General features: G+C 45.0%; 8 protein-coding genes and 1 pseudogene across 11 annotated transcripts; 4 read left to right on the top strand and 5 right to left on the bottom strand.

Moving 5' to 3' along the window:
* The first annotated feature begins 24778 nt into the window (after positions 1 to 24778).
* LOC133923609 (homeobox-leucine zipper protein HOX17-like) lies at positions 24779 to 26461 on the top strand. Of its 2 annotated transcripts, none has more exons than XM_062368889.1 (4): positions 24779 to 25070; positions 25174 to 25362; positions 25479 to 25558; positions 25690 to 26461. In XM_062368889.1, exons 1-4 carry the CDS (start codon positions 25044 to 25046, stop codon positions 25988 to 25990), a joined length of 597 nt encoding a protein of 198 aa, XP_062224873.1. In that variant the 5' UTR covers positions 24779 to 25043; the 3' UTR covers positions 25991 to 26461. The 2 variants fall into 2 exon arrangements, with proteins under 2 accessions (XP_062224873.1, XP_062224872.1); XM_062368888.1 differs by having other exon boundaries at positions 24783 to 25070; positions 25169 to 25362; positions 25690 to 26455.
* Positions 26462 to 41486: 15025 nt separating this feature from the next.
* LOC133923608 (uncharacterized) lies at positions 41487 to 43070 on the top strand. Its single transcript, XM_062368887.1, has one exon. The coding sequence runs from the start codon at positions 41681 to 41683 to the stop codon at positions 42881 to 42883; it is 1203 nt and encodes a 400-aa protein (XP_062224871.1). The 5' UTR covers positions 41487 to 41680; the 3' UTR covers positions 42884 to 43070.
* A 14032-nt stretch (positions 43071 to 57102) lies between these two features.
* Positions 57103 to 59818, top strand: LOC133924701 (putative kinase-like protein TMKL1). The gene is made up of 2 exons (XM_062370357.1): positions 57103 to 57938; positions 58964 to 59818. The coding sequence occupies exons 1-2, from the start codon at positions 57413 to 57415 to the stop codon at positions 59542 to 59544; spliced, it is 1107 nt and encodes a 368-aa protein (XP_062226341.1). The 5' UTR covers positions 57103 to 57412; the 3' UTR covers positions 59545 to 59818.
* Positions 59819 to 60718: 900 nt separating this feature from the next.
* Positions 60719 to 77054, bottom strand: LOC133924699 (uncharacterized protein At3g06530). Of its 2 annotated transcripts, none has more exons than XM_062370355.1 (39): positions 76778 to 77054; positions 76176 to 76389; positions 75996 to 76091; positions 75791 to 75908; positions 75533 to 75706; positions 75123 to 75293; positions 74945 to 75000; positions 74749 to 74838; positions 74520 to 74668; positions 74265 to 74347; positions 74010 to 74138; positions 73737 to 73811; positions 73451 to 73619; positions 72608 to 72747; positions 72410 to 72517; positions 72019 to 72199; positions 71698 to 71795; positions 71457 to 71606; positions 71215 to 71368; positions 70087 to 70244; positions 69906 to 69987; positions 69647 to 69824; positions 69483 to 69558; positions 69127 to 69297; positions 68940 to 69011; positions 68762 to 68866; positions 66386 to 66475; positions 65701 to 65906; positions 65425 to 65626; positions 65154 to 65333; positions 64698 to 64793; positions 64537 to 64604; positions 64110 to 64458; positions 63783 to 63992; positions 62969 to 63652; positions 62463 to 62866; positions 61980 to 62223; positions 61525 to 61695; positions 60719 to 61323 (listed from the first exon to the last, which is right to left on the bottom strand). In XM_062370355.1, exons 1-39 carry the CDS (start codon positions 76932 to 76934, stop codon positions 61093 to 61095), a joined length of 6489 nt encoding a protein of 2162 aa, XP_062226339.1. In that variant the 5' UTR covers positions 76935 to 77054; the 3' UTR covers positions 60719 to 61092. The 2 variants fall into 2 exon arrangements, with proteins under 2 accessions (XP_062226339.1, XP_062226340.1); XM_062370356.1 differs by having other exon boundaries at positions 69647 to 69821.
* Positions 77055 to 84563: 7509 nt separating this feature from the next.
* On the top strand, positions 84564 to 88198 carry LOC133924698 (disease resistance protein RPM1-like; annotated as a pseudogene).
* Positions 88199 to 88671: 473 nt separating this feature from the next.
* Positions 88672 to 92485, bottom strand: LOC133924697 (deSI-like protein At4g17486). Of its 2 annotated transcripts, none has more exons than XM_062370354.1 (4): positions 92149 to 92485; positions 91111 to 91398; positions 90946 to 91026; positions 88672 to 89052 (listed from the first exon to the last, which is right to left on the bottom strand). In XM_062370354.1, exons 1-4 carry the CDS (start codon positions 92273 to 92275, stop codon positions 88970 to 88972), a joined length of 579 nt encoding a protein of 192 aa, XP_062226338.1. In that variant the 5' UTR covers positions 92276 to 92485; the 3' UTR covers positions 88672 to 88969. The 2 variants fall into 2 exon arrangements, with proteins under 2 accessions (XP_062226338.1, XP_062226337.1); XM_062370353.1 differs by lacking the exon at positions 88672 to 89052 and adding an exon at positions 89733 to 90374 and having other exon boundaries at positions 92149 to 92480.
* A 1916-nt stretch (positions 92486 to 94401) lies between these two features.
* Positions 94402 to 97130, bottom strand: LOC133924696 (nudix hydrolase 8-like). The gene is made up of 9 exons (XM_062370352.1): positions 96532 to 97130; positions 96135 to 96427; positions 95956 to 96021; positions 95696 to 95833; positions 95484 to 95561; positions 95336 to 95386; positions 95199 to 95233; positions 95006 to 95114; positions 94402 to 94881 (listed from the first exon to the last, which is right to left on the bottom strand). The coding sequence occupies exons 1-9, from the start codon at positions 96638 to 96640 to the stop codon at positions 94675 to 94677; spliced, it is 1086 nt and encodes a 361-aa protein (XP_062226336.1). The 5' UTR covers positions 96641 to 97130; the 3' UTR covers positions 94402 to 94674.
* Positions 97131 to 113572: 16442 nt separating this feature from the next.
* On the bottom strand, positions 113573 to 115126 carry LOC133923607 (ethylene-responsive transcription factor 6-like). Its single transcript, XM_062368886.1, has one exon. It carries the CDS (start codon positions 114911 to 114913, stop codon positions 113936 to 113938), a length of 978 nt encoding a protein of 325 aa, XP_062224870.1. The 5' UTR covers positions 114914 to 115126; the 3' UTR covers positions 113573 to 113935.
* A 17796-nt stretch (positions 115127 to 132922) lies between these two features.
* Positions 132923 to 134476, bottom strand: LOC133923606 (ethylene-responsive transcription factor 6-like). The gene has a single exon (XM_062368885.1). The coding sequence runs from the start codon at positions 134261 to 134263 to the stop codon at positions 133286 to 133288; it is 978 nt and encodes a 325-aa protein (XP_062224869.1). The 5' UTR covers positions 134264 to 134476; the 3' UTR covers positions 132923 to 133285.
* Positions 134477 to 135592: the final 1116 nt, after the last annotated feature.

Here is a 135592-nt window from a genome sequence, read left to right as displayed (position 1 = left end):
ATCCAAACCAATCTGAAGTCGTGGATACTCCACCTAGCATGCCATTGTGGCCTACATGGCTACCACTGAGGTTAAGAAATAGATCGCTTGTTGACAGGGCAATCCATTAAAAAATATCTCTCTTAGAGGGTGATCCATTGCGCGGGGCAATGAATCCACTGTGTTGTTGTCCTTTCAAGAGGATCTCTTATGATGGTCAATGTGATTGATCTAGAGAAAATAGAGACGTTCTGAATGGCTTGGAATTGCCTGATGAAATTGGGATCGCCATGCTATCCAAGTGTATAGTTTTTAAGTATAACGTGTTTACATCGTGCCATTAGAATTCTTTGTTCTATCCCAACATTTTACTATCCTAAATCATGTACCACATATTTTACATTAACTCTAGACGTCTTGTATTCACATCTATCTGTCAATAAAAATACTAGATTCTACTATCCAATGAAGTTGTTTTTGCATATTTTTTAAAAATATCTTGTATTATATATAAAAAACTCCTTGTCACCTACCAGGAGGGATAGAAATATTCCTCACCCTCTAGCTGGGTGAGAAATATTTATTTCCCTCTTGGTGGGCGACTCAAAGGGCGAGAAGTATCTCTGCACCTAACATGGATGCCACATCATTTCTTGTCGGTTCAACGGGCGAGAAGAACCTATTTTTATATTTTTTTGAAACAAACACATATTTTTGCTAATTTTGAAAATAAAGGATATATTATAAATAAAAAGATCTCCTGTATCTGGAGTGGAAATGGAGACTGGGCGAGGACGCGGTGGGGAGAGCCCGCCCACGTGCTGGCCCATGACAAGTATCGGACAGGGCCACGTGATGAGATCCCACATGATCTACGAATATATATATATATATATATATATATATATATATATATATATATATATATATATATATATATATTCAAGAATATATACCCGTTTGAAAAAATTGCATGTATAGGCTATAGTCGCCCGTTCAATGGGTGAGAACAAGATGAAAACTTATGAGTCTCAACGCTCAGTATATTAAATAAATGGAGAGAGAAACATCTCTCTTATTCAGTGGGTGAGAACTTGGTCTCACCCACTGAATGGTCGAGACCTTCGTCTCGCCCGCTAAATAGGTGATATCTTTATTAATATACATCAGAATATATATATATATATATATATATATATATATATAATTGCTTTTTTCTAATATAACTTTTGTATACGATAATTTAAAAAATAGTGCACATTCATTTGGCAAAAAATGCTAGTTGTGTAAATAGTCCAAATGACATCACAAAGTGGTTCATTCTATCTTTAATTTTGGTTCGATGTCATTTTGTCGACATTTATTTATTTAGTTGATGTAAAAGTTTGTGAGTTAATTTTTTTAGTGAAGTAACGTTTTGAGGATACAAAATATAATTTATTGAAGAATAGTAGTTGTAAAGTACAATTACCATATAACCTGGCACGAAGGTTACATATGCTGATAAACACTACATAGGACATGAGGTTTATCATCGCTACGCGATGGACACTAACCATAAAAATATGATGACAACAAATGTTGGCATGTATAGTACGCGTAAAGACTAACCTAATCGTGTAATGTTGCTAAATCTAAAATGCCTTAGGAAATAAAAATATGTTGGGTTACAATAGATGCTCTCTACTGAGAGCACCTAGGTTATTTGCCCTTTTGCAGGGCATCAGGGCCTTCTGCCTTAGTGCCACAGGCCCTATCACACTTCCTTTCCCTCTCCTCTTCGTGTGTTTCAGCCATGACGTGCTCCTCCATTGTCTTCCTCATGCTGTCCTGCTCCTGACCCTTCAGCCGTAGTTCCTCCTTCTGTTGCTTGTACTCCCGGTGTTCGTACGTTTTCCTCCTCCACCGCATGCTCATATCGACCCATCGCTTCTGATGCTCATTTTGCTCTATGTCAAGCCATTCTATGACGTCACAGATAGGTGAAGGGGACTGAACAAATAAAATAAGAGGGGAGATTAGTAAGACAGTGCATGAAATCATATGGAAAGTGCCACATGAGTGATCTATGTCGCTATACCGGTGGGTACTCATACGGTCCATGTCGAGGCGGGTCATACTTGTAGTTGACATACATGAAGAAGCGTAGGCCATAGGTGCAGGAGATGCCTTGGGACTTGCGAAGCCTACAAGGGTCTTCATAGAAGCACATTGGCGGTTCAACTCCCTGGGGATAAAAATCCTCTAATGTTTCTTAGGTGGGCTTGGTGGTGCTGAGAAAAACATTCCAATTGAGAGAGATGAGGAATGAGTGGTATATCCATAGTTGAGGGTGGGGTTATTTAGTGGTGGTTGGGGACTGGTGCATGGATTGAGTGCGTGGACATGGCTGGGAGGTGGAGCATATGATTCTCTGTGAAAGCTAGAAAATTTGTAATATTGATGTTTGATAGAGATTTCCTGTGAAAGTTATTGCTTGGTGTGGTCATTTTATTATGCAAAAATTAGGAAGGAGTTATTGTTGCCTTTTGCGGGAAGGGTAGTTCAACTAGAGCAGACTATTGAGTTTGTTACTGCCAATGTATTCCATGTAAGACATTCATGTGTCGTAGGCTACATGTATCGTACTATCGTTGTTATAGTTTATGAGGGTGTTGTTAATTTAGTATGACTAGAAGCAATGTATCCCGATGTATTGCCTTAGCCTTGCATAATATTTCATCGTACCATATTGTTTGTAATTGAATTAGTTGTACCATCTCATGTAACGTTGTATTCTGTTTGCACGTGTACTAGTCATAGGGTTCGTATTGAAAATTATTTTGATGTGGAAAGTTGCAAGCCAACGATTAATTGCCTCACAGGACGACACCCCTACCCTGGTCCCAGCCTCTGGCACGCTTTTGCCTACGTGCTAATGTTGGTTTTCACCTTAATGTAGAGTAGGTTTCAGAAACTATACAGTTGTCAATGATACCACTAATAGACCGGTGCAGTCTAGCGAATAGACTTTTTGGTGCTACCCCTAATAGGCTGATGTAGTCTAGGCAATAGGCATTTCAGTGTTGTCACATTTATCCACTACTGCCATGACTTCTTGTATATAAACAAAACCCAATCGATTCTCTACTCACACATCTTCTGACCTTGAATTGAATAAAGACAATGGTGTATCCTCATCCTCCCAATAGCCCCATTGATCCACCGTCTCCACACCCCCATTTAGACCTCTATGGTAGAGATTACTACGAAAACCACAATTCTCTTCCATGCTCATTTTGGTCGTCATGTCGGCATGGAGATGACACTGTAATCTAAGTTTATGAGCATTTCAGTGATGCTACATGTTACACACAGGGAAGGTTGTAGTCCCATTCGCCAACCCACCGCTACACACGCGACGCAGACGCGCTCGTGGAATGAGCCCCCATCCGCGTCAACCTGTAAAAACATATATACGTGAAAGCAGGTGTAGATGTGGGTCGTATGAAAATATAATTACAATATTAACACTTGTGTATGTTGATAGGCACCGACCTAGTCACCTGTAGCGGGAATGCTTGGAACTTCTCCAATTGTTGCATCACACGATGCGGTTAGTAATCCTTGACATAGATATCGAATACGAGGGTGCAAGTTGTGAGCCAGTACTCCCGATCACGTAAGTAAAGTACCAAAAGTCCCAGCCTCAGTGTACAACCTCTAGTGGACACAATCCACCGTCAGCTCATCGAACTGGTGAACAAAGTCTGGGTACGTGCGGTGCATCTACACACTAGACCAACTCAGCTGTGCAACCAAACTAAGTTAGAGAAACAAAAAGAAGAAGTAATAAACATACACATACACAAGTAGCATAGCACCTACCCTATGTCTACACCACAAGGACCCCATGGTCGATCAGTTGATGCCATCCGCAGTGACTTGGTACGCACTATGATCGACAACAGGTCTGCCGATGGTGATGCGCTTGTATGACCACATTTGAAGCAACAGAGGACACCTGTTGAGGATCGTGTCGATGTCAGTCTTCGTGCAGCTCTGAAGCCTAGCTATACTTTGGGACCTCCCCCGGGTCAGAATTTGCAACCTCTCTGGCGTAGAGGATCATGCTCCTCGAGACCGTGTTACCGTGGGTCTCAGTGAACATGATCCACCAGAACAATAATAGGAAGTACGCCTCTAGGTGGCGGGAGACGTCCTTGTCCCAACCTATGGGTGGATGTTATCTGCCTGTAAAAAAAGGGATCAAGTACCAATATCTTCATCCGTTAGTAACGTAAAGGAGATGAGAATATAGAACAAGACATACATACAACAAACTGAATGAGAAAGGCCTTCGTTGGGTCATGCTTCTCGGTCCCCGAAAAAGGCCTGAACGGGGCTACACCATCCCTCCATTCAAGGACGGAGAAGCGAACCAGCATCTCATCGCACCAGCCAATGCCCACTTCCCTAGCCCCCAAAGCGCACTTGTGCAAGGTAGACCCATCAGGAGCGAGATGTCCTCAAGCATGGACGCTATCTCGCCACACAGGAGGTGGAACATGTGCGTATCAGGACGCCGCCTATTGACAAGGGCCACGAGGAGGGACTGTTGTAGCTGAACTGCATCACCGTCTCCAAGGCCCCCGCCAAAGCGTCCACCTCCACCAGCTGGCATAGCGGAAGTAGGCCAGCAGCACGCAACCTTCAAACATAGTACAATTAGAGACAAATACTGATAAAAATCAGTATGAAACGTTAAATTCAAAATGAACAAACCTCGAGATCCAGCGCTCGTCAATCCTCATGAGCTCATCCAATACACGAGATCATAGTATTGGGAGCTCCTCAGCCTGCACCTTGGTGCGGTACGAACGGTGCCTAACGTCAAGCTCAAGGTCAAGTAGCTCGAGGTGCGCCATACCTATATGTTCACAAGTTATTTACATTTGTATATGCAGAACAAACACAGAGTAAAAAGTGTCGACCACTCTAGACCTATTCTAAACTGGTCTTTATTTATGGGAACTAAACAACTAAACGTTCAACATATAACATGACATAATAGATTGTTCGAATCATACATAAATATATGAACAAATCACAGCCTAACACGTTACAACCTCACACATTGTGACAGTCTTAGTACTAAAACAATAAATTACAATGTTGTGCACATAAATATCCATCACACCACGAATTACATATTAATCGATCTCAATGATCTGACGGAGACGACAACCGATGACCCCGAGGATATCTCTCATCTGCACCAGACCCGAAAGGACCTGCTTCCTTAGGGTTCACACTTGGGACACCAATGATTCATTTCTTGTAAGTGTGTCATATTCCATTGCACTTGCTGCACAATTTCACACAATGCCTAGCTTCTGCTTCATCAATGCCATCACAGAGTCTCAAAGTCCTGTGTCATCCCTTCTTCTTCTTCATCTTGTCGGGATTAGGGATGCATACACAATCAGGCCCAGTTTCCTTCGTGAAAGAACCATAAATCCTGAAATCGTAGACCTCATGATTCCAAGTGTCAAACAGAGCTTCCTTTTGAAATACCCGGAGATGTACCTTTGAGTCCTCATACCCGTCACAACACATGCGACAATCACATGGGAGCATGGATTCTGTAGTAGCATCAGCTTGTAGTAGGTGCAAACACAGTTGTAATCGAAGCTGGTGCACTTGTGGATAACTCTCTCATGCTTGCCCCCTCTCCTTCCTGTATCCCTGTATATAATTTCGTATCTATGCTACGAAGTTTTCATGATCTTCACCTGGTGCATCTTTGCCTTCTCTGCCTTTTCTTTCATGTACTTAGTCATCTTCGTCCTATAAATTAGATGAGCATCATTCAGCGCCGTGTGCGCTACCGTATAGCAGTCCCTGAAATACTTGCAGGTCTCTTGAAGTATGAACTCTACAATCCCCAACAACGGCAACCCCTCTGACCTTTCATCACCCAATTGTAAACCTCTTCTAAGTTTGTGGTCATAATATCGTACCTAGCTCCATTTGTGTCATAGAGAAGAGCTCACTTTTGCTTCGGCTCATTCTCAGTCCACTCGCTAAATAACCTGATAGATGACCCGATCCTTCATGTGATGCCAACATCATTGTCTGTTGGCAGGGACTCATGTATTTGCTACTTCATCAGCTCATCCAATGCTTCCAAAGAGCATCAATCTTTCGCTACTGGTTCTGACTGCATAACCTTTTGAACATATTCATGAGCTTCTTGTTCTTAAATTGGTGAAAGAAGTTTGCACCCAAATACTTCATGCATCATTTACTCTGTAGATTTGGCCACATAGGTCCAATCAAGCCATCGTCTGTTCCATTTTGTAGACCTTTAATTGTCGCGAGCATCCCAGCATGCTGGTCATGTATAAGGCACACGTTCGACCGAGCATCAATAATCCTCACACAGTACATGAATCAATACCAACTGCTGGTGTTCTCACTCTCCACAAATTCAAAGGCCAACGGTAGAACTTGGTTGTTCCCATCAACCCCAATAGCAGTCAGGATCTGTCCCGTGTACTTGCCGATAAGAAAAGTGTCGTCGATACATAGGATATGCCAACAATTCTTGAAAGCTTAGATACATGCTACTAATGTCAAGAAAGATCGCTTCAGGATGTACTTGCCAGTTTTGGATAACAATGAGTACTTATCAATATCGTAATACGTCCCTGGGTTTTTTCGAGCAATGATCTGCAGCAAATGTGGCAGATTGTCATATGACGCTTCGTAGGTCCTGAACCTCATCTTAATTATCTTTCTCTTCGCCCTCCATGCCTTGTTTTAGCTGATAGTGTACTTGTACTTCTTCTCAATTTGCTTGATTATAGACCTTGGTTCGTAGTTCAAGTTGTTCACAATCTAGATTTACATCACATTAGTGACAAAGCCTGAGGTGATGTTCTTGTAGCTGGGCTCAAGTTCGTCCATCATGCAAGTGTGGTGGACCACAAACGGCACCTCACAATAGTCAATCCACTTCCGCTTGAAGCCGTGCACCCATCACGTGCAACCCGCCTTTACGTACTTAACATATTCCTTCTTACTTTACTTCACAATATAAAATTATCGTCAAAGTGATATCTCTCATTGAGTCAGTATATCCTTCATGCCCTGGCTAGTAGGATACCTAGCACTATGAGTCACCTCATTCTGCATATACTCCCAGACCACCAAATCCCCTAATTCACCATAAGATTGTTGAAGTTGAGATTGTTCCAGACCACGGGAACAGGAGCATCGTTCTCATCATCCGAGATATCATACTCAGAGGATTTATCAACCTGAAGATTATCCTGCTCTATCTATTCAAATAGAGAAGGGATTCGTTCCCCCTCGCCTGCCTCACCGATCGATTCAATCATATACTTCGATGAATGTGCACCATCCGAATCGACATCATCCTCATACACTTCGTCATCACCCTCCTCCGTGTACCCCTCACACTGCATCTCCATCCACTGTCTCCTTATTATTCTATTGCACAAAAAACACAGGAGGTCAACCTCTGTGCACACCATCCTGTAGGTACCTCTTCCACATTGAATCTTCACAAAGCGGGTCTACAAGTTCTCACCATGCGATGATAGCTAACCTATACAGTTTTTTAAACGGATATGTATTCTTAAAAATATTAAAAAAAATATATAAATTCCGAGATCTGCTTCCTATCCGTGATCTATCCATCCATCTCCGGCACCAGGTTCGCGGTCACGGTCGCGCCCTCGTGTCTGCCTCGTTCCTTTTTCCCTCGTCGTTGTGCGCGCGATCGATGCTATGTGTGCAGTGCAAGAGAATCTCCACCACAGGTAGACGAATTGTCGGCTTAGAACGTACTTTTCTGTCAGGAGAGGGGTTTTTCTTGCGCTACATAGTACATACAACTGCCAAATCGCAAGCTTTAGTTCTCCTTTAAAAGACAAGTAGGGAACAAGTGGACGGAATGTTCGCTTATGGTGTTTTGATTATCTGGAAGGCAAAAATAACAGGTCGATGTTCAGTAACATCGTAATCATGCAATGTCTTTATCCTTTCTTGATAGTAGAACGTTATATTACGGGAGGCTCTAGCCCTTGAGTAAATGTTCACTCCTTAAGGAACTGATGAACACTTGCCAACATTTCTTAAAACCTAACAACATTTTTTTGAAACCTACGTACTCCAATAATTTTCAAAGATACATACAACAGTGTTGAATTACTAAATATATTAACTCAAAACCTCTATAAATATGCACTTGAACAAATTGTCCCCGAAATACCGAAGGGCTACTGAGCACCATGAATACGTACTAAATCTAGGCAACACTTGAACTTAGTGTTGAAGGGTGACTTGGTAAGCATGTCTACGGGATTATCTTTAGTATTTATCTTTCCGATAATAATTTGCCCTTGAGCAACAATATCACGAATGAAGTATATCAATGTGTTTGGTCTTGGTGTCGAACATATCATTCTTGGTCAAATAAATAGCACTCTGGCTATCACAACAAACAATATTAACATCCTGCGGAATACCAAATTCAGAATGAGGCCTCACAATCAAATTGCCAGAATGACTCTAGCTATCTCAATTTGGATATGCAAATAGCCAGCACCAGAGCGAGCAACATCAGCGGGCAACATCGGTCGGCGTGGTGGCGGCGATGCCCCAGCGGTGACCGACGTGCAGGATAATAGCTATGTTGGGACCAGCTACAACTGCTAGTGGTCCGATGCAGGCGATCGGTGGTAGCGAGCGGTGAGCGCCAGGATGATTGGGAGTGGCACACGGCGGCATGAGGCGCAAAGCAGCGTGCCTTGGTGCCGGCAATGTACGAAGGTGGGAGACACGCCGATGAACGGCTTGTGAAGAGCGTCAACGGAGCTAGCGGTGGCCAGCAGCAACAACCATGGTCCCAAGCGAATCCGCGGAGTCGAATGCACGGTCGAACGCGATCTGAGCAACGCCAAAACCGACAATGAATTGAGAGGAAATTGATCCGATCTGCACGAATAGAATCTGGTCTCTGGTACCACTTATTAGGGAAAATTGGACACGAGAGGCACAAATTTACGTGGAAAACTCGCAAATGCGAAGGAAAAAACCACATGAGAGAATCTCAACTATGATGGTACAACATACATGTACAGGGGTACCTATATTTATATGTGGTCTTTTAGGCATTGTATTAGATTAGGGCTACACTTTGTATTAGACTAGGACTAAACTTTATCTGTTTGAATTATTATCCAACAACATCCTTCTCATTTACAACCACCATCCTCTTCCGAGAATCAGAATCTATCTAACTAACCAAACGATTATACAAAGTGAATTTGATTCACCAAACAAACGTTTCTAGAGAGAAATTGGAACTAAAACATTTCTGGAAAAATTTAGAACCCTACCAAACGAGCACTAATTGTGAGCAACATCATGGTTCCAACTTTTTCCAAATAGGCACACACTTCGAAAGATATGAATTTTAATCTTCAAATACTATAAACTCGCCCAAAGAAAGGAAACTGTCCGCTACCTGGCACAAGCCAAAACCATAAGCATATTGGGCCTTAAATATTTAGCAAAAGCCAAACACACACATAAATAGTTGTTCACCATGTGCAAGTGCACATTATATCTGTTTATCTTGTGTTTTTGAGAGCCCATGTTACATGCTTCTTGTGGATGACTAGTCTTTATCAACCAACCTTCTCCTCTAATCCGACACCTCGCTACTAAAAAAAGCTATTCTTCAGACCTAGGATTCATTTCTACAGGCGGTTCATATGATAAACTGCCTGAGTAGTAGACTGGGGGCCCGTGTGGTTTTGGACCGCCTATGAAAACTTATTTTCACAGGCGGTTCCTTATACTTGTGCTTTTGATATGAAAATATTGTACTTATGAATATTTTTGTACTTATATTAAATATTTGGCTTGTGTTAGATTCAAATGCTGTTAAAATCTGTGATGCTTGAAATGTGTTTTGAAAATATGTTGAAATCTGGAGGGAATGAAAATATATGCTCATTATTTTTTTGAATAAAATATATTTTTATAGGCGGTTCCTTAAAGTAAACCTCATGTGGAAATCTATCTATCTACACGCGGACGCTAAAGTGCGTCGCCTGTAAAAATCATTTTCATGGGCGGTTGCCCATGGAAATCGTTTTCCACAGGCGACTCCGTAAGAGAACCGCCTGTGAAAAACATTTTCACAGGCGATCTATTTTGCGCATGTGATGTTCATTTCCACAGGCCTTAGATCACAGGTGCTTGCGCTAAATGTCTGTAAAAATTGGTTACGAACCATCTCTAAAAATAGTTTCTACAGCAGTGCCTCTTCTTTGGCATCGCCTTCTCCGTTGCCACCCCAACCACGTCGTGTTGCTGCCCACATAGTCATTGGTTCCATGATTGCCAACCACACCTTCGTATCCCTTTCATAACGCGTCTCACTACCTTTACCGCACAATGTTGCTTTCCCACCTGCTCTGAACGCATTGTTCTAAGGTGTCCCGCCTCGATACCTGGGTTTTAGTTACCGTTTTGCAAACGGTTACCGGTCCCCGGCGGTAACCAAAAATTCGTGGTCATCGCGATAACGGCTCGAAATTCGGCTAAAATTCACTCAAAATTCATTTGGTAAAATTTGAAATTTAGATAAAAAAAATACCAGATTCGTCGTTCGGTAACCGGTCGAATTGGACCGGTTACTAAGGGATTTTTGCGATAAATCGAACGGTTTGTAAGAAAACTGAAGACTCAATAACCGAGCGAATTTGATCAAAACTGAGCGATTTTAAGCGGTAATCGACCGGATGAACTCGTAATCAATGAATTTCTAGGAAAATAAAAAAACACAAAAAATCACCAAAAAATCAGAAAAATAGTAACAAATATGGCATGAGATTTGCTATGTTTTGTTTAATCAGAAAAATTTTTGGCATGACCTTTGTTATATTTTGGACATTTTCAAGGCAACAAATAGATACTAATAGCAATATGAGCATGACTATATAATTATTTCATCGAATATATGCATACATTACATATGTAGCGTCTCAAATTAATAAATATGTTGAATTGTCCATACAAAAGCCAAAAATACAATCACATGCCATCCATCAGTACTTACCAAAGTGATGGTCGATACTTAAAATGTAGTTTGCATAGTATCCACGCCACGTGCAACCTACGAGATGGAAAAAATTAGTATAATACCATGGTATGGAAATAAAGTAGTTGTAGAAAGTAAATTATCATCACCTTCAGAACCACCAGCTTAGGGGTGATTAAATTCGGTTGTATTGTACTCCTTGGTGGACATGAGCATTATCCGTCGTGTAGATAGCAACTCTGCCTTAAACTATGCCCAAGTTTGCCCTATCCATGCAGAAGTAGTTGACCATTGTCCTAGCAATATGGCATAAAACTCAAGGTCTTGCCACTCATAGACCCATTGAATAGGAGGCTCTAACTGAGCATCGGGGATATGATAGTGGTACGGATACGATCTAAAACTACTCTCCATACCATAGTTGCTGGAATAGCTCCCACTATCTTATGATCCATCATGACCACCCTGTATGATATGCCTTTGTGAGGATTGGGCATCGTGATCCTGGTCCTGTGAGGCATGAGAAAACTGACTCTCACCAGTGAATTGTACGGGAGCAATGGCAGATGATGGGCATGGAGGAAGATCGCCGCCCTGACCATCATCGTCAGCGCTATCTGTCTTTGAGCTGTTGTCATTCGATTCTTGGTAAGTTGGGCTCTTTGGATCACTATACGTGCTCTCATCGCTTTGCACTTATCTTTTGCCCTTACCATTAATCTTCTTGCTCTTCTTTGGATGCGCCATTTGCTTCTTCCTCTTTCCTGTGTGTGTGTTACCTACCACTTTAGCAGCCCACCATTGTAAATCTTGTGGGTTCACTGTGTCTATCACCAGGTGAGTTGGCAGGGGTATGTCACTGTCTGTGTCCTCCTCATCAAGCTCAGGGGCAGCACTTGATCTACTGGTCTCCATCCAGTCCCAGATATGATTGTTCTCCTCCTTCAATGTGAGCTCTATAAGCCGCTGAAATGGATCATCATCAATAGTCAACCTGATGTCTGCATCCAAATTGTTCTGTATTCTCAGGTTGTAGTTGACATATACCAACTTATGGAGCTTCTAGTAGCATAAGCGGTTGCAAACTTTCCTATGGATAAATGCAAATGTACTCCAATTCCTCTCACACCCACTAGATGAAGCGCACTGAGACACTAGGTGCCTAGCAAGCATTGTTAGTGTAGGTGTAGAAGAACCAAATATAGACCACCATTGCGCTGCAATTAGTTAAAGTGATATAAGGTTTGGAAAAGTAGATAAAGTGATGCAACGGTTAGATATGTCAACGCAATTCGTACCAGGTTGAGTCCTGTCGTCACAAGACATCCGTGAAACGAGTAGACCAACGAACGACAAAGACTTTGTCCAATATATTTCAACCTCAATAAGTGCTTCCGCGACAGTACTAACATCGGTCATCCTCTCGAATGCCTCCCGGAGATCTTCGAACAAGTTTGTACCCGTGCCATACACGTAGTGCATGTGGGGGTTCAATGCGGCTGCTGCAAGTTGATGATCAAAGTATTAGTACAATAAGAATGCAAGTGGTAGGAGTGTATCACCGGCATTCATGTAGGTCCCATTCGCTAGATCATGCATTCTGCGATCAATAATTGCCATGTACTTTTCAAAAGAATCCCTATCATTGCGATACAACGAATCGTAATCCTGCTTGACAACGGTGTATCTCAGGAACACCTCACTTGATGTTGGCACCTTTTCTTGATCAACAAATCGGAGGAAGGCATACAATGGCTGAACGGAATCGACAACTATTTTAAGATTGTCCCACCATGGTAAGCTGGATAAGCAACTATGTTCATATCTCCCAATATCATAACTAATGTAGCGAGACTGCTGGAGCTCACTGGATACCATCCATTGCATGAACCTATCCTTTCGACGTAGAAAGCTTTCAAGAAATAGATAGTTTGTACTAAATCTTGTGGCATTCCACCTCACCAACTCTCCACCAATCCCGGCCTTCATCATTTCATGTAGCTTTGAATGATTGTACAGCCATCGTGATATGGACCTTGCACTTTGAATGATCATGTCGTGTTCCCTAAATTCACCAACTGATTTCAACATTAAATTTATTGTATAAGCCACACAAGGCTACCACGCGATAGCAGGATATTCCCTTTTGAAAACCTGATAGGCCTTCTTATAGTTGGACCCGTTATCAGTCACGATCTGCACAATATTTTGTGGCCTCAAATAATTGACCACTGCTCTTATCTCCTGCATAAACGAATCAACCAAATAAATATGCAACAATTGAAATACTATGTTACCAACTTAGCAAAATAATGTACCTTGTTCAAATACTTTGCATCTTGACTATAGCCAGTTGCATCTACGGACTTGTGAAAAAACATACAATCATTGCAATATAAAAGGAAATTAATAATACTCATGTGCGTCGGTCTAGTCTAAGAATCACACATGATGGTCACACCATACTCTGGCCATTCTAGCTTCCACTTGTCAAATATCTTCTTCAATGCACTCTCGTTCTCGTCTAGGTACTTACCATCTACATCCTAGCCAGTTGGAGATGGTACACTATTGCCTGTTATAGAACAGATGGTCATAAGTCAAAAAGAAAAAAAAATATGACAACAATAAATTCATTACAAACTTAATCACTCACCCCATTTCTGCGTTTCTTTCACTGCAGCAACAAAGAATGCATCGTCCGCCCTTCTACCAGGAATACCTGAATTGTGAAAAAATTTGGACCATTGCAAACCAATAGCTTCCTTCGCTTTCTTTCCCTTCGCACTCCATGATCCGGTGTCAATCCTCGGCTGCACATAGGCTTTTGCTACAACAACATTGTAATCTCTGACACTTAGTGGTGGCTCCCTGGTTGAAGATGCTCTCCTAAGTATCCTCTTTAACACAGTGCCTCCTCTGTCACTTCCACTGCCACCTCTATGCTCGTAGGACTCACTTGCCCTCCTCCTGAACTCTTTCGCGTCCCTAGACTGAGCCATGACACGCTGCACATGTTCTTCTTCCGTGTCCTCATTATCGCTTGTCAAATCTACATAAACTCTTGCTGACTCTTGCCTCCGAAACCTCTCCTCAGCCTTTCCCTTCCTCTTATCTCATGCCCTATCCAGCTCACATCTGAAATAATCACGCACATATGGAGGCACCCTATTACAATGTATAACATTCGATCCGCGCGCTGCCAAATGTTCTTTCAACCTTGTGGCACCACCACCTTTCTTTTCCTTATTGCATTAATTGCACCTAAACCCTGGGGCCAAATTGTCCTTGTGCTGCCACACCACATCTCTATCCGCCATCGATTAGTTTGTATTGTCTTTGTTGGAAGAAGAAAGCTCAATGGATAACCTACTAATAATTATGTCCATGCATGTTAAATTGATAAACATGTGTTGTCATGTTGCTAGTCATGCATAAATATCTCAAGAAACAATTAACTTGATCGAATATTAACAACATTTGCCAGTACAAGGTAACAATCGTGCGCATTGGGCTAAAAACCGACGCAGTAGGATCAATAACCGAGCGAATCAACCACTAAATCGTCCTAATCGACCACACAACGAACTGCTGCCCCCCTAATAACGATTACTGAACATATTACATGAAAAATCGCTAGTAAATGATCGATAACCGAGCGAATCAAACACTAAATTGTCCTAATCGACCATACAACGAACTATCGACCACCTCAGCACGATTATCGAATGAATAACACAAAAAATCGCAAGTACATGGGCGGTTACTGCACAGGGATCTTCGAAAATCGCTCGGCATCAGGCGCTCCACGCTGCTCTTTGAAGGCGGACGGTAACCGCTCAGATGCGGTCGGTTACTGACGCTATTCGCTTGAGAACCGAAGCTTCAACGCCGGATTTCTGCCGGAGTGCCGTGGATTTGGCCCGTCGGGCGACGCTACTTCGCTTTTTGCTGTGGAGAAACGTGTGGGGAAAGTGCGTTGTGCCCAGACGAGAGCAGAACGCCAGCTGCCCTTATCCATTTCAGCTGGGCTGAAACGGGCCGATTTCACTGTGCATTTGGCCCGTTTCGGCTTTTTACTCTTTTCGGCCTTTTTAGCAACCACCGAAGTTTGATCAGCTATTTGGTGATGCAAACGACATGTTTTTTTAAAATTCTTTTCACATATAGTCTTAGAATTACTCTAGTTTTTTATGGACTTTTTTCTGAATCTTTCAAGTTTTTTCAAAATTAATTTGATTTTTTAATTCAAATTCGGTTACCGATCGCATTATGAAACTGAGCCAGACTGGGAGGGTTGGTTACCACGCATTTTGAATGGTAACCGACGCATTTTTAACCCTGCTCGATACTACTCACCAAATTATGTTATTCCCTACTTAGCAGCTCCCTTGCCACCACCTGCTATCAGACCAGCCTTCCTCTCTAACTTCTAAACCCTAGCCCTGGCCATAACTCTGCCACTGCCACTCTAATATGATGAGGGGCGTGGATTTATTTTTTATGTGACGGCAAATAGGGTTTCCCAAACACGCATGCATGAATTGTAGAGGCTGAGAATAAAATCGATCTGCAACGTTACCATGTCAAAAGAATTCACGCCTGCACTTGTATGAACCACTCACCTATCTAGATGAAAGACGAGCGTTGCCATGCCAAAAGGTTGGATCGATGGGCGACAGGCACGCAATGATGGGACGATGATGGATGAGGAGATGAGATGGGTGCAGGTGGGACCATGCTGTTCTACTACATAATCCATATAGTTAGCATATATGTACAGATGGATTTATAAGTCGTATATATAAATAGTATTACAAATGGCTCTAAACTAGAACGTCTGATAAAATGGTAACCAGTAGTTACAATAAAACATGTTGCTACAGTACATACGGTTATAAACTACAACAGTATGTACTATTAGTATAGATTGTTCCAAATTAGAACCGTTGGTAAAAAAAAAGAACAGTACATATGGTTATGGTATTATTGCCAGTAATAGTATAAACGGTTCCAGAACCGTCGGTAAAAATTGAATAGTATAGATGGTTCTGGTACTATTAACAGTAATAGTATAGACGACTCCAAATTAGAACCGTATGTAAAAAAAGAATAGTACAGATGATTTTAAACTAGAATCGTATGTAGAAAAAGGAACAGTACAGACAGTTCTAAATTTAAAATCGTTTATACTAATTAATACAGACAGTTCTAACTAATATTGTCCCACTCATTTTGAGCATATATCTTATATAGATTATTTTCATATAATAGTTAGCAATGAATGACACGTGAGACGGTAAGGAATGTTCGCGCGAGCTTAGAGGTTGCGGGTTCGACTCATAGAAAACACACTCGTGTATTTCGCGTGAAAAATTATGTGACTTGTAGAAAACTTGGTACATATGATTTCAATAACGAGTCGTCTGTATAAATCTGATTTGTAAAAAAATTTAAAAACTATATGTATAAATCTGATTTATAAATACTCTTTTTTACAGATGGTTAAACAAATATCTCATACAAAATTTTTAAATTATTTGTATAAATTATTTTTTCTACTAGTGTCTCGGCGGGGCTAGGATAGGTGCATGCCGGCGCAAAGTGGGACACCATGATTTGGGCCCGGGGTAAAGGACATGTGCTAGCGTGAATGAGCACTTGAACTGGGAGAGCCTCGTCCCTCTTGTGCCTGTGGAGTAGTGCCCTACCAATGCGAATGCGAGCATGCCCTCTGCAATCACGTCGTATATCCTCAAACGGAGCAGGGGCAGCCTTTGGTACCAACTAGTCTGATTGGCGTGAAAGCCGCGGCTATTTTTATTTTGCTATATAGAGTATGATAAAAAAATTAAAAAATTAAATTCATAAATTTTGTATATTTTAATATTTATTAATAAAATTATTAATGTTATGTCGCGCCTATTTTTATTTTACTGTGTAGAGCACGATAAAAGAAGACTAAAAAATTAAGTTCACAAATTTTATACATTTCAATATTTATTTATAAAATTATTAATGTTAAACATATTAAATTAATTATAGAGAAAATAATAGTACTTTTATGTATGCACATAGTTTTAACATGTAGGTGAAAGTAATATTAACCTAAAAAAATTTGAGTTTTAGATATTTTTCTTTGCATTTTATTCATTTCGATATTTTTTTAGAATTTTTGAAAAAAAAATTACATATATACATATATGTACATATACGTACTCAGAGCCCACTGCTACAGTAGCAAGGCCCTGAGAGCGTCATTCACTACTACAGTAGCAGGTCATTCACTGCTACAGTAGCAGGACCTTGAGAGGGCGTCATTCCTTTTACTGTTAAGATAGAGATATTGATTCGAAAACCCAATCATTTCTTCGTGCACTGCTCCTACGTGCTGCGATCATTGCTTGGTAGCCAGTTCTAGGGCTACCCCAAAAGCTAGCAAGTAGTATTAATGTCCACTCCATTTCCTGCAGTTAAACATGAAAAAGCAACAATTCATAAAAAGAGAAAAATGCAGGAATGGAACGTCGCGCTCTGTTGAATCTAAAAAAAAAAAATTCGAGACACAAATATCTTAGAGGTTAATAAATTTATCTTAAAAATACTTTTATAATCTCCTAAATTTATTGAATTTTATAAATATATTATAATAGAAAATATTGATCAAAGGTATATATTGAAGACTGTATCATATCCAAAACGTCAAATATTTTTTCACTAAAAGTAGGATATTTGGAGGATCAAAAGAAGTGGATGGATTGCAACGGACTTTTCAGCTCACGTTTAGTTTCTCACGAAATTAGGGCCATAGGAATTTGCCAAGTTCATTTGTATGCTCTGAACAATCCTTGAAGTAAAATTTCCTATCGATTGAAATTCTCTTAAACTCTTATAAAAAACTGCAATCCAAAGAGGGCCTAAGAAGATAGTTTGGAACTTAGAATATCACAAGGATTTCATTAATCAAAACAATTCAATCCCTTCATGATGAAGATTTAATTAAAGATTTATAAGAAATACGGTATATCCTGAAGATAGATCATCATTGTACACATGTCATTTATCAGAATTGGTATGCTACATAACTGCCATGAAATAAATAAGAAATGTACTGATATTCTCGGTAGTTCATCGTGTTTTACACGAAAATCATCCCTAGATTAGGATGTAGTCCTCCAGGCATTCAGAAGTACTATAATCTAGGAATGTTACTTCTAGAAACTCTGAGTATAGTACGTCTTTCCAACCTAACTATATAAGGAGGGGAGATGGTATGTCCAGAGGATAAAAAAGGAAAGTAAGGCTGGAAGCCAGAAGCTAGATAAACAGTATGAAGCATACCTAATCAGATTGAAACAGAAACAATCCATAGAAGATTCGGGCCACGAATAGATTCATCGACAAAAGCTTCAAGATTTAGAATATGAGAGAACTCACCGAGATCTATAGAATTAGATCTAGACACGCCCTATTTGTAATTATCTTCTCCTGAGATTAATCAAAACAAAATATGATGTAGTGCTATTATCATAAAGAAAGTCTGAACCTATATAAATATCGTATTCTCCTCTTCGATATGCACACTTGATGATCAGGTATCCCTATTTTAAATTAGTATTTGCATAATCAACTTTACGGATCATCAACATGTAACATCCCGAGTTTTAGCATATAAATTATAGCAAAAATTCACTCCTTTTTTAAAAATTCTAATTATTTAAAACAACTTAAAAAGCAAGGAAATATATTTTGAATACACACACATACACTTGTATGTATATGTTCAAATATATTATTTTGGCTAAGTATACCAAAGAGCACCAAATTAAATTCTAATTTAACCCCTGCAATAATTTGAATCATATGCATTTTGGTTTATTTGTTTTAATGGTTTTTTGAGTGGAGATTTGAATTTGAATATTTCTTAGATTCATTTCGGCTGAGATCCAAATTTAATTCAAATCTTTTGAATTCAATCCTCACCCAAATCTCGGAGCTTCACATCCAAATCCAAATTCAAATACATTTAGTGAATTAGTGCCAAATCCAAATCCAAATTCAAATTTCTAATTTAAATTTACCCCAAAACCTTTTTCCCTTTTCTTTTTCTCCCTAGACCCAATCCCTTTTCATCCTGGGCCTAGCACCCCCTTTCATCTCTATGTCAGCCCATCAGCACGCCGGCCCAGCTCACTTCTCCTCTCCCACGCTTTTGCTTTCTCGCACGCTTGCCCTGCTCCCCTCTCGCTAACATATGAACCCCACCGCCCAAAGGCTTCCTCTACCTCCCACTCACATTGTCCGAGTCCATGCGACCACCATCGCCATTTTCTCCCCTCACATTTAAGGCGCTGGAGACTTCCGCACATCTCTCTGTGCTCTTACTATCCCCCCCCCCCTCTCTGCCCTCACTGCTACCATGTTGTTCAGCCGAGAGGATTACCTGCCCATCTCACCGCCACCTCCTGCTCCTCTCCCTCGCTATAAATGGAGCTCCCTGTCCCTTTTTTCCCCTTCTTCCCCCAAATCCACCACCGCTGTTGAGCCACCATCACAGACACGTTGTCGCTTCACAGTGCTATCGCCGTCGAAGGCATCGCCACTAGAAGCACGAAGGAACCGTAGAGGAGTGTCTAGAATCCAGTGAAGCATGAGACACAAAGACAAGCTCATCGTGCTGCCCGCCTCATCACCACTTGCTTCCGCTCAACGCTTGTCACTCTTCGCCGTCCTTGAACCATTGTGAGCTCCCCATTTCTCCCCATCCTTCTCTATAGCAGCTAGGTTATGTAGAATCCCACCTTCGTGCGACAGCCCTCAGACAGTGATCGTGCACACCATAGCTATGAGATTCTCTCCGCCAGCATGGACCCCCTCTCTCTGCGTAAGCCGGCCTTCGTGCCAAGGATCCCAAGGGAATTAGGCCCCTTTTGCTCTGCAGGGAGGTGCTGCCCGATTTTGGTCCGCCACCACTGTCTTCTCCGATGACGTTCTGGGCTCGCTCTGATTCTTGGCCGGTGTTGAGGTACCCCTAGCTGAGTTCGCCGTCCCATAAGGTTCATCGACGGTAGTCTCTAGTCATGCTTAGACCATCCCTTCCCCTCTTTGACAATTTCTCCAGCAAAACCGTCGCGGATCCTCATCGCCGACGCGTCTCCAATTCGCTTTGTTCTGCTAGCACGCGCACACCACACGGCCGCCTGACCTCGTCGCGTAGCTCAGCCAGCTAGGCCAGCATCTGGCTTGGCTGTTGGCGGGCCGATCTCACTACGCAACCCAGTAGCCACATGCCTTGCTCCCCTTGGGCCAACCTCCTTCGCTCAGCTCTCTAGCCAATCGGCCTTGCTGTGCAGCCTGAGCCCAACCCAGCCAGCCCAGCCTGAGCCAGTGGGACCCACCAGCACGATATGCTCACCCTGGAGGTAGGGGTACAATGGGAACTCAGGAAAAGGCTCTTTCCTGTGCGCAGTACGAGAGATGGCTGGTGACATTGCAATGACCATTAAACTGCAATTAATCCAATACTCAAGTCCCCTATTTTTCCCATGGGTGGATCATGTAGCAACATGCTCGATGGGTACAGGATCTCGGTATGATTCGCCCCTCCACTTGCAACGATTAGAGACTGATCATATCGTGTGAGAACAGTGTGCAACCTCTACATAATGTAAAACTATTCGAATAGTCGTATCCACGGTCATGGACATGCAAAGCAATGACCTCACTTGGTTAGACTCGGGGCTTGTGTATCTTTGATGAGTGAGTGTGTGGACTAGATGTCCATGTGATGAGGTTACTAGCTCAGTCCGCTAGAAGCTGTGTGGTACTAGAGGTGCACCAGACATAATGATAGAGACCGAAAACCCACTAGATATACCTTGTTTTCTTGTTTACACTACTTTTAAAATTAATATAGAGAATATAACTAGATACTTGCATAAACTACTTTACGCTTAAAACTAAACCCGTAAAACCTTATCCTTAAGTCATCTTTTATGCATCTATCAAACCCTTGCAATAGTATAGGACTTGCTTAGTACCTTCCATACTTATTCTTGATATCATTTAGATGAGGAAGCAAATGCTGACTTCGCTGGTGCAAGGAATCGTCTAAATTATATTTGAATTAATCATTAGGAGGTTCATTTAATAAGATGAGAGATATCACACTTCTGTCTTTTGATATGTCACGTGCCAACTCATATCTCACCACAACTATCGCAACAATAATGATTAACCCTAATCTAATTTCGGTAGTCCCGACATGTGTTTTATACCCGAGATCGGAACACACATCTTTGCAACATGCTTCATCACATCAAGGCACAATAAAGAGCAAGTAATGTAAATATATTACAAGTCCTTAAGTTATTACAGTTTTGACAATTTATAGAACGACAAACACTAGGAGGACAAAATACACAGTTTCATCTCCTAGCCGGCTAGAGTTACTACAGATCAGAAATATAGTTGATGAACAAAAAAGATAGGTGGCACCATTTTCCCTGAGGCACCACCCTAAAACAACACAAGTAGCTTGCACTACTCTTGCCCATCGCCAACAACGGTGAGTATGAAGTAACCATAAACTACTTCTTCCTCACCTGTAATACTCAACAAAAGTAAGGTGAGTATGAAGGTACTCGCAAGACTTATTTCATATTGGGTACATCTAATATCCCGACTCCAAGGATTATACATTTAGGGACGTGTAGCAAGGAATCGGCTACAAGATTAAATGAATTTGTACGCAAAAGTATTTTATCAACTCAAGGGTGTGAGCATCTACCACTTAATCACTTGTACCTTACTATAATGAGATCATAACCATAAACATATACGTCACCTGATCATACTCCTTGCAACATACCCAACACTAGCCACTTCACAACATACCACAAACATCCCAACATCGAGAACTCTACAATTGATACGAATGGACATAAGCACACTCATAAGTGAGAGCACGGCAATTCAAATTGATCTTACACCCTGCAAGGGGTACCTCTTTACCCACAAGACTCGGGTCCATCCTCTTAGCCCCTGAGACAGCCTTTCTTATACCCAAAACTATCCACTTGCACATGCACCTATGGCACCAGGGTTACCGCGAGCATGTCCTGGATACCTCTGACTCCCCGCCACCTTGCTTCTCTTCATTCTTTTTCTCTTACACGTCATAGGGTCACAAGTCAACGTTAGCACGACATATGATAATCGACTTATTCATACATTTATTAAATATGTGGAAGTACAGAAAATGCTTAAGCGAACAACAACCAACAGATGATAATTAATTGATGCAAACGGCCTGTGACATTCGGGTTTCTCTCCCGAACTACCCCTAGCACCGCTCACATCTCGTCTCATTCTCACAACTCATACATCCCAACATTATTTTCATTATGAAACAATAATTAAGCCCTATAACTCGTGAATGATGGTTGAACCACCGCTCGGCTTTTATCGATGGCCTATGCATTACTAAGCATCTTGGATATGTTTTAAGTTAGACCTCAACATGGTTATATCCAAGTTACAAGGATAAGGATCATCAATATTTCAAGGTAGAAATGACGCATCAACAAAGGTTCTACCCAAAATTCCCGACATCGACTCGCTAACTTGCATAATATGCATAAAGCGATAATTATCAAATTAGACACCACATGATCCAAAATAAAAGGTGAAACATGCTTAGATGCTTGCCTTGGAGCTCCGGTGCTTCACTCACGTATAGCTCCGGTTCAGTGTCGGCCTCAACCACTTGAACCATTGATGTGTTACTCCCTAAAACAATTTAAGAACGCATTGAATAAACAAATGAACAAACAGAAAGGTATGCTTATGATGCATGATCGTGAACAAGATGAAATGCGCCAAGTTATGAAAATATTTGCAAAAGAACGCCTAAGTTATTGGGTTAAAAGAGGTTTGAATCTCGTATAAGATAACATAAGATCACATTGTACTGAGTGGCTGGCGGTTAGATTGGCATAGGCGACGGTCAGAACATGAGGGTCAAACATAGAAGAATACGGCACTGAGTAGACATGGCGGTTAGACCATTTGGAGCTCGGGAATGACGGGGAAATGGTAGGGGAAGTTTCACCTCGACCTGGGGAATCTTTCTAAGGGGTTGGCCAACAACGGGGAAGCTTCGATATGAAGATGGGGCTCCGAGGTGGGGTTTGGCTGTGAGGTGGGAGAAATCACGTGGAAGCATCCCCACCGAAGAAGATAGCGAGAAAGTGCTTGGGTAAGTCTTCTCCATCAATCTTCAGACGTCAATGTGGTAACTCAATCGCTCATCTCACTCGCTCTCGCTCTCACACTCTATCTCTTCCGCCCTCTCCCCTCCATCACCAAGTGATGGATTACGCTCCACCACCTTCTCTTACTCAGGCCACTCCGCCGCCGCCGCCGCCGCCGCCGCCGCCGTCAACATCTCCAGCCACGACACCCAGCCATCATCCGATGATGAGGCTCCGGCCCCGCTGAAGAGCTCGAACGAGGCGCAGTCCTCATATTATGATAGATCAGCAGGGTCCCCTCCAAGGAAGATGTTTGGTACTGCTTCCTCGACGAGTTGAAGGCAAAGAGGCCCCGAAGCTCGGATGAGGAGGGGGTGAAGAAGAGGAGGAGGCCAACGGGTGGGAGGAAGCCGCAGACAACAATAGTGATGACGACGATGATGACGGTGATGACGAGGACGACAGCGATGATGGCGATGACGAGAACGATGACTACTTCTTCATTGTCGTGGCCAACCCTAAGTGATAGTGGTAGACACGCACGCGCTGCGGGTTTAGGGTTCTTTTGCACGCGCAGCCATGTTTTTTGTTTTTGATGTACAGTGATGAAGTTAAGAATTATTAGTGACTTAATTATATATTAGTATGATATAAACTAGTAATTCTGGAAATTAGTAATATAAAACTCGGATAAATTATTGCATGTCTATTTAAATTTTAACCTTTTTCCCTTGGATTGAGTATCACTACCGATTCGTAGTTGGAACCAGCAGTGATAAGTATATCAATCGACAGTGTCAGCTCAAGAACCAATTGTGATAGTTTGTATCATTGACGGTTCATGGATCTAACCGGTACTGATATTTATTATCAATGCGGGTTCTTAATCGGACAGTGATAGTCCATGATTACCATTGCCGCTTAATCACTACCGGCTCAATAACCAGTAATAATATAGTTTTTGAACCGACAATAATGACCATTTATGTAATAGTGGGTGACAATCGTTCAGATCTACCACAACTAATTTATTTTATAGGAGTATAGAAAATATACTTAGCTTGTGGAAAATCTAAGCATTTTGAAGTATATTTATAAGTGGTCCAGAATTGGAAACTTTACAAGACATATTTTATACGGGACATATAATTACTTATTTTGCAGCACGGAGCTAGGCATGTAGTATGCTCACGAGCCATAAATCAGAAGGCATTAGTTTGCTGGATACTTCATTCGGTGGTCAGATTACAAAACGCTCGCCAAAGGGAAATGCTCTCCTTTTTGTCTAAAAGAAAAGAATTCCTATTTTGGGTGGATAATAGCTGAAGTTAGCTAAGCTAGCAATTTTGAGCCTTTAGGTGGAGGAGCCAAGGAGGTGGGGAAGTTATGATTGCACCAATTAAGGAGCCCACCCCACAGGTTAATCATTGCTGTCCCAGAAACTAAGTGAAGTGAGATCCAACATTCCACATCCCGGCCCTCCCTTTAAAACCTCACTCTCCTCCACTTCTTTATCACTTCCAACTCCAGTTCCATCGTCTCTATACACACAACGCTCACACAAAGATAGAGCTAGAAAGAGGGGAGATCGAAGGAAAGATCAGAGGAAGAGGAAGAGATGATGGAGAGGACCGAGGACCTAGGGCTCAGCCTCAGTCTGAGCTCGTCTCTTGCTCCTCGCACTCGCCATGTCGCCATGCTGCTCCACCCTCCAGGTAAATGCAAGTTACTACTGGCGGCTAGTATTCCAGCTACTTCAGTTCAGCTCCTGTTAATTAGTAGCACCATGTATATGCATGGTACTCTGGATCAGTGAAGAGATTCCTGGAGATGCCACTGCTCCCCGCAAAGCGGAGCGAGGTCGCGGCCGAGGAGGGCCTGCGTGGTGGCAGCGACGAGGAGGACCGCGGCTGCAGCATCGACGGCTCACGGAAGAAGCTTCGGCTGTCCAAGGACCAGTCGGCCGTGCTCGAGGACAGCTTCCGGGAGCACCCCACTCTCAACCCTGTAATTTATCATCCCTTGTTGCTTATTCATTCCCAGACTCGATCATGCACTGCATGCAGTGTTCGTGTTGCGCTTGCCGTTTCTCTAAACCCTGCGTGTAATTTAACGGTGTGCAGAGGCAGAAGGCAGCGTTGGCGCAGCAGCTCTGCCTGCGGCCCCGGCAGGTCGAGGTGTGGTTCCAGAACAGGCGTGCTAGGTACGATGGCACATGCAATGCAATACATCGCGCACAATTTTCTAAGCACAACATTTGACTCGATCGATCCATGCGATCATCGACGGTGAATTGAATCGGTGCTACAAATCGTCACTTTTCGTGCCTTCCAGGACGAAGCTGAAGCAGACGGAGGTGGACTGCGAGTTCCTGAAGCGCTGCTGCGATACGCTGACCGAGGAGAACCGGCGGCTACAGAGGGAGGTGCAGGAGCTACGCGCGCTCAAGCTCCTCTCGCCGCACCTCTACGCGCACACGTCCCTGCCCATCACCCTCACCATGTGCCCCTCCTGCGAGCGCGTCTCCCAAACCAACTCCACTGCCGCCTCCGACCGCCGCGCTGCCTCCATCACTACGGCCGGCGACGGCACCGTCTGCCATCGCCCAATCGCCGTCCGGCCGCAGCAGTCATGACGATCGATCGAGCTAGCTATGTGTACGCCGTACGTGTCAAAGCTAGCCAACAGTCTGCGCATTTATTCGAGCAAACTGTTTCGTCCTTGTTAATCTTCTCTCTGTGCTTGGCCGATCGAGTACTGATTAGTCGAGTCGTTAGCTAGCTAGATGATGAGCAGAGTTGCCGGCCGGCCCGGAACTGGGCGTGTAGGGAATATTTAGCTGGTCCTGGAGAAAGCAGCTAGATATGGCGGGATACGGGTGTAGGGATGGTGGGGTGCAAGGTGATGGCACGATGGTGCGTTCTGTCGACCTGCATGGGCTGCTGCTGATGACGGCGATGATGAGATCGACTTGCACCGGTTGGTTTGTTGGACAGCCGTGCCTCTTAATTCTAGCGTTAATTAGCATGGATAGCCATGTGCTTTCGGTCTAATTAATCCTGCAGGTTTGCTTAATTAATTCGGCACTCAGCTTAATTTAGACATGGACGGTTAGTTGGTCCCTTTCGTGAACTCCTACCGACTTTAGAGGTTACACAGATGTAGAAACAAGAACAGCGACTAAAGAGGAGGCGAATAGTCGTCTCAATTTTTTTGCAACGGATAGTTTTCTTCTATTTTATTACCTAATATACCTCAAAAATGGATCATAACAAAATACAACGAAAGACACAAAAATCATAATGGAAACAGAAGAATCCGAAAGTTTCGAGTTGAATCTGGAAGTTCCGACCTATCAGAAGTTCCGAATTGAACCAGAAGTTTCAAGTTCAACAGAAAATCCAATGAATAGTGGATCTCATGATTAGAATCAAACTTTAGATTCCGCAGCATATCAATCCATGACTCATCCCCACACAAAGCTTGGATCTTGAGAAAAAACACCTAAATATTAAAAGGATGAACACCAAGTGAAGATAGTCTCCAAGTTGATAGATAAGATGAAAGGGAATTCAATATCCAATTGTATACGTTTATACGAAAATTTTATACCTCTAGCAATGAGAAGAATCACTCTAACAAGGTGGGAAATTTTAGCTTAAGCATAAAAACGAACATTGCAACCGAATGATGAAAAACTTGCAAACTCACAAGAGAACCAATAGAGAAAAACTAGAAAGAGGTGAATTCAGGCACAAGAGTAAACATAAATTTCATTGCTTGCAGAGGTTAAACCTATTTTAGACGAATTACAAAGATTTTCTCTTACAAAACTCTAATCTAATACATAGACTAAGCACTAATCTTCTTCTTTTTTAAAACTCTAGCACAAAACTCTCATATGAATGGCTCAAGAGGCTTAAGTAGCTGGTTCACCTCTCTCACATAGCACTACCCCTCTATTTATAGCTTAGGTTCCTTGACCCTAAGTTTTCTAACTTGTTCTCAAAATACCTCTCTCTTGTAGTACACTTTTACCTACACCGAGAGCATTTTAGTCTATATTTTCTCCTCCATCCATCGAACGAATGTGGCGTCTTCATGACTTAGCTTCGCCTCGACACAATCGCGATGATGCCACGTGCACTTCCATCCTTCCCATGGTTTTAAGGCCAAAACTGTGAAACCCCATGCACGCTTCTCAAGGCGTGACTCACTGTCACTTGCTTGACCTCAAGCAAGGATCTCGATATCGACACATGTACTCCATCTTACAATCTTGACCACCAATAAGTCTCTCCCGCTCCCGACCCCTCGGGGCATCTTGTCGCTTGAATCGGTATCCCCTTCGCTTGACTTTGTCAACACGTCATCTCCATCCATATTACATGCTTCGCTTGACCTCCATGTGTACAGCTAGAATCATCCTTAACTCCGCTTGACTTCCTTGATCGTCCGGCACCAAGCACCCCGCTTGGCCCCGATCATCCTGCCGTCGACCGTCAAGTTGCATTCATCACCTGTGCATCATGAGACAAGGAAACACATATCTCCTATTCCAACTGCAGTTAGTCCATAATCAAAAAGCTCAAATGAAACCCCAAATTGGTTCAAAGTGCATTCCAAATTAAAACAGAACCCCTGAAAATCGTGGAACCCGGAACTTCCAGATGGACCTCCGGGTGACCCCTCTTTGTCTGCTTTTCACATCAATTCGGATGGACCTCCAGGTGACCCCTCTCTATCTGGTTTTTGCATCAATCCGGAAGTTACAAATTAAACCCAGAAGTTTCGGATTCTGGTTCACCCAAAAGTTTCAGATTGGAACCGAAAGTTTCAGATTTTGATTAGGCCGGATGTTCCGGATTCTGGACTAAATTTTTTGATACTGGACAGAACTAAACTTCAAGCGAACCAAGCTCAAGTAATCTGAAACACGACAAATCAAATCGCAAATCTTGTCAATCACTCATCACACGTAAACCAAGACACATTTCAACTTGGTTTCTCAATCTTCCTCTTGATGAGTGCATTGACAACCCTCAAAGCACAAAGATTTTGGTTTGAAGAAATAAAAAAAGATAGGCTCATCCAAGTGATCAAAAATTCAAGAAAGAGTAAAAACATGTCACTTGGCATAAGAAATATTACATAAGACCGAAGAGAGGCAAAGCTAAGCCAAAACCTCAAAAGAGCAATAAAAGATCAAAAACTCAAAATCAAATGCTCCCTTTAATGATTGCATATTTTTCACATATTGTTTCCCCTTCCATCATACAAGATTCTTCTTTTGTGGCTTAATGCATATTTTTCTCCCCCTTTGATAATGCAAATATTAAGGACAAAACACTATACAAAGCATGAGCATGCAATCCTAATGAGCTTTCACATGTATAGCACAAAGCATTTGCAAATGCTAGAAACACAATAAGATATGGACAGTAGAATGTGAAGCTCACAGGCACACAAAGGCTCAAAAAAGATGCATTATCACAAGAACAAAAAGCTATACAAGCTAGACTGGAGAACTATTGGCGCATTTAAGTTCACATAGTCGAATCATGTTAAAAGTGACCACCACATAAGCATCCACTCGTACCGAGGCAATACAATATTAAGAATTAGCTAAATTCAATCTCAAACTAGGAAAACAAGCATTCATGATAATAACCTTTGCAAACGTTTACATATGAAATCAAGACTTAGTTAGATCAAGTGATTAAAAGATGTAATATTGAGGTACATTTCTTTGTTTTTCTTTTTTATCCTCAAGTTGCCTCTTAGCCTAACGAAGTATCGCGTGACTGAGTATGGTAAATACCTCGAGGCTTCAAGAAAACCAAATTGGATTATATTTTAGCACAAGAAACTTGATTTTTTAGTATTATTTAAATTCGCACAAATAATCAAGTTTTCACATCATCAAGTCAAGTAGTGTCTTTGCGACACAAGGAACACATGTTCCCCATGGTTCTATCATGAGCTAAATATTTAACAAAGACAGAAAACATAGTATAATATTCCCTGATCCACTATCTTGAACTAAGAAGCTTAAAACAAGATATTCATCAAACTAGTCTTAACACAAGCATTAACTAAGTCAAAGCAATTACGAACATGGTGATCAAGAATGTAGCATTTCATAGTCTATATGATTCATAAAATTATCAAATTTCATCTTTAGGAAAGCTAGCTTGCTTGAAATGTTTCATATCAAAGCATCAAGATGAGCCTAAGATTAAAAGCTTGCTCCACACAACTACTCAACTTAGTCCAAATCCAAATCTAGCAACAGAAAATGCTAAAGACATACAAGTCAAAACTCAACTACTATGATTATCTTACAAGATGATATGTAATACAAATACAACAAAAGAAATATAGAGTATATACAATTGAAACTCCCCTCACATAATACCATAGAGATGACACACTCCAAGCTCTCCCATCAAATAAACAAATCTTGTTGCATCTAGAGGCTTGATGAAAATGTCGACAAGCTAGTGTTGGGTATCAATGTATCTCAAGTCAATGTCTCCCTTCTCGTTATGGTCTCTCAAGAAGTAGAATATCATATCTATGTGTTTGTTTCTGGAGTGTTGAACTGTGTTATTGGCTAAGCTGATGACACTGGTGTTGTCACACAAAAGTGACACACTCTTGAAATCTAATCCAAAATCCCTCAAGGTAGCAACCATCCACAAAATCTAAGAACAACAGCTACCAGCATCAATATATTTAGCTTCAGCAGTTGACTGCCAAAACTAGACTATTTACGAGAAGATCAACAAATAATAGAGGTACCCAAGAAATGACAAGTACCCGAGATACTCTTCTTGTCAATTCTACCACCAGTAAAATTCGCATCTGAAAAAACTCAAAGAGAAAGCAAAGAAGATACATAGAATCAAAAACCATACTCAATGGTGTGCTTGAGGTACCTGAGTATGCGCTTCACCACTTGGCAGTGAGACATCCTTGGTAAAGTTTGGAAGCGGGCACACAAGCAAAAGGTGAAATGGATATCAGGTCTCATCACCATTAGGTACAGGAGGGAGCCAATCATGCTCTTGTACTCACGCTGGTGTACGTCCTCTCTATCCTCATCCGGATCAAGCACGATCGAGATAGCCATCAATGTTGCCAGGAGCTTTGCATCGCTCATGTCGAACTTCTTCAGCAAATCCTTGGTGTACTTCGTCTGATGGACAAATGTACCTTACTTGTATTGTTTGATTTGCAGTCTAAGGAAGAAGTTGAGCTCTCCCACCATCAACATCTCAAATTTCATGCTCATAGTTTATGCAAACTTGGCCATAAGTGCATGAGAAGAGCCACAAAAAATGATATCATCCACGTATATCTAAACAAGTAGAAAGCCATTACTATGACTAAAAGTAAACAAAGTTTTATCCATCGACCCCATCACATACCCATGATCTAGCAAGAAAGACTTAAACCTCTCATACCAAGCCTTAGGCGTCTGCTTAAGCTCATGCAAAGCTTTCTGAAACATGTATACTCTATATGAATATTTGGGGTACTTGAAACCTGGAGGTTTCTTAACATAGACCTCTTCCTTTATGAAACCATTTAGAAAAACACTTTTGACATCTATTTGATACAACTTAAAATTTCGGGATGCCGTAAATATAAGGAGGATCCTAATAGCTTCTAGCCTAGCTACCGGTGCAAAAATCTCTCTAAAGTCTATGCCCTCTATTTGAGTGAAACCCTAGGCCACAAGTCTAGCTTTGTTTCTAACAAATGACCCATTCTCTGCTATCTTGTTCTTGAAGACCCATTTGGTGCTTATAGTGTAAATGTTAGGGGGTGGCTCTACAAAGACCCAAATTTGGTTTCTCTCAAAGTTTTGTAGCATCTTCATGCATGGCATTGATCTAATTTGAATCAGAAAGAATATTTCCAATATCATGGGTCTCAAAAGAAGCAACAAATGCAGAATTTGTGAAATAAGCATATTGAGCAGATTTGGACCTCGTTACCCTCTCACCAAGGTCACCGATCATCAGTTGTGAGGGATGTTTTCACTGAATGTGTCGAGGAGCCTCGCGTTGTGAGACAATATCCCCCTCAATTGCTACTGGTGCAGGCTAAAAAACAGCTAAAGTGAAAGTAGAGGTTGCAACAACCTCTGCCGGTGTAGAAGTAGCAGGAGCTAGCTCTGAAGCAAGTGCGATAGCAAGAAGTAGTGGATCATTCTCATCATCACTGAGAACTGGAAGGTCATCATCCACAAAAATACGTCCGCTCATCTTTTGATCACCTGCACACTCAAAGACAGAACTAACACACGGGGTTGATTCATCAAAATTCACAACACAGGATTCCATGATGGTGTTAGTGTTAAGATTATAAACCCTATAAGAATGACCATAAAGGGTATACCCTAACAAAATTCCATCAAAAGAATGTGACTCAAACTTATCAAGACTGTCATGCTTTAGGATGAAGCATTGACAACCAAAAACTCTCAAATATGAAACATTTGACTTCCTCCCAAAGGGCAACTCATAAGAAGTCAAATTCAAAATCGAGCAAAAGAAAATTCGATTAGAGATATAGCAAGCTATGCTAATAACCTCCGCCAAAACTTTCTAGGAGTCCTATACACATCGAGCATCGTCTTAGCCATCTCCACCAAAGTGCGATTCTTCCTCTCAACCACGTCATTCTGTTGAGGGACACATGGGGCAAAAAATTGATGCTCAATATCATGTTCAAGACAGAAAGCATCAAAGAGATAGTTCTTGAACTTGGTGCTATTATCATTGCGAATTACTTTCAATGCACCAAAGAGTTTCTTAAACAATCTCAAAGCAAAGCTCTAAAATTATGAGAACACTTCATCCTTACTTACAAGAATGAAGACCCAATAGTAGCGAGAGAAATCATCAACAATGATAAGTACATGATTCCTACGTATTGTGTTAGGTGGTTGCACACCAGCACGTACTGCATTACCAACTTGCCCTCTATTGGAGGTCCAAGAGTTCCCGCCTTTTGATCTCTATGATCCCCTTGGGAGTATGATAATCACGAAAGGTTTGGTGGAACTCTGCTCAAGATACACAATGATTGGCGGCTTGCATGGCAAGGTAGTTGGTTCACCATGTATCGGCCGCACCTTGGAGTTGATGCGCGGCAAACAAAGTGTTCTCGTGGTCCTCGCGTCGAAGGAGAGAGAGCTTTTGCTCGATGGTACGAAGCCAATAGTCAGCGTCGAGAGGATCCTCAGCCCGTGTGAAGGTGGGCGGCTGAATCCAAAGAAAATAAGCTATCCAGCGGAAGCTAAAGCTATAAACAACAAAAGGAGTATAGAGCCATATGCCCTTAGGCTCCATCACAAAAGCACGATCTCCGAGTAATTGCCTACTCATGCCCACAACCAGCCTCGGCAGGCGTGAAGTAGCCAAAGACCAACTCCTCCTCGCCGGTAGCACCTAAAAAAGCAGCGTGAGTATGAAGATACTCACGAGACTTAATCCATAATGGGTACTTATAGATAACGTGACTCCAAAGATTATGCATTTGGATGTTAGCAAAAATAAGGCCACATGGTTAAGTAAATTGATGCAAAGTGCAATTTGACATAAACATGTGAGAAACTATACTATACCCAAAAGTTTCATTCACGTGACTTAATCCATAATGGGTACTTATAGATAACGTGACTCCAAAGGTTATGCATTTGGATGATAGCAAAAATATGGCCACATGGTTAAGTAAATTGATGCAAAGTGCAATTTGACATAAACATGTGAGAAACTATACTATACCCAAAAGTATCATTCTAAACTATAACCACCAACATAAACATATATACAACTGAAACCATAATGCGGCTAGATGTGAATAGAACCATCTCAACATATCCACAGCATCATCCAAATTTGAAACTCTATGATCGATGCGAATGAACTAAAGCATTCTCATGACGGAGAGTGTGGTATTTCAAAATATTTTTACACCATGCAAGGGGATGCTCCTTTTCCCACACGACTTGAGGACTATACGGCTCATGTAACCACACAGGTCCACACAAAGGGTACTCATGTCAACCTTTCTCATACTCGGAACTACCTACTTGCACATGCCCCTCTGACACCGGCATTACCACAAGCGTGTCCCAGACACCTCTAGCTCCCTGTCACCTTGCTTCTCCTATTCATTTTATCTTATGCGTCATAGGAACGCATGGCAAGCGTTAGTACGGTGTATGATATTCGGCTTATCTTACCATTAGATCGACATGTGGTGAGTATAAAAAGTGCTAAAGCCAATGGCACCGACGGATGATGCTTAAACAATGCAAATAGTCTATGACATCCAGGTTCCTCTCCCGACCTACCCTGGGGAACTCCACATCGAGCTAGGAGAAAACACCCCTAACACCACACACATGTCACCTCATCCTCACTACTCATCCAACCAACATCATAAACCCAACATTGTTATCATTATGATAGTAATTAAAGTCTATGCTCGCGAACGATGAATTTATTTCACCGCTCGACCTCTATCAAAGAACTTAAGCATGGCTAAGCAATTCAGTTAACCTTTGAATTAGACAACATCAAGTTAAACCCAGGTTACAAGGATATGAATCATAAATATCTCAAGACAGAGGATGTAATGCATCAATATAGGTTCTACCCATATCAAAATCCGATGCCGACTCGATAACATGCAAACATACATAAAGCATATGTTATCATATTAGACACATATGATCCAAATTAATAGAAGAAATATGCTTAGATGCTTATCTTTCTGCTCCGGTGACCGCCTAATGCACCCACGCAATACTCACAGAATTTTGGTAGATTAGCGTCGCCTGAGCCCACGCTCGCGTCACGCTCTATTTCTTCATTCACTAAAGAAGAACGCGTGTAATGATGAGTATGAATGGGGTGCAACAATATATTCTACAATATGCATAACAACAAGTTAAAAGTGCAAGACATGCAAAATAATAGCAAACTTTGTATCTGAGTTGTACTCCGGATGGGGGGTTCTTGGTTAGCTATTTTTGAATTAACTCAGAAGGTCTGGGCTGAGTCCGGAACCTCCGAGTTAGGCCATAATGTCTAGGTGGAGCTCCGAACAGGGTTCTCTACTAAATCTAAATCGAACTAACCTGGAACCTCCGGGCTATACGTGGAATCTCTAGGTTGGGCAGATTATACAGGTGAGGCTCCGAGCGAGGGTGCTTAGTTAAAAGCACCATGAATTACCCGAATCCTCCGGGTTTAACCCAAAACATTCGGGTTGGACCGACTTGAACATCTTGATTGTTTTTCACGACCGATACGACTCGACTCGTATGTTGAATCTATCCTGCATAGACATGGATATACACTATACAATGGTTTGTAGACCCAAAATGCACCCAAAACCCTAACAATTTTTTAGGACAATTCAACAGGGGTTTCATTGGGCTACCCGGAACCTCCGGGTTCTAACCTGACTATCCGGGTTGCTACAGAGAGCATTTCTTCGTGGGGAGAAATGGCCGATTTGATTTGCGAGCTTCCTCGATCCAAAGAGAAAAGGTTTTGCACTAGTTTATGGACTCTAAACTTCATCTACCAACATGGCAACTCGATTCCATGACTTGAACTCATCCAAAGCCTCGAAATCGCTCTTAATCATCAAGAATGCGAAAAGTGTTGCAACTTCACGACCGAAGCTCCAAACTCAGAATTTATCCAACCAAAATGTGCATCCTTACCATGGGAGCCTAGGAGACTCATTCAAGATGCTTTGTCGAGGTTGGTGACCGTCGGGGGAAGGTGAAAAAGCTCAGGAAGAGGAAGAACACCGGTGCTCCTTGTGCTTCAACCAAGGACACCAAAACAAGTCAAGAATGGCTCGAATCCTTTAGGAAAACACAAATGAATTGGATGGATGAGGAGCTTAGGAGCTAAGGATCGTATTAGTAACATATGCGTACCTCGATTCCTTCTCTTGAGGTGGAATTTTAGGGAGAATGAGAGAGTGCTCGAGAGAGGGAGGGGCTCCTTTGGCTTGGCCAGTTGGAGAGGAGAGGGACCTCAGGTGAGAGTGAGGAAGAGAGAGGGAGCAGATGAGGCTGCTTCCTAAGGGAAAGAGGGAGTGTTGGCCACCCATGTGAGCTCACATGCTAGCGAAAGAAGCATGTTTTAACTATGAATTCATTTCTTTTCTCTCCCAAAATTCTTTTTCTCATCCAATTGATTTAAAACCAAGTGTTGCAATGCTCAAAAATAAAATTTCTCAAAATCAAATATAATGCTTATGAAGCATGATTATGCTTAATTACATGATTACAGTTTCAGGATGTGACACAATCCATGACTCATTCCCACACAAGACTTGGATCTTGAGAAGAAACACCCAAATATTAAAAGGATGAACATCGGGTGAAGATAGTCTCCAAGTTGATAGATAAGAGGCAAGGGAATTCAATACACAATTGTGTATGTTTCTATGCCAATTTTATGCCTCTAGCAACGAAAAGAACTACTCCAACAAGGTGAGAAATTTCAGCTTGAGTACAAAAACGAAAATCGCAACTGAAGGATGAAAAACTTGCAAACTCGCAAAGGAACCAACAGAGAGAAACTAGAAGGAAGTGAATTCGAGCACATGAGTAAATATAAATTTCATTGCTAGTAGAGATCAACCCTATTTTAGACAGATTACAAATATTTTTCCTTACGAAGTTCACCTCTCCCACATAGCCCTACCCCTCTATTTATAGCTTAGATTCCTTAACCCTTAAATTTCCTAACTTGTTCCTAAAATACCCCTCTCTTGTAATACGCTACTACCTATTACCGAGGGTATTTTGGTATATTTTCTCCTCCATCTATCCAACGATCGTGGCGCCTTCATAACTTAGCTTTGTCTCAGCGTAAGCTTCGCGATGATGCCACATGCACTTCCATCATTCCCACGGTTTTGAGACCAAACTATGAAACCCCTTGCACGCTTCTCAAGGTGTGACTCACTGCCACTTGCTTGACCTCAAGCAAGCATCTCGATATCAACATGTGTACTCCGTCTTACGATCTTGACCCCTGGCAAATTTCTCCCGCTCTTGATCCCTCGAATCGCCTTATTATTTTCACTGGCATCTCCTTCGCTTAACCTCAACGTGTACAGGTAAGATCACCATTGACTCCGCTCGACCTCTTCGATCATCCGGCACCAAGCACTCTGCTTTGCCCCGATCATCCCGCCGTCGACCGCCAAGTTACATCCATCACATACACACTATGAGACAAGCAAACACATATCTCCAACTCCAACTGCAGTTAGTCCATAATCAAAAAGCCCAAAAGAAACCCCAAATTGGTTCAAAGTGCATTCCAGATGAAAATTGAATCCCTAAAAATCGTGGAACCCGAAAGTTCCGGATGAACCTCCGGGTGATCCCTCTCTGTCTGGTTTTCGCATCAATCTAGAAGTTCTGGATTCTGGTTCACCCGAAAATTTTGGATTAGGACCGGAAGTTCCGAATTCTAATTAGGTCGGGTGTTACGGATTCTGGATAGAACTTTCGAATACCGGACAGAACTGAATTTCAAACGAACCAAGCTTGAGTAATCTGAAACATGACAAATCAAATCGACAACATTATCAATTACTCATCACATATAAATTAAATCATATTTCAACTTAATTTCTCAACAACTGCCCTGTTCATCATGGATTTGGTCCGATATATATACGTATCGATTGCAAGTATCGGGAACCTCGGAACCGTATAATGTTACACGTAGATAGCATGTCGATCGACTCCGATATGCCCAGACTGATGGACTTGTACTTATTCTTGGTGTTTGTAACTTTGTTTTGCGCTGTTGTCATGACCATGACGGGGCATAAAATCTTAGGAAGATTGTATATAGGACGACGAATCCGGAATCATAAGCATGCGTGCATAACACCTTGCATAGTATGGCTGCGGAAATGGATAAACCATCTTCTAGTAGCAGTCTACGTCTCTTCGATAGCCACTTTATTCTTCCGATACACAACTAGCATTCTACTCTTTTTATTTATCAATACATATCATTTAAAAAAATCGATCAAATTTTTTAAAACTTTAACTAATATCTTCTACAATATTTAGTTTAAAATCATTAAAATCGGGAGATTTATCTTAAAATTATTGAAAATGACGTATATTTATAACCTGACGAGTAATATAGGAGGCTGGCTTTGTCTCCAGACATGCATGAATATTCTGCACGCAAAACGTCGCGCATGGTTTTCTTGGTCGCCATCGTTAGTATTAGGGGTGAAAATGGATGGTTGTGTATCCGAATTATCCGATATTTATATCTGTTAAAACACGAATATGGATATTTGTATCCATATTCGTTTCTGAAATGGATACTAAAATGGATGCATCCGAATTCGTTTTCAAGATTTAGATTCAAATGTGGATATTCGAATTCGAGATATATCCAATTCGTATCCGTATCGGCCAACCAGGGAACCAAATTTTGCTAAAGTTTTAGAAATTTTAGAGGTAAGCAAAATTTCGGTCCAATCAAATTGGAACAAATTTCAGTCAAATTTGATCAAATTTCAGTCAAATTTGATCAAATTCCAGTCAAATTTGGCCAAAATTTTAAATTTTTGACATGAATTTCGAACCAAATTTCTAAAATTCTATCCCAATCAAATTAGAACAAATTTTAATCAAGTTTTACCAAATTTCATTCAAATTTTATCAAAAATTTAAATTCCAGATATGAATTTCGAAGATTGAGTAGATATCCGAATACGAATTTGAATTCGGACTATCTATTTTGTATTCGTATCTGAAAGTATCTAGATTCGTATTCACATTCGAATTAAAATATAGTAAATCGTATTATTCGAATTTAATTTTATATGTATTCGATCCGTTTTGAGCCCTTGAGCTTTGTGTGCGCGACGTGACCCAGCTGGTAGCTAGGCTGCTGCTGCTGGTAGCCTGAGCTTTTCAGGCTTCAGGTTTCTTGTACCTGGACAGACAAAAGATGCCTGGATGATTTTATGCTGGATTAAGAAGCAGGCCAGCAGCATTCGGTGCTCACGCGGCCGCCCACCGTAGCTTCTGGAGCAAAAAAGCAGGGGCGCTGTCAAGTCCATGTTGCATGCTAGGTACGTATGAATCCGTGCCGTGTGTTTACTACTCGTCGGCAACCCGCCCCGGCTTTTGCTAGATTGGGCTCACATGGTTGGTCGCCGTGCTGACGTGGAAATGCCTGTACATATGTAACATATCTGTCTCTCTCTCACTGATTCTTGTTTGACCTAAAAGACAGTGTCCTGGATCAGCGTATGGTGGTTCATACTACTACTTCTGATTGTATTTTGTTGCGCTGTTCATACTAAAACTGCCGAGTATGCCGTACTGTTCATTACTTATCATCATTTCAACGGCTACGTGCATCATATATGATGCAGAGTTTAAGATAATCTATATTTCATTGTCTAAAGAACTTTTTTTTTTACTCTTCACCACTTAATACAGCTACAGTATCTGAACATGAACGCGCGCACTCACTCCACACACACGAACCCACACCACACACACCTAACGTACACACATGCTAGCCCTGCAACTACACGTAGCTTGAAGAAAGCGTCCATCCAAAAATCACTAGGACCCATCGAGAATCCTGTAGACGACGAGCACGTCGTAATCCTTTTTTAGCACCACGCCGAAGAAACTAAGAAAACCAAAATAAATCGGAACCCCCGTGCGTCACCCAAGCTTCGAACCCGGGTGGATTTGGCTCACACCCGAGCTTTACCCCCGTGCCGTCGCTTGTCTAAAGAACTTGATCACCCCAATCTGACTTCTCGTATGCTTGTGTACCCAAAAGGAATAGTAGGCCCACAACTAAATTAATCCAGTTTTGCCCCATGGCTTAGTACTTCAGCCCATTCCAGTTTATGGATGCCCCTCTGCTTGCCTGCTACCGCCGCTGATGCTTATTTGATACTTCGGTCGAAAATAAATATAGTTTTAGTTACGTGTAATCAATTATTTCAAATTTTGATTATAATTTATTTTTTATATATTGAGTTTGGATACTTAAAAATAACACGAGCTTTGTCTCGAAAATTACTTTTATAATAAGATATTTTTGTTACATTTTATCAATATATTATAAAAAAAGTGTTAATCAAAGCTGATTTTTTAAGGACTGTAGTGATGTCAAAAGATATTTATTTTGGACCGGAGGAAGTATTAATAAAGTTGTCATGATAGCTTTTGCTTAAAAAAAAAGTAGTAGCTTTTCTCAGGGAAAAAATGAAAAGCGCTGCCCTCCTATTGACTACTACAGTAACCTCAATTTTCTCTTCCCTTCCGGAAAGCAGGAGTAACCTCAAGCAGGTAAAGCAATGCGGAAAACGCAGAGAATCTCTTTCCCGGGCAGGTCGAGAATAACCGCGCGAACTAAGCAACGGATAATCCATGCGAACATAGAATGAGCCCTGGGGCTACCAACCTTTTCATTCCCGAAATCCACACACCTCTTCAGAAAAGTTGGCGTACGCATCCCAAAAGAAGAATCACATAGACAAATCATATCACATCTACACGATACCCCAAATCTCTCGACGCTTAACTGGCCTTCACCTGGCTGCTTCTGATCCTTTTCCCTTTTCAGGCAAGAATCATGCTCCTTGCCTTGTGACGAGAGTTGCAGAATGTTGTCAGCTCGGGCGTAGATTTTTTTTTTAAGAAGAGAGATGATTTTTTTCGATTAAACATAAACACAGTTCCATCAGAAACCTGTAAAATAAAAGGCAAAATAACCATAGGTTCTAGACACTAACGCCCTTAAGCTACTCCGAATACCGTTGCCAAGTTGAATCAAAATTGACACCGATACTTTCCCCACCAAGGTATGATTAATGATGGCCATTAACTTTTTTGAACCACCATAAATAACCCAAAACGCTATTAGAATAATGAACATACCAGACAACTTATCAAACGGAGTAGGATACATCTTCCCCTTTTAAAGAAATTAAAAACAACGATACCACCGAAAATCAACATAGTAAACTAACAGGTCGGAGAATAAAAAAATCTTGTAAATTCCTCCACAGCAGAGAATCCAACAAAGAACAAAAGCATCGATGGATCACCCACTAAATCTACCGAAACAAACTAAACTAGAGAGAAAACAAGCTACTAACTACTAACCCACAAAAGAGACCGGGTCACCCTCAACCTTCTACGCCGGCTCGCCGTCGAGATGAGGGGGCCGACCGAGGATCCCACCACGTGGTCTTAGGCCCTGTTTGTTTCAGCTTCGGATTCTGGCTTTCAGCTTTTATAATCCGAAGCTGAAACAAACAGGCAGCTTTTGGTTATAGCTTTTTAAAATCTGCTGGTTGGATTGTGAGAATCTGAGAAGCTGGTTTTCCTCAGCTTTTGATAGATTGTGAAAGTCTATTTTATTAAACTGTCCATTAAATTTTTTTAGAATCTACAGTCTAAAAGTTTTTCATAATCCAGCTTTTCACAATCCAGCTTTTCACAATCCAACTTTTATAAGCTGCTTTTCAGAATCTCTAGCTGAAACAAACAGGCCCTTATTCGCCTCCGGAGTCGCTCGCTGGAGTCCGCACCTGAGAGTTTTGCTCGGGCGTAGACTGGTCGTCAGCGTAGGCGTAAGGCCTCGTTTGGAAGCCCATGTAGTGGAGTGGATCGAGCTCTCATCCTGGCCTGCTAGAAAATTCTATATATGTATAATCCAAATCACGGGGTCTCCAGAAATCATATTTGGTTGGGCCGTGTATCGGGACAACCCACGCTAATCAACGCCGAACGCTCGTGCCGTGTGTGCTCCGACAACCATGCACCGGCTCCACCATTTTGGGTGGCTAAGACCATAGGGTGCACGCAGTTCTAGAGGTCACTAATACAATGCGAAGAGGTTCTTTTCCTCGATTTTTTTTTTGCTATTTTTGGTCTAGCACGTTCCCGCGGTTTCCATGGACAGTTAATCGCGCGGGAGAGTTTGAAGCCGTGAGATTAACCGCCTTTAAAATAACAGCGGATTCGCTTCCGGCCTCTCTGCTCTGCTCTGCTCTGCTCTGCTCCGATCAACAAATTCTTTCCCTCTCTTTCGTTGCTTGCTTCCCGACCAAGTTTTGTAGCTTCCTCTCCTCGCCCAAAAGCCAAGGATTATTCCAAGCTTCCAACGCCATCGCAGCCGAGTCGCCGGACAAACACAGCCTTGGAAACCCAAGAGCCGCACCTACGCGCAGATTACACAAAACCTCGCCCGCGTCTGCAATGGCGGAGGCGGGTACGGCTCCAGCGCAACGGCAAACTAGATTAGCTAGTAGCGATGTCTCCGCAAGATTGCAGCGGGTTCTTGAGCTGCTGTTCCCGTCCAACCTCGCCGCGAAGGCCGCGCTGTTCGCGGTCGTGGTGGCGCTGCTGCCGCTGCTGCCGTCGAGCCAGGCCCCCAGGATCTGGGAGCTGCCTCACCTCCTCCTGCTCGGCATCATCATCGCATACGGCGTCTTCGGCCAGAAGAACGCCGACGCCGAGGTGGACGCGGTGGCTGCCAAGCCCGTCGATGACGAGTCGTCGGTTGAGGCCTACGTCTCACAGATGATGCAAGGCTCGCTTGTCTTCGAAGAAAACGACCGCGACGGCGGTGGCGCTAAGGACGGCGTCCAGGCTTGGAGCTCTCAGTACCTCCCACACGACCCCCTCATCGTCGTTGCCGACACTGGGGGCAACAACGACAAGGGCGACGCGGGCGAGAAGCCGCGCCTCCTGCCAGTGAGGAAGCTGAAGCCGGCAGACGAAGAGTCGGCGACACGAACAGGGGATATCAGCGACGGCATTGAGGAGGCCGGATTCCTTGCTCCCAAGGCAGCAGGGTACGACGGCGTCCGCGAGCATGCCATCCCTTCGCCGTCCTCTGTCCTCGACGCCGACCTGACCCTCTCGCCAAGCTCTCCGCCTCTGCTCCCGCCTCCTCCACCACCGCCACCGCCGTCGTTTCTTGGCCATGGGCGCAGCCTCCGGAAGGCCAAGGCAAGAAGCTTCAATGAATTTGGAGTCGGCAACCGGAGCATGAGCGGAAGGATGGGCTTGCACAGCGTGGGCAATAAGCAGCTCCGGTCCAAATCAGCAGTACAAGCGACGACGAGTACTTTCGCCGGCTACGGTCCTGCCGTGTCAATCGACGACGAAGCGGTTGATAATGGCGAGTTTGATGAGATGGTTGCAGAGTCAGACAGCTCGTTCAGCAGCGACATGACCACTGACGACGACGATTACAACGACCCGGAGGAGAACATCTGCGAAGAGGAGGAGGAGGAGGAGGACGGCAACTCCTGCGACGAGGAGTTGTTTGAGCTTGCGACGAGACCGAGCCCGGAGGAGGTGGAGGATGAGGTGGACAGGAAGGCTGACGAGTTCATAGCCAAGTTTAGGGAGCAGCTGATTAGGATGCAGAGGGTCAAGCCAGCCACGAGATGACCAAACACGGGGCCACGCAATACGTTCGAAGAAGTGTTACCGCTGCCTCATTGCCAGCTCCGTGGTACGACTCCGAGTCCACGTGTAATGCGGTGCTTTTTTATGTTTCTTCTTCCTTTTTCTATTCTGAGCTTCTGATGTAATTAGAGCCTAAACAAATGGTGTAAACAAAGTGAGCCAGGGCTTATCTCTATACTCTCAACGCGGTCGCCATCTCCCGGGCTATCCACGTCATCAACAAAATGGTAGTCGTCCAATTCGCCTAACTCGTGATATGGGTCATTGGATCTGAATCGAGCAGCCATGGTCTTGTAATATTTTTTAAAAAAAAAACTCCACCGACCAAGTGGTCGGTTGTTGCCTATTTAATCCAAGCCCAAACCAGCCTAAAACCCAAACCTTAACCCTAGCTAACCGTCCGCTGCCGCCACCCTCTACACCGTCCGTTGTTGCCTTGCACCGCCGACCTCGCCCGCAAGCGCTGTTGTTCCCGCCGCGCCGCGGATGTCCAGGTCACCGCCAATGCCGCTGCTCTCCGCACCGGCCACCAGCGCCATTGACTTTGGCTGTCACCGTCGTCGACCTGCCTTCGGCCGCCATCGTCGCCAACAGCTGCAGCGCGCCGTCACCACGCTGGCCATCCAGCTGCTCGCCTGGCCGAGTTGTGCCACGTTGTCGCCCTCGGCTGCCCGTCGTCGAGCTGGGCTTGCCACATCCCGAGCCTCCCCGACTGAAGTTCGCTGTCGCTGGAGCCGCCAGAGCCGTCGAGCCCGTGCTACTGCCCTGTGCTAAGAAGCAAGCACCAGGAGGAAGGAAAGGAAAGAAAAGAAAGGGAAGAAGAGAAAAGGAGAAAAGAAAAGGAAAGGGAAGAAAGGAAAAGGAGAAAAGAGAAGAAAGAAAGGAAAGGAGGAAGAAGGGGATTCTCTGAGGTTTTCGCTAGATCTATCGTCAGTTCATGATCCACGTGTTAAGGGTAACATCTTCATAGTCCTTATTTGCTCATCGGTGAATTTGATGGTTGTTTACTTCGCCGGATTTGAGGATGGTTAGTCTGATTGGTATTCATCGGCTTAGTTGAAAGGCTAAATGCGTTTGGTGCTAGTTTCGACTTTGTGTTTAAAGCGACAATCACGAGACTCATCAATATCGTTCTAGTGGTGCCGATCTTATTCGAGGTGGATAAGCAGTTAGGGAGAGACGTTTAAATAAGTGTGCCATCCAGCAAGTATCCATCGGCGTAGTAATTTAATTTTCCATTTCAGCTCGGTCAGCAAACAACCCCGTGTGTTAGTCGAATTCCCGAGAAAAAGGTAGAGTCGGGATTTTGGAGTTCGGCTAGAGAGAGTAGTTCCGACATCCAACATATAGTCACGTGGTCATTTGGGACAACTACTGAGTACGATCTTGTTCCTTAGGTTTTGGGAGTGTCGGTGCTAGCAGTGGGAGACCGACTTCTCGCCACGGTTAAGGCAAGTGCATGACAAATCCATGGTTGACTTGCTTTGCTTGACAAATATTTTGTTGATCCCTTTCAATTGTGTTTATTCAATATTTGAAATTTTCCTATATTCATATGATTCAAGTTCAAGAATGAGTTCATGTTAGTATTCCAGTTTCAAGTTGTTTTTTCTTATCTATCATTCATGGTCCGATGTTACCGAGCAATTTGATTCTTATGTTCATGATCCTATGAGTGAGTGCTGACCCCACTTGCTCGGCTTTACCGGTAAACGCAAAGTAAATTCAAGACGGTCCGTATTGACGAAAACTATTGTCTTCTTGCTATTTTCAAAATAAAGGAAACCCAATATTTCTCGTTCTTCATCGATGCGGTTGATGCGTCCGTTCTTCTGGTTTCATTTCTGTACTTGTTGAGTGTTTTACTCACACTTGTATTTCATTTGGTTTTTAGGTATCTCTGCTCGCGACATGTTCGTAAAGGGAAGTAGCATCACTTAGGGACAAGTGTTCACACTTAAATCACTTTATAATGGCATTCATAACCCTTTAGCGCCGTACTTGGTTATCTTGATCAGTTTGTAGCTCGTGGCTGCTTTTAGTGTAATGTAACGAGTCTGTGAGCTGTTTCGGGTAATAGTTTTAGACTGTTATGTTTGCTTTCCGTTGAAAAAGTTTCTGCTTGTGATGATTGCAGTTTGCTTGTCCTAGAAAGCAGTAATTGCAGGAAAACTCTGCCAAAAATTCTTATAATTTTCAGATTTGTTAGGATTAGATGGGAGTCGGTAGTGATATGGATTTGTTGAAATCCGGGACGTTACAGGTGTACTATGATCGCGTGCGTTCTGGAATCTTTCAGCCTCGAAGCCCACTCGCCACCATCGCCACCGCTGGTTGGTGAAGCCCGGGAAGCATTGCACGACCTCGCTGCCACTGTCGCTTCTGCTCTGCGCACTTCACCACCACCGTTCCAGCCTCCAGGTACTTCGTCTCCTCCTCTCCCTTCTTTTCTTCCATACCATCTGCACCCATCCTACTCTGGTGTCGTCGCTCTGATCCTGCCTCCAACAGCCACCGCCTCCCACCCCAAGGTGCGGCATCCTCACGCCCTGCCAGAGCTCCAATCCGTCTACCCACCTCTTACTAACTCCCCAAGGGGACGAAGTGGTGCATGGTGGCACTGCGGTGTGCCGCATGCGGCGGAGAACGACTGCTGTGAGTTCCTCTATCGCATCCACAAACCATGATGGTACCAAAACAGCTAAAAGCGTTGACATCCCCCCCCCCCCGACACACACACACTTTCCCTTCAATTTCATCTTAATCCTAGCCTCAGTTCTTGAATACCAAAAGAGACGAACTCTCAAAGACACGCTTGTTCAAGCACACGAAGTTGACACAAAATCAAAGGCAATTAGCAAGCCATCACCTTGCCCTTGTGTTCCTTGAAGTCTGTTGACTCACATCACGACATGCAAACTCAACAGCGTAGACATAGGTCACCCTACTTCCGCGCGGAGTCCATCCCAACGGCTGCTTAGTGGGAGCCAGGAAGTGCAGCCATTTTGCAGAAGAGGCGCTTTGTATGAAAGGCAGCTTCACCAGAGGGTGGACGATAAACGAAACACCGACAAATGTGGTCGTGAAATGGAATACCGTCCAGGCTGGGTTTATTCTCGACCATTGGATCAGGATTAGGTGGCTTAGAGTCAAGGCAAGGAGGGGTATTCTTGCAAAAGGGGCATGCAGTTACTTCGTACTACACTCGTCTCCCCATTCCTCTTCGTCTTCCCGCAACACTCCCAGAGGCCACCAGATCGAAGAGCGGTGAGGTGAGGCAATGGTGGTGGCAGCTATGATGGCCGAGGACTTGGGTACTCTGCTTCAAAAGCTCCCACTGCTTCTCCAGCACTCAGCAGCCTTGTAGTGGTGCAGCATTTTCTGATTGGTTTCTTCCGAATTTCTGGTTAGAGCAGCACATGGATCACTCCTCCCCTATCATGCTCGGTACAACGAAGCAGGAGTAGGTTATTGATCTATGAATCTGTGCATCCCTCATATTTCAAGATTTCTCACCTCCCCTGCTCGCTTATGCCATCAAAGATTAAGAAAGTTGTACAGATGCAAAATGTGAGTAAAAGAGACTGAGAAGAAGGTGTTGTGCCAAAACGCACTGATCCCTTTGGATCATTGTTGCATATATAGAGTCAAGTACACAATGAGATAGAGGAGTGGCGACACTACCTAACGATCCTATATTCAGGCCACAGCCTCGGCCATGATCCGATAGGCTCGGCTCTTCCTGCATACACGCACACCACTTACTCAACTAACTACTTAGTACAAGTGACATTGTCTAACAGCCCCCCTCAATCAAAACTTAGTATTCTTCAGTTGAGATAGCGGCAAATAGAGTTGAATGCATGGAACTCGTGACAATGGCTTCGTGAAAATATCTGCAAGCTGATCCTTTGACAAAATGAACCGTACCTTCATTGCTTTGTGCACCACTTGCTCACGAACAAAGTGAAAGTCTATCTCAATATGCTACGTCCTGGTGCGAAATACTGGATTTGCAATGAGATAGGTTGCACTGAAGTTATCACACCATAGTAGAGGAGGCTTGTGCTGAAATACACCAATCTCTTTGAGCAGAGATTGCATCCAAATGATTTTGGAAGTAACATTTGCAATTGCCTTGTACTCAACCTTCGTGTTTGATCGGGAAACCATTGGTTGTTTGTGTGAGCTCCAGGATACCAAATTGGACCCCAGGAAGATAGCAAAGCCACCGGTTGATCTGCAATCATCAATGCATCCCACCCAGTTGGCATCCGAAAACCCACTAATGGTGAATGTGGTTGACCTATGAAACTTCAATCCTTGATCCAATGTGCCTTTGATACATCAAAGAACTCACTTTACTGCAGCCCAGTGACGGTCGGTTGGGAATTGGATGAACTGACAAACCCTGTTGACAGCAAATGAGATATTCGACTGTGTTATGGCTAAGTACTGCAGCCCTCCAACAATACTTCGGTACTGAAGTTTCTCTGATTCCATCAATTCCTTCCCTTGTTCTCTGGACAATTTCTCAGTTGATCACATCTTGAAATTGGTTTGCACCACTCCATGGTTTCCCTCTTCAGGAGATCAATGTTAGCGATAATATCGCATGTATCGTTGCTTGCCATGTTTAGCCGGTCTCCTTCCTAATCCTCCCGATTCTGTTGCTATAAATCGGTTGAGTGGTTACGGTAAGGGTCAGGACTATTTGTACTCGCATTCTTTGATCAATGAACTGCATCGTGTGAGTTATCACAGCTTTCATGGTATCAGATACCTCTCGATCTCTCGCTTCCGCTCCGACCTAACACCTCCATGTTGATTAACGCTCCTGCCATCACCACATCTGGCGCTCCCGTCGTCCCTCCTGCTGTCGCTGCCTCCAGCCCGCTCGTGGCTATCATCGGGGTGACTGTCGCAGCTGTTCGTGCTGCCCTCCAAACTGATGCGTCTCACACTGGACCCGACGTCGACGCCGCGATCGCTCACACCGATTGGGTGGCCTCTGCAGCCGCCGATGCTGTGCACGTGGCGCTTTCGTCTCTCACCATCGGCTCCACCGCACCGGCCTCCACTCCCTCGGCCCCGGCCTCATTGGTCGATCTAGCGACACTCTTCGCCGCCCATGCACACGCTGGGCATTCCTTGCCTGTCGCGAGTACACCCGCCGGTTTCACCACGCCCCTCTGCACTGCACTGGTCGGCTCCTCTGGAGATCTGTTCCGCACGCCTACCGGCCTACCGATCCACACCGGCCTCCCGGACGTCGACATCGACGATGCCTCTCTTGCGTCGCTCCACGCCCAGGCGGTTGCTGTCCTTAACATCAAGTCTCTCGTCCCGGTCACCCTCGACCTCGCCGCCGGCAACTACACCAAGTGGCGCGGCCGCCTCTTTCTTATCACTCTTGGCAAGTATGCGCTATCCGATCATGTACTGACTGACGCTTTCCGCCCGGATCGTGCGGATTGGATTCACATGGATTGCGTCGTCCTCGCTTGGCTTTACGGCACAATCTCCACCGAGTTGCTAGAGATCGTCATGATGGCCAACGCTACATCACACTTCGTGTGGAGGGCTCTTGAACACCAGTTCTTGGGAAACTGAGAACGTCGTGCCCTCAACCTTACGATAGAGTTCCACAACTTCGCCCAAGGTGACCTTTCCGTCACCGACTATTGCCGCCGGTTGAAGAGCATGGCGGACAATCTCGTCGACCTTGAGGAACCTGTCGTCGATCGCACCTTGGTTCTCTCCCTCCTCAAAGGTCTGAATGAGAAATTCACTCACCTACAAACCCTCATTCCAATGCAGCGAACGTTTCCATCCTTTGTTGAGGCGAGATCCCAACTTCTCCTAGAGGAGATCACCAAGGGCCATCATCCTTCCGGCTCCTCCACCGTCCTCCTTGCCTCTACCGGCAGTGGTTTCGACTCCAGGGGCACAGGACCTGGCTCCAATCCTGCTCCCCCCACTGGCTATGGCAAGAACTCGGGTGGCCAAGGTGGGAACTACGGCGGGAACATCAACTCTGGATGAAATCATCGTCGTCGCGGCAACGACGACCGCGGCAATGGTGGTAGCAGAGGCACTCAGGGTGCGCCAACCTTCGGCACCCAGGGCGCCCCTCAAGCCTGGCCCACACCACAAAATCCATGGGCCAGGACGATCCATATGTGGCCTAGTCCACTTGTCCACTCGCCCGGCTTACTTGGGCCACCACCAGCTGCTGTCGGCCCACACTTTGCCGGGGTTGCCCTGGCTACTGCCCCCATGGGCCCTGGCGCGTATCCGGCCCTGCCATCCGTGGTGTCTGGCGCCCCGTTGCAATTCGCGCCACCTCCATCGCATGCCCTGCAGACTCCATCTCCCTCTGGTTGGTTCGGGCACCAGTCACCACAGTGGGATCAGCAGTCCCTCGCCAACGCCTTCAATACCGCCACCTTGACGCCGCCAACTACGAATGACTGGTATATGGACTCTGGTGCCACCTCCCATATGACTTAGGATGCCGGTACTCTTTCCCTCTCTTATATCCCATCCCGTCCTAACACTTCTCACATTGTTGTTGGTATGGTTCCCTTTTACCCATTACCTCTACTGGTTCTACCACTCTACCTCATTCCACTAGTTCTTTCGCTCTTAACAATGTGTTAGTTTCTCCTCACATTATTAAAAATCTTATTTTTGTTCGTCTCTTTGTCATTGATAACTCCTGTGCCATTGAGTTTGACCCATATGGCTTCTCTATGAAGGATCTTACTACTAGGACCGTGATCGCCAGGTGCAATAGCTCCGGTGACCTTTACCCGTTCATCCCATCGGCCTCACCCTCCTCAACACCATTATGTGCCCTCCTCGCCGGTGACTCCTCCAGCACGCTTTGGCATTGACACCTTGGTCACCTCGGTCATGAAGCTCTTGCTCGATTAACTCACTCTTCAGCCATTCCTCCTTCCAAAGGCGAGGTCTCCACTATTTGCGCTTGTTAGTTAGGCCGACACATACGCTTTCAATCAAGAGAATAACGCTTATAAGAGAGTAGAGCAGCACCTTCCTCCTCTAGCTTCACTTCTATCCCCAGAAAGTATTCCAATTTGCCAAGATCCTTAACAGCAAAATCTTCTGTCAATTGATGGATCAGCTTATTTGTGTCACCAGGAGATGAGCTGGCGACGATTACGTTGTCCATGTAGATAAGCATATACATGGTTAACCCTTCTCTATTGAATATGAATAGGGAAGCATCAGCTCTTGATGATCTGAAACCGTGTTCCTGTAGTTTGCTAGTCAGCTAAGAATGCCAAGTCAAGGAGCCTGCTTCAATCCATACAAAGATTTCTTGAGACGACGGATGTAATTGGATGGATTGTGTGGATCTTCATACTCTAGTGGTTGCTTCATATACACCTCTTCTTCAAGAACACCATGGAGGAAGGCATTTTGAATGTCAATATGGTGCATCGACCTTTGGAGACTGCAAGGGACATGATAACATGCATTGTTGTAAGTTTAACCACTGGGCAGTGGGTGTCAAGATAATCGACACCATATCGCTGCTTGAATTCCTTAGCAACCAATCTGGCCTTGAATCTGACCATAGTCCCATCTGCATTTTTCTTCAGTTTAAACACCCACCAATTGTGGATCAGATTAATTCCCTGTTTTGGTGGAATTAAGTCCCATGTATCATTTCTCAATAATGTTGTGTACTTTTCGTCCATCGCCTACCTCCATGATGGATGATCCAAGGAAGCCTGGAGGTTGTCAGGTTCAGACGCAGAAGAAGCAGAAGCAGAAAATGTTATTATTGGACGAACAGTAAGTGAACCTGAGAATCCGCAGCTACGATCTGAGTACCAAACGGTACCATCTATGAATGCCTTCAGTTGGAGAATGTTGTCTTGCGCGCATAGGATGTTGGCTAGCTATTGCAGGAGACGAAACTCATCAGATAGACCATTAATTTCATGAAGATTATAATTGTCGGAGTCAATTCATTCAGAGCAGCTTGAGCCTGAATGCACAGAGCAGCTTGAGCCTGAATGCACAGAGCGACCAGCTGAGGAACCTCCACGAGTAACACTATTGCCAGATAAACTAGTTGCATTAGTTAAGGCTCAGTGGCGGACTCAGAAATTCTAGGTTGGGTATGCAAGATTGTGAGGAAGCGAACTCGCGAAGGGTAATTGAGCTGGTGGGTGACTAGATGCGTGAGCCATAGGCTGATGAGAGGATGTGGAAGTGAGGATGGACTGACAACAGATATCCGATAGAAGATTAAGGTTGTGAGTTTTAAACCCAATTAGCTACATACTACACGTATATCTAATATATACTATATATATAATTGATTTTTCCAAAAAAGTTGGGTATGCAACTGCATACCCATGCACCAAGGTGGGTCCGCCCATGTTAAGGCTAGACTATTACTCAAAGGAAAATCATTTTGTATTGGTCAAAGGAGAGTATGTTCATGATAGATGAGCGGTTTGGTGAGGCCAGGCAACAGTGAAGGATGGTGAGATATTTGTGGTGGTTGTGTAGGACTGATAGATGGTGAAGCAAAAGGAAAAATGTTCTCACCAAAAATAACATCACGAGATATGTATATGCGACCTGTGGATCTGTCAAAGCACTTATATCCTTTGTGCGAAGAACTATAGCCTAAGAAAACACATAGTTTTGTTTTGAAGTTGAGTTTTCTTGAATTGTAAATGCACAAATTAGGGTAACATGCACAGTCAAAGACCCTGAGTAGAGAATAATCGGGTTCAGTACCAAGAATTATATATATAGGAGTTTCATACTATGTGTTACAGTTAGGTAACTGATTGATCAGAAAGCAGGCGGTCTGAAATGCTTCATCCCAAAATATAAAGGGCATGTGAGATTGATCAAGCAAGGTGATCCTGGTTTTGACAATATGTCGATATTTTCTCTTGGCAACACCGTTTTGCTGGTGTGTATGTGTGTGAGGGTAGGACACTCAATGAGTGATCCCAATTTGGTTGAAATGTCTGTGAAGGCGATAATTCTCACCCTCCCCCCTCCCCCCAAGTCCGACTGAACATAAAGTATTTTGGTATTGAGCAATTTTTTAAACTGAAGAAAAATGGACTCAACTTTGGATTTTTCATTTTAGAAAGTAGATCCAGACAAACTTACTGTAATCATAAATAAAAGAAACATCATACTTTGAATTGTTCACTGACAGGAGAGCCAGTCCCGAAACGTCAGTGTGAATTTATTTCTAGTGGAGCTAAAGATACATGTTTAGAGAGGGAAAAAGGGGGTTGATGTGCCTTTCCTTGCGGGCAGGCATCACAAACTAAATGAGAAAGGTTGTCTGGAGCTGTGGAAATGAAGTGCCCTGGGTCGTCCTTAGTGCTTAAAACTTTATTATATCAATCGCTAGATCATTGGCTGGTAAACAAGTCTTACAACAGGTGATAACATAGTTATACAACAAAGGAAGAGATGAAATAAATCTACCATCCTAATAAAACATAAAGGATTCCTACGATAAATAGAATCCACACTATCAGAAAGCAAAGTAGAAATGACATGGGGGCACGTCACTCCACAGGCAACTTAGAGGGTGCGAACACGACCAAGACTTAATCATCTGTCTCACTGTCGACGTCGATGAAGTCTAGATCTTTCTTTGAAATCATAAGCAAGGGTGAGTACAAACGTACTCAGCAAGTCCCAATCATTACCCTACATCAAAGAGTATGAATACATGCATACAATATTGTAAGGGTAAGGCAATAGGTTTAACTTTCACGGAAAAACCGAGTTTACACATGCAAGGGTTCATTTTTTATAAGACGGTTTTTTTGAAAATGTCATATCATCAATATTAAATGAAGTGGGTTCGGCCGTGATGGAAAGTCACCAGGGTCTAAATTTTAATGTTGTCGGACACTCCGTCCATAGCAACTCATGACAAACCGTTGAACCTATTTTCCTCAAAACGGGCACACCTTGCGCACTCACACATTTACATCTACAGAGTGGCACACTTTACCCACAAGTTGAGTTTGACAATATATCACCGTTATGGCAGTGCGACTCAACAAATCCATTACCTACCACAGCATCATCCGACTAGCCGCCTATGAAAGCTAATCAGAGGTTCCTGATGAGCATGCCCCTACTTGCGCCTACTCAATGATCTCCAATTGCACTCATGCCTTATGACGACCAGTAGACTAGCCGGTAGGGTTTAGACTAAGTCCTGCCACATGCAGAATCAAGTGGTTATACAGTGAAGATTAGATAGGATGTCATACTAACTCAATCCTTAATCGAGCCAATGCAACAATATCTCCACGCTAACCTGTCACACAGACAGTACATAAACTCTCAATGATAGAGTTAGGGCAAATCAGTGTCTAGTTCGCCTCAAAGCAAGTTCTACGTTGTCTAGCTAAACGGCGCGCCCCAGCTTCTAGTGGTTATCATACTATCGGTGTTCCTTCAGTTCACGTGTTTGACTTTCTGCATTGTCTGAGCTTATCTGGGAGAAGCCTATCGAGGTGTAGATTTTTTTGATAGAATGTCGAAGTGTAGATTTTTTTTAGCCTGAACATTGGATACAAACTATAGTATTTAAACATACGTCCAAACGTATACTATATTTTACAAACGCACGCCAACAAACATTAAAGCACGTTAAATCTATGAACTATACACATATCTACTTAAAAAGATTCACAAAGTATCTAACTCAATAAGCTATGAGCATGGTATATTCGTATTGTGATACATCGGTTAACTCTGGACTAGTCGTTCGCCCATAGCGAAACAACCAACGCGTTCCTTGAGGGGAACTAGAAATTTCAAAGTTTTTTATTTTTATATTTTCTAACTTAAATAATTAAATAAATAGACTCTGGATGAAAAAAAATTTATAATAATAGACGTCTATCACCCTTAAAAAAGCTACATCACTCTTAGAATACGATAAATATATCACAGTAACACGACTAGATCTTACCACACTCTCATTAGGCAGTTAGGCCTTACCTTCTGTTGTTAGGGTGACCCGTCATTAACCGCCGTAATGAACCATATTTAACATTCAATTTCTCCTTCTATCTTCTCTATTTAAAACAATGGTCTTCTGTTGCTTAAAAATTCTAGAAATTTTTATACGTGTTCTATAATCCATATTCAATCCATTTTAATTAGATTCACCTGAAAATCCTATTTATAATTTAAACTAAAATTCTTCAAAGAAGTCTACTTTTATAACTTTTAGCAATTGTTAGTGCATCAAATAAATTCCAAAAAATCTTGAATAATTCACTAATATTTTTTATGTGATGGAATAATTTCTAAAATTATTTTCAGTCCTAGTTTTATATATGTTTTAATTCAAATTGAGTTAAAAGAAGAATATCACATGAAATTATAAAAATACATATAAATTGAGCATTACAAAGTAACTCACTTTTTCACCATATAAAGTAGTGCTGAAAATAATTTTAGAAATTATCTCATCGTATAAAAAGAATATTAGTGAATTTTTCCAAATTTTTGGGAATTTATTTGATGCCCTAACAATTGCTAGAAGTTAAAAAAGTTAACTTTTTGGAGAATTTTAGTTTAAATTATACACAGCTTTTTTAGCTGAATATAATTAAAATGGGTTACACATGTATTATAAAATATGTACAAAAAATTCTATAATTTTTGAAACAACAGAAAACCACTGTTTTAAACAGAGAAAATTGAACGCTAAGTACTATTCGTCACGGTACAGTGTTCGAGGGTTACCGCCTCTCAACAGTAAGTCCTAAATGTCCACAGGCATATTTATTATTGTAAATCTTTTCATTCAGAGTCTATTTATTTAATTATTTAAGTTAGAAAATGTAAAAAAAACTCAGAAATTTCGTTTTCAATCTAGCGGCCCAGACAACACAAAGGAATTGCTGGGCCCAAGAACTTGAGTATAGGTTGCTTCGGCTTTCCCCACTCGAGGCCCTATATTTTGAGCTTTTTTTTCTTCTGCAACTTCACAGGACTCACCCATCCCGTCACTGTGAAGGAAAATTAATATGACGTCTGTTTTATTATGATCATTTATTTATATTAAAATTTATATGAAAGAGGTAACTAAAAAATTATAGGCTAAATAAGAGAATCAAAAACCAGTATTATATAAAAAAATAATCAAGATATACTGTAAGTGCGTAACCCATTACGTATTTTCCCTGCCAGGACTCACATTCCAGCTCCACGAAAGCAAAGCCTTCCCCCTGTGGTCCTGTTCGGTTCCAGGCTTCGACGACGTGCTGGCGCGCCGCTCCCGGATAACCGCGCGCGCCGCGCCCACGGACCGCGCACGCTGTTGCGTGCGAATCAAGCGGGTTTCTCTTCCCGGTAGCCGCAGCCGAAAGGTGTTTTCGTTACGTGCAAAGCCGCCGTCGCCGGAAACTGCGTCCGCGCTCCGACCCAGCCGTCCGGGCGGCGCGGCGCGGCTTGCCATCTGTGCCAAGGCTCAAGTGCACACGGCTTGTAGCTGTGTGTGTCGGTCTCGGGTGCACGTGTTCGCCGGTGCTACGCACCATGCACATCTGCGCTCTACGTGCATACACGCGTGCCGGCCGTCGGTGACCGTTGATGGATCACACCATCCGTTAGGTACGGACTGGACTGTACACGCTTGTTTTCTTATTTAAGAGACTACCAAAAATAAGGACCGGGCTTGATTCCATAATACGACCCTATCATAACAGGAAGAACATTAGCGGAGTATCATTCTGGTTTTTGAACACCGCTTCGTATTATCTGAACAAATGCTCGCATAAAGAAAGGCATATAATAAAGCCAATGCCAGTTCCAATCTCCCGACGGCCTATAGGATTGATTGGGGAGACCCATATCGTCTAAAATTCTGGATGCTCGAGAAAGAGACATCAGAATGTGTCGGTCCACGACGAAAAAGCAGCCTTTTATGTTTGAAGGAAATAATGAGTAAATGGTATTATGATTTATGATTCTACTTCATTAAAGGGGACATAGTGTTAGGCAAGAAGTCAATTAGACGTAGAATATACACTATCATAAGAGAGAGAGCATATAGTATTAGCGCATTACATTCTCATACTATCAACAAATAAAAAATCCCTCGCAACTTCCAAACCAGATAAAAAAAACACATTACGTGCAACGTGCACATTTCAACCAACCTTTACTAACCTTAATCCAAAGCATCATCTAGAGTACATATTCACAAACACAAGATAGTTCTAAATTGCCGTCTAGAAGTCTAATGATACTACTGATTGTACTGAAGTCAGAATTCGAAAATCCAAAGTGAAACGATACTTTGCCACCTAACATAAACGGCTTCCACTATTTGTAAAAAAAATAAGGGATACACTATATAACTGTCAACAAATTTAGAGGAGGAAAATATGTTGAATTTCATACCGAATGATCAACTTAGATAATCGTGCAGCCATCTTCTCTGATGACGTCTTCTTTTCTGACGACGGTTAGGTTAGAGTTAGAGTTTCGGGTTGGGGTTTGGATTTTCGGGATTTTAGAGGCTATCAGCTGAGAGAGAGCTTGAGGGAGGTCGTCAGCCTAGCGGTGGTGGTAGGCGGCAGTATCAAGGGGTGGCGAGCGGTGGGGGTTGCCCGTCGGAGTGGTGGAGGATCATGGGTTGGACAGGGTTGGCGACGAGGGCGTCTTGCTCTGTAGTGGTTAGCGTGGGAGGTGGTCGCGACCGACGGCTCCAGCAGCGGTGGTGGCACCGGAGCCGATGGGGGCGAGCGGCACCTGAGACTGAGGAAGAAAGATGGGAGGGGTGGTGGAGGAGGAAGGGGTGGTGGCGAGGCTCGTCGGTAGGTCACGCCAGCACTAGGCACACGGTGCCAACGAGGCAGCAAAGAGGCGATGCGTGGGGACGAGGAGGAGTTGAGGGGCCACAATAGCGGGTGAAAACCACAAGGTGAGGAACCTGTGCTACACACCTACGTTGAGGTACTCAACGTAGTTTGAATGTCAGTTTTCACTCGTTTGTTATTTTGAGCTCGAGTCAAATTAAGACTGCTAAGTTTCGGATCGAGAATGTTTTTACTCCACTCGAACCAAGCTACATAGCACAAGTTAGCCAAACCAAGAAAAAACAAAAAGGGAAAAGCACCCATCCTCATCCCACATTATCACTGTCTCGCTCATATCACATTCTCACTTTTCACACACAACTTTCCTCTCACATACAAAAAAGAAAGTGAAACCTCCCCAGACTGAAACGAATCTCAAGCTAGCAGGGTCGCCTCCATCAGAACGGAAAGAATAGCCGAGGCAGAGGCAGAGGCAGCGCAAAGCAAAGGAAAGCAGGAGCAGAGCAGCCCCAACCACCAGGCACAAGCATACCTTTCACCCAAACCCTACCACCACATTTCCGTTCCTCCTCCCCCGGACCAAGCACATCCGCCGTCCCTTTCACTCTAGAGCGCGGCTCAGGCCAAGAACCGAGCAATGCGCAAGGCACTCATCAACGCCGTCCTCTTCCCGCTCCTTGCTGTGCTCTTGGCCCTGGTCCTCCTCTACTTCGTCCGCCGATGCCGCCGCCGCCGCCGCCGCCGCCATCGCAGCGGTGGCGCGGTGCTGCCCTCCCACGGAGGCGCGAGGGCGGACCGGTCCCAGGCGACTGGCTCGAGCGGGTACGTCGCCGGCGGGGAGGAGGCGCTGGTGCGGTTCCCCGGCGGCGAGGGGCTCACGGTGGCCACGATCCTCGAGGCGCCCGGCGAGGTGGTGGCCAAGTCGGCGCACAGCACGCTGTACCGCGCTGGCCTGAGCTCCGGCGAGGCCGTGGCGCTCCTCCGGTTCGTGCGTCCGGCCTGCGCCGCCGGCGCCGAGGAGGCCACGGCGGCCGCACGGCTGCTGGGCCCCGTGCGGCACCCGAACCTCGTGCCGATCCGCGCGCTATACGTCGGCCCGCGAGGGGAGAAGCTGCTCGTGCATCCCTTCTACGCCGCCGGCTCGCTCCGCCGGTTCTTGCAAGGTTGGTCTCTTACTTCATTTGCCTTTTGAGCCGACTAAGCTTTGAGTAAGGCTAACCATGCGAAATGCTTATTGGATTGTTTACTCGACCGTTGGTAAGATTTGCTAGTTTATGTGCCACGGCCTCCCATTTGCATAAATTTTTGAAATTTTGCTGAAATTTAGATGATTACTTGGTCTTGTCATCGGATTTGTGCGTTAAAGGTGTTGCAGGCAATGATGCTGTAAGGATTGAGCAAATTGTTGTGGTGGGTACAATAACAGCCTTGCAGGGTGGTTTTTGTTACTTTTAGCCATGTGTCTTCACTGTTACACTTCATTCTCTTGTTGTTAACTACACCAAGGGAAAGGGACAGTTCGTAAAGTTACTTGGTAAAGTTTTCCTGAGTGGTTGTTCGCTTCAACACCTCACGAGCATCTTCTTCTTGTTGCGTAAGATCATGGTTTCACATGTGGCAAGCTCATTCTATTTTGATAGTATAACGCTTTCATGCTTGTAATGGTTGCCTATCAATTTGGGTGATATAATTCTCTATCAAATCAAGTTTTTGGGGGAAAAGAGTTCTTTTCTAGGCACAGCTGATGGTTGTTTTCTTATCGGAGAGCATGTTAAGCAAGTGTTTCCATGACTTATTTCTGGGCATTATGTTGGTGGTGCTTCTGAACTGTTTGCGTTTTCCTGCATCTATCAGCCCTCGTTTTCAGGGAGTTGTTGAATCATAATCAATTCATGTTGAGTCATCATTAGCCACATAGAGAAAGACCTGCATAAAGAGTAGTTGTTGCTCCCACAAAACAATATAAGCAGTTTTGTTGCCATAAACTTGTGTGGCATTTGTGTTTCATGGATTTGAGGGCTTGAAGAGGACAGTTTTTCATGTTGGTCATACTAGAAACTAGTGCCAATCAGTAACCGGCTAGTCTCTGCCAGTTCTTAAATCATGAAATATTTGTTTTTTTTTGGGGGGGGGGGGGGGGAGTGTTGGGGGGGCACGTTCTAATCGATCTATCTGTCCTTGCCTACAGAGGGAATCAATGATTCACGGGGATGGGAGATAATTTGCAAGCTATCCATTGGTATTGTCAAGGGACTGGACCACCTTCACACAGGATCGCAGAAGCCAATCATTCATGGCAACCTGAAAACAAATAATATTATGCTTGATGCTGATCTCCAGCCCAGGATATCAGACTTCGGTCTCTACCTTGTGCTGAATCCTGCTGCTGCACAAGAGATGCTTGAGACATCTGCAGTGCAGGGGTATAAGGCTCCAGAGCTGATCAAGATGAGGGATGTCACCAGGGAGAGCGATATCTACAGCTTGGGGGTAATCATGCTCGAGATGCTTGCTCAAAAGAAGTTGGCAAATGATCGCCCGCCGAATGCCCGTGACATCCATTTGCCTGCCTCTTTCAAAGATCTGGTCCTCGAGAGGAAGATATCGGATGCGTTCAGTTCTGAGCTTATCAAGCAAAGCAAAAATTCTGGGAAGGAAGAGGATCTAAACGCGTACTTCGAATTGGCAACGGCTTGCTGTAACCCGTCACCATCATTGAGACCGGATACAAAGAAAATACTCAAAAGGCTTGAAGACATAGCAAGATAAAATGCGCGATGGGGTTCCAACGTGATATTAGAAAGTGTGGTGTTGTTATAGCAGGATAGCTGTAGCATCTCCTGCGTTGTCGGTTGCTTTTTGCACTGAAGCATACAACAGAATTTGTATTGGGGCATTTGGAGAGTGGTGATAATTTAGGAGCAACAAGCATGTAGCCATGTATAGAAGAGTATACTTTCCACGCAATTGCAGAGGAACTCATCCGAACACATAATGCGGGTGCTTTGGACGTGGGAATTTCTATAAGGTTCTCTTAATTGCATTTGTCTTGCCTGAAGATTTTCTTAATTGCATTCGTCTTGCCCGAAGTGACAGTATGTGCACATCATGTTTTCAGTTTCCATGCTTCAGGACCAACACTATGCTAAACTGCACAGATGGAATTTTGTCCAGGCATGACCATGAAAAAAAGCTACTCCTATAGTCCGTATGTACAATTGTTAGTTGGTGACAGCAATTATGCGTGCACCCTTACTGCCAACTGAAGAGAAAAATTGGTCAAAAGATGCCCAGGCATAGATACCTAATGTTTGTTTGTCCTCGATTCGTTGTCATCGACAATCGTTCATCTTTCCACAAAAACATGAGTGATCAATCAAGTACGTCGGCCCTTTTGAAGACACCGACTAGTGACATCCTGTCAACGTCTCTTCAACGTTGGACTGCTGGCCTCGAAACTTCATTTCTTTGCGGTCCAGACATTTCGACATCAGTAGCACGGCACGGGCTACATGCAGTGTTAAATTCACCCTACCATGTCTTCCCAAGCTGCGCCAGGCAACAATTTGTTACTTAGGAAGATGTACATTTGGTACGTGGTCACTAAAGTGGGTGGACATCGGTACCAGGACGGCAAGGTTTTCACTTCTAGATCTCAAATTTTCACCCCCAGGCTTGTGGCCAAATCTGGGCTCCAAAATTTAGTACGAAAGGGACCTGTCACTCAGTCACAGTCCAAGAGATGGAGGCTGCCTTGCTCGCTACCACCATGTGCCGTTACTATTTCTATAACAATCAGAACTCAGAAACCGATCCCGCCTGCCCCCACGTAATGACGTAAACAATTCCGGAAATCATGCCGAACAAAGAAAAATAACCGTTCAATATATCACGAGGTTCGATTTACTGACCTGCCCAAAGAACTTATAAAAAAGAAACCCAATTATTTCAGAAGCTTTGAATTCCCCATGTGCCGTTGTTCCCGGCATGTGCTTACATCGTGCACGACGCAGATCCACCCAAAAGTCACTGCCGCAAAGCCCACCAATCTTGGCATCCTAATCACATTACACAGGCAGAACAGATTGAAGTGGAGATGACCATCACGACTATACACGTGTTTTCCCCACGACGGGACAAAAAAGCAATGTGGAAACATTAAAAAAAACACCCACAAAAATATTGGCGTAGGCTTATGTACATCAAAATTTGCATACTCCAGCCTTCAATGTAACCTACTAACAGGACATGCGCATAGCTGATGTTCTACAGTTCATCAGCGCAAGAGAGTCAAACTGTATAGGAGGAGCCTCAGCCTCACAGGTACTGCCGGAGGCTTTCACCGCTGAGGATTTCCATCTCTTTCAAAATCTCCTGCGACAAAGTCTTGACAGGAAGCTCCACATCCTCCAGTAATTCACCAAGGAATGGGATGGTCTCGGGGAGAAGAACGACATACTCCTCCTTCAGATGTTCGACCATGTACCTGACTACTTTCAGGCCCAGCATTTTGGGGCGAACTTTGTCACTCCTTGTCTGCATCAGCACCTGCAATTTTATGATAAAATTGTAAGGTTGAAGGAGTACATACAATGCTAGAAGGACTGAACTAGGCTTCCCACTATGGTTCAATTTTTTTCACAAGATGTATTATTTCTTGTTTATGGGGTAATCTGAATCTGTGAATAACTACCAAATTAGTTTAGTTAGTTATAATCCATGAAGTAGTGCTGTATGTTAGGTTCCCACCTCATGATTAAGAGGCTTCCAAAGAACATCGGACCGTGCAGTAACTGCCATTTGCCCCATGCATAAAACAAGAGTTTCATCTACTTCTTCAACTGATGCAGTATCCAGATCAGATTCAATAGATTCTGGTGGTTCCGCAACAAACTGAGAAACAATGGGTTTCAAAAGAACCTGCAAACACCAAATATATTAAAATATAAAGATATCACAGAAAAAATTGCATGGAAAGAAGGCAGGCAGGTAGAATGAATATATGATACAATAGAACCATTGTCCTACAGGAACAATGACCATGATCCAAGTGGGAAAGAACAAGAATAGAGCAGGGGTGCCCATTCTAATGCAAGGTTGTAGGAAATTACAACAGAACACAAAAGGCCAGTAGCAATGCACTTTTTTCCCGGTGACTTGCAAAAGCATGCTAGCAAATGATAAAGGGAACACTTGTAACTAACCTGGAAATTAGAGGAATCAAGGATCTTCTGGTCATTATCATAAAGGAAACACTTGTGTAAGGATTTCAATACCAGAGCTCTTAAATTCCACAGCTTTGGTCCCAATAATTTATCCTTCTGTTCCATTTGAGCATCTTCAAGTTTTGCCTTCTTCTTTTGCTTGGAGCCGGTCAAAGCATCATCTTCTGACAGATATTGTACAGATCCCTCGAGTAGGTACTTGAAGTAAGGTGTAAACAACGACCTTTGCAAACAAATTAAATAGTTAAGGGACAAAGAAAATATATGTCAGCAGGTAGTTAACAATAGCATGCTTTAGTTGCAAGTTGTGAAGAGCGGTGAGCTATAGTAAAATAGACCAATATCATAAATGTTGACAGGCAAAAAAGGGCTAATCAAGCTTGAAGAGGTTATCATCATCTATATGCTCTCAGTATGGAAGTGGTTGATGAAAATTAACTTAAGACAAATTCATCGTGATACCTGTGTTGTTCTGCAAGTTTGTTGACCAACTTGTAGAAAACAATTGCACGGTCCAAACTTCTCTTTGATGGGGACTGATCAACTTCAGACTCTGCCCATTCCAAAGTACGAAGGAAAAGAGGCCTAAAGGTGGCCTCGGTAAGCTTCATAGTGAGAGTGATTATGGCATCGATAATATTTTGCTCCACCATATCTATATTCTTCAAAGAGTCAAGTTGTTGGCGACGGAGATCGAGCGCTCCTAAACAATGTTCATATATTTTCACATGGTACGTTCCAACAGCAAGCCGATCCATTGTACCAATTAGACTTGCAAGCATTTGGAATGCCAACGAAAGGCTTGCTTCTCCGCATTTCACAGCAATAGAGTACAGATTCAGTAAAGGTGGAAGAATAAGCCGGACCTGGAATCCAAATAATTTGATTAGGTTCAAGAAAAACTAAGTGAATTCATGGTTCATCATATGACCCAGAAATATTCAAATAAATCTAAGACGGAACATAACTGGAACTTTCTCAGTCAGGAGCTTCCGAACATCGGCTGCTTTTGCATCTAATTTGGCATCCATGTGAGCACTGCATTCAGGATGCAATACCACAAGATCAAGTATCTCCTCCAAATATGGATTAACAAATTCGCCAAGCTTTTCCACAACCACCTCAATTGTAGTCAGTATAGATAACAGCATAGTTATAGTTTGATTAGTTGGCTTAGCAGCAGTTCTGGTGGAACCATCAGCGTAATTTCCACTAGGGCAGCATGACACCTGATGTGATCTCAGCATTATATTTTTCATGATTAATGGGAGCTGCAGTAATGCTTTTGATCCAAGAACATTTATCAGAGAGCCAGCAGTATGAATTAACCCAGAAGAAGTAACTGCATCACCAGAGCCAATGTGATTAATGATTGTTGTAAGGCAGTTGCTATATGCAGGATTATCAGAGGGATATTCCTTTGCTAGCTTTTCAAGTGAAGAAATAGCAGCAATTTTCACCGAAGTGTCCGAATCAACCCCTCTGTCAATCAATTCCAGAATCTTTAAGCACAAGTTACTGAAATAAGGATCAGAGCTCTTGTCCACTTTAATCGCAGTAGTAAGAGAGACATGCTTCAGTTTTCTTGCTGTCCTTTGCTTGTTCTGTACCAAGTTGTTTCCTCTTGCAGTTTCGGATAATATCCCAAGTGCCTGCTTAGAAAAGTACAAATCAATTGCAATCACATAGGACAAAAGGTAGTTTTCAAGGAACTGAACTAATGAAGTAGTGAAAATTTACCAGATAACACATAGAACATAAGTTTTTTAAACCGAGAAGTACCTTTCTTTTCACAAGACTGTCTGAATGATCCAACAATTGAGTAATTCCTCTAAAATATGTTGAAGCACTCATCCACCCTGTAATTATTTTGAGCACTGTATTTGTAGAGTCTCTGACATCTTTTATAATATCACCAGAAATTTCTCTTTTCTTGTCTCTGGTAAACACAGTACACAAGACAACTTCCTCCATAAGTGCACCAAGCGAACCCTACAAAAGCCAAATGAATAAGTCGATACCATTTTTACGAACTAGAGTACCTAGAGTGAAATAGAACATAACTTAGATCAAAACGTTAATACAGCAACAATTTGACCAAATGATTACCTGGATAAAATTAGCAGCTTCGTCGGATTCAAGCTCAAAATTCAGCTCTGTATCTTGCAGCTTTAACAAAATAAACTTCATTGCCAAATGTAGCATATGAGGCAGACCTTGTTTCTCATGCACCCTGATTCCTTTTAGTAGCTTACTCAAACAAGGAAACCATAATTTATAGGAATATTGGTCAGTCACATTGACTGCCAATCCATATTCCCACTCTTGTGACATGGCATTCAAGGAAAGGACACCTTGGCTCCCCTGATGTCCAGAAAGAGGGTGTGAAATCCGCTCAACCAATGAGTAGAACAATTGCATGATCACAGTACTCAAACTACTTTCCTTTCCTAAGGTCCTGAAAACAGTATAATGAATTTAGCTAACTTACCATAATAGAAATGAGGATGTTGGTGCATTTAACATAGGAAAATACCTCAAGAGGTAAACCATTAGCGTCAACCGCCTATGTTCAGCAATGTCCGCTAAAGCTTTAATGAATATCTGCAACAACATAAGTGCACAGTCTATTAACTAATTGCTTTATGGTCAACAAAATGTAAAACAGACAGAGAACTTCGAGGAAAATTCTAAAACCTGAAGAAGCTTTTCAGTACTTGTGGTCCATGATAACCAACATGGGACTACGACAGATAATAAATCCTCCAAAACACGTTGTGAATGGCTGTCATCCTGCAAGCATTGAGAAGCAGAAAGAAGCAAAACAAAACGATTAAAGGTGTTACCAACGAAAAGGATCTGGGTAGCAATAACTTCACAAATAAATAAAAAATAGTATCGCTTTGAGAAAGGAATTTAAAATACTGGATATGTCTTGAAAAAATAATAAACACAGAGACAAAGATTATGAGTTATCTATGGATTGGTTGGCAACACTTTAGAAAGAAGACCATGGAATAAATAATAATAATAATAATAATAAATGTAAAATTAAGAAACAATTCAAAAAGGAACTCCATGTATTTTGAAATGAAGGTTTATGGACAACAAACTGCACTAAGATCAGCTGCTCCATCAGAAAATTACACAAACCTGTTTTATAGCATCCCCAATAGCGACAAACAAATCAACAATTCTTTCTGAAACTAGTTGTGGGCAAGCCTTTGCCAAAGAAGCAATCAACAAAAACCCATGATTCCGAGTTCCTACATCCTTGACGGACTGTACACAATTGATAAGAAGATCTATATTTGAGCTGTTGAACATAGCATCCTGCAGACAGACATGTAATCCATGAATCCAAACCAACAAAGAAAGCAGCCCCAAAAATATTAAGCAGTTAAAAATCAGCATAGCAAAGTACATGGTGACCCGATTGTAGTGTATCCGTAATATCTTTGAGGACCAGCAGTACCAACTGCTGAGCTTCTTTTACAAAACTGGATAAATCAGGGGTTTCAGAAGAGGTATCATGTTCTTTGTTATACTGACAAACTATCACAGAAATCCATTGATCAGAAAGGAGCTTCGATAGAATCTGGAAAAGTGGTTGTAATAAACACAATCTGCAAGCAGGGTGGCATGTCAGCCATATATATAGCATAGGGAACTAACAAAAAATAATGGTGCAGTACCTCACCTTTGATTCACATCTTTCTTAAGAAACAAAATATCTAGAAGAGAAACAAGAATAGAAGATATAGCATTTTCTCCAAATAATTCTTTAAAACTGTGAAATGCATCCCGATTCAGATCCTCCTTTCTCTTAATTCTTTTTGTATGTCCTTTTGTACCACCGAGTGATACAATTAATTCAATAAATTTCACCACGGTGGAAGCATGAACCTGCCACAAGCAGAGTAAGGTAAGCATCGACCAAAAATGGTATATACCAGTAAGTATCCAACGCTATATATTAACATATGTACATACTTAGTAGTATTCTCGCACATATTTATAAATTTATTTTATGTGTTTCAGAAGAACAATGGACTACAAATATATGGCTAACAATGTTGCGTATTAAATTAATGACACTGTTGTTCAAGCCAGAAAACTCATATCACTTGTAGAGAATTACAACTTAGCATGAATGCCAAAAATCAATGAAAAAAGCTGAGAAGTAAAAAAGGAAAACAGAGGGGGGAAATATTAGGAAGGATGTAAACCAAAGAGCCTGCCAATGATTTCGGTGTATAAGGAGATCAATTTCAGGACCTAAATTAAAGATTTTAGAAATAGGGAAATTGATGGGTTTGACTTCTGGACCATATGATTTTGATTGCAGTAAGCAAGAAAATAGAAGAGGGGGTATAGATACAAACATTAATTCTCAGCAGAGCATCTCGTGTGGCATTTCGAATTTCGAAGTTCTCAGTTCGAAACAAGGAAATAAGGCGCCCAAAAAAAATTTCCTGCAGAAGCACATGATCTAGTTAAGTATAATATTGATGTTGTTTATGTTTACCTGATCTAATTGCTGAAGGAAAAAAATCGTACATATGGCAGAAACGATAATCTCAACAGATACAAACATGTCAAAGAATGAAAAAGAAATATAATTCAAGATCAATCACATGCTCTGATGCACCAATACAAGCCAAGCATCAATGCGGCTGGGTACAGCTCCGATATGTATCTCAGAGGTATCGGAATTATTCTGGTCACAAAAAGGATAGAAAAGAATCGGGTGTGGGCCGATAATGCTGAGGTGCTCGTACTGCCCATAAACCTACCCCCCACTTGAAGCCCAGCCCACCAACTGAAGCAACTAGGGTTACCTCTTACCTTGTACTAAATACCCTCCTGGCTGCTGGCTGCATTTCCCTCTCGTTCCTCCCTCTCCCAGTGGTGGCGAACCCCTACCTCTCCCCATGAACACAAGGATTCAAGGAACAACTCACTCCCAGATCCTCTCCGCTTCTCCCTAGCCATGGTTAGTCTCGGCCCTTCTCCTTCCTCCAGACCATTTTCTTCCCTCTACTTTCTCCAAATCTATTACTTCCTCTTTTCTCCAAATTGTTTTCTTCCTTGCTGAGACAACTTGTCTTTCTGATTAGATTCAACAGGAGATGATCTAGATGCTAGGCAGTTGTGGAATTATGTCTAATATTCTAGAGATAGTTGGCAGAGGAATTGTGTGATTCAATTGCAAGTATTGTGGTCAGGAGTACAATCTACAATGGAAGTTATTATAGAGTTAAAGCACAATTGCTTCAAATATCTAAGTGTGGAATTAGAGTGGGCTCACAGGAGACAGCACCTATCATTCAGCAGTTTCAAGGTGAAATTGCAGAGGCTGTAGGAGAACAAGATTAGGAGCCCGAATTATTTTCTTAAGAATGCCTATGTCGTCAGGTTTACCTAAGTTATGGACCCATGTACTAGTATTTAATGTTTGCATTATCGAATTATCTATTATCTTTCATATCCTATATATATAATTATATATCATAGTTGTATTGGCACTGCAGCGCTGCGGGGAGTCGCGGAAACCCCAAGGTGACTGGATGCCTAGGCACTCACCTAGGCGACGATTAGACAATGCCCATCTATGCACCCCCTCCCTCTTATGTGCCCTAATCCTACCAAGAACAGGCAGCCGCCACTTCCTTCCCCATTCCCTCTCTCTGCAGCAATGGATCACCAGAACTGCAGCTGGTTTCCCTCCCTTCCTCTCTCCCACTATTTTTCTCTCATAGGGAAGCAAAGAGATGAGACAAAAAAGGGGCGAGCATCTGATCTGGAGCTCCAAGTGGGTAAATAAGGAGGAGAAACGAGAAGAAGGGGGCACTGAAAGGGAAATCTATCGGTGGCGACTCCAAAATGGACCAGCAGTGGCTTGGATTTGCAGTTCACAACTCCTCCGACAATCACCGCTCCTTCCCTCTCCTGATTCCAGGAGACCAGGAGGAGGCGGAGTCCGATCGCGGCCTCGAGGTAGCTTAAGTCCGGCAATTTAGGCGAAGGCCTTTGGCATCCTCCTCTGGCGACACCATGACAACAATGATATATATACAGCCATACCGGTGTATCGGTGATTTTAGGGGAAAGCTGTATCACAGTACCGGCATACCCGTATCGGCGTACCAGTATCACGTATCAGAGCATCATAGACAACATGTCAATTAAGTTGTACAATTTAAGATCGAACATATGCCAATGAAGATATAAAATTTGTACTTAAATGTGTGACAAATAGACCCAGGTAGTTACAGCACTGCCCTAGAGCACAGCAACTAGCAACACAAATTCAGAAAGAGTGATGATTATCTATTAGCATAAGTGCATTCAGATTCTACAAAAAAAAATTAAAAAAATCTTGTAATTTACGACAGGCTGCACATCTAACCAATTTGATTGGGTTAACAACTTAGCATAAATGTTTAGGCACGAGTAGAAGACGAGGTGTCGCCTGCTAGGTGCTAGCAATATCTTTAGTAACACTTAAAATATATTACATGATGCTGCTTACAATAGACCAATGCTTAGCTGACAAAACTTCAGTACAGTAATCAATGGCAAATCACTCCATGCGGAATCATTCAGCGGCATATAAGAAAATTTCCCAAAAATAATAAAAAACACTATATTCCCTAGATTTCCCACTATGATGTGCAAATAATTGAAATGGAACCAAAGTAACAGTTCTTTAATGATGAGTTCTATGTAACGTGAAATATTATAACGTAAAAATGAACCTTCATATCTGTCTTCAAATCATCAAAAAACACTGGTTGAAGAGTCCGCAGGACAGTAAGACATGGCATTACAACAACAGGATCATCTGAAGACAAAGCATCAACCTGAAGTTTCATAGTCAGAGTTGAATCCAGAAGATAATTTAGAAATTTGAAAATAACTGAAGGTTTTTCTCACCCTTAAAGCTTTCGCTAGAGGTTCGAACATGTCAAAACCAATATTTGCACAATCTGACATCAAGAACAAAACCTACAGAATAATAGTAAGTTAACACATGGGCAGCAAATATGTATAATGGCTATTCAATTGAACGATATATAAAAGCATACATGGGCATACAGGCAAAGAATGATGATGTGTTTACCTCCAAAAGCAAGCACAAGATTTGCATTTCATGGGTGGATAAGATCTGCTTAGAACCATGCCAATTCCAAGACTGATCACGACGGTAGAGAAGATCGAAGAACAAAGACCTCACATCTTCTACCTGAAATAAGATGCTTCCTACTCCTTTCAGGACTGAAAGAGCCATGAACTGCAAAATGTTTCAAAATATCAACTAGTATCCAAAACAGGTAAGGTTCATGCACATGCATTTGCCTTCCTTCTCTTTTCTGTGCTAGTGATTGGGGTAAGGTGAGTGAATGGTAATGTGTGGGTTTGTATTCGTGGGCTGGCCTGACCTAGTGTGATTAGGCTCAAGATTACTGATATACTGACCTTTCCATAAGGAGAGAGCTTCATAGCAGAGCACAAGATGAAATGAAGGAGACTATCTTTCGTTGGCTGGTCAAATCTGAAATAGACACAAAAGTTAGCTTACATCCCATTAAAAATAAGTACACAACAAAAATGTATTTGCAGAATAAAGAAACCATGACAACCTTTCATGAAGGTTATCAGGAACCATCATGTCTTTACGTGGGCTTAGCATTGACGAAATATATGCTGGAAGAAATCTTGCATCCGAGGAGATCATGGTCTTTTGGTTAATCACTGACTCAAGGAAAATACCAAAGCTCGGAGACGATATGCATTGAGGCAATTTGATGTTGTTTCCTGCTGATATGTTAGATTAGATAATACTGACTGACATCAAATTTCTCGAGGTGAAAATAAAAATGAAAAGAAAGGCTAACAGACCATTTCTTTGTAGAGAAGTGCTCATGCGTTGCCACATCAAAGATAGCCCCTCAATACATTTAACAGCAGAGGACCTTATATCCTACAACATAAAAAATAAACATGTTATGTAGTAGGCACAAAGAAGGAGCTAGCTCACAGATTACGAGCCTAAAAAAGTAATATGGAGCAATATCCATACCTTGTTATCATGAGCAAGTGGGAGAATAACAGAAGGAAAGCCAAGTAGAAGCTGCATACATATGCTTTCATCGAAGCTACTACTTTCAGAGGAAGCACATATAGAACAAATAGAAGTAAACACAAGAAGACTCTCCACTTGAACTCTATCTGGTAAATCTACATCAAATCCAGGATTGTCGTCAATAATTAGCAAAAAGATGAAAATGAAGGGATGGGTAGGCTGCTTGAAGGGGATAATGAGATGAACTAAAAGGCTATAAGAGCAAGCACACAGTATCCTAGCTAATCAGTGGCCATCAATGAACTATGGTTACAACTATAAAAAAAACTCGGCAATGGTGGCGGAGGTGTAACGCTTGCCGCAGAAGCTCAATTGGGCATAGTGGCAGAGAATAGGGTGCGGTGTAGGTCAAGCACCATAGCAAAGGTACAATGTGGGCCCCCATAGAGCTTGGCTAAGAACCATGAGCCATGGTGCAGCCGAGGGTATGGCGTGCCAAGTTTGGCAAGTCGCCAAGCCAACAGCTCAATGAGTTGGGTGATATGATTTTTAAAAAAACACAGCATAGCATAGGCATTCAATAAATAAAAGAGAAAGTATGGTTTTGGACTTTTGGTACCCCCAGGCGCCCATGCCCCAATTCCAACAAGTACATGATGTGTTCTTGAAAAACTACAACAACAAAAAACAAGGTCATACTGCATGTAATGTCATGTACACTTGCAAAAGATCGATACCGAGTTCTTCCCTAGTACCTAAAAACAGAGAAGATAAGTAGTACATGACTGCTACTTTTTTTGGGTAGCCTATTTAATTGACAACAATTATGATTTTTTGTATTTTTGGAACTACTCATCATGCACTTTTTGCAGATGGGGGTGTGGACACCCACGGGCCTAACTAATTTCCCAAACGGAAAAATCACAACCAAGAACATATAGAGGTTGGCTGACAGTGAAACAAACGAAAAACTAGGCCCACAAAAAACAAAGCCGAAGGATAATATCAAGGTTAGACAAAAGCACAACACCAAAAGAGAATGACTGTTGTTCTCATCTAGCATGCTTCAGTCTTGTAGAGTAACAGAACAAACTTAGCTTAAGACAGAGGACAAACATAGCAAACCTTCATCCAGAAAGTACTTTGAAACAAATTGAAAAGGTGCTCCGGTGCAGTTAACAATGAGATACAGGAGGTGCTTCTGAAAGATGTTTTTGCCAGGTGATGTGATGAAGAAGAGAAACAAATCATCAGGCATTGTATTTCCACCACTGACAATCTGCATATACCAGAAGTAGAGCATAGAGCATGACTTGAAGTGAAGTAAGAACAATAGGTGAAGTTTTTATTGCTTAACAGATATGTACCATAGAATTCTGCTTAATATAGGATGACTGCACCCTTAGAAGACCCCAAAATATGCAGACAAGGATTCTAGCATTCAATGCCTCTGTGTCACTGTTGAAAATATGCTTCACTAGTTCTGCAATGCTCTTCTCAAGATTGTCAACACTGATCTGCAAAGCAAAAAAAGAAAGGTCTAAGACCTAAGAATATTGGCCACTCATTCTACATTTCAACTCTGAATAGTAAAGTAAATGGGCATACCTCATTACCAACACCATTATCTTTGGGCTCTATGTGGCACCATTCAACCTTAAGAGCTGGAAAACAAGCTTGGCAGAGATTCATTTGCTTGTCCAAAACTGAAAAGGAACAAGAAAACACAGTCATCCAACATTGTTGTCTCAGCAAAGTAGCACACGTCTCCAGGTCACAGGAAGTCATTGGAAAGCTATCAACTTCATTAATGACAATCCAATCGATGTTTTTGAGTGCAGATGCAGGCGAGCACAGATTTGGTATTGTACCTATCATAAGTACTGCAAGAAATGGTATAGCAAAACATAACTGCAAATATGGGCATACCTTCAGTAGGAGCAACAATTGTTTGCAACACTATGAGTAGAAACAAAGTTCTAGAAAGTCTACTTCTGTTTCCAGAGTTAGCCAACCACTCCATATGCTTATTTGGGTCTGCTAGGAAAGTTTCAGCAAAAGCTTTGATGTTCTTCATGTTAATGGAAGCAATGGAATCTGAACTCATGTTCTGCAGCAACATAATGGGCACAAGAATTACATAAAACAAATAAACAACAAAACTAAATCAGATCGTCTTGACTGACATATCTAAAAAGGAATCATTCCAATCATAAAAAGTGCATCCTCTCATATCTAACCATATATGTGCAAGGGGCTCAAGATGTGTATATGAATAGCAGGAGACATGATAAGCTGTCTGGCTAGTAAGAAACCTCACCTTCATTTTGTCAGCAGTGACCTCATCATATATAAGAGAACTACTTGTGTAGAATTCCCATTGTATTTTCTTAGCTAGCTCCAAGGCCTTCAAGTTTACACCAAAGGACTGCATTTCCATTTCAATATTGAAAGTGAGACTAAATGCAGGAAAATAAAAAAAAAATGGGGGGATAGTAGTAGGAGCTAACTAGCAAACCTTTGGGTGAACAATAAGGAGAGGAAACACTACTGCAGCTATGTCCTTGGCATGCTCTATGTGATGTGATTGATATTCCATAACCATCTTTTCCAAGCATGAAACAGCAACATCAGAAGCCTTTGATGCTTTTAAACCACCTGGAGTGGCATAAAAAGAAACTTTCTATAGCCCGAGATAAACAAATATATGTGAGCTTGTGCAGAACCCATTTTTTTTGGCCATGTGGTACAACACAGAAAAAGGGACCATAACAAGGTTAAACATAGGAGGATAAAAAGGGATCCAGTTGAGGAGGCGCCCACCCGGTCTCGAACCCGAGTGCTCGCAGGTCGCATGGGTACGTCCCTGAGAATTGGCTTCAGCGAGTTTCCTAGTCAGCCAGGGTTTGGTACTCCCCTACCTTTACAACAATGCCAGGGGGGCGTCTCTCTCCTCATGGTCGAGTTTTTAAAAAAAAAACATAGGAGGATAAACCAACATACAACAACTTGCAGAATCTTAATTTCTATGAATATACTGAGCAAGAAGTGGCAAAAAAAAAGCTTATGTTTGGTTTTCTATGGCTGTCCAGACTACAAAACATAACCAGTTGTACTTCGTGTCAATCTCAATCACCAATATTTTAACGTCTTACATTAATGGCTTAGTGTTAATTTCCAGTACTTTATACATATAAGGTGCACATTGCTCTAGCTATGACGACATGTGAGTAAATAGACACTAGTAAAAGCTAAGCTACACAAACAATTTCTGCAAACTATCTTCCACGTGAAATCACAAAACTAACTCAACAACGAGAACCGCAAACAAACAAGCAAACATTCAAGAAACATTGCCCACCTTTGGTAATGATTTTGATGCATTTGGTGAGCACGTCGTTATATGCTTTTAGAAGGCTATCAGGACTGGCAACAGCAGCAAATCCTTCTATGGATAAAGCAGCTTGGACAACACTTAGATCATCGTCATACAGATTCCGTAATATTGCATCTTGCATATTTATAAACTTCTGCAGAATATCAGAAATAACAACAACATAAGCCAGCAGATCATCACTTGCAGAAAGCTTCAATACAACAAGAACATATAATACACCAAATACATGTCTAACAATATGGAAATTTACCTGTGGATTTAGAGTACTGTTCTTAAAGATGCCAGATGAAGCAATTTTTGACAGAGCGGATTGACGGACCATAGCCTGCATCATCCATGAAATTGCACTGCCTTGAAGACCAGAAAAGATAACAAGGCAAACTAATTCGGCTAAAATGGCTAATTGTAGTAAATTACTTGTAATTCAACAAATATGACGTGAACAAGGGCAAGATATTATTCTTGAACATAAACACTCTGATAAATTTCACAAAAAAGTTTCTATCAAAAGTAAAACATGTACCTTCGGATGGTCCAGACTGAACCAAATGTTTGAGTCGGAGATTTCAGTTGGCACGCTCTTGCTCTCATCAAACACTAAGCCGAACACCTCGGACATACAATCCCCTCCCATTGAGTTAATTTCAGAGTTCTGTTGAATCAATGTTTTGAACAGTTCCAAAATGGAACGACAACAAGAACAGAGAGAAAAAAAGGAGTGAAAAGGCAACAATAAGAACTGATAAGTCACATAAGTGACAAGTTTGTCATCTTGTACCTCGAGAAATTTACGAATAGCATCATGTAGCTCCAATGGATATTTTATTTCAAGCACGCTCAAGATTCTCTTAGCCCATATTCCTATAATAAATCGACAGTTACAGTGGAAAGATCATGCCGTAAATGATACTGTATAAATGATATACTACTTATAGTAGAGGACTCCACGATATGACGGGAACCAACGTAAGCACAAAGAGAAAAAATAAAATCACTTTATTCGTTTAAAATGGAATTAAAGCAGGCGCAATACCTGTGCGATTTATATCTGGGCTTTCTGTGGCCCGTGATACTTTGATACAGTTGCCAAGCACCTTGAACACAATCCTTTCAACGAAATTCTTCAGAGGTAGAGTCTCAATAGTTTCAATCAGGTGTGTGTGGCAGGAATCATCAGATGTGCTGTCCACATGATAAGAGTCAAACATTCATACACCGCCAGGAAGAGAGAGGGGTGCAAAAATAATCACAAAAGCAATCACCTGTAGTCAACCAATGATTCAACATAAAGCCTAATGAATCTCTCGATGTTGTACTCACAGGATAATACAGAAAGCACGCCAGAAAAATCCCTGAAAAGAAGTTAACATAAAAAAATCAATGCTTAATGCCAGCAGAAGCAAGAAAAAAAAGAAGAAATATATAGCGTGTATGGTAAAAACGAAACCAAATGTAGACCTTATGTCTTTGAGAATCATCAATGGCTTTTTAGGGAAGTCATGGACCGATTGTGACTGCAAAATAAATAGACAGAACACAAACCTTTCTAGCTTATCATCAGCTCTATTGGGTTCAGTACTCACATAGCAGGCAAGCCTTTCTTAAGGGTATGCATGACAAGAAGTTACATCCAAACCTGAACAAGACTTATAATAGCCATCACTGTGACACGAAGCCATGGCAAGTCAATTGACTCAAATGCATCATGCTGAGCAGTCCTTGCAACGAAGAAAATCAAATTTTGAACAAGTTTAGGTGCTAGAGTCGCTCGGGTTGCCAGAACTCCAACAATCATCAGAGCGCCAGCCTGATCATAAAGAATCCATCACAACAATATCACAATATAGCATAAAAAAGCATGACGTCAAGAATTATGCATAAGGTCAAGTGGACCAAGAGATCACAATAAAAGGTCCATAATGTCTACATGATAAATACAAACATAACTCCATGAGCATAGCAGGAAAAAAATGAATGAAAGAAAAGAAAAAAAATTAAGAAATCAAACTTTGAAAAAGACAAAAGTTACATATCATTCAAGCTAACCTTATAGTCTTGGTCTCCCGTCATTGCAGGATTAAGTGAGTCGAACACAAATCCCAATACCCTCTGCACTATATCTGTGTCAAGCTTCGGGACAGCACCCAAGCACTCCACGATCACTGCAGTGCAAAAGCAGACAACCGTCCTTGAGTGATGGAAATCCTTTGTTGGTGTAACCTGGAAGTAAACAGAATCATCAACTAAAAAGCTCTGAAAGCATGCCAGAAGCCTACCTTGAAAAAAATGAACTTTCTAACTCACATAGTTGCAGAGGGTCTCCAGCACAGCCTTATCTCGGATGCACTGATGTACTAGAACACTCCTGGGAGGTGGTGCACCTGAGGACTTCACGCCATCAAGAAATGCCCACTTACTATTCCTGAAAACACATCATCAATCAGACAGTAAGTAAACAACAGACACAAAGGGAGCAAAATAAGTGTAAATCCAGAGCCATCCTACTCACCCTAAATTGACCAACTGCACAATCCGGACAAACGCATGTGTATCATGGTACGGCAGTGCACACAGCAGCAACTCATCCAAGTTGTATACATGCACCCTACATAAACATTTCCACCAGCAACAGAAGAATAAACTAGAGCTCGGCCAAAGTCATGAAAAAGTAGCTGAGCTTTGTTCGTACAGGTATCGGCGGATAAGGTATTCGAGGGTTTTGAGGGCAGCTGGAAGCTGCAAATAGCCAGCTAGAAAGCGAAGGTAGGTGGATATGGACTTGTTGAGCTTGTCGTTCTCCTTGAGAGTTAGCTGTTCGCGGTTCACCTCAAGGCTTGTCTCACTGAACAGAGTGTTGATGTACCTCGCAAATCTCTCGTCCACACTAGCAAGGTGCTCCAACCCTACAACACAATTTGAATAAAAAAATGCAACGGAAGAGGAACGTCTGATGCAAGTGCTTCGTATGCAATAACATAGTTTGATGTGCGAAATTAATAAAGCTTCAGAATATCAAAGGAATAACTGCCAATGGATACAATTCGGTGTAATGGGATCAACCAACAAATAGCAGCTAAATTGCAGAGGAAACTCGGTGAGGAATGATTGAACTAATCGGGGAGCTCAAATTAGAGGCCGACACAAAATATGATTCTAACGCGCTCGAATTAGCCAAAAAAAAAATCCGGCAAACACTGTTGTTCAAGTAAAATTATAGCTATTCTAAAAGGGCAAAGCGTGCAAGGCAACAGTATGCTTGGACCGATAGGGTTCGTGGTTAGGGATAGGCACCGGAGAGGGCGATGGGGAGGATGGCGCGGAGGTCGATGTCGGCGGCCTCCTTGGCATCGAAGAGCACGGACGGCCGGGTGATGGGCCGCCGAGCAGGCTCCGGCGTAGCGCCGAGCGCCGACTTGATGACCTGCAGCTGCGATGCTATCGACGCCATCGACGGCAACTTGCCTCGTTGGCGGTGGTCGCGGGAGGTAGGAGCTAGTGTCGCCGCTGCTGAACCCTAAACCCTGCGCGTCGGGAGAGGAGGCGGCGGCGGGGAGCGAGTCGGGAGAGAGACGATTGAACTGGGTCGGGTTTTGTTATGATGTTAACAACATGTAGTGGGCTGGAGATGAGCGCATTGGGCCCACATGCCCGGCCCGCTATCTCCACTGGGCCACCCATGTCCACGAGACCACGAGCTTGAGACCAATTTTTATTATTATTATTATTATTACTACTACTACTACTATTATTATTTAAATCGAAAATTGTAAATATTTACTCCTATTTTGAAAATTGCAAATCTAGAATCTTGTAGGCTGTTGGAAAGATGACAAGAATCTATATTTGTAATTTTTTTATTTAATAAATATATAAATAAAAAATATTGAAATGAGACCGGGTACAAAAATTTGGAAATGCTCCGTGTGTTGTCTGATGATGGAAAGCTTCCATCGGGGTGGGTTCTCATTCTCCTACGCGCCATCGTGACCCCACATACGTTATCCACTCTTCCTCCACCTAATTCACACTCACACCATTTTCTTATGGTGTGTTTGATTTATAGATATTCTTGATAGTATATGGCGATCCAGTTTTGAGTGTGCTCCTTTCCCCTCTGCCCCTCTTCATAGGATATTTCTGAAGGCATGCTACCGTTCACATGATATGGTTTCATTGTGGTGAACGGGAAGGAATCGGCGAGTCGATTCACGAAGAGGATCCACGCGCGTTCAAGTTCTCCTCGTGGTTTGTGGGTTAGTTGGTGATTGCTGATGAGATCCGAGCTGATTGACGGAGAGGATCCGAGCTCCTCCGCGCGGGATAGGCTCCTTTATCTTGCATGCATGCGGTGCTATAATTAAAACTAAAACTTTGCTTCCGATGGTAAATTGTTGCTTTTCGAGCAAATTAAGTACATCACGAGCATGGCCTGCTCAATTGCACGGTGGTTAATTGCCGCTGCTGGCAATGCCGGTGAGCACAAACACGAGTTTCGGGATCCGCACATTTTCTGGGGCCGCTTTTGACGAGGAGGCCGAGCGCCTCGGCGGCTTGGCCGCGAGGGCGGAGCCAGCAGCTGCCTGTTCATCGAGCACGGCCTTTGTGTTTTTTCAGCAGCTTGTACAGCTAGCTCTTAGACGTCTGTGGTCACCAGTAGCACTCAGCGATCCAACGCGCTGCCTCGCCGCTCGCCGAAAGAGCCGGGGCAGCGCGGTGATGGCTACTACACTAGGCCGCGAGGCTTCCGCTGTAAGTGTTGAGATGTCAACCGTCAAGGGTGTCGAGACTCAAGAGCACCAGGCAGGGGGCTGCAGTTACGCCGCTGCACGGACACCGCTACGGAGAGCGCGTCCGTGGCACCATCCGTCATGACTCATGAGGCCCTCGCCGCCTCGCGGGTGTCTTCACCGTCGAGGCTGAGGACGCACGACGGACCTCTCCGCTGCTGCCCCTTGCGGCAGCACCACGAGCCTCCCGCGCTCACGCATCCTCTCGTTCTGGGAAAAAATTATATGTCATCCTACGTGGAAAGAAGCACAACGCTACATAAGATCGCTTTTATTGCATAATGTCTATAACTATTTATCCATATAGAAAATTTATTAATAAAATATTACATAAATTTTTTAAAAGTGAAGTACTTTAAAGTATCTGATAGTTCGAACGCTTACCTCATTGGCAAGGCATGCCAACGTACACCCCGCTGATCCAGATTTGAATCGGGATGCTAACCTTTATTAAAATGCTACTCCCTCCGATCATAAATACATATTCCCTACTTCCCAAATTAGAGGACATACAATTTTTCAACTTCTTTTCAAAATAGAGGGTGTATTAAGCATGAAGCACATAATGTAAGCGTTTCAGTAATCGATGTGATTTAATCAAGTTGTTGCAGCATGTCTGCATGTAAACTGTTGGAATGATAAGGTTGTCTATATTATACTGGACGTCGCTTGAGACCACGAATCTGATGTGATCACGGCCTAAGAGCCTAAGTCCGGCATTGCCTTCGCTTGAGACCTTGATGCCGGCATGACCACGGCTAGCAAGTCTAAATCTGTTGCGCTCACAGCCGACAAGGCTGAGCATGTCGTGATCATGCTAAGTGTTGCTTTTGCCTGAGACCCCGAACACGGCGTGATCATGGCCTGAGCGCCCGAGCCTAGCGTTGCCTTCGCCTGAGACCCCGATGCAGGCATGACCGCAGCCAGCGAGTCCAAGCCTGTTGCGCCCGCGACCGACGTCTAACACTTGGAACCAGCGTGACTACGGCCTGAGAGCCTAAGCTCGGCATTGCCTTCGTCTGAGATCCCAAGCCTAGCGTGACCACGGCTAGCGAGTCCAAGTTTGGTGCGCTAGTGGTCGGCAGGCTCGAGCATGCCGTGTGCACCGGCACCATCTCCTTCTCCCTGATCGCCAGCACCAACTTCTTCTTCCTCGGGTCCATCTCCTCCTCTATGATCATCTCCTCCTCCATGATTCTCAACTCCATCCCGGCACCATGTATACCTTCAGCATGAAACAAAACCAAAAATTAGAAATAAGAACCTGATATGTACCTTCATCCTACTAAATATCGTAGTTGAGATCAATAACAAGTCCAACAAACTCTTCAATCCGCTCTCAATTGATTAGCTGGCTGAGGTCAAAATCTGCCGTATTCAAATCAGAGTTGGTCTTGAGATTTTAGTAGTCCGAGACGAAACTAAAAGCGGGGCCTCATTAAACATAAATATTAAAATATTTATATATCAATTACAGAGATAATATTGTGGGTAGAGTACACGAGTATTTACGATAAGCTTTAACAACCCGAAATGCGTCTGTTACGGTGCGCTAAGAACAAAATTATCGTAAATGCTCGCGAGAATAAAATTGTAATGGATCGGAGTACACATATGTATGCTTGTGTTAATGCATGCTAACTAGGTGGAGATACTCACACGTCTATGCACAGCTTGTTGCGTGCAACTCTAGTTACTTATCGATACATGCAGCATGTAGCTTACGGTCATAGTAGATTTTGAGCTATTTGCTCGCATGTGTCAGCACTATAGTACAAACGCTAGACGCATTGATCGTCGGAGCGAGTAGGAACCTTCTCGTATTTCAAACGTGCGAGTTCAGCAAGGGTCGAATACATTTAAGTGAAGTAGAAACTATAGAGGAGAAAACCCAACGATGAAAACTCGTATGACAATGGCTGACGTATGTCCTCAATTGAAGATGAGGGCATGCGGGACGCCTTGGAGTCGTGATCCCACGGAACACAGAAAAACTGGACTGTTTAGATAGAAGAAAACATGAAATAGGCAAACAACCAAATAGGCTAGGCAAGCAGGTCACTTGATTTTTTATGGACCGAAGCAACCAGACCACTTGCGTCCTACCGTGCGAATTGCTAACTGTTACTTTAGATCTAGTTATATCTATTGCCGTACGAACTGTTAGACTTACATAATATACACAGGTATATGAGGAGGCCCCCTCAGTTTTGGGGGCCTGGGGTGGCCGCCCCGCTCGACCCCCTTAGGGTCTGAAAGTTCATCTAGACTTTATGTGTGGTTTTGGTAATTAATGATAATATCTATGGACTAACAATGATGTTGAATTTGTTAGTGTGTTGTTCTATATGTAATACATTGAGAGATATGTATGAGCTTTAGGTGAATGGAGAGATTGAAAATGTATCAATATGAATGAGCTCTAAGTGATGTTCAAGTAACTAATGATAATACTTATGGACTAACAATTGCGTTAAAATTTGTTATTAGGTTATATCATATGAGATGCATAAGTAACGAATCATGGATTTCCTGAGAAATATCATGAGAACAAAAGAAATGCATCGTTGTTATTGAGCTTTTAGTGATGCTCATAAGGAAAAGGAAAAGCTCAATAAGATTGGCAAATAAACTTGAAGATTAAGTTACTTGTGAATATCAAGTAACTAAAGGTATGACATTATCAATAGAGTTTTATGGACTAAGTCGTGTGCTATGTGTTTGAGAATAAGTGGGGTTATGTTCTATATGAAAATTGATAATATGAATGAATGCTAATAAATTACGTGTGGAGATCAAGTAACTTTAGGTACAAAATTTGTCAATTAGGTTTTATGAACTAACTCATGTGCTTTGTGCTTGAGAGTGAGATGTGGTTATGATCCATAAGAAGACATATGTTAAATTGAAATCATATATGCCAAGAGTGAAGAACAAAAGTGGACTCCATATTTAATAAAAGTGGATTCCTTGAGTATGTCAAATACAAAGTGGTTTTCTATGGTAATACGGTGAAGGGCAAGCAAGACTCGGTTGCAATTGATCATCCATAGTGAAGGGCAAGCAAATAACGAAGTACCAAGACGGTGGTGAAGAGCGAGTGAAGGTTTTGCGCCAATAGACCGTGTGAGGCCATAGGAAGCCATGAATGATTCACATCAATCATTTGAAAAATAAAAAAGAGATAGAGTGAAGATTATATGTAAGTTGGTAACTCTCAAAGTTTGAAAGAAAGAAATGGTACTTAAAGGTATTCAAAGTCTCAAATTGGTTCAAACGAGTTTTACATTTGAATTTGAGTATAGGTATGCCGCACTATTAAGATGGATGCAATGAAGAGCTAATTGTTGTGTCTCAGTGCTCAAGAGTTTCTAATCGAACCCAAGTGAGAGTTTTTTTTAGAAATCTCGGTGCGAAAAGTGTGAAAGTGTCTGAATTTAGTTTCAGAGTGTTCATAATTTGATCAAATGTGTTTAAGGTCATGAATTCAGTTGGAATGTGTAGCCCTTTAAATAAACTTTTTATAGAGTTCAAAATCGTCGAAATCGGACTTCGAGATCAAAAGTTATCGCTATTTTTAAGGACCAGCAGTGTGGAACCCGGATAGTCCGGGTTGACCCGGATTGTCCGTGTAGTTTGGAGTCTCCGGATAAGGTTTCGAAGGGAGGTCTCGGTTTGGGGCTGTTTAGTTCACCCAGAGACTCCGGGTTGAATTCCGGACAGGGATTCACTCAAAGTCTCCGGATTGACCCGGATACTCCATGTCAGTAAAAAAAAATACTGTAATAGCTAGTTTTTGGGGTTAGGTATTTATACCCTCTCACTCATATCCTTTGGGCAACTGCAAGGGCACGAAAGAAGAATATTTTAGAGCCAAAAGAACTCCTTCACACTCCATTTTAGAGAGAGATTTGAGAAGAAAAGTAAGTTGGGTTGAGAGATTGAAGAATTGAGTGCAAGTGAGCTAAATCTATTCTTAAGCATTTGAGTTCATTGACAAAAAGTTCGTGAAGTATTTGTTACTTTTGGAGGTAAAGCTCCCTAACCGGCTAGGTGTTGCCTGACGAGCTCCCGTGTGTGTGGTGAGCTGTAGGAAAGTTTGTGAAGGTCGATCTCGCCTCCGTAAGGGAGAGATAAAGCTAGTGGATCGAGAAAAGCGGTTGAAAAAGACCTGGCTCATTGGAGCTTCCTCAACGGAGATGTATGATTTATGGTGGTGAATCCGAATTTCGGGAAACAAATCTTTGTGTCTCCACTTCGATTTATTTACATTTTAGTTCTTACTAAATATTTGTGCATATTTCTCGATTTACTCAGTTGTGTGTATTTTATTGTAGATTCTTCATGGATATACTTGGAACACAATTTTATTTGATTTGAGCTAGAACTCTTTATACGCTGTTTAATTTCAGTTTTGGGCTAGTTTATGTACAGACCCCGGAGATTCCGGATTTACCCGGAGGTTCCAGAACTGTACAACCCGGATACTCTGGTGAGCAGTATTTTTAGGATTTTTCAATTAATATTTTCTTGCATTTATTTTCCTAAAATTGAATGATTTTTGTCATCTTAGTATTGTAACTTACACACTTACTTAGGGTGATTGTGCACTAATTGAACTTAACATATTTAGTTTTTTCACTTGTGAAAAATTCATTAGTTTATATTCTACTGCAAGTTTAGACCAACAGTAAAAAGGGATAAGTTTTTTTTGAAAAAACACCTATTCAACCTCCTGTAGGCGACATCATTGTCCTTTCAATGCCAATCCTAACTCAAATCATTCTAATGGATGAGAAAAAAAGAGGAGAAAAAAAGTGAAGATGCTCACGGAGAAGATATGACCGAGCTATCTATAGGAAGACATGATCATGATTTTAGCGCAAATTATCTTACAAAATTTGGCGGCAAAACTCAAATCAGAATTTGATCTTTCCTTCCACAACTTTTGAGTTTGGAATGCTATTGCATGTGTCATGCACGGGCGCGCGGGTGGACGCGAGAGCAGGCACGTGGGATGGACGTGTGAGTGCGGGTGAACACGAGAGGTGACGCGCAAGATGGAAGCAAGAGCGCGGGATGGACGTGGGAGCGCGCACAGCTTAATTGACGTGAGGGCACAACGACCAAAGAGCTGCCGTAACGTGCATGAGAAACACGCGGGGTATTCCCGCGCTATAATTTGAGTTCCTTGGTCTCAGAGTCAAGGACTTAGGCCCTGTTTGTTTCTTATTAAAATTATAATAAGCAGCTTATAGATAGTGGTTTATAATAAGCTGGATTATGATAAGTTGGAGGAAAATAAGCTGTAAGCTGTTTGGCAACTTGGATTATTGGAGTCTGGATTGTTGGCAAAAGTCTGCAATGCCCTTAATAGGGAGTGGAGAATTCAGGTGTGGGGTGGGAGGAGTGGCATTGATGGGTAATTTCCTCTAAATTCAATGGGTAGTATAGTAAAAAGTCGAAATAAACTGAAATAAGCTGAAATAAGCTTCTCCTCCACAGCTTATGAGATTATTATAATCTGGACTTCAGCTTATAATAATCTAAACAAATAATCTATTTGTTTGTTTCCACTTTACACAAATAAGCTAGCTTATTACAATCTTAAGTGGAAACAAACAGGGCCTTATACACCTTGTAATTTGGGAAGGAGGAAGTATCGTTTTAGAAAATGTTTGGGCAAATTTTTAAAATTCTGACTAATAATAGCTTTCAAAATATTTAATTTAAAAAGCTTTAAATCATATGTATAGATTTATCTTGAAAAATACTTTCATAAACTCTCAAATGCAATGGATTTTATAAATATATTCGAATAAAAAATAATGATCGAATATATGTATTAGAGACGTGCTTTATTCAAAACGACATGTATTTATGATTAGAGTAGTACATTTCTTAAGTGCATTTCCTTCTTTAAAAAAATTATTTCCTCTAGTCATAAATAATTGACATTTTGTAAAAGATTTGTCAACTTAAGAAATTTTAACTATCAATAACTTTTAAAAATTTTAGTTTAAAAACATGAAAATTATAAGTATAAATTTGTGCTGAAAGATACTTTCATACTATCATAAATTTCTTAGACTTTATAAATATCTTTTAGCAAAAAATAGTGATCAAATATAGTCATTTGTAGAACATGATATGTTCAAAACACAAGTATTTTTGACCGGAGAAAGCTGCATATTTCTATGCTTCTAGAGTATAGGAAAAACAAAGTATGAACTCTACAAATCTTTTGAAAGTTCCAAGGCGGTCAACCTCTTCCTTCGTTTCTCCTTTCGAAGCTGTGGTTCGTTGATTTCGTCCCCTCCTACTCCTTAGGCTCCATGGCGGAGATGATCGCCGCATCGCTCTCGGCGAAGGTTGCCGCGTCCTTGTCCGGCACCGCCGCCGTGGAAGTCTCGTCTCTCTTCGCCATCCGCTCGGGGGTCGCCGCCGCCGCGCGCGACCTCGAGCTCCTCCGCGTCTTCCTCCGCGTCGCCGACTCCCGCTGCGGCATCGATGCGCTCGCCGCCGCTTGGGTCAGCCAGGTCCGTGACGCTGCCTTCGACCTCGAGGACGTCGCGGACGAGTACTCCTTCCTCTCCGGCAAGGGCTTCGTCCGCGGCTGCGTCCTACTCCTTAGGCTCCATGGCGGAGATGATCGCCGCATCGCTCTCGGCGAAGGTTGCCGCGTCCTTGTACGGCACCGCCGCCGTGGAAGTCTCGTCTCTCTTCGCCATCCGCTCGGGGGTCGCCGCCGCCGCGCGCGACCTCGAGCTCCTCCGCGTCTTCCTCCGCGTCGCCGACTCCCGCTGCGGCATCGATGCGCTCGCCGCCGCTTGGGTCAGCCAGGTCCGTGACGCTGCCTTCGACCTCGAGGACGTCGCGGACGAGTACTCCTTCCTCTCCGGCAAGGGCTTCGTCCGCGGCTGCGCCAATTTAGGAGCCTGGTTCGCGCTCTCGAGGCGCCTGCGAAGGGCACGGGAGAGGCTTCGCGAGCTGCTGTCGGTCGCCAAGGAGCAGTACGGCATCTTTCCGTCGGAGATCTCCGCGCCAGGCTTGGCTCCAAGTAGCGGCGACTCGGCCTACATCAGCCGGAAAGTAGCAGAGACGGCGCACTTTCTGGGAGAAGAGGAAATCGTTGGCTTTGCGGCGCACAGAAGGTTACTGATGGAATGGCTGACTGAGGATGCGGAACCCCGGCGGACGCTGATCGCGGTCTGGGGGATGGGCGGCGTTGGCAAGACCACTCTAGTCACCGACATCTACAAGAAAGTCACCGCAAGCTGCCACTTCGATTGCGCCGCATGGGTGTCCGTCTCCAAGAACTTCACGACGGAAGACCTCCTGAGGAGAGTCTTTAAAGAACTTCACCGGAACGTCCGCGCTGGCGCGCCGACGGACGCGAACGGGATGGATCGCCGGTCGCTCGTCGATGCTTTGCAAGGGCTTCTTTCCAAGAAAAGGTACTTGGTGTTGCTGGATGATGTATGGGACGCCGATGCATGGTATGAGATCCGCAGTGCCTTTGTCGACAATGGAACCCGGAGCCGGATAATCATCACGACGCGCAGTCAAGACGTGGCTAACCTGGCAAAATCCGCTAGGATCATCCCGTTGAAGCCGCTCCCCAAGAAGGAAGCATGATGCTTATTTTGTAATACCGTGTTCAGGGAGGATGCTGATCGAGAGTGCCCGCGGCATCTGGAGGATTGGGCTTTGAAGATACTGGACAAATGTAGTGGCCTGCCATTGGCGATTGTGTCGGTTGGCAATCTCCTTGCATTGAAGGAGAGAAGTATGTCTGCTTGGAAGTACGTCCATGACAGCCTTGTATGGGATGAAAGCACCAATCGCGGAATTGGGCAAGTGTCGGGCATACTGAATTTGAGTATTGATGATCTGCCGTACCACCTGAAGAGATGTTTCCTTTATTGCAGTATATACCCTGAGGATTTCTTTGTGAAAAGGAAGATTCTGATCAGGATGTGGATTGCCGAAGGCTTTGTTGAGGGAAAAAAGCATGCCACAATGGAGGATGTCGCTGATGATTACCTGAACGAGCTAGTGGGACGTAGCCTGTTGCAGGTCGTGACGAGAAATGATTTTGGACGTGCCAAGCGGTTCCAAATCCATGATTTGATCAGGGAGTTGATTCTGAGTAGGACAGCAAAGGAGGGACTCTTTGTATTCTCAAAGTTCACAGCAACATTCGAGTCGAACAATAATTTCCGTCATCTTATAATTGATCGATGCAGAAGTAGCAACCTCCCAGCTCCAAAGATGGTATTGCTTCGGTCCCTCCATGGGTTTAGGACAGATTTGGATGCTTCACTGCTGTATCAATTCAGGTTATTAACTGTGTTAAATTTATGGTACATTCCGATAAATAAACTGCCTAGTTCAGTGACCAATCTTCTCAATCTACGCTATCTTGGCATCCGTTCCACTCTCATCAAAGAGCTACCACATGAACTGGGACGACTACAAAAGTTGCAAACTTTAGATGCCAAGTGGTCCATGGTCCAGAGATTACCATGTAGCATAACAAAACTCAAAGGTCTGCGCCACCTGATATTGTTTAGACGCGATGCTGCAGATTTTAGGTTTCTGTACCCTGGTAAAGCAGTTGTGCTTCCAGATGGAATGGAAAATCTGACCTGCCTCCAGACTCTGAAATACATCGAAGTTGATGACAAGATGGTGAGATCCTTAAGAAGCTTGAAACAGATGACGAGTTTAGAGCTATTTGGTGTGCACGAGAGCAATCTTATACATTTGCCATCATCCATCTTCAAAATGAACAACCTTCGATGCTTGGGAATTGTAAGTCGGGATGCTGATGTACAACTGGACCTCGAGTCATTTTCCCCACCACCACTGAAGCTACAAAAATTCGTCCTATCAGGCAGGTTAATAGGGGGTAAGTTACCTTCATGGTTTGGCCACCTCAGTAACCTCATGCAATTGCAGTTGCATTATTCTGAACTCAAGGAAGATTCAATTGGTTTGCTATCATCGCTTCCTAGGTTGTTTGATCTTAGCCTCATGGATGCATATAAAGAGGAGAGCTTGACCTTTGCAGCAGGTGGTTTTCCTGTCCTTAGAAAACTAAGATTGGAGGACTTAGCTAACCTTGCTCACCTAGAGTTTCAAAAGGGGAGCCTTGTAGATCTACAGAAGTTGATGCTTGGTCAGTGTTTTGAACTAATTAAAATACCCCAAGGCATCGAGAACCTTATGCGTCTCAAGAACCTTGAGCTTTCTGAAATGCCAAGTGAGCTTACAGAAAAGATACTGGAGGGGCAAGAATCAGATGGGAGTCATCAAGATGATTGGCACACTACAATTGTCAAGGTCATCCATACGCGTAATGGGTGGTTGTTGGAGAAAAAAATTCACACCAACTTACACACTTCACAAAAATAGGGCAGTCAAAGATGGATGCAGTACCATACTATCATATGAAACCTCCTGGTGAACTTGGCGATGATCATGGGTGAAGCATGTGAATCAATTCAATATGTGCAGGTAAATGATATGACATCTGATGTTGTGCAGCATATGGTCGACCATTTCATTATGGCAGCTAACCCAGACGGCCAGACATACTGTCATAAGCCTACACCAGATTTCTTCAGCTGTTAACCAGTGAGTTCTGAACCTGATGGATACATTCATTGAAAATAATCCTCAGTGATCGTGCAGATGATCAACTTGAATTGGGGGTTCCTCTATTGGGTAGCTAGATTTGTATTTTTTTTAGGAACTAGCTAGATTTGTATTGTCGTTGTAAATAAAGTTATAAAATATCTCCTTACATGATGACTGAACAGTGAAGAGGGCACAGGGCAAGATCCTTTTTCCTTTCTACCAAAGATGTAACGAAGTATACCTTTTGCTTGCTGGCATGGTAATTGATTGAGTTTTTTTTTTTTAATGAGAAGCTTTATTAACTCTCATCAAGCTTATACCGACGCCTAAGAGTTTACTCCCGACTTTTATATAACAAAGATGCACATGATCACAATCCAACATAATAGAATACACCACACGAAACAACATAAAGTATAGTCTAACAAGATGGAAATAGATCTCCACAGTTGAGGTTGTTAATCTTGGTCTTAGATGTGGAATCTAGATTGTCATCCAAATTAGATAAAGAGCTCCTTGATCGTCTACTCCAGTCGTGCACATGCTATGATAACCAACTCGTGATGCTGCTGATAATGTAGCACAAACCAAATACTGAGCAAATGTGCATAAGTAATAATACGTAAAGAAGAATATATTTCCTTTTGTTAAAAAGAATCATTTCTGCACAGTCATAGAGACCAATAAAATTCCTGCCAATATATATACTTTCAAATTTTTACTAAGACCAAGCCAAAACTTAAACACATTTTGTACGCTTCACGGTTGGTAATTAATCGGACAAGATTTTAAGTACAACTCTGCTGGCATGCCATTAACGCTGCTTGCCTGAGGGTTATGGCCCCTGGCTAGCAACAGAGTAGTTATGAACTTGCATCTACGAATACAAAGCTACATTTGTATCGCATTTGGTTGGAAGGTGGAGATGAAATTAGTTGGTGTACATCATCGGTAGAATTTTAAAGCTATAGATAATTTTGTGCACGCATATAGTACAGATTACAGAAGTTCGTAATATGCAAAGACTTCTTTCCAAAGGCCGTATTGAAGCTCAAAAGGAGCACGGCGGCACAAGCATCTCTGCAACCCGCTTTGGCACTTCAAAGATACCGGGTGAAGAACGTACAGTATGATCTGCCCACACACAAAGCAGCGCACAAATAATCAATCAGCCACGGCACAATCATTATAAACAGAAGGTCCTATGCTTCTTGGCTAAAATTTAAAATTAAATAATATACGTGACTGTATTTATTGAAATAGATAATATATCATCGTATTTATAATTTTAGCATCCGTATTCGGCACCTCATTTATCGAAAATTGACTTTCAGTACATTGTACGCTAAAAAAATACGAGCCCGACCATATTCAACACACGAGGTGCTGAATATGACGTTGTAAGCCATATTCGGAACCTCATATGCCAAAAATAAGATGTATTCGATATAAGAGGTGCTAAATATAGCACTATAACCCACATTCGATATCTTATATGTCAAAAATCAGGTGTATTCGACAGCTCGTGTGCCGAATATTAAATGTACCGACACATAAGGTTCTTGGCATAAAATGACAGCATCAAAATGCCCGCAGCCGGTATATGCCATATTTGACACATAAAGTGCCGAATACAACATTGTAGCCCATATTTAACACCCTATATGTCGAATACATATGATTTTCAGCATATAAGATACTGAAAATGCCATATTTGACACCTCGTGTGTCAAATATGGCCATACCCACGTTTTTTTCGACGTACGATATACCGAATGTCAGTTTTCGATAAATAAGATGTTGAATACGAATACTAAAATTATAAATACAACGATATATTGTATATTTCAGTAAATATGGTCCCATACATTGTCTAATTTCGGTAAATATGCATGCTTCTATTGTACTAATTTGTTACAACATAAGGTGGCTAAGGCCGCTGGGTAAGAATAAACGGAGACATGGTTTCAATATCATCTCTATCAGGATCCACGGCCATGAGCCAATTTCGGATTCACTAACTTCAGGCCAGTGCCACCAATAATGACAGAATTTGCCAGGACCTTACAGCACTACCCGAACACAAGATACTAACATCAAGTCACTATAAGATCAGTAAAAGGCAAAGAATTAGAAAGCGTTTCATTTTTGTCGAGCGGTCTGTGCCTATACAGCAGACTCAGTTGCAAAGAATCAATACAATCAGCGGCATTCATCTATACTCTCACGCCACCCGGAGAAGCATTTCATGGACGCCAGCTGCAGCAGTTGAAGGTATACTGCTGCGTGAAATCCAAGAGTGTGGAATAGTGGAACAATTCAGAGAAGATTTCTGGCTAGCTTTGGTGGCACATCTACAGAATGGTGGTCAACAGTTGATGGTAGCAGGTGTTGGTCCAACTCTTCCACATCACTGTCCCCAATGATCGATGAGGATATTGAATCCATATCATCATCTATGACAGGGAAAAAATGAGGAACAGCTAAATGTCAATAAAATAGATGAAGCAAATGAACAAAATGACACAGCATGTATAAACTATCTGTCACTGTTTGCAAATCTCAGTTAGAATCTGAAGTGGCTTAAAGAAGATAATTACAAGATATTGAGCTGAAGAACTGAATTCGCAGAATCAAATAATCTGTAGTGTTGTTGACTCAACCCTATCCAAGTTGCTAAGTAGACATTATCACTATCTGTCATTTTACCAGCTGTTATGTAGCACATAAACAATGCCAAGTCAAAAGGAGAGAAGAAAAAAAGTGTGATAGCGCTGATGGTCACACTGCACATGACCAAGGCTATCCGATTACATCCTAGTAAAATATTTTGGATGGCCCGTCACTCAAAAGATACACCAAGCAAGTACCAGTCAAATGGTTGTTTAATATGTTGATGTATACAGGCCAGCTAAAATGTGGAACTCCACAACAAGGTATAGCTAACAATTGCATGCGGTTCATTAAAAAGAAAAACTCAGATTGACGGCACAAATCATCATAAGTAAAATTCAGGCACGAACTCACCAGAAAATGCAGGATGAGTAGGGACATGTCTCACAGTAGAAACTTGGATGCTTTGTGGTAGGAGGCAATTGAAAAAGGAACCTAAGAATGTCAGAAAATACAATCAATCACCTGAAGTGTCAAGCAAGTCAGGACAAAGAGAGAGATTAAACTGGTGATACCAACCCACTCTTGCTAGCCGATTCACCCATCCAGGGATCGGTTTCCTGGTTAAGTTCTTGCAGACATCATCTGTAAAATGGTTGCAGTTCTTTGAAATCAAATGATATGTATTGCCATTGTACTTTCCTGCAAGATTTTCAATGAACGTGCGGAACTCTGCCCGAGACATATCAATTGTCCCCATCCACACAGACCTTCTATAGACGAAACCAGGGCAGCTTTTTGGTTCCACCTCAAATACACCACTTGTTGGGAACTCATGTGCTCCAAATCCGTACTCCATGCCATGAACTGTTTGTTTGAGTAAACAGCACAACAATCTTTGAGTTTAAGCTCATACGAATCAGTAGCTAGTACAATGCAAGCCACGAAATGCAGTTTGAGAGGAAGTGAAAACTGCTAAAGGCACAACCTTACAAGCAAATAGCACAAAATAAAGTACCCCACATAAGTTTGGCAACAGCGCATCAGCGCTAAGATCACACCAATTAACACCTTTTCAGTTTTTCTACAAGGGGCAACACTACAACCAAACATCACACACAATTCTATTCCAGCCATGGCCAATGCATACATGATACACCTATCGAGCCACAAAATTTGCCCTTTTTTCTCCATTGTTTTTTTCTCAAAACTTCCCTTACTTTCCAATCAGTTAAACACATTATTATCCTAGAAACTGCATCAGCTACGTAAATATTGACCCCGAATAGCAAAATTATGTATTTTCTCGTGCCCGAAAAAGAACTAAGCGAATTTCTTCTCTTGCTTACTGCACAGCACCAGAAGCTGGTAACATCCAGCAAATTCACAAACAAATCTATCCCGAAGTTCCCTCCCCTTCTCTTCTAACCAACTCCTTTTCTTTTCAATCACTAAATTACAATTTGCCCTGATACTAATCACAGTTGAAACCTTACAAGCTCCTCAAAAGAAGTACTACTACACGAGAACCTGTACAGCATGAACAGCACGCGAGTAACCAAATCAAATTCCGGTAACACAAGGCCAAAGAAGAAGAATAAGTTAACGCATCAGCACCTTCGATCCCGGAGTGGAAGATGCCGAGGCCGAACCAGTAGAGGTAGTTGTTCGTGGGAGTCAGGTCGTACACGTTCAGGACCACCGGTGCCCCACCGCGTCCGCCGCCGCCGTTCTGTGCCTCCATGCCCGCCGCGCCGCCGGTGAAGCCCGCTGGCGGCTACAGACCTCGCAACTGGCGCGGCATTAGCTACCCGATTAGTGCCTGGTAGATCCGAAGGGGCGAAGGCGAGGGATCTTTCGTTTCGCTGCTTCGATTTGATTTGGTTCCAAGCGAGGAAGGTAAAGAAGCAATAACTAATCGGTGGACTCCAGTACGCTCCACCTTGACCTGTCGAGATACTTTCGGTACGCGCAGGCAATAGCGACGTGTGGGGTCACCCTATAGTGGGACCACGAAGTCATCGAGTGATGAAGGCTGCGAGGCGGGGTGCGCTGGGTTGGACTGGTACTGACGTGCGGGCCCGCATGAGTCTTTGACTTTTCCGGTCAGCGCCGGAGCCCCCGGGAGAGGCCGGCTCCTGCGAGCGAAACTGCACGCCGGTTTCGATTCCATTTGATTTTTTTATTTTTATTTTTATTTTTTAAATTTTTTTTGCGATTGGTCAAGTAGGGTAGGGTTACAATCTTGGAGCGCTAGAGGCTCGATTGCATTTGAGAGTTAGCTGCGTCTTCTCACGGTGCATTGCCAGCATTGGTGCAAGACTGCAAACCAGCAGAAAAGAGACCCCATCAAAAAGAACAAAAAGAAGAAAGGAAGAGAATCACCATACCACATGTAAGGTTCTAAATTCGTTTTGGTAATAAAAATCACTCGCCGGTGGTTACTGAAAAATCGCGGTTATCACAATAACCATGTAAAATTCGGTAAGAATTCACTTAACATTCACTCAGTCAATTTTAAAATTCGACGAGAATTCGGTCTGAATCGATCGGTTTGCTACGGTTACTGACCGCATTTAGCGATTTATCGATTGATTTTTCCGTATTTTTCAAATTATCGGTAACGGTTCAAATTCTTCGGTAACCGTTCGGTTTTAGTGATTTATCGAGCGATTATTTCGAATTTCAGTGAAGTTAAAAAAATAAAAAATAGCACAACCTTATAAAATCAATAACTAATTCATCTGAGCTTCAAATCAAGTGAAACAAATTTTGTTAGTTTTCTTGTAACATAATCTACATGATAAACATATTTATACTAATAAAAAAGTTGAATATTTTCTTTAAGAAAATGTATTTTCTAAACCAAGTTAAATGAATAGTTTACTCTTTGCTAATTTAAAAATCATAAAACCAATTTTGTTAGTCTTCTTACATGATCCTATGCCTTTTAAAAATATATGAACTCATGAAATTGTTATTGTTACATACCGGATTGTGTAAATGTGTTGCAACTAGATTAATTTATAACTAACCTATCACACCTCAAAAATTAGTTAAACCACTTTTATTAATTTACTTATACTATGCTTTATGTAGGAAACATAATGTTAGACATGAAAATATTAATTACAATGATGTTTCTTAACATATTTACTTTATGCTTATGAACTTTATAAAAATTATGGAGAAATTAATAAAACTCTAAATGAAGTGAAACCAATTTTAAAGATCCTCTTAAGATATGTCCTACAAAAAAAATATGTGTTTACATGTTAAGATTTTTCTTAACATAAATTAATAAATGAGCTGTGCACTTCAATTTTTTTTCAAACTTTCTCCCTATAGAATATGATGCAAACAACATTATTTTTGAATTTTTTCACATAAGATCTTAGAATTGTCTCTAGTTTTTTTTAATTCAAATTCAATTATAGAACGGTTTCTACTATCGGTGCGAAACGATAAGCTCGGTTACTGCAATTTTTTACGGTAACGGACACATTTGTGAACCCTGACCACATGCCAACAAGACCAGGTTGCCCTGTTTCGAGAAAGATCAGGATTCAGGTAGGTCATAGATGCTAAATTGCTGATCTAAAAATCAGTGCTTTTAGAGACGGGGATGATCCTCCCATTTAGATTAGCGAAACACGAGAAGACATCGACTGTTCTCAGTAAGGTTCAAAAAGTTTAAACCAAGTTTTGCCGCGAACAAGATCCGAACTCGGAGGCTAGTTTGCTCGTCAGAGATCTGGGTAGCCGAATCGCAACGAATGTTGAGTTATTTCGCAGGCATTTTGGTGGTGCATATTCTTTTGTTTGGGAAGGAGTGCCTTGAAGTAAAGATACAGACTACTCCAGCCGGCATAATACTTTTCGGATCGGGAGCACTGCTTTGGAATTATTATCGCTGAGTTGTATTTGGAAACCCAGAATCCAGATACTAACTATATCCAAGCTGCAGCTACCGATCAAACGGGCCTCCATCGATGAGTACAACGCGACAGAGCTACCGATCTGCCCTTGTCTAATTATCTTCTGTACACATACTTACAGGCGAGGCAGCACTGCTACTTTCAGCAAACGCGTTGCTTACTGATGTTGCTGGCTGCATTAGGAAACTGGAGGAAGATCCGTCCGTCAAGCGGCGCCGCAGTTCACATCCTCGGGCTCGGCAACGTTGTAGTACAGCGTGGACGTTCTGCCGTCGAACTTGGAGACGACGTGGTGCGGCGTCAGCCCGCAGTAGCACTTCCTCAGCCGCTGGATGCAGATGTCCATGACCTTCTGGAACATGTGGTCCTCCTGGATGAACGGCTGCTTCACGAACTCCTCGAGTGGCATCCACTGTTTCCAGAGAAGGGTTGCCGGTTAGGCTCGATCGAGGCTGCTGTTTCGTCAACAGGAGGCTCTGGATCGTGTTGCGGTGATGTTTTCGCAGGCATGGCGATGCATTTCAGAGATGGTGTACCTTTGCTGCCTGGATCTCCGTCTCGTCAATCTTGATCTTGCTTGACACAGGCCTCAGCATGCAGATGAAGAACAGGTCGGACTTTTGAAATGCCACATTGTGTGCGTGCCTGACAACAGACATGAGACGGAATCAGACTAAAGTTTGGGGGGTCGGATAGTTAATTTATTGAAAAAACAAGGAAGGTAACTACCTGAAGGCAACCACATCCACGAATTCAGTATCAACCTGCATAGTGCATCGCAGTCACAATACATCTTGAGAATCGATCCCTACGAGGAAAATAGAGTGGGAGCGAAATACTGGATTCTAGATATTTCCATTTCTTACCCCAGTTTCCTCCTTCACCTCTCTGCTAGCTCCTGTATAGATTTCCTCCGACTACGATGAAAAAATTGTTTCAGTAACAGCAACAGCAACCGCGACACACACCATGCCTTGTTTATATTGCTAACGACATTGATAACTATATTATTACCGCAAGAATGAACCCTGTGGGGAGCTTCCAAGCACCATCCAACGACGAACCACAATACTTCTCTTGCACCACCAGGACCTGTTAAATTTGTTCAGAAGAATGCCATCAGAGTTTGGGAACAAATCCCCTCGGCCTTCTTCCTTTTCGATGAAAAACAAATTCTTCAGCTATCTGTTTCCGTCAAACAAAACCACGATGTGCATGTGGGATACCTGCATTTGATCATTGATCACAAAGCCCCCAACTCCAACCTGATGAGAAGCATTTGCAGGGAGCATACATGGCTCGTCAGGGATCCAATATGTCAGCATCACGTACGCCTCCTCTGCATGGTGGTACTTGAAACCTTCCTGCAGATTGCAGACAGGGTTAGATCATGACTAAACTCTGAAGTTTATTGGTTCGGGATACGAAATTGCACATGTGGCAAACACCACAGGTCTGGTTATGAGCTTCAGAAGAACAGTCGTACCTTCACTGCCAAGGGAACGAGCTCGGCCCGATGCACTGGTAATTTCAACCACACTCCTTTCTTCCCCTGCGACATCAAAATCGTACTAAATCAGCCAAGTGCCAGTGAGCTCAACTACTGAACTCAAACTGAAGGTTTCTCGATTGGGTGGATGAGAGGGGGATGGGGGTTGGCCGTACCACAGACTTCCAGTAGGAGAGCGACGCCGCCAGCGACCGCGCGAAGGCGGCATTGTCGGACGGCAGCCTGTCGGCGTCGACGACGACCCCGCCGTACTCGTCATCCGAGGCCTCCAGCACAAAATTGTTTTCCAGGGCCGTCCACCAGTGATGGTGGTCCGTGCCGCACTCCGACCAGCTGTTGATGCCCAGCAGCTGGTCGGCCGGGTCGCTCCTGAACAGCTTCTTGCGCGCCGCCGACCTCACCCCGCTCAGCATCCGGCCGATGGGGTAGGACGCGCTAACTCTGCAGTCTGACCAACCAAAAACGGCGAGCTCATTCAGATTGGCCGACGAACGGAACCAAAGAAGTGCAAAAAGCAATCAGCAAACTGCATAGCTGTACGAAATGGTATACCTGTGGAGGAGCATGCGCAGTTCAAGAAGCTCCTGGCGGGGCGGCGCCCGGCCGCCGTCAGGCGGCAGAGATTGGCAGCTGCGGCTGTGTCGACCAAGCTGCTCGCCATCGCGTACACTCCCGATTAACGGTCGCGGAAGCTGCCGGCAACAGAGATGCCACTGCAATAGCGCCGTTGTGCTTCTCACTGCTCGGATGCTGCGGCGTGCGATGCGCGCGAATGGCTGAGCTCCACACGACGCTGCCGGGAGCTTATAAAAATATCGCCCCGAGGCTCGACCGCTCCAGGGTCCACGTCAGTCTCACGAGGATGAGGGGCCGAGGCCGGACACGCCGAATGCGTCGGGATCGTCGCGTTCCGGAGCGGGCAAAGATCCGGGGCACGGCGCACCGGCTCAGACTACTAGAAATACCATCGGCATGCCACCTGCGTCTCTGCACACGACACCGCCCAGCTCAAGCGCCTGCGAATTAACAAGGTCTAGTGACTCGCAATGGCATCAGCTGATTAACCCACTGGCATAAGTTAAGAACGGAAAGGAAATAACAAAGCATAACTTGGCAGCGCGCAGGAGCGCATCATCGCCACTGACAAGGGGGTCTCGGCTCTTATCCCAATCGCTAAGCGCCATGCGAAATCCAGACGCATGTGGCTACTAGAAGTGCTGTCTGGGCGGGGGCCGGTGGTGGGTGACCAGGACCGGCAAGGCGGGACACATGAACTACCACCACAAACTTATATCAGTGGCGTGATTACTGATCACCGGTTAGGTACTTAGGTCACTCCCCCGCCGCAATACCATTTTTCTGTTGGTTTAGGCCCGGTTTGGGACAGTTTTTTTTCTTTTCTAAGGAGCTTTTATGAGAAACTGACTGTTATGAGAATCTGCTGGCTAAAGAAGTTGATCATTTGACAGTCATATTTTTCATATAAATGGTTGCCTGTCCTAAATGTCAAAAGACTAAATGCCCCTGAGAAGTATGATGACTTTTGTTGCTTGTTTAGCAGAGACAACGTTGATCTCATTACTTTTTTATTTTCTGAATGAAAACTTGAACATTATTGCAATCACATAAGAGCATTGCAGAGAAAATAATTATATTATTTAAGAAGCGAGGTTTACAACTATGCCATATTCTATTTAGTTTCTTACAAAGGTTCTTATCTCGTAAGAATTCCAACTATGCCATATTCTTACAAGATTTAGCGATGCCTGATGGTCAGAGATATTAAGACATAGCAGGTCTGCTGCATATTCATGCTTATGAGATAACCAGGGAATTCCAACTCTGTACTCTAACTATCTTCACTCTACTGCAATCTAACTTTAATTTGGTCTTGTACCTCTATGGCTCGATCTGTTGATCAGGGAGGTCCATGTAGCATCCAGTGATCCTAGATATCTTCCAAGTATTTTTCCCAAATCCTATATTAAACAATGAACTCTTCTGACATGTAAAAAAGAAGGTGAACTTTTTCAATGAAAAGTGAACACTGGATCGCCAAATGAATGCAAACCTATTGCCTTGTATCCTTCAAACTCTTCTCACTATATTCATTGACACAAGTAAACACAGGATAGCTGAATCGATACAACATGTCGCCTTGTATCCTTCAAACTGTGCCCCAGCAGTAGCCAAATGAATTGGGAAAGAGAAACCCACTGGAATCCAAGTACGATGTAAATCTCAAGTGACCTATTATAAGATTCAAACAAATGTAAAACGGGAACTGCTTGCTGCTCATCAGGACATCTGGGATGTGAAATTATGAACAGAAATAAAAAAGAATTGTACAATACCGGGCTAACTCAGATATATCCAATAGTTTCCATTGGAGTCAAGTTACTGTAGCAACGGTTCATATGGGTATTACATATGTGTACATACATATATACGATACATACATGTATGCATATATGCATGTATAAGTATACATCTATGTACGTATACATATTTTTTGTGAAATTCCAGAAATTAGCGAAAGTAATAATAGTTATATTGATAAATCGGCTGAAATAATCTAAAATGCGTAGGAAAATATCTAAAACTTAAAAATATATGACAAATTTAGTTAGGTTCGTATTACGGTCGTCTACATGTTAAAATTATATCCATGTATGAAAGTACCACTGTTTTTCCCATAATTAAATGAATATGTTAACTGTTGATAAATTCATAAATAAATATTGAGTCTCCTTTTGTCATGCTATGTCCAATAAAAAATGGGTGCGGCTTAAGCGCGCCAATTCACTTAGTTAGATCCAAAGCCACAAGATCTACAAGCACTTGCACGACTAGACACCCGCTTGTCCACAAGATCTCCAGGCACCACCCCCGAAGATCTACGCTAGAGAGAGGCCAATAGAGGGGAAAGTGAAGCGGGGGAAGACGGGGGGCTACCTGGCTGAAGACAACAACATCCAGGCATGGCACTAGCCTGCAGATGAGTAAGGGGAAAGGAAGGAAATGTGAAGGGGAAGTAGAGCCAAGCACCTTGGCTCCGGCCTCCCGCCCACGCTTGGCTACGAGGGATGGGGCAAGCGGCTGGCAGCGGCGGCGTGAGGGGCCCAATTGACGTCTGGCGGCGGTGCGAGCGAATAGTGCCAGTGTGGCGGTGACATCATGATGGCGACTGGGAGTGGCGACACGTGATGCGGGAGCAAGAAGGTTCGGTGTGGGGGTTGAGCAGTCAGGTGGGGGATAGGGAAGGGTATATTAGTGGTATTTGCGGGTAAATTATCCCAAACTACGGAGACATTTGCATTTTTGGCCTTCGGCTTGCCCAAGAAGCGAGTTTTCTTAGAAAGCCACTGTCACACTTTATTAATTAATAAACACAGTTACATCGTTGAAGAGCAAAGGCAAGAGAAACCTGAAGGGTTCATCAACCCAAATACAAGATTCTGAAACACAAAGAAACAAACCTAGCTACCTCATGCGCCACCACATTGTCTTCCCTTGGACAGTGCTCAAAGCAAACTTTATCAAACCCACTCGCCCTCAAGACAATCCTGGAAAATGGTAGAGCTCGCCATAGCTGAAAACCCACCTTACTTTAACGTTTGAATCGTCATTTCATAATCAGACTGAAGCACAATTTTGTGAAGCCCGATTTGTTGGGCCAACCAAAGTCCATCTCGTGTAGCATATGTTTCAACCATGAAAGCATCAAAGTCATTGTTGATCTTATAACTCCTCATAGCTACGAAGCCCCCTTTGTCATCACGGATAACAACTCCAGTAGCACAATCGTTAGTATCCGGATTGAAAGCAGCATCGACATGTATCATATACATACCTTCCAGCGGACATGACCATCCCTCTCGATGTTTAGCTTGCGGTTTCTTGCAGATCCTTCTATAATTCATCACAAGTGCACCGATGGACATAACATTACTAGAGATTGATTGGACTTGCTCACCATGTGTTAGCTGTCGACGTTCCCAGCAAATATACCACGCCGTTGTTCAGATAAGTTCATGGGCACGAATGTGTTGATTTAAGCATCTCTTCCAGTACCATAGCGCCTATGCGATCAACTGTTAGTGCCTTGTCAACAAGTTCCTCCAGGCCAAGCTTCTGCCAAATCTCCCTGGCTTGTGCGCATAAGAAACGCATATGACATAGGTCCTTAAATCCCATTGGACAAAGAGGGCATTTCCCGTTTGTAATTACATGCCGGTTGACCAAGAATCCCAGGCATGGTACAATGCTATGAAGCACCCTCCGTCCGAAAAATTTCATTTTTGCAAGGACATTTGATTTTCTTAATTTTTTCCAAACCTTGTTAACCCTAGAACCTCCTACTCCACCTTCATGAACAAATCTATGCCTACATTTGTGAAGCCATTCACCATAGTAAACTGATTTAACACTAAACAAACTGTTCTTGGAATTGTGTCATGCAACGAAGTCTTCTCTGTACAGATGCAAGGGGATAGAGGTAACAGCATGTGCGTCTACAGGCCCGAACAAATCCTGGACTAACTCCTCATTCCAATCTCCAGTAGAAGGATTGATAAGTTCACTAACCTTCTGAAACAAAGTAGCACCTTTTGGCATTTGAACTTCCAAATTCGGGTTTGTGGGAATCCAGTTGTCCTCCCATATGTCAATCTGGTTTCCATATTTCACACGCCAAATATATCCTATTTTAAAAGCTTCAAGCCAACCATGATACTCTGCCAAGTGAAAGAGGAGCCACTTTTCAATTTGGCTTTCAATATATTTCAATCCGGAAAATATTTTTGCTCTAAGGACAATAGTGCAAAGCGACTCTAGTTCTTCTAATAGCCTCCGGCACTGTTTAGCTAACATCTCTAAATTAAAACAGTGTAAATCCCAACAGCCCATACAACCGTTGAATTTAGGGGTACAAAGTCGCCACCAAGCCATCCAATGCATCATCTTGTGATATGTTCATCACCCCACCAGTAGCTTGCAATTGCGTAAGAGATTCCTTTGAGATTTTTTTTTAGAATTTTGAGCAGTCACTTCTAACTGAAATTCTTTTCCCCCTATCGATAGAATTCTCTCCTTCTAGCCAATTATTTTTGCACAAACCCTATCAACAATATGCAGAAAACAATCCGACCTTTCCACTCCTACCATGGTCGGGAGACCCAGGTATTTATCATTCAATGATTCAGTTATAATATTAAGGGTTTGGCAAAATTGAACTTTCGACTCCACCAAGGAGTTAGGGCTAAAGTAGATACTGCATTTTGCTTCACTCACCGTCTGACCAGGGCTGAGACAGTAAGTGTCAAGTATTCAAAGTTGTAGCATTTTTGTCATCCGTCATCATAAGAATAAGTGAGTCATCAGCTAATAAGAGGTGGGATACAGGAATAGCATCACGAAATACCCTCACCCCTTGTAAATCACCACTTTGTTCAGCTTTCAATAATATTCTAGATAGGTCTTCCGTACAAATCAGAAATAGGTACACGGAGAGGGGATCCCCCTGCCTCAAACCACGGGTCAGTGTGATAATTTCTGTTTCAAAAGAATTGAATCCGACCCTATACTTCACTGATTTAACACACGCCATCATAAGTTGCACCCATCTTGGTGCAAATCCAAGTTTCTTCATCATTTCTTCCAAAAAAAACACCATTCCACACGATCATATGCTTTATGCATGTCAAGTTTTACTGCACATAACCCCTTCTTTCCTATCTTTCTCTTTATGGAATGTACACATTCATATGCTAGCAAGATATTGTCAGTAATCAATCTTCCTAGGACAAATGCACTTTGGTGCTGACTAATAATTTCAGGGAGCAAAACTTTTAGTCTGTTTGCTAGCGTTTTGGAGATAACCTTGTAGACCACATTACAAAGACTTATGGGCCTAAATTGAGTTACCTTTTCTGGTTGTCAGTCTTCGGTATTAGCACAATTATTGTTTCGTTCCAACCTTTTGGGATAACCCTGTGTTCATAGCATCCAACATTTCTTTAACTAAATCATCCCCAAGAAACTCCCAAATCTCTTATAAAAAATGGCGTGGAGACCATCTGGTCCTGGCGCCACGAGGTCTCCAATATTATAGAGTGCCTTCTTAACTTCCTCAACACTGAAAAGGTCTAAGTTAGGATGTATTCATCTGAGATGTCACCTTTGTTTCAACAGTATCCAGGACCTAGTCACTCGGCTCATCCACTTCAGACTTAAACAGTGTACTAAAGTACTCCCGAATTAAAGGATCTAGGTTTTCATTCCCCTCCTGTCTGACACCAGCAACATCAATCAGGGATTTTATGGTGTTGTTTTTCTTCCTTATCGATGCGAAGTTTGTGGAAATAGCTTGTATTTTTGTCACCATATCGAAGCCAATTGGCACTCCCTTGCTGAAGCCAATGGGTCTCTTCCTGCTCCAAAAGTGACCCCAACTGCACAAGAATGTCATTCTATCTAGCATTCTAAGAATCACTTATCGGACCCCTTTGTAGGTTCTCTAGCTCCTTTTTGAGCTCGTTAATTTGGTTCATCGGGCCATTCAAAACTCGTCTATCCCAAGTGTGCAAATCTGCATGCACTATCATAGCCTTTTGCATAAGGTCAGCCCTACGACCCTCAACTCCGCTCGTTCCCACATAGACCAAATTACATCATGGACCACAAGTTACTATAGCCAGCGGGCCTCAAATCTTCGAAAGCTCGGCCTATTCTTCTTAGTTGTGTCCACATAATACTTCATATCCAACAACAACGCCCTGTGATCGGATTTTGTCATCTCACCCTTCGTTAAGATTGCATTAGTAAATATGTTAACCCATTCTGCATTCACCGCTGCTCTGTCCAGTCTTTCCCTCATCCTTCCTCTTCTCCAAGTGAACACATCACCCATATAAGCCATATCTTCCATAGAACAATCAGTTAAGGCATCACGAAACCCTTGCATCCACCTCTACTCCCTAGGCCGTCCACCTTCCTTCTCATGTGTGTAAATAATCTCATTGAAATCTCCCATAATAACCCAGGGCAACTTTATTCTCATATGAAGCGTACGCAACGTGTCCCACGTACGGTGTTTATCTTCCCATTTAGGTTCTCCATAGATTCCAGTGAATCTCCGAGCCTCCCAATTGTCTACTACCACGTCAACGTAATTGTGTGTAGCACATTGCACAGTCACATTCAAATCCTTCCTCCGAAGCAACAAGAGCCCACCACTCCTGCCATCGCTCTCATCAATCATCATTTGATGAAACCCCATCTTAATCATTATTTTTCTTGCCTTAGGTTTTCCTAGACGTGTCTCAGACAGAAAAGCTATATGTGGTTTGGTTTGCCTCTGGACCACCAAAAGTGCGTGAATTGCCCGGGTCCCCCCCAACCCATGGCAGTTCCAAGCTAAAAGTTTCATTGATCCCGGTAGCACTCCTCAAAGTAGTCTGCCGATTCCATTGGTACATCAATTTCAATACCATTCGCCCTAACTTTCTTCTGCCTTTCCTTATCCTGCACCTTATGTGGGGTGCTCACATTGGTGTTCACTGTTAGCTTAGCACCTCCGTTCTCTAGTATGTTGACTTTTTCTGATACATTCTTGGCCGATTGCGACATCAAATCTTGAATGTTTGGCACGCCCAAAGATCCATCATCTGCCACAAGGCGTTTATGAGGGCCCCGAAGCTCCTAAGATATATCTGTGTGATCCTCCTAACTAACCTTCATATGCTCATATTCATAGTCATTCAGATCTCCCGGTTGTCGACCTCTCTCTCATGCCCAACCCCCTGTTCTAGTGTCACCTCCTCTTCCACCACTTGGCATGGGACTTATGGGCTCAAACTTCACCAGAAGCCAAACTCCCCATGCATAATCTTTTGAATCATGCACCTCATCCCCACACTCTTTCACCTCATGGCCAATTAAGCCATAAAAATAGCATAAGTCTGGCAAATTTCATAAAGCACTGGATACTTCTTCCTCTCTCTAATTGTGATCGGAACAAAGCACACCAGAGGTTTGCTCAGTTCAAGAAAAACACGGGCTCTGAGATACTTGCAAGATTAATTCTTCCTTCTTTAACAATGATTGTAAACGGTGGTTCCCCTACTTTCTTCACAACCTTCTCCGCAAGCTCCTCCTTCTTCATCAATCTCTCCGGCACCCCTGAATATGTGCCCACACCGAGATCTTATCGAGCTTATACTCAAGCACATTAGTGAAGCCCTCATATTCTTCAATTACCACGATTGCCCCCCTAAACAACCATGGTCCTCCATCCATCACGCTGTTCCAATCACCAAAGCACTAAAATTCACCAAGAACATATTAACACCCATCACTTTGAGCGTAACTTCCTGTGTATATGATCATGCATTGTGCATGACCTTCAGTAGTGCTGCATGACTGAAGGGTTTCGTAGTATAAACCCTAAACAGGCCCAGCCAGCGAACGTCTTTAATCAGCCCTTCAGTTTCTTCCGAGAAGTCAAGATCAACCTCTTCTTCCCCGTGCAGATTGAGGCCCTCAAACTTGTCTTCAATACTTGGTTCATATGTAAAACCTTTCTTGCCGCCACCATTGTCTCCCGCGGAAAGCTCGCCTGTTGCCATCTCGCTTGCCTGGGGATCCGCCATGCAACCACACACAAGGGAGTGTAGGGCACAATGAATCAAGAAACACACACTAATCTCGCACGAGAATGAGAGAAAACTTGTAGATCAATCGGTTTTATTGGTGTATTTTGTGAACTCGGACGGGGCCAGAGGAAATAGGGAACCTTAGAGAACTGGGGAAATCTCTGTACTCAGTGTCTAAGAGATGCCCAAGAAGCGGGTTGGCAACTGCTTTCACGTCTCAGTGCAAATTTGGGCTGCGGAGAGAAGTTATTGTCTTAGAAACAAGTGAGAATCGGCCCGTTTAGAGCCTCTATCCACTTTTTTGGCTGAGAAGTAAGTTTGTGTGCCTGCTATCTTACCACAAATTGTCTTGGGTCAGCAATTTCTTTCCCGCCCACGCAATTCGAGGCTCATATACAGCCGAAGTTCTTACTGCTGCTTATACTTTGTTGGGCCAAGATTAATTATGGCACTACCGTTCAACAAGCAGACTTCTCCTCTCTCTCTCTGAAAAAAGCTAACTGGCCTTCTGGCTTTCGAGGGTTCCCGGTCGCTGTGCCGCCGGGTGCCGTGGCCGAGATCCCGAGAGCTGTGCTCGCAGACCCTTCCGTAAGTCTGTACGTGGACGCCGGCATGGTGCACGGATGCCTCGGCGGGGACGTGAGCTCCGCGCTTGGACCTCGACAGTTGCGTGCGTACGTCTTGGTGAAAGTGAAGCCACATCACATGCCCGGCAAGGAGAACAGGCTTGCTCGAGGCCAGTGTCGCCCGGCGGTGCCGGCGCTCTGTAAGGCTGGCAGATAGGAGAAACAGTAGCTAGTACCTATCACATTGTTAGTTGCTACTCGCTGTGTTAATCTTGTGCCGACGCTGGAGATTTTTTTCGTCGTCCTTGCTGATGGAGCCATCACGGAGCATACGTTTTCTTGTTTGGATGGGACGTCTGGTGAAAGTTCCTCAAACCAAACAGACCCAAACAGCGGAGGTTAAATTCGACGGCTGAACTCTTCTACGGGCACGGTTGGGCGGTAAGCATCCCTGTCTTACCATTGATGAACCTGCAAGTTTCTGTCGGGTGCATATGTACCTGGAGCCCGTACCGATGGCGATCGATTCTCACTCAACTAGGCCGGCAGTTCCCCCGCACGGTTCAAAAGACACAAAGTTTATAGCACCGTCGTCGACCATGCTGCAATGCCGCATGTCAACTAAACGTAATCATTAACAAGCACGAGCCTTTCTTTAATTTTATGTACTACCTTTATTTTTTTACTTATTATCAGCTTTTTACTAATGAAGCATATTTCACGATGAATCTAATGATAAATTTTTTAGATATAAATAAACTTTTCAAAAAATACAAAGTTAAAATTGCTCCAGTAAAAACTAATGACAAGTAAATTAAAATGGAGGTGTTAAATCAGCTTGTGAATTGCCAGGTCTGGCCCGGCCGCTGTGAGCTGTCCGATCGAAGCAAGGCCCATGCCATCCAAAACGCAGCGATTTTTTCAACTCCTTCTGACTTTATCTGACGCGCGCGACAACGACGGAAATGGATTAACGGAAGCATGGAGGTGGGTCGTACATTGCAGGAAGAGCTTTGTCGGTTCCTAGTGCTCCAGCTACGTGTACAGTCGTCGCCCTTTGTACTTTGAAGTCGTCCAATCGAGCTGATCCGGCCGGTACCGATGGTCAACTTTTGGACTGCAGATGCTGCAACCGCTGACTTACAGGTCACAAAGAATGCTATACTCCTTGTACAACTCACAACCTCAAAACTGTGGTTTTGTTTCAGCTGATCAGACCCTCTTATTAAATTGCACTCACATTCTTGTACCAGCAAATCAGCAGGTGTGCTCTTGGTGTCTAGCTGAGCCTATGAGAACGAGTCCTTTTGGCGGCAGCTACTGCTGAACACATGAACATCATATAAAGAGCTTGACTTTCCGGTAATTAGTTGGAATTGAAATCGCAAATCCTGATACGAGCACACGCGTGACTTCCCGCGCTCTCGGCCGTGTCCGATTCTGGTAGAGGAGGGGGCGAGCGGGCCGAGACCAAGCGGGTTAAGAATTTGGTTTAAAAATTTGTGTTGCAAATTTTTTGTCGAAAAAAGTTTATGTCAAATTTTTTTCCTTAGTAACTTTTTTCGATAATTTTTCCCCAATAACTTTTCTTATTAACTTTTTTTATAACTTATCTCGAAATTGCTGTTGACTTCTAAACGCGACCGTGACTTAGCCCCATCTAATTGGAATACGGCTGGTCCGAGTAGGCTATCCTTACAATGATCTGAGTAATAACTAACTAGCTACGTACTAGCTAGGCGGTGTTGTCTGTCGTAAGTACGACTAGTTCCGCTGCAGCAATACGCGGACCCTGGACACGAGAGATTGTGTCCCGTACGTCGCTGGAAACGTTGGACAGGCCCGCACTTGAAGGCCAGCCAAGAACTGAACCACCGAAGTTTTTTAAAAACCTGAGAATCTGACCCAACAAAAACCTCCCATGCGCACAATCCTGTGGACCACATCACCGGTTGACCGCGCCTACTGTTCCAACTTCGTTGCACTTCCAGGCTTTCGACCAGCGGTAAGCGTTGACTGGCCAAATTGTCAGGCCAAGCATGCATGGAAGAGTAAAACTGTCAAAGTAAGCGGCGGCAGAAATAGCTTGCACAATTGCCACTCCTGTCGTCAGCTGTGGAATCCCTAGCGCGTCAAGGGTAGCCTTGCCTTCTTAATGGAATGACACATCAAGCCTTTCATGTGTTCCGGAAAGGAAAAAAAGGGTAGCCTTGCTTAGGTTGGTCGTGTAGTAATCTTTCCAGGCGTCATTTGTTGACCTGGAATCCAATCCATCGATATCGACATGAGCTATAGCCAGCTTTATGCAAGCACACGTACTTACTAACTTTGAACGAAAACCGTTGAAATCAAACTCCCATCATTAAAGCTCGACTTTTCTTACTACCTGAAATGCACGACCGATTCTCTCTTAAACACTCCATACATTCTATTATACAATGATATATATATATATATATAGACACACAGACACACAAATATTGACGACTATATCTCGTCATCTACAGGTCGTACGTGCTTGAAATATTAGCTACTCATGCAAGACGAGTACAGTTAATTATTCAATCCATAGTTTGGGCATGCACCAGTTAAACAATCAGAAATGCATATGCCGCTCATGGACCGCTTCATGTCCGACAAGTGGAGTTGACCGGACAGAGTACGTCGACTAGGGTGGTGCTAGTCAGGTAGCAATAACAAATTCCGTGCCCCCCCCCCCCCGGCAATTCCGTTATTGACAAGTGACGCTATCGGTTCCGTGCTTGACATGGCCGGCTCTAGCTAGCTCATTAGTCCACAGTCAAGTCTCAAGATCTCGAGCTCGTTTTAATTAATCTTGAAACGTAAACCAGAACAAGGTAAGCGCATGCGCTAGCTGCATGCGTTGATTACAGTTTTTTTATGGACCACATTATCTTGTCTAGTGCTGGGAAATCGCTAGACCGAGTCGTCGTTGACATTGCCGTATCCGGTGGCAGATGCACAGGAGCTAGGTAGAGAGTTTATTCATCTCTTTCTCTCTCTTCTTCTTCCTTTTTTTATTCTCTCTTTCTTTTCTTCCTCTCCCTAGCTCATCTATAACCAAAAAAAAAAAGAGGAAGGGGGCTTCCATGTATTGGCTGCGAATTAAGCAGTAGCGGGGCTATCAGCAAACTGGTAACGGTGCTTCATCACGCTACTCACCCCTAGTCAAGCTATAAGATACAAGCTTGGCATATTCATGTACAGTCTTCTTACAAGAATGGCTAATAAAAAAATTAAATTCAATAAAGCCTCCCACCGGCTCCTTGATCTCCTTCAGAATGATTGAAATCTCTAAAGAGTTGGGTGTTGAGATTCTCCCAAAGATCAACCAGAACTTGACAATAAGTCTCCATCTTCAATAGTTGAATAGTTGTACACCCCTTCTACCAGTGAATAAAATTCCATCTCTACAAGCTAGAGCCTCCATTGTGAGAGCATTCAGGCCATGATTTTACCAGATTGCGCAAGCCCCCTGAAACACTCCCAAGTGATCACGAAGTACCATACCCGTTGCACCAGTGTTGTTGTCGGCCACAAATGCACCATCACCGTTGCATTTCATCCAGTTATCTAGTGGCTTAGACCAATTGAGTTGAAACCTACCAATCGAGTCCGGCTGTTGTAGGTGATTAATTTTTCATAAATCAAAGGATGTATCTCTTGCCCAAAAAATAGCTTGTCTCATTGACATTGTAGCTTCACCATGTCGTCTCTTATTTCTTATCATCCACGACATCCACATTCCGCACAGGATCACAACTGAATCTGTCGGTGTATTAGGAACCAGGGGTCCCTGAATCCCGAGACCGGGCCGGCCATCCGCCACATGTCACTATCCCGCGAGGTCCACCCTGCAGGATAAGAAGAAACTAAGTCCCGGAGGAAGGTGCTCGGGGCCGTAGCCTCTAGGTTCCCGAGCACCCCAGTTCCCCGATGATCCGCAGAGTCCAAGTACCGGGAAGGAAGTGCTCGGAAGGTTTCTCACTTACCCCCGAGTACTGTAGTCCCCCGATGATCCAAACACCGAAGTGCTCGGGAGAGAGTACTCGGGGCTGCACGTGGCAGCCCCCGAGGACTCGGTTCCCCGAAGGTCCCACCGAAGTGCTCGGGAGAGAGTACTCGGGGTTGCACGTGGCAGCCCCCGAGGACTCGGTTCCCCGAAGGTCCCACCGAAGTGCTCAGGAGAGAGTACTCGGGGCTGCACGCGGCAGCCCCCGAGGACTCGGTTCCCCGAAGGTCCCACCGAAGTGCTCGGGAGAGAGTACTCGGGGCTGCACGCGGCAGCCCCCGAGGACTCGGTTCCCCGAAGGTCCCACCGAAGTGCTCGGGAGAGAGTGCTCGGGGCTGCACGTGGCAGCCCCCGAGGACTCGGTTCCCCGAAGGTCTCACCGAAGTGCTCGGGAGAGAGTGCTCGGGGTTGCGTGTGGCGGCCCCCGAGGACTCGGTTCCCCGAAGGTTCGCGCAAGATCATTCGATGACCCGAAGGGTCCCATCGTCGGGGTGTCAGCCAGTCAAAGGCCCAATGCCGCATTTAATAGGCACGCGCGGCCTGACATCCTGACATCCTGACATTCTCAGCTGCCCACGCCCCAGTGTCAGACCCTGCCATGCACTGGCAGGGGGGCGTGGGTCCATTAAATGCACGGGTCCCGTCCCGTTTCATCCGGGTGCCTCGGGATAACGTTGCCAGAATCGAAGCGCTCCGCCTGCCACCCTGCCCCGGCAGAAAGACAAGACAGGGTGGGCGCACCGGGCACCTCTGCGGCTGCCCGGTGGGCCCTCTTAATGGCGCCGGAGGACCTCCACAGTGGCGGGTGGTCGGATGCACGCCGTAATTTTCCACCGCCCCTGTCACTTCGCCAAGACGGAATGATGACGCCTTTCTCCGTGGCACCTTGGCACGTGCGCCCCCTCTTTCCCATTCAGGATAAGTCGAGGTCGGTGCGCCTATAAAAGGAAAGGATGGAGAATACATAAACAGACGATTCACGACTCATCCTGAAAGAATTCCGCCTTAGATCCGGAAGCCCTCAAGAAGTACCCGAAGCCCAGATCAAAAGGCGAAGAACATCACGAACCAGCTCAAGCCAAGCTAGAACACGAGAGCCTCAAGCTCTCTGTAAGCAGCTCTCTCTTGTAACCAGATACATCATTGAAGAATTCCCTTCAATGATAGATATAGCACTCACACAGGAGTAGGGTGTTACGCCCCCGTGCGGCCCGAACCTGTCTAAACCCCGGTGCACCCATCTTTCTCGCACTAGGATGATCATCTCCCACCAGCTACTGCATTTATTTCCGTTTCTCGCTTATTTCCCAAACAAGCTCGTTCAGGATCATCCCCCGGCCGAATCTCTAAAAAGGGGTCTCTCGGGATCCCTGCGACAAGAGTCCATCCTCCGACAGAATCCCTTCTAGAACAGATACTAGGGATCAAGATATCCCGAGCCCAAGTCAACAAGTGTAAAATTGGCAACTTAACACCCGTTAATTCATTTGTGTACAACCAAAATGATCTAGCCATGGTACAATTAACTAGAACATGTTTCATCGATTCTTCATCAGCACCACAAACTTTACAGCTAGCCAAAAGATCAATATGACGCCTATGGAGTATCTGGAGAGCAAGCGAGAACTCATGTAAGACCCTCCACCAGAACATTTTCACTTTAGGAGGTACCTCTATTTTCCAAACAAGCTTCCATTCATCATTTGTTGAACTCCCATGTTGCATTTCCTCGTCTTGTTGCTATTGATCAGAATCCAATAGTCGATAAGCTGATCTCATTGTATAATTGTCATGCCTCTCCAGCGGCCAAGCCCATACATCCCATTCTGTATTGCATAGAGGAATACATAGGATAGCATCAGCATCAATAGGTAGAAAGATAGAACGAATCCGATCTTCATTCCACTGACCACTAGCTGTTAAGAGATCAAACACTAGATGAACCTGTTGACCATCAGCTGGAGAGATCGGATGGCCCTAAAAAGATCAGGTATCCATTTATCATTCCATATATCAGTCACTAAACCATTTCCGACACGCCTTAGGAGACCACGTTTAAGAACATCCCGACCAGCCAGGATTGCCCTTCATGTGTGGCTTGAGTGTTTTTTATGTGTAGCTCAAAGGAAATTAGTGTGTGGGAAATATCGACCCTTCAATACTCTCACACACAACGAACTAGGATTTATGGTGAGACGCCAACCTTGTTTTCCCAACATCGCTATATTGAACAAGTGAAGATCACGAAAACCCAAACCCCCCTTATATTTTGGCTTCGTCAAGTGCTTCCACTGCTGCCAATGAATATGTCGATTATCTGCTGAGCTACCCCACCAATAGTTAGAAATAGTAATCTTCATTTTCTTACATGTCTCCACTGGTATTTTGAAACAACTCATAGAGTATGTAGGAACCGCATAAGCAACAGACTTAAGAAGCACCTCACGATCAGCACAACTAACATCTTTGCCACTCCAACTCCCTACTAAACCTTTGATCCGGATAGGCATATACTTGAATGTCTCTTTTTTTGCCCTACCTAGAGCTGGAGGTAACCCAAATTATTTTTCAACTAATATTTCAATGTAAATATTCAGAGTAGTATTCACCTCATTTTTCATATCATCAGTGCAATTGGTGCTAAAGAATACAATATATTTGTCTCTGTTAACCAACTATCCCGAACCTCTATGAATATAACCAATCTTCTTTTTGCGGACGATTGATTATCAGGCCCCCTGGTCCGCCCATGGGAGTATTAAACATGAAATAGACTAGTAGTATTATTGTTTTTAGTTCAGTACGTGCTGTGTATTTGCTAATAGCAATCGTGTAGCACTATACATATTCTTTTACTGTATCTGAACTGAGATGCTCGCCGCAGCTGCAGGGAAAATTATCAAAGACTAGTTCAAAGTTTCCGGGCCATGTGAGTCGTACGTACTCCAACTCTAGCTATACAGGTTTTGAAGTGAATACACACCGCCCAATATATACCAAACGAACGAAAAGGTGTTCGTTGATATTTTTTTTACTTAGAAAGATAGTGAAATTGGAGGATATCACATTTAAATGTATTGGTTATGAAACACGACTTTTCTCGGAAAAGAAAAATAAGAGCATCAAGGCTCATGTGTTATAAACACGTAATTAAAAAAGAGTAGAAATGGGGGAAAAGTACTGCCTTTATTTCTACCTATGATCTCCAAAATTTCTCACAAAAAAAAAAACGAAACATTTTTTGGGGAAAAAAGGGAAAACTTGTAATACTCTAAGCTTTCTAATAAAGATGGGAAGTTATTTCATTTAATTTTCTTTGATAAGGTACAATCATTTTTTTTTGCCCATTGGATTAGCTCCGAGATGTGTGCGTATTTGATTCTGATTCTCATCCTAGAACTAAAACACGGGACTTATATTGGGATTTTTCTTTTAGAAAACAGTAACCATATAATAGACAGACCCACAAAATTAAACGTTTCTTATGAGTAAGCAAATTTCTTTGCTGCATTACCCAAGTTAAATGAAAATTGATTAGCTTTCGGTTTTTTCGATTATAAGAATGACTTATGTGCACACGGTGTATAAATCGTAGACACCAAGATTTGAAACTTCGTTGGTGGAGTTATACCCTCACGCTTTTACCACCGTAACAAGATATGTGCATTCCCAAATGATTAGCTTCCAGGTACGTATGTGCACTCTCAAGTCTCATATATAATCTTGTAATGCATTATCCAAAACATATATATGTTGAAATAGTCTCACATTGGTATTGGAAGGGCAATGCACCCGGTCAACTTAAAATTGAGAGCCTCTCACTTTATCTGCTAGATTTTTCAGTGTATAAAGGCCCTTTCAATTCTACAATTGATATCAGAGCATGATCTGTAAGATATGAGCCATAATCTTATATCTGTGGACATGAGTGTATGTAAAATCCTGATGGACCGCGTGTTCCGATGAGGCATGGCCTGAGGGAGCGTCACTGTAAGGTGAAGAGGCCTTCATCTAATGAAAGAGAAATGCACCTAACTTAAAATTGAGAAGCCCCTTACCTCATTGATTAGTTTTTAAGGTGTAAAAATGACCTTTCGATCCTACCATATCATTTTTATCAGCTAGCAGCTGTTTCCGATCGTCCTAAAACACGTTATTGAGGACTATCTACATAATTTGCATTTGAAAACCTAAAAACAGGTCCATATAAAGGATCAAAAGTGGTTGATTAATTTATCATAAGACACGCGACCTCTGAAAAGAGCATAGCAGTAGCAACTGATGCACAATGAATTCGTAGCATGAAACAATACAAATGACAACAGAGTAGAATCCAAAGAACTTCATCAAACAAATTGAACTCGAATCAAGTTACAAGCATCGATCGACGATCCGCACGCACCTCTCTATATCCGTTCCTTCATGATCAAGTACTAGTCCATGATCGTTTCTTCGTTTATAAACAGCTCCTAATCGACTAATCTCCAAAGATCAAGGGTCCAAGACACAAGACGTTAACACCTAATAACCGGTTGGCTTGTTTAGGCGGAGGAGGATTCGGCCCGATCCCCTTGGATTGGAAGGAAAATGAACAACTCCAGGAGTAATTTGCAATCCAAAAGACGGCCGAATCCTTGCCTATCCAAACACGGCCTTATCAGTTAACCCTCCTCGAGTAATCATTTATTAGCAGTCGTGGCCCTTTAACTAACGGTGAGCTGCGGAAACCCCAACGCCGGATGCGGTGACAGCGGTGGCAGGCCGCCGAGCAACTCTTCCCAGCTCCAGCTCGACGGCGTCACAGGGAGACCTTCACCACCTGCGCCCGCCTCCGTCGTGGTCGACGTCACCGTAGACGACGCGGTTTCTGTGGTCTCGCGCGTCGACATGGACGTCGGCGAGGAGGACACCTGGGCCGGCGACGACGCCGCCTCAATCTTTACTGCCTTGTTCACCACCGCGACAACCTCGACGTCGGGGTCCTCCTGCTGCCGCTTCCGCTTGTTCGCCGCGGCGGCCTGCCTCGCCTGAGGAGGCGGCGGGGCCCACAGGTCGGCGCCGCGGGTGCCGACCTCGTTAGGGAAGTTGAGGATAGCCTTGGCGCCGCGCATGCGGAAAGCGGCGCGGTCGTAGGCGCGCGCGGCCTCGACGGGCGTGTCGTAGGTGCCGAGCCACACGCGCGAACCCCGGCGCTTGGGGTCCCGAATCTCCGCCGCGTACTTGCCCCACGGACGCTGCCGCACACCGCGGTACTTGCGGAAGTTCTCGACGACCGCGGCCGCTGCCGGCGCGGCGGCAGACGCCGCCCACGCGTACGAGCTTGGAGGGACGGAGATGGTGAGCGGCTGCTTCACAGTCACAGGTGACGATGGCTCGCTCCCAAACTTCATCATCACAGGTGGCGCCGGCTCCTGCGCCCGGAACGCCGCCTCGCCAACCGCAGCGGCAGACGGAACAGCGCCCGTGTACTCGTGCGGCAGGTCTATGTATCCTTGATGCTGCTGCTGCTGCTGGTGGGGCAAGAACGACATGGGCTGGAACGCCGGTTCGCCCACCGGAGGTGGCAGCACAGGGAAGGCAACGTCGTTGGAAACTGTAGGGCTGGCCAGGGGGCCGCCGCCGAGCAGGTGCTCGCGGATGAAATCGAGGGCGAAGCCGTCGGCGTCTCCGGTGAAGTCCATGTCGGTTATGGTTCGATGGTCTGCTGATCGGCAGAGCTGACGAGCACGGGCTAATTAAGGAGAGCTAGATGACACGAGAACTCGAACCCTCAGTGGAGGAGAGGCGTGTCCCGCACTCCCGCTTGTGTTCGTAACTTCGTATGCGTTGTTCCTGAGTTGGGGTGGTGCCTGTTCGTATTTATAGCTAGGTGGGAGAGGCAGGGGAGAGGACGAGCGAGGCGAGAAGAGTACAAGACTGAAGGCTTAGAACTTTTCTTCCGGTGTTTTTCTTTGACCACCACCCCATATTAGTGGACTGTTGATCTCACGGTGAAATGAGTTCGTTGGTGCCGTTGATCACTTGACCTTGGGCGACTGAACGTACGTACGTCTCTAGCTAGTTATCGTGTCTTCCAGTTTTACTACCGCCATAGTTTTGAAGATGTTGACACGTGCAATTTGCCCAAGTGGCATTCTGCTGTTTTGGATATGTGACGCTTTCAGATTTGCCATGCTTGGGATGAATTATTCACAGCTACTACATATCTATTCGATATATATATATATATATATATGAAACATATTTGGTACTTCGAAAGTATATACTCTTATATACGTATCTCATTATATAGGAAGTATCTCATACGATAAATGATATATACATAAAGTATGTGAGTATATAAGATCATCTAAGTGGTATGTATAGTTTTTTTTGTTTACACATATTTTTTTGAGTGTACTATATTTTATTATTAAAATCTAATAAAATTGGTATACTTCTTTTCTATTTTTTTATATAGTTCACATTGAAGCATCTTAAAATAAGTATATAAGTATATTCATAGTGACAAATGAGTATATCTAGTTCATTTATATGATATAGTAAGGAGTGAGTAAAGACTAGTTTTCATATATATATATATATACACACTATGAACCGTTGGATCAGAAGTAAAATCACAAACACTGAAACACATATCTCAACCTAGCTAAATCCACTGAGATCTCCTACGAGATCGAACGGAAGCTATGCATACTGCCTAGCTGGTTGCTTCCTGCTGGGTATCCTATGAGACGTTACTCGCGTATCGCGACCCGCCTGCAGGATGATGGACGCACGTCTGGTGGTGAGGCGAGCCCATGCAGCTGTGGACCGGGTCTCTCTCTTCCATAAATGGGCAGTGATCAAGCACTCCACTAGCTCCTTGCCACTTGAGAGATCAGAGACGGATGAGGCTCGTTCTTCGCAAGACGGCTTGAATGTAGCGATCTTGTTTCCATGGCTAGATTTGGACGTTTCGATCCCGACCTCTTCTTGAACGGCTAGGATTGTAGATGTGATATTGTACGAACGGCTGGGATTCGGGAGCAGTTTGCTACCGTTACAGGCCTGATCACATGCAGTACTGTGTCAGTCAATTCATCATGATCGATGTAATGACCGGGTCCGTCGCTAAATACTCGTTCGTAGATTCTATTAACGATTTTTACTTGGTGAGGTAGGTGCTTCGAAGCTGCATGCATTCATGTGCACTCAAGCTAACGCACGCATGTGCAAACTGCAAACTAATCTGCTCTGTGCATTTTCATATTCACTACACAGTGTTTCTCCTTATCTACGAACGAATGGTGTAGGCTTAGTTTCTTGTTTGACAATCTAGATTATTTGATTAGCAGCTCGAGTGTATGCCTAAGGACATGTGGCGCATGTATGTAGCTAGCTTAGACATGCGGCATGCTCTGACTCTGATCTGCATGCATCAACATCCACCTGGCAGCCATGCAGAATTGGAGGTCCCACGATGCTCGCTCCGGTGCCTGTTTTTAGCCGCTAGGCTGGATCGATCGGAAGTCGTTGATAAATGTAGTTTAATAATTTTTTTAAAAATAATTATAAAAAATATAATATAAGTGAAAAATTATTTATTTTTTATTTATCTGTGTTTACCATAAAAAGTATTGCTCCGTATATATAGTGGCAAAACCACTAAAAGATAGAATCAATTTCTAAGAGATAGTGCATGTTTCAAGAAAACCAAATCTTTAGGGATCGAGACGAGCCTAAATTCTGTTATAAAACTCTAGATCTCTAACACTTTCACTTGGATATTTCTCGTGAAATACATATGTCTCATCAAAATTCTCTAAAAAACCTAGTGAACAAAAATTGGAAGAAAAAGTATATAGCTCGCGATATGGTCACAAGAATTGCCTCATTAAAAATCTTAACATGAGAAACTTCAGGAAAATTCATCTAAAGAAAAAAGAGTATAATTCACCCAAAATACTTCAAATAATCTTCATGATTAACTTTAGGCATTTAATCTTCTTGACTAAGATTTAATTCTTCGTATTGATATTATGTGAAAATTCTCTTCCTGAAATGTGCACCTCTATAAGTCTCATCATCCCAATATCACGAATACACCTCTTAAAACTAGATACAAGGAAATACTTAGTGAATAAATATGTAAGATTTTCATATAACTTATTATGCATTACCTTTATTTCATTCATTTTTATACGATTCATGAGCATAAAAGAACTTATAGTTGATATACTTCATTAAGTTATTTTTCACATATCCTAATTGTACTTATGCAACACTATCTTCATGGATAATAGTGGGGGTGTTAGTGGTGTTCAAATCACATAACTGCTGGATATGATTGATCACTCTTCTAATCCACACGTATTCCCGTGCAGCTTCATATAAAATTATTATTTTCAAGTGGTTCGTCGAAGTAGATACAATACTTTGCTTTGATAATTTTTAGGAAATTGCAGTTCCACCACATAGAAAAATATAGGCAGTCTGTGATTTTGCTGTATACAAGTCTAACAGATACCTAGCATTTACATATACAACCAGACTTAGATCCTAATTTTTTATGTAGAACATACCCATATTTTTGCTACCTTGCAAGTAACGCAGAATATACTACACGTCTGTCGGTGTATTTAGAACCAGGGGTCCCTAAGTCCCGAGGCCAGACCGGCCGTCCACCACATATCACCACCCTGCAAGATAGGTAGAAGCAGAGTCTCGGGAGAGGGTGCTCGGGGCTGCACGTGGCAGCCCCCGAGGACTCGGTGCCCCGAAGGTCCCTCCAAGGTGCTCGGGAGAGAGTGCTCGGGGCTGCACGTGGCAGCCCCCGAGGACTCGGTACCCCGAAGGTCCCGCTGAAGTACTCGGGAGAGAGTACTCGGGGCTGCACGTGGCAGCCCCCGAGGACTCGGTGCCCCGAAGGTCCCACCGAAGTACTCGGGAGAGGGTGCTCGGGGCTGCACGTGGCAGCCCCCGAGGACTCGGTCCCCAGAAGGTTCGCGCAAGATCATTCAAAGACTCAAAGGGCCCCGTCGTCAGGGTGTCATCCAGTCAAGGGCCCGATGCCGCATTTAATAGGCGCGCGTGGCCTGACATTCTGACATCCTGACATTCTCGGCTGCCCACGCCCCAGTGTCAGACCCTGCCATGCACTGGCAGGGGGGCGTGGGTCCATTAAATGCACGGGTCCCGTCCCGTTTTCGCCTGCGCACCTCGGGATAACGTCGCCAGAATCGAAGCGCTCGGCCTGCCACCCTGCCCTGGCAGGAGAACAAGACAGGGTGGGCGCACCGGGCACCTCTGAGGCTGTCCGGTGGGCCCTTTTCAGAGCACCCCGAAGCTTCCGCAGCGGCTGGTGGTCGAATGCACGCCGCCTTCCTCCACCGCCCCTGTCACTTCGCCAAAATGAAATGATTACGCCTTTCTCCGTGGCACCCGGGCATTCGCGTCCCCTCTTTCCCATTCAGGATATGTCGAGGTCGGCGCATCTATAAAAGGAAAGGATGGAGGACACCAAGAAAAAAGGAGGAAGAAAAGAGTCAGTCGAAGGACAAGAAAACAACAGCCCCCGATCGCAAGACGATCAAGAGACCAGCTAGCTAGAACATAAGAGCCTCCAGCTCTTTGTAAACAGCTCTCCTTTGAGAACCAGATATATCCTTGAAGGATCCCCTTCAAGGATAGATATAACACTCATACAGGAGTAGGGTGTTACGCCCCCGCGCGGCCCGAACCTGTCCAAAAACCCGGTGTACCCGCAAGCCAGCGCATTTACTTCCGTTCCCGCTTATTTCCCGTACAAGCTTTTCTAGGATCATCCCCCTGGCCGAATCTCTAAAGAGGGGTCTCTCGGGATCCCTGCGACAGGAGTTCACTCTCCGACAGCTGGCGCGCCAGGTAGGGGGGAATATCCCTAGATTGTTTGTTTCCCTTTTTTCTCCACAGGGAAAGATGGCCGGTGGGCACCGTCTCCAGCGTTCCGGCTCCACTTCCAGTAACGGAACGCCGCCCCACGACCAAGAGGTTTTTCCCGCCCAAGGGGATCAGGACGCTGGGCCCATCAGCGCCGCCGCTGCCGGCGTCCTCTCCGACCCCCAGCAGATGGTCGGGGCCCCGGCCGCTAGGTCCGCCTCTGGATCACGTCGAGCGCCGCCCCGGCGCAGGCTCGCTTTTAGTGAGGCCAGCCCAGGGAGCGCCTTGCTTGCAGCGCAAGCCCTCCTCAGGCACCCTCCCATTCGGGCCACGCCAAACACTCCGGAAGGCCGGTGGATGCAAGATATCGCCGCTTTGGTCGGCACCGCTCGTCGCCAGGTGCAGGTCGAGAGCCCTCGCGCCACTTTTCAGCGCGGTGCCGCCAGAGTCGGCTCCTCAGCGGGCAACACCCGTACGGGCCGAGGGGTCTCCAGGCGGAGCGCCATCCCCCAGGACGTATCCGAGGCCCGGGACCTCCGTTTGCGTCTCGACGAGCGAAGGGGCCACGAGGATGCCCGGGTCACTCTCGAGCGCCAGCGGGAGACCCGGCAGGGGGTTGGGGCAGAGGACCAAGCTTCCTCTCTCCCGGTCCACAACCACCGGGGATCCCCGGCTCGCCGTTCCTCTCCACCAAGAACCCCCGCTCGTGCTGCGGGGTACGGCACCGGTTGCCGAGCCTTCACCACCGAGCTCCGTCGGGTGAGGTGGCCTTCCAAGTTCCGCCCCGAGCTGCCGGAGAAGTACGACGGGTCCATCGACCCCGTCGAGTTCCTCCAGATCTACACGACGGCCGTCCAAGCGGCCGGAGGCAGCGAAAAGGTGATGGTAAATTATTTTCATGTTGCCTTGAGGGGTTCCGCCCGCTCCTGGCTTATGAACTTACCCCCAGGATCTATCAGCTCCTGGGACGACTTGTGCCACCAATTTGTGGCCAACTTTCAGGGTACGTTCGCACGTCCCGGGCTGGAGTGCGACCTCCACGCCGTCCAACAGCAGGAAGGGGAGACGCTGCGTCGATTCATACAGCGTTTCAGCCAGGTTCGCAACACTATTCCGCGAGTGGCCCCCCATGCTGTTATTGTTGCTTTTCGGCAGGGCGTACGTGATGAGCGGATGCTCGAGAAGCTAGGTACGCACGAGATCGAGACCCCTGCGGAACTTTTCGCACTGGCCGATAAGTGCGCCAAAGCTGCGGAGGCCAGGGCATGGCATGCTCCTCGCCCCGCTTCCGATCGACCAAGTTCTTCCCGCTCTGATAAGCGGGAAAAGAAAAAGAGGAGGAAGCGCGAAGCTGCTCCCGTTGAGCTAGCCCAAATCCCCGCTCACGGGGAGCCGCAAGAGCCCGATCGCCGGCAAGAGCGTCGGCCGGATGCCGATCGGCGCCCCGTCAGGGCCCCTGCTCGGGCTCCTCCTCGGGCCTCTGCGCCCGCGAGGGCCCCAGCGCCGGCTAGGGCGTCAGCTCCAGCAAGAGCCCCGGCCCCTGGCCGGGCTCCTATTCCAGCGAGGGTCCCCGCTCCCGCGGGGCCCAAGCCAGGTAAATGGTGTCCCATACACCTGACCAAATGGCACGACCTCACAGAGTGTCGTACGGTCAAGGGACTCGTGGAGCAGCGCCAGAGGGAGCGCGACGAGTCCCGCGGGGGAGGCAATACCGAGGTCATTCCCAACAATGCCGAGCTCGGCTTCCAGGAGCCCGAGCATGCGGTTGCCTTCATCGACGGAGGCGCCTACACACCCTGCTCGCGCCATGGCATCAAGGTCATGCGGCGCGAAGTATGCTCGGCAACCCCGAGCGAGGAGGCCGCAAGACCCCTGAGGTGGTCGGATGCTCCGATCACGTTCAGCATGGCCGACCACCCCGTCAGTACTGCAGCTGTGGGGCGGCTACCTCTGGTCGTATCTCCCACTGTCTGCAATGTTAAAGTCGGCAGAGTGCTGATCGACGGTGGTGCCGGCCTCAACCTCCTTTCCAAAGAGGCTTTTGAGAAGCTGCAAGTACCCTCCCGACGCCTAAAGCCGTCGCTCCCCTTCTGTGGAGTAACGCCCGGACACTCCCTGCCCCTCGGGCAGGTTGAGTTGCCTGTCACGTTCGGGAGCCGGGACAACTTCCGTACGGAGTGCGTCCTCTTCGATGTCGCGGAGCTCCCTCTCCCCTACAACGCCATCCTCGGGCGTCCGGCGCTCGCCAAGTTCATGATGGCCGTGCATTATGCATACCTTACGGTTAAGATGCCCGGCCCCGCAGGCTCTATCTCCGTGATCGCTGACTCCGGTGGCGCTGTCTCCTGCGCCGAACAAACCTACATGGCCCTAGTCTCAGCGCAAGCCGAGGCTGATGGCTCTTCAGGGGGCCCGGGACCCTCTTCATCCAGACCCCGACTCGCCGCCGACACGACTGTTCCAACGAAGGAGGTCAAGGTGGGCGAAGACGCTACCCAGGTTGTCCATATCGGCAGCGACCTGGGCAGCAAATAGGAAAGCGCGCTCGTCGCCTTCCTCCGGGCTAACGTAGACGTGTTTGCCTGGCAACCGTCCGATATGCCCGGGATCCCCAGGGAGGTGATCGAGCATCACTTGGCCGTGCGTCCGGACGCCCGCCCAGTGAAGCAGAAGGTCCGGCGGCAGGCGCCAGAACGCCAGGAGTTTATCCGCGAGCAAGTCCGCAAGCTCCTCGACGCCGGATTTATCCGAGAAGTTCTCCACCCCGACTGGCTAGCAAATCCAGTCATCGTCCCGAAGGCCAACGGCAAGCTTCGCATGTGCGTGGACTACACCGACCTTAACAAGGCTTGTCCTAAAGATCCTTTCCCCTTACCTCGCATTGATCAAATCATAGATTCAACTGCGGGATGTGATCTTTTATGCTTCCTAGATGCAAATTCTGGGTATCACCAGATTCGCATGGCCGTAGGGGACGAGGAAAAAACTGCTTTTACTACCCCGGTGGGGACTTATTGCTACATGTCAATGCCTTTCGGCCTACGCAACGCTGGATCATCCTTCCAGCGCGCCATTCGTATCACACTTAACTCGCAGGTTGGCCGCAACGTCGAGGCTTACATCGACGATCTCGTGGTCAAAACCCGGGACCGCGCCACCCTGCTCGAGGACCTTGCCGAGACTTTCAACAGTCTCCGCTCTACCCGCCTCAAGCTCAACCCGGAGAAATGTGTCTTCGGGGTCCCGGCGGGCAAGCTCCTTGGTTTCATGGTCTCTGGCCGAGGAATCGAGGTCAATCCGGAGAAGATCCGGGCCATCGAGCAAATGCGACCCCCGGTTCGACTCAAGGAGGTCCAGCGCCTCGCCGGCTGCATGGCCGCCCTCGGGCGCTTCATCTCCAAGCTCGGGGAGCGGGGGCTCCCCCTCTTCAAGCTTCTGAAAAAATCCGGTCGTTTCGACTGGACGCCGGAGGCCGAGCAGGCCTTCCGCGACTTAAAGAAATACCTTACCTCGCCACCCGTTTTGGTGGCTCCTTCTCAAGGTGAGCCCCTGCTGCTTTACGTTTCGGCCACTCCTCAGGTTGTGAGTGTAGTATTGGTGGTGGAGCGAGACGAGTGTTCAGGGCCGGGTGCTGGGTCCCAGCTCCCAGAGGCCCCCGATCACTCACCTGTCCTCGTGGCTCCCCCGGAGCGAGGGGTCGAGCCCGAGCACACTGCTCTTCCTAGCCAAGGAATCGAGCTCGAATGCCCGGCCAACCCCGACCATACCGCCGACCCTGGGAGCTGTAGCAGCCCCCCGGGTGGGGCCACCGTCCGGGCCCGCCGGGCACAACGACCGGTGTACTTCGTCAGCGAGGTCCTCCGGGAAGCCAAGACAAGGTATCCTCAGGCTCAGAAGCTGCTCTATGCCGTGCTCGTCGCCTCCCGGAAGCTGCGCCACTACTTCCAGGCGCACAAAATCTCAGTGGTTACCACTTATCCACTGGGACCCATTCTCCGAAACCGGGAGGGCACCGGGCGCGTTGTCAAATGGGCAGTAGAGCTGGCGGAGTTCGATCTACACTTCGTTAGTCGCCAGGCAATTAAAAGCCAGGCGCTCTCCGACTTCTTGGCAGAGTGGACGCCCGTCCCCTGCGTCGACCCAGAAGAGTTTTCTGCCTATCCCGGGCGCGATGCGCCCGGGTACTGGGTCATGCACTTCGACGGCTCCCTCTCGCTGAAAGGCGCAGGGGCCGGAGTGGTTCTCACCTCCCCAACGGGTGAAGAGCTCCGGTACGTCGTACAGTTGCATTTCCGCGCATCCAACAACATGGCGGAGTATGAAGGTCTCATCGCCGGCCTCCGGGCTGCGGTGGGGCTCGGGATTCGTCGCCTCTTGGTCAAGGGGGACTCCCAGCTGGTCGTCAACCAGGTCTCCAAGGAGTACCAGTGCACGGATCCTCAAATGGCAGCGTACGTGGCCGCGGTTAGGAAGCTCGAGAAACGCTTCGATGGCCTCGAATTACGGCATATCCCTCGCCGCGACAACGCTCCGACCGACGAGCTCTCTCGCCTGGCCTCATCACGTGCGCACGTCCCTGCCGGAGTCTTTGAAGAAAGACTCGCACGGCCTTCCGTCCTGCCTGCCGAACAGGATGAAGGGGAAACCTCGAACTCAATTCAGGGGACCCCGGCGGTGCCCTCAGTAGGAAACCCCGTCAGGGCGCCGCCGTCCGGCGAGTGCGCTGTGCTCACCGAATGTTCTCAAGATGCCTCGTGGATGTCTGACATCCGAGGGTACTTGAAAGAAAGGTTCCTACCCGAGGATGAGGCGACTGCCGAAAGGGTTGCTCGGCAGTCCAAACGCTATGCCATAGTAGACGGGGATCTCTACCGACGTAGCGCAGGAGGTGTCCTCCTGAAATGCATCTCTCGGGCAGAAGGCGGCGATCTTCTCGCTGAGATCCACGAGGGCGAGTGCGGTGGCCATTCATCGTTCCGCACGCTGGTCGGGAAAGCCTTCCGGCAAGGTTTCTACTGGCCCACAGCTCTCCAGGATGCTTCCGAGCTGGTTCGGCGCTGCAGGGCATGCCAGTTCCATGCAAAGCAGATTCACCAGCCAGCTCAGGCTCTCCATACCATTCCCCTGTCATGGCCTTTCGCGGTCTGGGGTTTGGACATTTTGGGTCCATTCCCCCGAGCAGTCGGGGGCTATGCGTACCTATATGTCGCTATCGACAAATTCACCAAGTGGCCGGAGGCAGTCCCAGTCATCAAGGTGACCAAAAACACGGCGCTCCAGTTTGTCCGCGGCATCACTAGCCGTTTTGGTGTCCCCAATCGGATCATCACCGACAACGGCACCCAGTTCACTAGTGCCTTGTTCGGGGACTATTGCGAGGATCTTGGCATCAAGCTTTGCTTCGCTTCCGTCGCTCATCCTCGGAGTAACGGGCAGGTCGAGCGTGCCAACGCGGAGATACTAAAGGGCCTCAAGACCCGGACCTATGACGTGCTCGCTAAGCACGGGAAGGGATGGGTGGATGAGCTGCCAGCCGTGCTATGGGCCAACCGGACTACGCCAAGCCGCGCTACCGGGGAAACTCCTTTCTTCCTCGTCTACGGCGCCGAGGCGGTCCTCCCCTCCGAGCTTACTCTAGGCTCCCCTCGAGTGCACGCATATTCTGAGGGCGAGCAGGAGCATCAAAGGCGCGACGACGTAGACTACCTGGAAGAGCGCCGGCGGCGTTCTGCTGTCCGAGCGGCTCGGTACCAGCAGAGTCTGCGGCGTTATCATCTGCGCCACGTCCGGGCCCGGTCTCTCGAGGTGGGGGACCTAGTTCTCCGGCGCATCCAGTCGCGCGAAGGAATGAATAAGTTGTCCCCTGTGTGGGAAGGTCCTTTCACCGTAGTCGCGGTCCCCCGGGCAGGTTCTTTCAGGTTGGCGACGGAGGAAGGGCAACCACTCCCGAATCCGTGGAACATCGAGCATCTTCGACGCTTCTACCCGTAGACGGTCAAGCTCGCGGTTCAGGTTGATAAGGCCAGGGGCTTCTCCCCGCCCGAGCAGTCTGAAGGCTTCGCCCCGTGTGGTAAATTACTGTCACCCAACCTTGTAAATATCGTACATTCAGTATTTTAATAAGCAATCACTATGTCAAATTATATCTCTGGATTCCCTATGTTTAATCTGTCTGGTGAGGTGCTCGGTTGTGCGAGAAAAAGTTCGCTCTCTCATTTTTTCCCGTTGACAAAAGAATCCCAATCGGTATACATGCGAGCAGTCGCCGCTGACTTACGTCCGACATGGTAGGCTGTGGTGTTCGGTGTCGTGACGGGCTCCCGGGCACTAACCGAGTTTTGGGGCGCTCTGAGTAATCCCATCACTCGAGCTGCTCGAGTAGGCCGGAGCTCAGGCCCTCGGAGCGGGCTGTCGGTGCTCGGTCTGGCCTATCATACCCGGGCGCCACCGAACCATAGGACCTCTAGGTTATGCCTCTGTCCGCCTTTGTCTGCCGGTTCGGGTATTCGAGAGGTCTCGGGTCGAAAAAACGAGAACAGTCTATGGCAAGTACCGCACTAACAGAGCGCACCAGACAAAGAAATTCTATATTCTCTCTCTTAAGTCACAGGTCGGCAATCACAAGCAGTTCGGCCGCGAGGGCTTCATTGCCCCGGTCTCTGGTCGGCCCCAAGGGTCTTCGGGTGGTCCTACCGCCTAGGCTTGGGTGGTCGAGATCATCCGACCCTAGGAGCCTCGTATGACTCTGGGCGCTCGGGCGCTCCGTTGAAAGGATCAAGTCCCCGGGCCCCCGAGCTCGGAATCAACCCCTTCTGGGTCGGCTGGCCGGAAGGCCGACGGCTGTCCGGTGAGTGGTTATGATCAGACAAGTCTGCTTTCAGTAAATTTATGTTCCCGATTCATTCTCGGGGGCTCTTGCGCTTTAATCTGCTCGGTGAGGTGGTCTCTTGGCACGCAAAAACCCTGCCGCGTGTCGGCTTTTTTCCAGAACGACAGAGCGGTTCGTAGAAAGGAGTACCGTGCGTGCGGTAACGTCTGACCGAATCCCTTCGTGGTGGTCGTGGTGTTCGGTCCGCTCTTAAGGACCCCGAGCACTACCGGGTCCTCAGGTGCCCTGGGTAATCCTATCACTCGAGCTGCTCGAGTAGTCCGGAGCTCAGGCCTTGGGGGCAGGCTGTCAGTGCTCGGTCCGGCCCTTTTTGAGCCCGGGCACCACCGGACCGCGAGGACTCTTGGTCACATTCTCGCTCACACGCGTCTCCCTTCTACCGGCTGAGTGGTCGCAAAGTGAAAAGGTGTCCGCTGGGCACGGCGTGTTCCGGGCAGGGCCGTTCCATCTCCCGAGCAAGGGAGTCTGTGTCTTTGTTTCTTAAACTAGGCAGTGCGGACTCGCGAGAGCTTGAAGGCTGACTGCGCCAACGCCAGCAACCAGAACAACTTCATTTCTCGGGGATGGGAAGGTCGGGAGCGGCCCGACTGAGTACTCCTCGGGACTTCCAGGCGGAGCGCCAGAGGAAACATCAAGCATACAGAGAAATTGGAGTTGCGAGCCCAAGGAAAAGCTGCCATTATATTCGCAAGACATAGACAAAGCATTTTTTCTAAGGGTTCACTCCTAATATTCACTCCTGCATCTACAACAAAAGAAAAAAGGGCGCCGAAGGCCTAGTCAGCGGCAGAGGCGTCGGCTGAGTCCTCTGAGTCGTCCCCAGGGGCTGGCGGTGGCGGCACCTCTCGCCTGAAGCCGGCCGCCACCACAGAGGCGGTACTCCTAACCGCTGCTCGGGCGACATCCTCCTCAGCCTCGACCACTCCCTCCCGCGCCGGCTCCAATGGGAAGTCCGGGTCCCTGCTTCGGTAGCAGGCCAGGACATGCTCGGCCACGGCTTGGGCCAAGCCACGTCCCTCCCGGGCGGCAAGTTTCTGAACTGCCCAGGGCAGGGTCTCGAGGCGCTCGCAGACCTGCTGCAGCTCCAACACTTGTCGTGCGGGGCCGTCGCCCTTCGTGTCGCCGACAAGCCGCCCAAGACCACCTTTCTCCATGGCCCGTCGCATCCGCCGGAGTATATCCTCCAGCATCTGCACGAGGTTGACCCGCGAAACAAAGGCTGCCTCGAGCTTCTCCCTGGCGGCCCGCAGCTGTGCCTCGAGTCCCTGGTCCTCGGCCGGACCAGAAGAACCGCCAGCTGCGGCGAGGACGGCATCCTGCTTCGCCTTAGCCACCATCTCGGACAGGGCTTGTTCACGGGCGGTCAGTTCCGCCTCGTGTTTCGCATTTTCTTCCGCCCTGGTAGCCGCGGTGGCCGCCGCGGCAGCGGCTTCGCCCTCCCGGCGACTCAGCTCGCCCTCTCGGCGATTCAGTTCGCCTTCCCGGCGACTCAGCTCATTCTCCCGCCGGGCCAGCACCTCCTCCTGCTGGACCACCGAATCCTCCCGGGCTCCGAGATCAGACGCTAATAGCCCGTTATCCACTTCCCGGATGGAGACGTCCTCTTCCCAGCGCTTGACTTCTCCTCTGATCTTCTGGAGGTCGTCTTCCCAGCGCTGGAGGTCGGCGCGCGTCTTCTCGACCGCGCCCTCTCGGCGGGCCAGCTCGGCCTGCCGCTCCTCTGCAAGTCGTTCCCGGGCCGTGACTGCCGCCTCCCTCACCTGCGCCTGCCCCATCCTGGCAAGGGCCTCGGCAGCCTGCTGCCTCGACGCCTCAGCCAGGCGGGTGGCGTCTTCTCGTTCCCGCGCGGCCTCTGCCCGCGCGGTCCTCAGGCCTTCTCGTTCCCGCGCGGCTTCCGCACGGATGTCCTCCAGGAGCTTCTGCTCCCGCGCGGCTGCCGCACGGGCCTCCTCTCGGGCGCCCGCCAGCTGCGCCTTCTCCAGTACCAGGCGGGCGTGCTCGGCCTCGAGCTCCCCCTCCTTGGCCTCCACCGCCGCGCCCAACTGCCCGACTGCGGCTTGGACGCCTTCAATGGCGGCCAAGAGGGGATCGGCAGGCCGGCCAGGCACTGCGAGCGCCGGTGGGTCCCAGGCTTCTCCGCCGGATGCCTCCAGGGGGGCCGAGCTCTCCACAGGGCCCTGTGCCGCCATCCGCCCCGGGCTCTGCCTGCCCGGGGTAGGCTCCTCCGGAGCCAAGGCCTCGGACGGCAGCTGCGTTCCCGCATCAGCCGCCTTGCCCACCGGCCCCGGCGAGGCATCCGCCTCCACCGTTCTCCGCCCCGGGCTCTCCGCGCCCGGGGTAGGCTCCGCCGGCGCCCTTCCGGTAGTCGCCGCCACCGCCTCTCTCCCTATGGCCGCCACGTCGATTGGCGCCTCCGCCGTTCCCACACTGGCCTCCGCTGGCGCAGCGGGCAGGTTCGGCTCTGGCCTTGGCGCCTGCTCCCTCTCTGTCGCCGCAACGCCTGCGGCCGGCCTACGGGAGACAAGTAAAAGTTGTCAAAACTTAGTTCGGGCCGAGAGGACCCATGGAAAAGCAAGAAAAATGACTCACCGATACCGCCATTTAGCCGCTGGGAGCCTGATGTCCGGGTCCGGTGCCGTCGGTCCGGACCCCTCCCGCCGCCTCTTCCGCTGGGGGCTCGGCTGGGCCACTGCACGGGCCTCGGGTGCCGCCGTACGAGTCTCGGTCTCCGCCGCGCAGGTCGCAGGCGTCGGCGCGGGCCCCATCCGCACCAGGCGCGGCTCCAGCACCGGAAACGCCGCCGCTGCCATCGGCGACGGCGGAGACTCCGGCAACAAGATCAAGGCCCGGGGTCGTTTTCCCCGGTCTCCCGGCGTCAACTCTTCAGCAGCTTCAGGGGCGCCCTCTTCTCTGGCGCGGCGGCTACTGCTTGTGGCGGCCCCGTCGCCAGCCTGCGCCGAGCTGCCAACAACCTCCTCACCCAGGAGTTCTTCCAGCCCGGGGAGCTCAGAGGCCTCGGGACTCCGGCTTCTTGGCCGGTCCACGGGCTCTTGGGCGTCAAACTCCGGCAGCCGCCTCATGATAGCCACCCGGTCGGGATGGGCGCAGAGCGCCATCTCCGGCCACGGGAGCTCCGCCCGGCTCATGTCCTCCGACCCGGTGATCACTCGGGTCATCCCTCGCAGCTCCGCGAGCCCCAGATCCCAACTCGCGCCGATCTGGGTCCTAGTGATGTCCTCCGGCCCGGTGTAGAACCAGCTTGGTCGGGCCCGCTCCCGCAAGGGCGCCAGTCGTCGACGCAGGAAGTCCACGACCACCATGACAGAGGTCAGCCCGGACTCGCGCAGCTCCAAGATGCGCTCCAGCACCGGCTTTAGCCTCGCATCTTCTGGCGGCGGCGCCTCCCACGTTGATCGCCGAGGTTCCGCCGCCTTCTCTGGCAGTTCGAGCCGCTCGTGGGGGTCGATGTCGACGAAGAACCAGTCCCGTCGCCATTCCTCCCACTTGCTGCGCACCACCTGGGGAATATAATGGTCCCCCAGGCCTTCCCGGAGCCGAAGGTTGCAGCACCCCGCGACGTCCGCCGTGGAGTGCCCCCTCTTCTTCCCCACCGGCCGAAGGACGAAGAAGTGGCGAAGCAGCGTCGCCGACGGCATCACCCCCACGAACATTTCGCAGAGATGTGCGAAGACCGCCAACGCCACGACGGAATTGGGGCTTAGGTGCGCCATTTGGATGCCGTACGTCTCCAGCACTTGCAGGAAGAAGGCGGAGAACGGCGGCACCAGCCCCGGTGCACCCATCTTTCTCGCACTAGGATGATCATCTCCCACCAGCTACTGCATTTATTTCCGTTTCTCGCTTATTTCCCAAACAAGCTCGTTCAGGATCATCCCCCGGCCGAATCTCTAAAAAGGGGTCTCTCGGGATCCCTGCGACAAGAGTCCATCCTCCGACAGAATCCCTTCTAGAACAGATACTAGGGATCAAGATATCCCGAGCCCAAGTCAACAAGTGTAAAATTGGCAACTTAACACCCGTTAATTCATTTGTGTACAACCAAAATGATCTAGCCATGGTACAATTAACTAGAACATGTTTCATCGATTCTTCATCAGCACCACAAACTTTACAGCTAGCCAAAAGATCAATATGACGCCTATGGAGTATCTGGAGAGCAAGCGAGAACTCATGTAAGACCCTCCACCAGAACATTTTCACTTTAGGAGGTACCTCTATTTTCCAAACAAGCTTCCATTCATCATTTGTTGAACTCCCATGTTGCATTTCCTCGTCTTGTTGCTATTGATCAGAATCCAATAGTCGATAAGCTGATCTCATTGTATAATTGTCATGCCTCTCCAGCGGCCAAGCCCATACATCCCATTCTGTATTGCATAGAGGAATACATAGGATAGCATCAGCATCAATAGGTAGAAAGATAGAACGAATCCGATCTTCATTCCACTGACCACTAGCTGTTAAGAGATCAAACACTAGATGAACCTGTTGACCATCAGCTGGAGAGATCGGATGGCCCTAAAAAGATCAGGTATCCATTTATCATTCCATATATCAGTCACTAAACCATTTCCGACACGCCTTAGGAGACCACGTTTAAGAACATCCCGACCAGCCAGGATTGCCCTTCATGTGTGGCTTGAGTGTTTTTTATGTGTAGCTCAAAGGAAATTAGTGTGTGGGAAATATCGACCCTTCAATACTCTCACACACAACGAACTAGGATTTATGGTGAGACGCCAACCTTGTTTTCCCAACATCGCTATATTGAACAAGTGAAGATCACGAAAACCCAAACCCCCCTTATATTTTGGCTTCGTCAAGTGCTTCCACTGCTGCCAATGAATATGTCGATTATCTGCTGAGCTACCCCACCAATAGTTAGAAATAGTAATCTTCATTTTCTTACATGTCTCCACTGGTATTTTGAAACAACTCATAGAGTATGTAGGAACCGCATAAGCAACAGACTTAAGAAGCACCTCACGATCAGCACAACTAACATCTTTGCCACTCCAACTCCCTACTAAACCTTTGATCCGGATAGGCATATACTCGAATGTCTCTTTTTTTGCCCTACCTAGAGCTGGAGGTAACCCAAATTATTTTTCAACTAATATTTCAATGTAAATATTCAGAGTAGTATTCACCTCATTTTTCATATCATCAGTGCAATTGGTGCTAAAGAATACAATATATTTGTCTCTGTTAACCAACTATCCCGAACCTCTATGAATATAACCAATCTTCTTTTTGCGGACGATTGATTATCAGGCCCCCTGGTCCGCCCATGGGAGTATTAAACATGAAATAGACTAGTAGTATTATTGTTTTTAGTTCAGTACGTGCTGTGTATTTGCTAATAGCAATCGTGTAGCACTATACATATTCTTTTACTGTATCTGAACTGAGATGCTCGCCGCAGCTGCAGGGAAAATTATCAAAGACTAGTTCAAAGTTTCCGGGCCATGTGAGTCGTACGTACTCCAACTCTAGCTATACAGGTTTTGAAGTGAATACACACCGCCCAATATATACCAAACGAACGAAAAGGTGTTCGTTGATATTTTTTTTACTTAGAAAGATAGTGAAATTGGAGGATATCACATTTAAATGTATTGGTTATGAAACACGACTTTTCTCGGAAAAGAAAAATAAGAGCATCAAGGCTCATGTGTTATAAACACGTAATTAAAAAAGAGTAGAAATGGGGGAAAAGTACTGCCTTTATTTCTACCTATGATCTCCAAAATTTCTCACAAAAAAAAAACGAAACATTTTTTGGGGAAAAAAGGGAAAACTTGTAATACTCTAAGCTTTCTAATAAAGATGGGAAGTTATTTCATTTAATTTTCTTTGATAAGGTACAATCATTTTTTTTTGCCCATTGGATTAGCTCCGAGATGTGTGCGTATTTGATTCTGATTCTCATCCTAGAACTAAAACACGGGACTTATATTGGGATTTTTCTTTTAGAAAACAGTAACCATATAATAGACAGACCCACAAAATTAAACGTTTCTTATGAGTAAGCAAATTTCTTTGCTGCATTACCCAAGTTAAATGAAAATTGATTAGCTTTCGGTTTTTTCGATTATAAGAATGACTTATGTGCACACGGTGTATAAATCGTAGACACCAAGATTTGAAACTTCGTTGGTGGAGTTATACCCTCACGCTTTTACCACCGTAACAAGATATGTGCATTCCCAAATGATTAGCTTCCAGGTACGTATGTGCACTCTCAAGTCTCATATATAATCTTGTAATGCATTATCCAAAACATATATATGTTGGAATAGTCTCACATTGGTATTGGAAGGGCAATGCACCCGGTCAACTTAAAATTGAGAGCCTCTCACTTTATCTGCTAGATTTTTCAGTGTATAAAGGCCCTTTCAATCCTACAATTGATATCAGAGCATGATCTGTAAGATATGAGCCATAATCTTATATCTGTGGACATGAGTGTATGTAAAATCCTGATGGACCGCGTGTTCCGATGAGGCATGGCCTGAGGGAGCGTCACTGTAAGGTGAAGAGGCCTTCATCTAATGAAAGAGAAATGCACCTAACTTAAAATTGAGAAGCCCCTTACCTCATTGATTAGTTTTTAAGGTGTAAAAATGACCTTTCGATCCTACCATATCATTTTTATCAGCTAGCAGCTGTTTCCGATCGTCCTAAAACACGTTATTGAGGACTATCTACATAATTTGCATTTGAAAACCTAAAAACAGGTCCATATAAAGGATCAAAAGTGGTTGATTAATTTATCATAAGACACGCGACCTCTGAAAAGAGCATAGCAGTAGCAACTGATGCACAATGAATTCGTAGCATGAAACAATACAAATGACAACAGAGTAGAATCCAAAGAACTTCATCAAACAAATTGAACTCGAATCAAGTTACAAGCATCGATCGACGATCCGCACGCACCTCTCTATATCCGTTCCTTCATGATCAAGTACTAGTCCATGATCGTTTCTTCGTTTATAAACAGCTCCTAATCGACTAATCTCCAAAGATCAAGGGTCCAAGACACAAGACGTTAACACCTAATAACCGGTTGGCTTGTTTAGGCGGAGGAGGATTCGGCCCGATCCCCTTGGATTGGAAGGAAAATGAACAACTCCAGGAGTAATTTGCAATCCAAAAGACGGCCGAATCCTTGCCTATCCAAACACGGCCTTATCAGTTAACCCTCCTCGAGTAATCATTTATTAGCAGTCGTGGCCCTTTAACTAACGGTGAGCTGCGGAAACCCCAACGCCGGATGCGGTGACAGCGGTGGCAGGCCGCCGAGCAACTCTTCCCAGCTCCAGCTCGACGGCGTCACAGGGAGACCTTCACCACCTGCGCCCGCCTCCGTCGTGGTCGACGTCACCGTAGACGACGCGGTTTCTGTGGTCTCGCGCGTCGACATGGACGTCGGCGAGGAGGACACCTGGGCCGGCGACGACGCCGCCTCAATCTTTACTGCCTTGTTCACCACCGCGACAACCTCGACGTCGGGGTCCTCCTGCTGCCGCTTCCGCTTGTTCGCCGCGGCGGCCTGCCTCGCCTGAGGAGGCGGCGGGGCCCACAGGTCGGCGCCGCGGGTGCCGACCTCGTTAGGGAAGTTGAGGATAGCCTTGGCGCCGCGCATGCGGAAAGCGGCGCGGTCGTAGGCGCGCGCGGCCTCGACGGGCGTGTCGTAGGTGCCGAGCCACACGCGCGAACCCCGGCGCTTGGGGTCCCGAATCTCCGCCGCGTACTTGCCCCACGGACGCTGCCGCACACCGCGGTACTTGCGGAAGTTCTCGACGACCGCGGCCGCTGCCGGCGCGGCGGCAGACGCCGCCCACGCGTACGAGCTTGGAGGGACGGAGATGGTGAGCGGCTGCTTCACAGTCACAGGTGACGATGGCTCGCTCCCAAACTTCATCATCACAGGTGGCGCCGGCTCCTGCGCCCGGAACGCCGCCTCGCCAACCGCAGCGGCAGACGGAACAGCGCCCGTGTACTCGTGCGGCAGGTCTATGTATCCTTGATGCTGCTGCTGCTGCTGGTGGGGCAAGAACGACATGGGCTGGAACGCCGGTTCGCCCACCGGAGGTGGCAGCACAGGGAAGGCAACGTCGTTGGAAACTGTAGGGCTGGCCAGGGGGCCGCCGCCGAGCAGGTGCTCGCGGATGAAATCGAGGGCGAAGCCGTCGGCGTCTCCGGTGAAGTCCATGTCGGTTATGGTTCGATGGTCTGCTGATCGGCAGAGCTGACGAGCACGGGCTAATTAAGGAGAGCTAGATGACACGAGAACTCGAACCCTCAGTGGAGGAGAGGCGTGTCCCGCACTCCCGCTTGTGTTCGTAACTTCGTATGCGTTGTTCCTGAGTTGGGGTGGTGCCTGTTCGTATTTATAGCTAGGTGGGAGAGGCAGGGGAGAGGACGAGCGAGGCGAGAAGAGTACAAGACTGAAGGCTTAGAACTTTTCTTCCGGTGTTTTTCTTTGACCACCACCCCATATTAGTGGACTGTTGATCTCACGGTGAAATGAGTTCGTTGGTGCCGTTGATCACTTGACCTTGGGCGACTGAACGTACGTACGTCTCTAGCTAGTTATCGTGTCTTCCAGTTTTACTACCGCCATAGTTTTGAAGATGTTGACACGTGCAATTTGCCCAAGTGGCATTCTGCTGTTTTGGATATGTGACGCTTTCAGATTTGCCATGCTTGGGATGAATTATTCACAGCTACTACATATCTATTCGATATATATATATATATATATATGAAACATATTTGGTACTTCGAAAGTATATACTCTTATATACGTATCTCATTATATAGGAAGTATCTCATACGATAAATGATATATACATAAAGTATGTGAGTATATAAGATCATCTAAGTGGTATGTATAGTTTTTTTTGTTTACACATATTTTTTTGAGTGTACTATATTTTATTATTAAAATCTAATAAAATTGGTATACTTCTTTTCTATTTTTTTATATAGTTCACATTGAAGCATCTTAAAATAAGTATATAAGTATATTCATAGTGACAAATGAGTATATCTAGTTCATTTATATGATATAGTAAGGAGTGAGTAAAGACTAGTTTTCATATATATATATATATACACACTATGAACCGTTGGATCAGAAGTAAAATCACAAACACTGAAACACATATCTCAACCTAGCTAAATCCACTGAGATCTCCTACGAGATCGAACGGAAGCTATGCATACTGCCTAGCTGGTTGCTTCCTGCTGGGTATCCTATGAGACGTTACTCGCGTATCGCGACCCGCCTGCAGGATGATGGACGCACGTCTGGTGGTGAGGCGAGCCCATGCAGCTGTGGACCGGGTCTCTCTCTTCCATAAATGGGCAGTGATCAAGCACTCCACTAGCTCCTTGCCACTTGAGAGATCAGAGACGGATGAGGCTCGTTCTTCGCAAGACGGCTTGAATGTAGCGATCTTGTTTCCATGGCTAGATTTGGACGTTTCGATCCCGACCTCTTCTTGAACGGCTAGGATTGTAGATGTGATATTGTACG

Source organism: Phragmites australis, chromosome 7 (genome assembly GCF_958298935.1).
Source record: "Phragmites australis chromosome 7, lpPhrAust1.1, whole genome shotgun sequence".
Classification (NCBI taxonomy): Eukaryota; Viridiplantae; Streptophyta; class Magnoliopsida; order Poales; family Poaceae; genus Phragmites; species Phragmites australis.
The sequence above is the reverse complement of the archived record's forward strand: the minus strand, read 5'-3'. Positions and strand labels throughout refer to the sequence as shown.

Coding starts and splice junctions, on each gene's coding strand:
- LOC133924697 (XM_062370353.1), bottom strand. CDS start 92,275: ATGGAGGCACAGAACGGCGGCGGCGGACGCGGTGGGGCACCGGTGGTC. Junction 91,399..92,148: donor CTTCCACTCCGGGATCGAAG/GTGCTGATGCGT, acceptor TCAAACAAACAG/TTCATGGCATGGAGTACGGA. Junction 90,375..90,945: donor TACTCATCCTGCATTTTCTG/GTGAGTTCGTGC, acceptor TCCCTGTCATAG/ATGATGATATGGATTCAATA.
- LOC133923609 (XM_062368888.1), top strand. CDS start 24,974: ATGATGGAGAGGACCGAGGACCTAGGGCTCAGCCTCAGTCTGAGCTCG. Junction 25,071..25,168: donor CATGCTGCTCCACCCTCCAG/GTAAATGCAAGT, acceptor ACTCTGGATCAG/TGAAGAGATTCCTGGAGATG. Junction 25,363..25,478: donor AGCACCCCACTCTCAACCCT/GTAATTTATCAT, acceptor AACGGTGTGCAG/AGGCAGAAGGCAGCGTTGGC.
- LOC133923606 (XM_062368885.1), bottom strand. CDS start 134,263: ATGGACTTCACCGGAGACGCCGACGGCTTCGCCCTCGATTTCATCCGC.
- LOC133924701 (XM_062370357.1), top strand. CDS start 57,413: ATGCGCAAGGCACTCATCAACGCCGTCCTCTTCCCGCTCCTTGCTGTG. Junction 57,939..58,963: donor GCTCCGCCGGTTCTTGCAAG/GTTGGTCTCTTA, acceptor CCTTGCCTACAG/AGGGAATCAATGATTCACGG.
- LOC133923607 (XM_062368886.1), bottom strand. CDS start 114,913: ATGGACTTCACCGGAGACGCCGACGGCTTCGCCCTCGATTTCATCCGC.
- LOC133923608 (XM_062368887.1), top strand. CDS start 41,681: ATGGCGGAGGCGGGTACGGCTCCAGCGCAACGGCAAACTAGATTAGCT.
- LOC133924696 (XM_062370352.1), bottom strand. CDS start 96,640: ATGGCGAGCAGCTTGGTCGACACAGCCGCAGCTGCCAATCTCTGCCGC. Junction 95,834..95,955: donor TCGTTCCCTTGGCAGTGAAG/GTACGACTGTTC, acceptor TGCAATCTGCAG/GAAGGTTTCAAGTACCACCA. Junction 94,882..95,005: donor CGGAGATCCAGGCAGCAAAG/GTACACCATCTC, acceptor CTCTGGAAACAG/TGGATGCCACTCGAGGAGTT.
- LOC133924699 (XM_062370355.1), bottom strand. CDS start 76,934: ATGGCGTCGATAGCATCGCAGCTGCAGGTCATCAAGTCGGCGCTCGGC. Junction 73,812..74,009: donor TCAGTCTGGACCATCCGAAG/GTACATGTTTTA, acceptor TGGATGATGCAG/GCTATGGTCCGTCAATCCGC. Junction 62,224..62,462: donor AAACTTGCAGAACAACACAG/GTATCACGATGA, acceptor TTGTTTGCAAAG/GTCGTTGTTTACACCTTACT.